Source organism: Schistocerca serialis, chromosome 4 (genome assembly GCF_023864345.2).
Source record: "Schistocerca serialis cubense isolate TAMUIC-IGC-003099 chromosome 4, iqSchSeri2.2, whole genome shotgun sequence".
NCBI classification, from domain to species: domain Eukaryota; kingdom Metazoa; phylum Arthropoda; class Insecta; order Orthoptera; family Acrididae; genus Schistocerca; species Schistocerca serialis.
The window spans coordinates 847,700,276-847,844,454 of record NC_064641.1 but is presented as its reverse complement, the minus strand read 5'-3'; the positions used below and the strand labels follow the sequence as shown (position 1 = coordinate 847,844,454).

Sequence of the window (144,179 nt, the reverse complement as noted above, 5' to 3'; positions counted from 1 at the left end):
CATTGGTAATTACTGCGCAACAGCTCTGTCCACTACCATGGAACAACTGCTAGATAATTTACATTTACCAAGAAAAAATAACAGCATTTTCTACATCTACATGATTACTCTGCAATTCACATTTAAGTGCTTGGCAGAGGGTTCATCTCTCTCTACCATTCCACTCCCGAACAAAACGCGGGAAAAACGAACACCTAAACCTTTCTGTACGAGCTCTGATTTCTCTTATTTTATTTTGATGATCATTCCTACCTATGTGGGTTGGGCTCAACAAAATATTTTCGCATTCCGAAGAGAAAGTTGGTGACTGAAATTTCGTAAATAGTTCTCGCCGCGATGAAAAACGTCTTTGCTTTAATGACTTCCATCCCAACTCGCGTATCATATCTGCCACACTCTCCCCCCTATTACGTGGTAATACAAAACGCGCTGCCCTTTTTTGCACCCTTTCGATGTCCTCCGTCAATCCCACCTGGTAAGGATCCCACACCGCGCAGCAATATTCTAACAGAGGACGAAGAGTGTAGTGTAACCTGTCTCTTTAGTGGACTTGTTGCATCTTCTAAGTGTCCTGCCAATGAAACGCAACCTTTGGCTCGCCTTCCCTAGAATATTATCTATGTGGTCTTTCCAACTGAAGTTGTTCGTAATTTTAACACCCAGGTACTTAGTAGAATTGACAGCCTTGATAATTTTACTATTTATCGAGTAATCGAATTCCAACGGATTTCTTTTGGAACTCACGTGGATCACCTCAGACTTCTCGTTATTTAGCGTCAACTGCCACCTGCCACCACACAGCAATCTTTTCTAAATCGCTCTGCAACTGATACTGGTCTTCGGATGACCTTACTATACGGTAAATTACAGCATCATCTGCGAACAACCTAAGAGAACTGTTCAGATTGTCAACCAGGTCATTTACATAGATCAGGAACAGCAGAGGTCCCAGGACGCTTCCCTGGGGAACACCTGATATCACTTCAGTTTTACTCGATGATTTGCCGTCTATTACTACGAACTGCGACCTTCCTGACAGGAAATCACGAATCCAGTCGCACAACTGAGACGATACCAAGTAACAAAACTGTACAATAAACTACCAAAAGAGATTAAAGAAACTGCAAAAATACTTACTTACCACCAAGCTATGCAGAGGACAATACTAACACCTCTTCCTTTTTCTGAACTCAACATCTCACCCATTATAAAGTAACGCTGAGTCAGTTTTTCAGGATGGCAAATGTGAGGTTGCGGTACAGAAAGTGACCCAGTGTGTGTGTGTGTGTGTGTGTGTGTGTGTGTGTGTGTGGTTGTGTGTGTGTGTGTGTGTATGTGTGTGTGTGTGTGTGTGTGTGTGTGAAGTGTTATGAAACAATGTGAGTACAGTGACTGATAGCGAGATATAAGTGAACAGCGTGGCATTACACTATTTAACAAGTTATTTGTAAACGAAGTATTGTATACCAGGAGTAAATATAATGATTGTCTCTAACTAGAAGTCCGTTAATGTGTGTGTATACGAATTGGCTTATTTTAAATTGGTCTAAACTTGTAAATACTTTGACATGTCCTATATCCTTGTGAAAAGAGATCTACAGCTGAATAAAGCTGTTACTCTACTACTATAAGTCTCGGAAGCGCCCCCCTCCACCTCCCCCTCCCACGTGTGATCAACATTTGAATTTGACATCTGGGACGAGTGACCTGGTGAATCATATAACAGTGAAAAAAAGTGAAAAACTGTAACACTGTTGTGAAACAGTCTAAATTAACTGAAATGCTTAATGTGAGCATTAGCAACAAATTACGTTAAAGTGTCAAGAAAGGTGAAATACGTTTCGCTAGTTTTGCTTGTGAACACTACCATAAAGAGCAGGAGACCACACCGATAAAAGCAATGTGTCCTGATTGTGAAATTGCAAGGCGTATTGAGTGTGGTAGAACGAAATTAACAGAAGTTATTTATAATGTGACTTGGAAGGAAAATTTCACTCAACTCGCTGAACTTCTCAAAATAAATACATTTTCCCTTATTGTAGACGAATACACTGAACAAGGGTTATATATAGGGTTGCCACACGTCGCGGATTTCGTGGACAGTTCGCGATTTTATGCTCGAAGATGGGTGTCCTGGACGAAGAGGAAAATGTCTGCGAAGGAAAAAAGAGCAAGTTTTGCCGCTGGCCACCGATCAAGTGTTTCATAACTCATGTAAACTTAAACTTGACGATAACCATTGAAACCTGTGCTGATATTCCGTGTCACTTCAGAATCGCTCGGCTATTTTCAGAACATACTGTGGAAGCAGTGCAATAATCTATTCTTTGCGATTGTTTCACTTTTCCGCTGTTGGTTTACAACGTCTCTGCTGTCGGTATATGATAGTCTTTGGTCGTGTAAAGTTATCATTCAGCTGTGCGAAGTGTACTTGTGGTGGTGTTATTGCACAAAATTTGAAATTTAAAATGTCGAAACTAAAAGTTCGTTTCCAAGAAGAATATACTGATGCGTTTCCAAGTATTAAACGTGAAAGAAACGAACATGAGGGTGTCTGCCCTCTGTCCAGGGCTGAGAGAAATATGACTGGTTTAAAGCATAAAGTGAAAGATATAAATCAATTGTAGCAGCATAATTGTGTACATGTTAATAATTTGTGTTCAGTGCTTAATTAAAAAGTTATTTAATGCAATTGCAATTAATTTTCTTCATCATTGACCACTCCTTTATAGACACCATTAGCGCTTGGATTAATTTTCCTTGTTAATTACAACTTCTTTGCTGACAGAATTACTGTTTGAATTATGATAATTATGAAGATTTGGCTAACGTGCAGAAAGGTGAAAGGACATTGTGTGATTCCACGTTCCAGCCACATCTTCATAATTAACAGTGTAAAGTAATGATGAAGATTCAAATGAAATGCAAACCAATGGTCAATTGCACAACATATGGGTGAGTGTTACAACCACACCTTATAATCACCGAATTTTGTCCTTGATTTTCGTCCTTGGATTATGGCAACCATAGTAATATAAAACATTTACATATGGTAGTCCGTGTAATGACAAACGGTAAAATCAATGACAAGTTCCTTGGCCTTATTCCTTTGTATGAATGTATTGTTACATCTTTTAATGACCATGACATATCATATAAAAAAGAAACTTGATAGGTTTTGCTGCAGAAGGACATCCCACATCTCTTCACAATGGAATAGATATGTCATTCATTTCTACTTTGTACTTCCTATGCCTGCATCAAACTGTTTAGAGGAAATGAAGTGTATACAGTTATTTTCAGTCAACTCCTAAGCCTCTAGCTTCACAAAAGGAATTTCAAGATTTTGCAAACGTGAAACCTCACAAGATACTACATCCTCGTTAAATATGGTGGCTTTATGAAGATGGTGGTTGTTCCAATCTGGAGCAATGTGAGGCCTTAACGCTGTATTTTACCGATGCCGTCTTGAATGAATGACTTCTTGCTGGTGAAACTACACAGCAGGTATTCAACAGTCCACCCACGAAACTGATTCTTCAATTTCTGAATTTCATACCAGCCTTATTCAACGATTTCAATTTGAAAATGCAGAATAAATCACGACAAATTCATGTTATTTATTGCGGTCTAGCTAGTACACTGTCAACAATTATGGACTGCTTCGTAAAAGATAAATACCTTTCCAAGAAAACGTAAGGGCACTAGCAGTATAAAAAGCCCAGGAATTTTAAACCATTAGATCAAATTTATTTTGGTGCTACGATTCCTGTCACAGTAGCCAAAACCTACGCCCCCAAGTACCTGAAAGATTTCAAGCTTTGATGCTTACACTTCTACTTAGAAGGTGCTAATCAAATATCCAAGAGATTTCATTTTGATGACAATCTGGGGAAGGGCGTAGGAGCTCTTCACCCTGCAAATGTAAAGAACAAATCAATTCATCATTGTTTGGACTTGCATCACAGTTTCCGAATTTAATTGGAGTCAATGAGTTACACAACTAGACACAGATTGGAGAAAGCTGCGAAACACTGATATTATCACCAAAGATCCAACAGTGTTCCGGATTGCAGTTCAAGACAAAGAAAGGGGACGGATCATTGTTTCCAAAATTATCTAAATTAATGATCACACTTTTGTGCTTGCCTCCTGGCTAACGTTGAAAAAGTGTTTACAGTGAATAGAGTGAAAACCAGGAGTAGTCCATTGACCAGTGGAACAATTTCAGGCCTTTTCCAGTCCAAGCGGTTCACAAAAAATTATGCCTGTTACGACTTCAATGTAAGTGCTGAATCTATCAAACCAATGAACAATTAAATGCACAAAAATGTATAAGAAGAGGACGAAAAGTAAGCTCAACATTGTGAAGAAAAATCAAACTGGGACTTTCAAAGCATTTTAATTATGAAACTGTAAACAATACAATGTTTAATACTTATTGTCCAGTTTCTGATGAACGAGTGCTTCAGAGATGTTGGGTAAGTACTGGTAAATCCACATGGTCGGCGCCCACCCAACCTTCCCCGCTTGTGAGGCCGCCCGCACGGACACCCGTGCCGCCTCCGCCAGTCAGCCCGCATGCTATTCGTTCGTTTCTTTATAGTCAGTCGACTCTAGTCATCGAGTAGTTGTACTTGCCTACGCAGCACGCGCGTCCGCGTCGTCGTATTTTATACGTTTCTGTCTGGCACATAGATAGCTAACATATACCTACGAGGAAAGTCGCGGCCATTCTAGTTATCACGATACGTTATCCTGTCTAGCATTCGTTCGCCGCGAATATTCTACTATTTTGTGATTAAAACGAGACTAATGCGAGAGATTCTTCAATACAAGCAAACGAGCATAAACGTCCTTAACGATCGTGATTCTGTTATTCAAGAGTTGTCTGTCTGTCCTAGATTTGACTATCCTACTTTGCACACGCGGCACAAAATATCTACTTTTCTACCTTCATCTATTGCTACAGTAGAAAGAAGTTTTTCGACTTTGCGGCTGAGATCGACAATGAAGGACGATCGACTTAATGGCTTTGCACTGTTGAACACTCACCCTGACGTTGACTGTCTTTTTTTGGGGGGCGGGGGCAGAGACTCCCCAATAATTTAAGAAAACACAACCGCTGACTTACCGTATATTCTAACAGCTTGCAAAGAATGTTCGTGAGGTTGATGGGCCGATAGCTATGTACATCAAGCAGGTTTTTACTGGGTTTGAGCACTGGAATGATGGTGCTCTCGCGCCATTGTGATGGAAAGATGCCATCACACCACATCTGGCTGAAGATGACATGGAAATGTCGCTTGTGGTCGGACGAGAGAAGTTGATCATCTGACTGTAGGTCCAATCTGGCCCAGGAGCTGTGTCGGGGCAATGTTCAAGGACAAGGAGCTCCCACTCTGTAAATGGAGCATTATAGGGTTCGGTGTGACGTTCAGTGAACGAGAGGGCTTTCCTTTCCATCCGCCGTGCGAAAAGCTGGGGGATAATTCTGACGCGGAGGCTCGAGCATAGTGCTCAGCGAAGTGCTCGGCAATTGCGTTTGCATCGGTAGATAACACGCCATTGATGTCTGGGTCTGGTACCCACAAACAAGTCTGATCTTCGTCCAGACTTGGGAAGGTGACGTATGGCACCCAATGGTCGACACATACCTCTCCCAACACACCTGTTTCCGTCTTTTTATAAACTGGTGAATGCGGGCACGGAGCCATTTAGAAGCTATTAGGGAGTGGTTGGAGTCAGTAAATAGCCTGTTCAGGAAGTATTGTGTATAGAATTCAGTTATCAAATCATACGATGAGGAGATCCCCTGTTTCCTTACACAAGAAGACGTGTAAATTCATAGATTGTGTGATGGGATTCTGATGAACTTGGCTCAGTGGAAGATCAGAGATGCTGATGGACCTTTGTGTCAAAAGTGCAGTGGCAAAGAACAAAAACGAAGCAGTGAATTTCCTCTTCCTAGCTGCGCTTGTGAAGAATTACTTGTGCAAACATTTATGTGCTATATTAATTTTTTATCCTGGATAAGGATTTGATAAAGTTAAAGACGTTTATAGAATTAGCCTGAACGAATATACCTGGATGAGACATACGGGTTTGGATCATGCAGTAATAGAACCGCCCATACCAAGTGCTGTAATACACCCACAAAGTATCAATGTACGTAGTGATGATATTAAATACATTAAGTTCACACTCTTCACGGAGTGTAGAGTTATGGGAGATCATTTAATATATTACAAACTTCACCTGTAATTGCTGTGATGGCACTGCATTAGATGAAGTTCTAGAAATGGTGAAGAGATGTTCTGTGAGGTTAGGAAAATCACACCCTGTAGATAATTGACTTCCCTCAGCAGTACCAGTGTCTTCTAAGAAACATAATTAGTAGCGGTTTTCAAACGAACTTTTCTCTCTCTCTCTCTCTCTCTCTCTCTCTCTCTCTCTCTCTCTCTCTCTCTCTCTCTCTGTGTGTGTGTGTGTGTGTGTGTGTGTGTGTGTGTGTGTGTGTGTGTGTGTGTGTGTGCGCACATGTGCATGTGCACGTGCAGCTGTTCACGTATCTGCTACTTCAGAGCCTGTGTGCCAAGATCAAAAATTTGTGCAATAAATTTCCAGCCCTTCTACTGGTTCAGTTCTGGGTAGATGTGGTAGACAAACAAAGATTACAGGGTTTGCATCAAGAACAGTTAAGTTAATCCAAAATAGACGACCAGGTCTTAAGACTTACTGTTAGAGAATATCTTCTTCTTGACATAGCTGACAGTGTAGAATTTAGGAAAATGACTCATTTCTTAAATGAAAACTATGTGCCTCCCACTATAAAAACACTAACAATTGACTGTCTCAAATGTTCAACAACACACTTGTGCAAGTAAGGTCTGCAGTGCAAGCTGCCTCTTACACCTGCATTACGACTGATTGATAGACATCCGTAAAAATTAGAATTTCACGGCAGTGAGTATATCACTAATCCAAACTGTAATCTGAAGTCATATTTACTAACTAATTTTAAATTACCTTACAGGCATACAGTAGAAAACATTGCAAGGAATTACAAAACATGACATCAACTTTGAGTATTACCAATAAAATTGCAGCCTGCACTAAAGGTAACGCACCTACTTTGTACCTTGAACCAATTACAGGTACAAGGGCAAAAGTGAAATCAATATTGGAATTTTTCAACAGAAGTCTTCATGCACTTGACAGCTTAAACAACATTCAAAAGCAAATGGATTTCCGTATTTTAACACCAAAACAAGATTGCCGTACGAGAGAGAGCTCCACATATGATATGTTTAATGGGCTTTTGAAATTCAAAGAGTCTTTTCAAAGCACCCTCATCTGCCTCAGTGTGGATTTACAAACAAAACTGTCCATTGAAGACTGAGCAACTACTAAAATATCTTTTGAAGTATTGTCTGCTTTTGAGCAAGTAACAACAGAAAATGACAGCAAAAAATTGCAGCCTTGTCAAAAGTTGTCTTTTAAGTAAAGGCTTATAAAGTCATTGTCCAAGGCTGAAAAAACCCAGGTTACAGCAACGAAGTCATTGATACCGTAACTACTAAACCATTCAAAAGCATGCATATAAAGCAACATTATTGGATCCTCATTTCAGGGAGCATGGATTTCCGAAGAGTGAACATCGATTAAAAAAAATAAAAATATAAAGAATACTACAATTAACAAGTGCAGTGGTCTACAGCAGAAACCCACTCATTGTTCTATAGACAGTTCACCACCAGCACACAGCTAGTTGTAGTAAGCACATTCAATTCTAACAGGGGCAACATTTTGTAAGCTTTTGAACAAGCTGTAGGATGGTTGATCCAAAGTGTAGAAGTCCACATACTCCTAGTATAGTTGAGCTTCATAAATAGATGAAGGCTCCACTCATACACGGGATACATCACCAAGGCGGAGAGAGAATTTTTTGTTTCCTACACCATTTGAAATACGAAACAATGTCTCCGAACAGGGAGCTGCAGAAATACCTGACTGTTTCCATTCATGCACTGTTGGCAGTCACATGAAGGGGGATGGTGGGGAACGCAGCATTCTCAAGGTTACTTGAGGCAGTTTCGATTCCATGGAGCAGTGCCCCTGTAAACGTTGCTCGTTCATCATCAAGATGTATTTTTAAAGTGGTGATTCTGCTGCTGTCACACACATCAGTTTTGCAGACATTTTCATGTGAGTAGGAAGGTACAAATTCCATCCCATAACATGATTAAGTTGGGGGCCAAGAACTTCAAATCAACTGGTTCAACATTAAAACAAAAGTGTAAAGGACATCCAAGGTCGGCCGGAACAGCAGACAATGCAGAGTGTGAGAGACAACCCATGCTGATGAGCCGCATCAACCAGTCTGCGGACACGCTGCTGCTCTCTGAACATCCGACCACTTAGTGAGAAGAATATTGCACAAGGAGCTACACTTCCACAAGTATAAAACAGCAACTGTTTGAAAGCTTACGCAAATTGTTTTCATTTTACACTCGTTCGAAAGTGCGCCTCATCCTCTTCCGTGATTTTCAATAAAACTCATTCGCCAACAAGTATTGTTTTCACTGTTAAATCTTTATAAACTTCTACAATTTCTTCTGTCTTCCTTTGTTCTACGTATATCATTCTTTGCCTTTCAAGAACCATAACTTCTACAATTTTCAGTAAAATCAGTCCCGTACACACAGGAAACAACAAAAACAGCAGACAAATAGCCGAAGACATGACAATATACAACCACAAGATCAACAGCAAATACCAAAGAGAAACAAATCTGACAAAGAGTAAGAGGAATACAAAAATATGCAAATAATGGAACATTATACCTAACCCCAACTGAAATTTTTGGAAGGGTTTCCTCCTCTGCCGGAAGCTCACTCCTGGAGTTGTGGACTTCCACTCGCGACAAAAACAAAGATAATCCCAAGAAGTCACCGAACAAATTAAATAAACTGAGTCAATACAGCAAATACTACATAAGCTAAGGTCCCAAAGAACATTAAGTTCTCTATGAGTCCACTATCTCCCATTAAAAAAAAAAAAAAAAAAAAATTCTGCATGCAGTGTTAAAGACCTTCTACGCACACCACCTACATAGGCTCTTATTTGTGCTGCAAAGTCAATCTGACATGGTAGGGTCATTACGTATCCTTTCGGTTGGGCCCACTGACAACATTGCTGATGCCTGAACCACCAGCTCCCTGTATATCCCCATGTCTCACTGGGCATCAGGACTCCCGGCAATGGCCACTGCATCAAACAGGCTTCTGCTACTAATTAGTGCCCGTGCGGAGAGCCCTTGATCAAAGTAAGTGACATCAGGGCAGATGTTTTGCACATTAAACTTACTAAATTACATCAAATCAATGCCAATCTGATCCAGTCATCTTATCAGACAGGTACCTCCAGGCTACCTCCTGGGAAGAGGGACAAGCCAAACATCTAGGAGAGAAACTACTTATCAGACCGATGTGAGCACTTTTACTACAACAAAGCAGGTAACTTTTGTGGACCATATTGACGATAAATTTGGAGAAGTTAGGTAAATATGCTTATAACTTTACATGTGTGATTTTTGTTTCCTGTAATGTAGCACCTTAATGATAAGGGTTAGTTATACCTGTGTGATGAGTAATTTAATAAAGTTCAGTTCACAATGAGATGAAATGTGCTGATAGTTGTGTCATCACAGAATATAGCTGAAGGGGCAGTCAAGATACGAATGACAAGTCGTCCTTACATTGGAAATTGTTACAATTAATACAATGGTCCTGTGTACACCAGAGCTGTATTCAGTCAGATAACATATTTGTGGAGAGGCTCTACTGTTTAGAGTGAGGGAGGGAACTGTCGGGTAATGGCTGAGTGCACCAACCCCGGTCAAAAAGCATGATAACCAAGGTCCCACGATCATGGTTAAAAGTAAATCGCGTTTAAAATGTTTCTGCAGTGCACCAACGTTAATCGCTGGTCAGCAAACCGTCGTCAGCCAACTGTGCATTTGACCGCGGTAAACTCTCTACATTGCAATGGAACGTGCCCTGGCAATGCAAAGATGTTAGTAAACAAGAAATTGCACAGATAATCGCTGGTGCCACGTTCTATCTTTGCTGTTTTTTCCGTCGACAAGCAGAAGTGTGTTTACGTACCTCGGTACCTATTTCTGATCTGTTGGTTTCTTTTTTGGAGAATAATGGAGAATAAAAGAAGAACACCGAATTTCTTGAAGTACGAGATAGATGTACTTCTTGAACTGGTGGGTGCAAATGCATCCGTTCTTGAAAATAAGAAAACCGACGGCTGCAGCTTAAAAGAAAAACAGGCAATCCTGTTAAGTTTACTCATAAATAAATAACTTTTCTAGGTTCATCGTAAGCGTGGGATATGGGACACACTGGCGCTTAGTTTGAAATTTAAAACTGTTATTGGCGTACCACTGAAATACGTGATAGGACTATGCACATTTACGGTTGGAATTGTTTTGTTAGTTTTAAATTTAAAATCCAATGCCGTGCTACTGTTAACTAAATATTATGTGACTAACGGAAGCTTTTATGTTGAAAATTGTGAACATACGTTTCTCACTTAGCCCTGTGCCGTATTCTTCATATATGCCTATACCACTTTCTTTTTAATGAACTGATATGTAAACAAAAGCCATATACAGATCTTAGATTTTTATTGCAGTTATAAGTTAAGAGCCTCAGAATGCAAAATGGACTTATGAATGCAAATAATATAAGAATTAATTTATGGTACTACAAACTACATTTATTTAATTTCAAGTGTGACAAAAAGATCCTGTGACAGGCTGAAAACCTGTTATGAAAATATGAAAAGAAGACCTTGCAGAAGAAAAGGTGGAAGTGTATAAAACAGGTGGAGGGAGGCCTACCCAAAAAACCACGATCCATGATCGGGCTAAACTATTAGAAATTGTTGGTTCCTCAATGAAACCGTTAACAAATGCATATGATTCCGACGCACAGTTCAGCATGATTGTGGATGTTGTCAACATGGAGAGCAGTGAAGTGCAATGCAGTGAGAATACGCCACCTGCTTCAGTTGTCGAGTTAGCTGAGTGCACACAACCTAGCACTTCCCACACACCTGTCGTATTATTAAGTAAAGAGACACCAAATAATGTTCTGGCGGATGTCACCCAGTTGCAATCTGTTTCACAGTCTCCTGATCAACCGAATAAAAACATTTGCACACCAAAAAATACATGGAATCGTCGCAGGATGCCTGCAAAACCAAGGCCATCAGGTTCAGGAACAGTGATTGACAATGTGTGCAAGAAGAGAATGGAACTACTGGAGGCCCAATTACTCATGATGAAGGCAGAGCACCAAAAGGAGCTGAGCATAAAAAATTTAAAGATTCTGGCCCTGAAAGAAAAACTGAAGTACTGGAAGAAGAAAAATGCCAGTGACACGTGACTTTTTTTCCTGTGACAGTGAATTTTTTTAATTTTTGTGCTATGTTGTATTTTGTCTAATGTATTAAAGTTGTCTCACAGTTCAAATTGTTTCTCTGTGTTTGTCCTGTTAGTGATACTGCTTCTATCCTAGTTGGTGTCTGTCTAACATCTGCTTACTGCTTATTTGGTCTGGACTAAGTTTCATCCAATCACTTAAAATTAGAATTACTTCATATATAAAAACAGATTAGCAACACTGCAGTTTACACAAGTAAGATACATGCCAGTTGCAGGCCTGCAGCCATAGTGTCAGGTGCCAATTTCTACTTAAATGACTTAACAATGAGGTAGACTGTTAATGAAACAAAATAATAGTAATAAAGCATCCTTGTTACTCAAACTTTGGAATGAACATATGTGCTGTAACAGTTATATACATGAGACCCAATGTTATCATGTTTTGCATTGTTTGTACCAGAATATGAGGGAAAGTGCTCGAAATAATAATTTTGTGTGTGCCATTTTCCGTGCAATACTCTGCACCAGGTAATGTTTATAATGGGAACCTATATCTTTTATGACAATACAATTTGAAGTGAGGCATGTTGAGAAATACATTGCTGTGGTGGGTTCTCTTTTCTACAAAAGTAAGCATAGCATATGTGGCTTTCCTAACCACACCACTTGGTTATGTGTGTGGTGGAAACCTGTAACATTTATCATAACAGTATTTGTAGAGAGGCATTATTGAATAATGCATTGCTAATATGGACAGTAGTGAGATTAGAATTGTGTGGCTTCTCTAGCAATATTCTGCACCTGTTAATGTTTACAATGTCAGCCCATAACTTTATCACAGCAAAATTCCTATGATGGGTCACTGGTTTCTGCTATAGTAGTCATAGCATGTGTGGCTTTCTTAGCAATATTCTGCACCTGCTAATGTTTATGATGGCAACCCAGAACTTCTGCCACAACTGTATTTGTAGTGAGGCATTTTTCTGTGGCACTATGCAATGACAAGGAATTCCCTTCTCTACAGGTGAGCATTAAATATGTGAAAAAACTGCATCAATATCAGTGACAGGGTGAGGGAGGGAGTTTTCAGTAATAACAAAGTATAACACTTTGTACTGTCAACTCACAGCATTACAGTTCTGCTTTCATATCTTCCAAAGTAGCACACTCCTCAACTAATTATTGCTCTTGCACTGATCCCCAAAGTATTAGACATTGCAGACAACATTCCATTGCCTTTTGTAGCAATGAGAACTTGTTTTTGGTGGCAATTTCTAAACACAAATTTGTCTTCAATTTCATGTATTTTTTTTAATGCCATACAGTTGTGCATAATATTGTGTAAAGTGCTGCTACACGCATGACTGACTAGAATTAACAATGTAATTCAATTCTTTGCACAACCTTATGGCCACACACACTTATGTTTAAGAAAATCATATTGTAAATAAAGAGTAGTGATTAATATGGAAACAATTTAACAAATAAACAATCCCAATCTGACACTTTATGTTATTACACAAATGATTATTTTGTGCCCATGTGTGTACTGCATATTCACAATTTTAAGCTTATCTAGGTGATAAGACTGCATTACTAATGAGGAGAAGTGCAGTAAAATAATCTCTAAACTGTAAGGTTCTAATAATAAAGAATGTGCTCTTTTAATATTGCAAAACTGTTGGACATTCACATATTTGTTGTTACAGTAGAACATTTAAGAGATGTTTAGGATCTATAGTGAACATAATACAGAAATATAATGGATATTTTATTCCACTCGCTTTTACTCTCTCACTCTCTAAATGTAATGGAGTCATTTGTTCTCAAATTTAAGTACATACCCCGAGACTGAATATGTATATAAATAACAGAGTACTGCATTGCTTTCACAACCAATGTGATGCAAGAAATATATCTTTAACAATGAATTAGCAACAGTTCCACACTAAAAAAATATCTCAGAAAAGCAGCAGCTGGGTAATTGTCTGTAGGCAGCACATCCTGTCCCTGGCACAACAAAACCTCAAATTTCGCATCACACACCCAGTTCAGTGAGTACTTTTATGTTCGCTAGACAGCAGAAACAAAACAGATTACATGCTGAAATAATCTGAAAAATTGAAAATACGGCGAAATCCCATAACTATAATCATAATTTTTCATTATGAAGAATGTCTGAATTTATGTTAGATTATTGGAAATGTTCATTAATTATAGCACGGCGAACTGCTCTTCCAGGTAATGTATCATCACGATACATCTGCTGTCCAGGTAGCACTTCTTCGTTGTCTTCAATGTTGGGGCCTCTTTCATCACGTAACTGATTTAAAAGTCGAGAAATTTCGGGATCTTCTGGTGGTTCATCACTGCTTGTACTCCTCGCAATATTATGCAAGACAGCTGTACCCACAATGATTGACATTGCTTCCTGTGGTTTACATCTTATTCCTACAGATAATATGGGAAATCTTCTCTTCCACATGCCGTATTTTCTCTCAATAGTGTTTCTAGTTTTAATATGAAACCTGTTATACCGATGCTCTGATTCATTTTGCGGATTTAGAAGTGGAGTTAACAAGTCGGATTTACATGCATAACCACTATCTCCCAATAAGTGACCTTGTGGTATTTCTCCGTTTTCAAATTGAGCTCTGCGAGCGCAGTTGAGAAATATGGTACTGTCGTGCACAGAGCCTGGCCATCGAGCGACAATATCCCTTATTAACAAATTGTGATCACTAATGGTTTGACAGTTAAAGGAAAAATATGATTTCCTATTGCGGAAAAGTTCAGCATTATGTCCTCCAGGAGACTGAATTCTTATATGGGTACAATCCAAGGTACCAAGAACGCCAGGAAATCGGTCCAATTGACTAAAACCATACATCACAGAGTGCACTACTTCTCTTGTTGGAAATTTTATAAAGCGAGGAGACAGTGATGCTATGATGTCTGATACATCACTGATGATTCATTGTGCTGTTGTACGATGTATATTACTGTTGTCCCCAATAAGAATGTTGAATGCACCTGTTGCATATGCCCTTAAAGTAATAAAAAGTCTGTTTATCGGAGAAACAGGGTTATTCCGATCAGTAGGAAATTCTAACCTATCATTAATTTGATTTAATAACCACCACACTGTTTCTTTTGACAGACGAAATCTCTCTTCAAACTTCCTGTCACCATAACCTTCAAAAGGGTTTCCCCTTTCCACAATCACTCCAACACGATTTCGGTCACGATTTAAATGGTCAAGGTATAACAAATCTTCCTCAATGCCATCCATAACATCAAAATGCGCTGCCATCTTAACAGCGTATGCTTCTAAAACCGTGGTTATGTCGAGAAAACCGGGAAAGAGCCCCGGTTAAATATAACCGCGGTCGATTCCCTCGTTTAACTTTGATCGATGTTGGTGTACCAGAATACTGCGCTGAACAGGATTATATATCGACTTAACCGCGGTTAACTGTTAATCGAGATTGGTGCACTCGGCCATAAGTCTTGCAATATCAAATGTCACCCAGTGGTGCTACCTGATGCGTAAGTCAAGAACTGTGCCCTCTACAAGTAGACAAACATCTGCAATGGCACTTATTACTGTTGAGTGTTTCACTGTGTAAGAAAAGCCTGTTTTCAATTCATCTGGAAATAAACTTCTGAAGGGTAAGTAAAATGATTTTTTTGACTACAAGTTATTTATATATGTGCCCGATATAAAATGCACTGCTTGATAGACCATGAAAAGGGCTTCTTAATTACGTAACAGTATAAATGCCGCAGACAATATGTTTAAGGTAGATGATTTGTTATTGTGTTCATGGAGAGTTGGCTACCGTCCGATACCAGCTGACGGCAATATTGTATAGTATTCAACATTAGCCGATAACTTTTGATTCTACTGGTTTTTAAAAGCTAGCGCAAACACACGAATAACAACACTCACAACATTTTTATTCATGTTTATTTCAATCAGTTTAATTAATTACATTTCATTTACTGCTAGGAATCTTCAATAGGGGAGGGTGGGGGAAATACATGCAGGCATATAATCACACGGAGACTGAGTTAAGCAGTTTGAATAGTGTGGGCTTTGTCTGGTTGGTGCTGAACCCTGCTGGCAAGCATAACAACAACAGACATCTTCCAGTTGCATTGTGGCAGTAGTCAAATGAGGTTTACTGTCAATGTGTTTGAAGTATGAGGGTTGACCAGAAAGTAACGCACCACATTTTTTCCTCATCCGAAAACAATGCTATGAATGCGAAATGTTACATGTGTAATATCTGAAGTCTCCTGAGTGTGCCAAGTTGCCGTCACTTCTAACAAATAGTGTAGCTACAGGACAATTTCAAAATGGTGGCTGTAGGTAATGTACATTACTAGCAATGTGCCGTCATTGAATTACTCACTGCAGAGAAAGAAACTGTGGGAAATATTCACAAATGCTTGTACAAAGTCTATGGAGCATCTGTTGTCGACAGAAGTAGTTAGTTGCTGGGCATGGAGATTGAGGTCATCAGAAGGCGATTCGGCAAAGCTCCACGATTTACAGTGGTCAGGGAGACTACGGCTGTCACATCTGACATGTTGCAGTGATCTGATGTCATTGATGAGGACAGACGCATTGCAACTTGGCAATTGGCACTGCATCTGTCAATCAGCAAAGGAAGTGTGGATGCAATCACCCGCACTCTTGGATATTCAAAACTGTGTGCAAGATGGGTCCCGCGGTGTCTAATGGTGAATCACAAAGCACACAAAAAAACATTTGTCTTGATTTGCTGCAAAGTTTTGAAGCTGAGGGGGAGGCCTTCTTGTCCTGGATTGTAACAGGTGACGAAACATGGGTTCACCATTTTGAGTCCGAAACAAAACGACAGTCAATGGAATTCTCCCACTCCTCACAGAAGAAAAAATTCAAAGCAACTGGTTCCACTGGTAAGGTTATGATCACTGCGTTCTAGGACTCTGAAGGTGTGATTCTCACTGATGTGATGTCAAGAGGCAGTACCATTAATTCAAAAGCGTACGTCACCACATTAAAAAAACTCAAGATGCACTTCTGGCAACTTCAGCACCACAGCAACCCAGAAGATGTTTTGCTGCAACACGATAACGCTCAGCCCCACACAAGTCTGAGGACTGTTGAACACATCGCAAAACCGGATTGGACAGTGTTACCCCATCCACCCTACAGCCCTGACCTAACCGCCTCTGACTTCCACTTGTTTGCGTCATTAAAGGATGCCATTTGTGGAAGACATTTTGAGAACGATGAAGTCGTGAGCCATATAGTGAAGCACTCGCTCCGCCACTGGGACAATGATTGATACCGACAGGGCACATATGCCCTTGTTTCGTGCTGGAGGAAGGCCACAGAATGGGGTGGAGATTACATGGAAAAAAAGGATGTGTAAATAAAATACCATTCTTTTGTGTGTGTAATTCTCATTATGTTCAATAAAGAATTGTTGAAGGAAAAAAATGTGATGCATTACTTTCTGGGCAAGCCTCGTAATTTTTGTCAACTGCATTTTGCAAGGTAAGCGCTACTATAAGTTTCTGCAATGTTTTGCATATCAACTACTAGCCCTAGAAGTAAACTTTCATTTAATTGTAGAACTGTCTACATATTTGAACTAGGAGCTGAATACTGTTTAGGTTAGTCCACAAACTCACTTTGGGATACTGGAACATAGATGTCCAAGTTTGTGGTATTCACCTTGACAGTGAAAGTGGCAGCAGAAGTTGCCAGTTCCAATGAGATTTTTCTTTTACGTGAAATAACTAGAGACTTCTGGGATTCGCAAAACTACTTTGCATACAAGAATGAAAGCAAAAAATACTAAGGGTCCAAAACATGGAAGAAACCCTACACTTTCGACTGAACAGGAAAATGAGATTAGGGACCATGTTATTACAATGGCCAAGCTGTAATATGATACTGCATGCTTCCAGCTGCGAAAGACTGTTTAAGTATGCAGAAACTACCAAGATCACAAACAATTTTAGCAAGATCGCAAACAATTTTGATAAAGTGATCTATGGTAGCTGGAAAGGATTGGCTACCTCTATTTTTAATTAGAAACCTGAGTATCAGCTTGACAAACCTGAAGCAACTACCATTAATTGAGTAGGGGCATATCATGAATAACAAATTAATGCATATTTTAAAAATGTTGAGCATGTCTTTGAAAAATATGTATTTAAGGAAGGGTCAATTAAATGGGCATGAAGTTGATAACAGTTTGCAACCTTTAGTTATTACTATGAAAAGTTTTTGTTCTTTTCATTACGGTTTTTTGTTGCTGTTGTTCATTAAATTCTTCTTTGTCTTTGATGTGTATATGTTGAGCATTTGCACACAGTGCTTTCACTGCATGTAACACATTTACATTTCTGTGCTGCTAAGTATCATTGTCCTCTCATCACTTTGTGCATTTTGTATTGGTACATTACGCATTTGTGTTTTGATTGTTTTGATAGTGGTGGAGGCATCTGTTATCACTTTGTGAGTGTTATATTTTCCGACTAGGAGAAAAGAGAGACAGACATACAGAGAGAGAGAGAGAGAGAGAGAGAGAGAGAGAGAGAGAGAGAGAGAATTTTATTTATTTTTTAATTTATTTAATTACTCTTCTTTATTTTGTGTGTGCGTGTGTGCATTTTAATTAAAAAAATTATAATAAATGTTTACAAAATATCATTATTTCGTTCATTAATGTAATAAACTAAACTAATAAAAATAAAAATAATGTGTACTGTCCATTTTTATGCAGTGCTTGTTTTCCATGTTCTTCCCACACCACGCATGCCATTACCTAAGCAGTGGGGAATAACATAGGTGTTTAATGACGCAATGATCAATTTAAATGGATTTTGTCTTTAGTGCTTGTATTTCCCCCATCCTCCCCTAAACTGTACACAATTGATAAAATAGATAAGATTTATCCCACAATACAACAATTCTTAAATTCTTGATCACTGAGTGTTCAAAATAAAAGTATTTAATTATTTATTAAATGTTATCTTGATCATTTGAAAGTAGAAAAATAATGGACTGTTTCTTCAAGCAATATTTGCAGACGCCTAAAGCAAAAGAAAGGAGGTGCAGCCTGAAAAAGTGAAGTTCCAATAATATAATAAATGCTGCTATCGCATTACTGGAAAAAAAGAAGACGCTATCTTGCGGCTTCTAAGAGACTCAAGGTACTGTAACTCATATAATATTATTTGATTATGTACAATCAAACTCTTTGCCCATTGAAGCTGTGACGTCTAAAACCAGACGTAAGTAGTAGGGTAGGGACAGTTCTGGCCGAAAACACTGACTCAGCAGCTGTCAGCACTTTTTCCTCATGTCATATTACAACTGAGACAATTGTGCACGTCATTTTACTGACATCAGCATCAGCACTTCCTTATCTCCAAGGTCATTCCAAAAATCAAGATAACCTGTCATGTGCTGAGATCAAGGAGACGAGGGAAGAGATGGTTCCTTTTGACCAACTCTCCCACTGTACTTCTGCAATTTTGCATGCAGGAAACCACCCCCCCCCCCCCCCACCACCACCACCACCACCACCACCACCACCACCACCACCACCACCACCACCAACAATCAGGCTCTAATGCATGGCCAGCTCAGTTTTTGCATTCGCACTTTCATGGGAGCTAGAGTCGGCTGTAGTTTATATAGCTAAGAAACGGGGGTTACTATACTTTTAGCTACTGAGTGTCAAATTCCTTTCATGGTGTCCAAAGTGCCCATTTCTTATTTAAATCGACATGTATGGGAAGTGAGTAGTTGGGTGACCTTGAAAGGTAGCCGAAGCTACATAGCTGATAGTATAGTAACCCTTTTTTCTTACCTGCTACTGTGTTGTATGTTCTTCACAATAAACACCTATGTTTTAAGTTATATTTTGTGCATGATTATACGAGTCCATGGGACTTAATCTTGCAATGAAGGTAATCACTCTGTGAGTGAAATCAATATGCGTTAAAAACAAAAAACATTTTCAAATTTGTACAACCAATGCTGGAGTTTCCGTTGTTAGCCATAAATGCTAGCCATTCTGTAGGCTGTGCTGTCATATTTGACAACAAACGGTTCCAGTGCAATGTCCATGTTTTGGTGGTGGTCAGAAGAGTATTCTGTGTTGCCATGAGTGCATTACATCAAGAGCTCTTACATTGCTGGTGCTCGTGTGGTCAGTGCTTTCGTACCTGAAGTTGCTGAAGCACTTAGTGTTTCAAGAGCAGGTGTAAGAGTTCTACCACACATGGGGGAAGAAAAGAAAAAATCATCTGCTAAGTCACAATGCAGACTAAAGTGCATGTTTGTGATCATAATAGAAGGTAACTGAAGAGGCCTAATTGTTATTAATGTGGCATCCCATGTAACCAGTGTGAGGATAGTTCAGGTAACCAATAACAGTGAGAAATTAGTTTGCTTTTACTGCTAAAACTGTAATTTTTCTGCGAAAGATGGCTATGCAAGCAACCATCACATGTTTTGTATTTCTGGAAATTCAGTGGAAATATTTTGTGTGTGGCTGGCACTAGATGAGGATCTGAGGGTTGTACCTTAGTTTTGCCGAAACCAGTTATCTACAATAAAGTTTTTTATAGCTATCTCAGCTTCGAAGTTCTTCTCCTCCTAAGTAATCACTACAGATCACACCCTTCAATCTCAACATGAATAAACTAATGAATATTATGACAATCTATCCTGAGTTTGCATGTAGAGGTTAGCCCTAAAGGTCATGCACAAAGCGTTTGTAACTTTAGTTCTGCAGCAGACCGTTGATCGTCATTTTCTCAGGTACACTGCACATCAAGAGGTTGTGGTTAACAGGTTTAAATTCAGGGCTACAAAACCTCTCATCTGCCACAACTGAGTAACTGATCACTTAAAATCACCTGTCGACAGAACCCATTTCCATCATACCTCACAGTAGCCGCTTCCAACATTGCTTAAGTGTTACACACTAACAGCAGTTGTGAAGTGATCCACTGAGTTTGTGTGTCACCTAAAACCAGGCAGTAGCTGACAGCAGATATGACAACACTGTAGCAGCAAGTGGGAGACGTCAACCATGAAGTTATTGTAATCTGACTACACTGCAGTTGGCCAGCTCTGCAAGGCTCATCTTCTATCAGTCACAATTGCTCCGCACAAACTATTACTCATACTCGCTGTGATGGCGACAGCAGTACAATGTCTTTGTAATGCGAGTTCCTACCACTCGCTGCTCACAATACTATGTCTATAATGTCGTGTCATATTGCCTGCCTCATCTCGTCGCTCACCACAAGGTAGTATGCTATGACCTCTGTCTGTCGTGGCTGATGCTGCCAGCTTTACCGGGTGTTGGATATATTTTTTTTCCTCATTTGTCAGAAGGAGTTAAGCACTTGCAGGCTATAAATGTGAGTCTTACTGGAATAGATCTCAGTAACAAATATGCTAATTTGTGTCTCAGTTCCCTCTGGGAGCCTCACTCTCTGCACCCCATGATTTTCAAACCCATATTGCCCAAACCTACTCCAGACAGTGAAGCCCCCCCCCCCCCCCAAATAAACAGTGGCACAAAATAGTGTAATTGGATTCCATGGATACCAAGTACAACCATATTTAAAAGACATGTACAGAGGATCATGTTATCAGATGTGCCACCGCCTTGGATCTTTAGAGTGTAAACGGAAGCCTATTAGCTGCAACAGATAAATCTTCTGTGACAGCTGAAATTGACAAGGATTCCTCCAAAGTTCTGAACATTCATCATCAGCTATTAGGGAAGAAGCCAAGACCAAACAATGAACGTTTTTGTTTGTGGTTCTTGCTGGATAACCTGGACAACCTTTTTACTGATACTGGTAGTATAAATTACACCGAAAATGGGATGCTCCTTAAAATTCTTCTTGCTAAGTGAGTTTATGCTCATTACAGAAACATTTTGCGATAACATTGCAGTTGTCAAAATCTGAACAAGTGGATGGTCAGGAGCAGTTAGGGAATGTTAAAGAAGGCAATATGAGAATTATGTTCATGTATTGTTACTATGAGACATGGTGTGAAAGCGAAGTTACCTTTCCTCCTACAAGAGGAATACTTCAAAAAATTGGTAATCAAGCAATGGAATCCATTTCGATGAAACACAAACATCCTGCAGCTGTACCACATAAAATGTAATTAGCCGATGTTAACAAAAATCAGGTATACATAGCCAGTAAACTGACTCATTCCACATCATTTCGATAAAAGAATCATTCAAATGATCTATGGAACTTATAACTAACCAACTAACTAATGGAAGATCTGCCGGAATATTTCAGTAGCCATGTGTAGACAACTGTTACCTTTTGGATTTGGTAATAACACAAGACTTCACCAGAATTTTTAATAAACTGGAGATGTAGGACTACTTAATATCAAACCACGACTTCTGCACAGAAGAAGATACTGCCAAGGAAACAGCAAAGTGATTTTGGACAGTGATAAGACAATTGGAATAGGCTACTTAACACTGATGACCTCTTATTGTAGAGTAAAGACGTATAATAAATTTGTATGTCAAATGAGAAGGCCAGGAGAGTACAAAGTCATCAGATACCACCTTATAGTACGTCCGCTTTGTTAAATAACATGGTATTACCAGACTGGAAGCTACAATATAAAACCACAGAATGGATCATGTGACTGACCCTGTGAAAGACTGTTTAAGTGTACTAAACTCTAACAAACAATATTCACAATGCACTCCACTGTACTATCTGCCAATGACATCCGTGCGGTATCAACCAATTGACAACTTCAGAACAGTTGGTGTGTGGTGTTTAAATGGACAATGAAGTGTCAGATCTGGGCTGTGGGCTAGGCACTGACCTGCAGCTAGTATCCAAGCCTGTTCTCTGTGACTGCTGTAAGGTGTGCCACAGAAGGCATCTGAAGGACACTACTCCAATGCATGTTGGTGGGTCTCGGCACATAGGGGTATCTGGGTAAGTGTAGAGTCTTAGTCAGGCTGAGTAAGCACCCAGGGTGCGAGGCAGTCCTGTCCTCGCTCATGGATGTAGCCCATTGTTGCATCAGATGCCAGAAAAGAGTGCAGTCCAGGTGTCCATGCACAACTGATCCAGACCGAAAGGCAGATCTGCCTTAGGACTAAGGTTACTGGTTCGTGCATGGGACTTGTGGTGTAGAACCTTGCTGAGACTGTTGTCAACAACCTCTGAGATGTGCCTAATTGGCCCCCCAGATGCCCCGGTGGCAGTCACCCCTTGGGATGGGAAGCTGGAAAATACTTTCCTTCTTGACCAAGTTCTCATTGACATAGTTTGCTCTTGCCATTCTGTCTTTGTTGCATCCCTTGACATCTCAAAGGTGTTTGATTTGTTAGACCACGCTGCACTACACCTTGTGCTGAAGGCGCATAACCTTCCGAACGAATTTGTCGACTACACTGAGAGCTGCTATGGAACAGCAAGACAGTGATAGTGGGTGGAATGAGCATGTGCTCGGCCATGTAGCCGTCAAGGGGTATCCTTCATCCTCATCAATATAGCCATTGACATTGGCACTGTTCTAGACCACCTGCCTTACCGAATTGGATCCTGGATCCTTGCTCACACAGTCAATGCTGCAGTTTTCTCTGACGATTTACTCCTGTTCGCATCAATGAAGAGGGGCTGTAGTCCTTCATCGACACTGCCCTCACCCACCTGGGGCTGCATGTCAACCAGTGGAAGTGTTTCATCCTTACTCTAGTGGTACCGGGCCACAAGAAAAAGGTGAAGGTGAACAACGCCATCACCTTCCAGCCAACAATGCCACCATTCTGGCCTTACAAATGGGTGAGACCTTCTGCTACCAGGGGCTGCAGTTCTTCTCTTCTGGTCGGTGCCTATTCAACTCTTTCAACTACCTGCAGCAGCACCTGAAATTGTCACCCAGGCTCCCCTGAAGCTGCAACAGAGGTTCTACAGTCTTGTTCATCTGCTGCTGCCAGGCCTAGATCATGGGCTGGCCCTCAGTCACAACCAAGTCAGTGACCTGAAAAATGTGGACACAGTAGTGTGAGCAACCGCCAGGAGATGGTTCTGCCTCCCAGCAACCACCCCTTTGGGCTACTTGCACACCTCTGTGGCCTGTTGAGGACTCAGCATTCAAACTTCCCACTGGACAGGTCCTACCCTCCAGCGATCTCAACTCCTGGCACTGCTCCAGATAGGACCAACCGTGGATGACGCAGGCCTACGTGAGGTATTGCGCAAGGTCGCAGTGCCGCGGCACCACCTGACGTGGGAAGGCCACCTTTTTGAAGACATTGGCACATGTTGGGGAGATGTGGGCAGCTCACCTGCATGTTGCTTTTGACGAAGTGGCCCTCTCGGCATCTACCACCATTCAGGGGCAACACCAGTGGGTCGGGCAACACCAGTGGGTCGCCAGCACCAGTCAACGGCTGTTGGGTGTGACTTCATCAACACCATCCACAACCGCATAAATGACTTACCTGCAAAGGTATGGCAGAGCAGCGGGTGGATGCATGAGGCATGTACGGGTGTCGAGACCACCAATCACGTCACGTAGGCTTGTCGGCAGATGCACAAGTCCTGCATGGAGTGTCACGATGCAGTCGTGAATTATCTCGTGTGTGGACTCTCACACAGGCTTTCCCAGGATGTACACACACTGGACAACCAGGAAATTCACGAAAAACACAGGAATTTCTTAGAATTCTGAATATTATTCATTGTTTTGGTTTTAAGTTAACCTTCTGTAATTGTGACTGTAAGATCTGATACTCTAACAAAGAACGTTACTGCAGCAATAAAACATAAACAAGAGGGGAAAAAACACAAAGTAAAACCTACATTGCAAAGGAAGGTAAAACCAAACATTGTGCACATGGGTTCTGCCAACGGCAAAATGTGTCAAAGGATTTAGGAAGAAGGCTATGCAATATTTAATAACAAACTGCTCCCGATGAACATGATGTCACGACTGTTTATCATGTCCGTTTGAGCAGCTGTCAGCACGCTCATGCACATGCGCAGCTGAGTCACATATGAGCAGTACCTTCTGTTTCTGGCTATTTGGAGTGTGGCTGTTAGCTGTATCAATATTAACAACAAGCAGCCCTGATGCTACCCCGAAAAAATTTTCTGGCGCGCCCTCGCTGCCAGATTCACACACGCACAGCGCAGTCTGAGTTTAGCGGAGAGGGAGGTAGTCTCCACGTGACCCGTGTTTATGTTTAGTGATTTTGCTGTTTCCTCTATATTTGCAGCTCTCATGTCAAATGAAAACAAAACTTATTTCTATGGTCAGGAGCTATCACGTGAATTAAAATTCATTCACATAATTACAGAAGATTGAAATATGTTATTAATTTCGGTTTCTGATTTTTATTTTATTTCCGCGTTTTTGGCAGTCAAGCATTAATCACCTTGCAGGACAATGAAGTTATTTTTGTTGATTTGCTAAAGAACAATATGGGCGTGCGCGGCCCGCCCGAAAGTGGGGCGCCCGTAATTTTACGGGCGTGTGTTCTTGTTCTTCCCCTTCCTTCCTTCCTTTGTGTGTTCTTACAGCTCCCGCTTGTCTGGGAGGCGCTGCGTCGACTGTAGTTCGAGTATTGGTCGCTAGATGGTGCGGGCATGCTTTGGAAGGGTGTGCTTCCGTTTTTATTTGTCGGGTTTTGTGAGCGGAGATTTTTTCCCCGCGTGGTCTCAGTAGCGTCGACACGGCGAAGCGTGGCTTGACGGATAAAGAAATTGCGCGCGATTTATATCGTGATTTACAAGAAAGTGACGTTGATTTGTCAGTGGAAGATATTGTAGATGACTATGCTGATGATGTGGACTATGTTCAAGAAGAAATTTCTGGCAGTTCAGGTAAAGAATTCTGACAACAAAACATTTATAATTTTTGTTCAGATTTTCACTGAAAAAACTCTCAGTACGTAATTATGATTTTATCTGCAAATACTACTCTCTTCTGATAGATTCAGAAGAGGAGAGCAGGTGTCCAAGCACTTCAGCAGCAAGTAATCCCGTCGATATTGTGCCTGAAGAACGAGCGAGACCAACGGCTAGGGGGAAGCCGAGACCTGCGCGCTGCACCAATTCTGAGGAAGATTGGACGACTACTGACCGTGCACCAGATATCGATCTATTCTCAGGACAATCCGGAATATGCAATGTTGTCAGTTTAGACCAGAACAGTGCATCTCTAGAATTTTTTTCATATTTACTGATAGACAGTATGATGAAACATATAAAGGAACAAACTAATCTGTATGCTCAACAATGCATCAGGAAATTACGAAGCACAAATTCCCTTTCACCTACCTGCTCATTATCAAAGTGGAAAGGAGTTACACTTATGGAAATAAGGAAGTTTCTGGTAATTGTAGTCCATATGTGTGTAAGTGTGAGGCCACGTATACGAGAGCACTGGTCCAAGAACCCTATTGTGTCGTGTAATTTCTGTCCAAACATCTTGAGCCGTGACAGATTTCTTTCTGTTTTGAGAAACTTCCACATTAGTGAATTCCTTAGCTAAGAGGAAAGGAGAAACTGGATATGACTCACTGCACAAGGTGAGACCCCTCCTAGATAATGTGTGTGCTAATTTCCAGCGTGCGTATACACCATCTCAAAAAATTACAATAGACGAAGGCATGTGTAAATTTCGAGGTCGTGTGTATTTCAAACAGTACATGCCACAAAAACCAAATAAATATGGTATGAAACTGTACATGTTATCTGGATCTGACACAGGTTACATCTGGAATTTCTCTGTTTACGCAGGTGAAAGGTCTGACACAGTGACTCTGATAAAGACATTGCTTGCAAATCTGTCAGGAAAAGGCTACGCTTCATTTACGGACAGATTCTACCCATGTCCAATACTTGCTTCAGAACTGGAAGCTGCAAAAACTGCTCTTGTAGGAACAACAAGAAAATCTCAGCAGGGATTGCCTCATGCTATAAAAGATCCAAACCTTCAGTGAGGTGGACTTATTTTCAGGCGTAAATGAAATGTGTTAGCACTGTGTTGGAAGGACAAAAGAGATGTGCATATGATAAGTACAAGGCACACTGCTGAGATGGTCACTGTCACTGATCAGAGAGGAAGTCAAAGCCAGCCTGTGTAGTGGACTACAATAAAAGCAAGTTTGGTGTTGACTTATCAGATCAGCGATTGTCATACAGCGCATTTCAACATCGAACTCTGAAGTGGTGGAGAAAGTTGGCATTCCATGTTATACTAATGGCAATTGTAAATTCCTCCATATTATACAATAATGTTACTGGAAAACGCCTTACAACATCTCACTTCATGGCAGTTATCTGTACAGATCTTGCACAAAGCAAAGATCTTGAATCCCGACCTGGTCCATCTGGATTCTCAAGACTATCAACTGGAAATCATTTCCTGGAAAATGATTGAGACAGAAGTAGGTAAGAAACAGAAACAAAAACAGTGTGTAGTGTGTTTTCTGAGAGGAAAAAACCTGACTGGAAAAGTGTGGCGAAAAGACACAAGCTACCAGTGTAGTGAATGTAAAGTACCATTGTGCAAAATGCCGTGCTTCAAAATTTACCACACAAAGAGCAAAATTGCATCCTAAAATAGTTACAGGATGTTACTGTAGATAAGACATACTGTATCCATCATAATTACAATTTTTGTGTAAAATTAAAAAAAAATTCCTTCTAGAAAATACAGTGATATACCTTTCACCAATTTTTCCTTTTTTCAAAAACAATGTTATAACAATAATGCTTGTCAAAAGTATGTATTAATTCAAGAGAAAGGTATTATATATGGTTTTAAACAAGGAAGTCTAGGTTTTTCAATAAGAGTAATTTTATTGCTATAACTGAAACCTTTCACGAGTTGTAGTAGTTTAAAATACGTTAAAACCACTGGTCTTTATGGTAGACACCCGCGCACAATGGCTCAGGACCCAAAGTGTTAATATTTTCTGCTGAGGCAGACAATTTATTTAAAACAAAGTGTTTCATTCCACATTATTGGCTAGTTTAAACTGTTTGCTGAATTTTGCAACGTTTTTCCATCTTGTAGCACGTATGGTGATATGCCATAATAAAGAAACATTCATGAGATAATACATTACTTGTACTCCAAAAAAATTTGCATCCCAAAACCGCATTGAAAAGCTTAATATCAGTTTGGGGCCTACTTCTTTGTGAATCTGGACATAAGATTGTGCCCTTTAAGCCGAATTATGCATTTCAGTATGGTTTTCAAAATTACAATTCTCTTTGAGTATCCTCTTATATCTTATTTCGTTTACGACGTAATGTAAGACCTGTTAATGTTATGTATGTATGAGCATACGGGGTTCGTATGTCATCGTAGCCGCGCACGCGCAGTAACACTTATTTCCTGCCACTCCTTGACAATTGGTGAAATGAATTCTAACAGGTCATCGAAAATATTGCGAACGGTGGTTTGAAAAGAGTTACTTTCAAAGTAGATTTCATTTTATGCAAGATGAATCATGTTACATGTGAGAATAAGCTTTTAACTTCTTAAATAACAGAGCTTCTGACTTTCATTTAAAGCTGAACACTTTGAGGGCCAGCCACTTAGAAGTTTTTCAAGCTCAGATGACCAGAAATTTATGTAATTATTTAAATTTTTTCTGGCATATTTTTGTGATGTATCTTAATGTGTAAAACATGCGAAAATGACCCATATTATATGTGAAAGCTTTTCTTGTGGTTTATTAATCTTCAATACCAATATTATAGTGAAAAATTAGCTTTTCTTGTAGCTACATTATGTATATCAATTTAAACTTTTATTTTTCCTATTTGTATGTTCGCACTACTTAACAGTGCTGTTGCTATTGGCTGACTAGATCACGTGTCCTGTATTTTGAATATCTGCTATCACAGGCTGGACAGATCATGTGACATGGAATATGAATAGCAGATGAGCTATAACATGCTTTCAAAAGTGCCTTAAAATCTTGATTACGATGCTTCAGAAACTTCCGGGCTGTATTTGGTGGAATTCAAATATATAGTTACGCAATAGAAAAACATGCAGAGTATCACACTACACAAATACGCAGTGTACACGACACACTGCTGCACACAAAGATCCTCCCAAAATGCACCCCCCCCCCCCCTCCCCAGGGTTAGTTTTCTAAAATGTCAGAAAGTTCTATGCCAATGTATAAAAGCTTAACAGTTCAAAGGATTGATAAGTTTTACAGTTCCGAGGGAAAGTATATTGTCACTTAACACGGAAAAAATGCTTTTTCACCTGGGAAATAGTGTATTTTTAACCCGAGAAATATGTGAAAAATCCAGGACTTTTTTTCCTCATCTGCATATACACCCTGTTTCCCACCTCCATAGAGCCCCACCTTCGCACACCTGAACAGCTCTGAAAGCCAGGTTTCGTGGCAGTTAAAGAAGGGCAAGCCCACATAGTCTATGTCCAGATACTTGGCAACCACCTTCGGCTTGACTGATGCCACGTGGAGGAGGTGACAAAGTACAGCACACTGTCCATCTGGCTTGCCGTCCTCATCCTACATCTCACCATCACCAACGTGTCAGTAACATTGGCCACACTGAACTAGAACGAGGCATGGTCCCCACAATCTGCAAGAGATCTCAAGCTGGGTTTCAGCGTATGGGAGTTATCCATCATTGCCTCCCAAGTGCTAGTGTTGTGCTGTGCTTCCTACAGGATTTTTGAACGCATGATGGCAAAGCACCCGATGCCTAGAGTAGACATTGGGTAGTGTGCTGGACTATCACCTCCCTTACTCCTGCGGACTCTAAAGCAGGAGCAATACCATCTTTATTCTTGATTCTTCTGTTCTTGTCAACATTGTTAATCTTTTACATGTTTGATAATTTCATTTTGTCTTCTTAACTTACTAGACAATATGTGAGGTGTGCACCCCTGTAATCTCCTCCTACATTGAGGATACTGGCACCCGTATTAAGCATCTATGTACACTCTTACTTCTCATGTATTATTCCTTCTGGAATAAAGACAGCTTTCATAGCCGAATGTCTTGTCAACTAATTAGTGACACACATGAATGGATTAATGAGATTCCCGCTGTCCCTATCTACTTAACTGTGAATTGGATCCAGTCACCGGGCCAACTCGATAATCGACAACAGGCGACCATCAGAAACCTGCTCTCTGGAGTGCAGTCAGATGACCCTGACTGCGACTGGGTCTATAAAGTCAGACTCTCGTGGCCTTGTCATGGAGCAGGTACCTAGTAGCTCTTTATGTTAGGATGAAGCTAACACAAGGAGGGTCATCCATGCAGAGACTTTGAACATCCAGCCCATCAGGGTGCAACTTCCATCCAGCAAACACTTGCCTCCGTACAAACTAGTAAAGCTTGGAGGCAGAGATGACAGTTTTTCCCAATACATGTGAAGAACCTTACAGGGGAACCTAACCCAGAAATTATTCCTTATCTCCAAGCGTTATAAAACTCCACAAAATAAGACCCGTGTGGGCTTTTTGCATGTCAAGACTAACGAGGGGAGTGGAGCACCTAAGGTAGAAATACCAATCACGTGGTCCTTCACAGCTGAGCTCTGCCATCTACATCGCCCTGCCATCTACATCGGCCTGTGCTGTTGATAGGACGCTGGTGTACACAATGGATGCTAATGCGACCTCCAAGCTGTGGTTCAGCAAGATCAATCATGATCATGGCAGAAGAGCTGTCCTGAGAAGCAAAATTAGATGGAGGTATACGTGAATTAAGGCTCGAAGTGGAAAACCGCCCAAACTTTCCAACTACACATCACGGCCGTACTGGTGGCAAGTCTAATATAGATGTGACACCAATGCACAGACAAGGAACCCTATGGGTCCACATCTGACGTGTTATGATAAAAGGGGCAACTCTGAGCAATCACAAGCTGATTCGATCCAAACTGTCCACAGGGCAGAGAAACCACAACTGCCAAGAGATATCAATAGCCTACAGAGATACAAATGAGAGGAAGCAAATTGTGATCGCTTCAAGGAAAGGTACACTGCACTGGACTGGCCTGTCCTAAAGAAGCGTTTGACGTTGACGTGCAAGCAGAACTGATAACGGCAGCAATACACCATAATGCCGCAGGCACTGTAACAAAGGCACCATGTAATAGGAAAGGGCAATGGCTCAGAGTCACTTGCGGATGAGCAAGGAGACACTATTAGAGAGGACATGTTGATGAAAGGCGAGCAAGACTTGTATGTATAGAGGTGCCAACACTGCATTTCAGTGGAAATGCTGATGGTAGTCAACAGAGGAAGCTGGGAGAAGTATGTGGGAACGAAGTTAGCTCTACATCCATGGGGCACATCTTAAAGATTTGTTGCATCAAAAATAAGATCTCCAACATTATTGTCCACCCTAACGCCCCTTACACACTGGCAATTTGGTGCACGACTTGCCCGTTAGGCGGAGTCGCATCCGTCCTTTAACACGCAGTTCCCATAAGGCCTTTCACACTGGCGATTTGACTGTGCGCCCACTAGTTCCCGTGACTGGTCGCAGCAATTCAGCCATGTTTGACCCTTTCACACACAACAATCTGGCAGCGCGGCTGCGCAGTTTGGGTGGGGGTAAATAGCTGACGCCTCGCCCCACCAGTGTGATTGTTGACTTGCAAGCTATTGTGCTATTTTTGCTACAAAAATGATTGACATGGAACTTTTCATCATTGAAGTAGAACGTCCCCCTGTAATTTCGGATTCAAAAACAAGGGTTACAGTGACAATATCGAAAAACACAATGCTTGGGGGGGGGGGGGGGGGGGGGGGAGATCGGTACGTAATTTGTTCTTTACTTCGAAAATAAACCAGTATCTGAGAAAAATGAAAGTGGTGCGTATTATTCTGTTTATTTCTCATTAGAATACATGTTATATTTTTGGGAACATTTTGGGTAAACAGTGCTCTTATCCTCTTACAATTCTTATAAGGAACAGTCTAGAGCGATGCACAGGAATTTTTAAACTGTGCCAGATCTTCTGTTTCTGGAATAAACTTTCCTCTTCTGACAAAACATCATACTGATGAAAACAGAGACCTTCTGGATGGACGCTGGAAAGCTGTTTAAAAAATAAAAGATATTCGCAGCAAGCATTACTTCAACGGTTACAATACCTGTAACCTAGTATGTGGTAGAACTTTCTTAAAATCAGATTCAGAGAAAGTGGAGGTTTTTCCACTTTCACCCAACATATATTCATTAATCTACACAGATTCTGAGATGAGTGATGAGGAATCATATCCTGATGTCCTGTTGACACCTAATTCCCAAGAAGTTACAGGTTCAGAACCAGCTGTGGAACAAATCATGCCAAGAACATTTATTTTAGTTGAGTTACAAACTGCAAGAAAGAAATCCACTACATATAGATATGCTGCAATTGCACAGACAAGTGTAGAAGACAATGGGGAAATACAGATTATGTGTAAGCGATCAGTTGGGGACTCAGCAAAGGCACTCAAAGCTGACGAGCAGGATGTATCCTATATAGAGTTTAAACAAGTTCTTGCTATTCTCCTGAATCCAAATGTCAAACATTTTATGGACACCTTATATTATGAGTTTCCTGGCAATTTAGACATTTTCGAAAGTGGGTGAGAGGTCAAGTGTATATTTTTTCGAAGTGGTACTCAGAACTGTAAAACTAATACTATACCAAAATTTATATTATTTATAGGCAAAAAAATGTCCTACGAAGTTATTTAAACTTAATGTGCCCACTTAATATGTTACCTACTGATTCATAGCTAACTGACATAATAAAATCAGTTTAAATTTTAAAAAACCACATTGTACTTCACTCGAGTCCCACCCGTGACAATTCCTTGTCCCACCCTTGACAGTCTTTGATTGCAATTATTGTAAGTATTACTAATCTAATATTTATTGATATTATGTCATGTAGAGAATTGTTTTATTCTTCTAAAATGTCGGTGGTTATTCAATGCTACGTCTATTTTCTGTCCCACCCGTGACAAAGTTTTAAAGATGAATAACAGCTCAATTTGTAAACTTCTGACATTCAGATTTAAAGGGAAGATAAAACAATTATTTGTATGGCAACCAGTCAATCTTTACTTTATTTCTATTTATACTTCATGTTATATCAGCATCTGACTGTTGAAAAATGTAGTGCAACTGTCCCACCTGTGACAATAGAATCCCCCCCAGGACAAACATTTTCTTCTATCATTTATTAGATGATTTGAAATCTGTGCCATAACATTTGAAAATGGATGCTAAATTTGAAATAATGTCAGTTTTGAGGAAGTACAGCAGGCCTTACAGTTCACTAGACAACTACAATTTTCAGTTCACTTCACAAATACCAATGCCTGTATACTCAAATTCACCCGTAACTGTACCTTGTAATGTAACGGACTACTGAAACTACCGATACCACCGGCTGGCGAGGTGTGCGGTGCCGTCAATCAACTTGAAGAAGCAAGTGAACTTTAACTAAGCAAACACAAACTGAAATATTATTATTTTGTTACAAAACTGTTAATATGAGGACAATCATGAGGTATATTGCCACAGAACTATATTACAAACACTTTTCATTGCTCATACTATGTTTTTCATATATGTATACGGGGATGTGTAAAATATCGATATACAACTAAGGTTGGCAGTACTACACAGTTTATAAGCTCTGTGAACAGGAGCCGGTTGTTGGCGGGTGTAGAGACATCGGGCAGATGGTGTTGAGACGTCTTGTAATAAGCCTGCTTTGAGAAGGTCAAGTATAGAGGGAATGAAATGATGTATTGGAAAAGCTGTTACATTGAAAATTATTGAATATCGTCATGATCAGCATTTATAAAATAAAAGCTGGAAGTTTAAATATGTGTCAGTTCTTACGCAGCAGAATACACCCCCTGGACTTCAAACTGATTTAACAAACAGCGGATGGCGAGATTCACCACTGGACAACGAGCGTTCAACAACAACCAATAAAGGTAAGAAAGTTATATTACTCTAAATTCAAATTGTGATGATACCTTTCTCTCTCCATGTCTTCCACCCTGTATGTACTCTGTTAGGGTGAACAGCATGACGGGGCTTTTGGTTGACTAGGCACACCAGGGAGACCACACAGGTTTAAAATGATATTTGTAGCTTAATATACTACTACTGATAATAATTAATATTTGTCCCCCGGAGAAAGAGGTGCATTACAACCTGCATCTAATCCAAGCCCATGTACATCAAATCGTGATGCCACACTTTCACCTGTATCATCCGATTCATCAGTGGTCACTGATTTATAATCTGGGTAGCGAAATATCACAGTTTTGGCTTACTGTATTTTAATATTACACATTGGAGCAAATTACTGTTAAACCTACTTTAAAAAGAAAGGTATATGTAAAATAAGCATTTTATTTACCTTAAAGTAATCATTAGTCTTTCCTCTGGTGAAATACTGTTCCTCATTTGCGTATTTTGCTGTGTGAGATTTGGCCTCAGCATAGCACGTAATTCATCAAAAGATGTCACAGACATTCTGAAATAATTCATGTATTTTGCAGGTTTCTCTCTTAATGCGCAATAAATTGTGAAAAAATGTCCATGTTTCTCTCAAGTATTCAGTAGAGGATGAATCCAGTATTTTCTTTGATGTCGGCAGCATCTGTATTTCCTTCTCAATAACAGAGCAAAAAGCAACACTTCCTCGTCAGAATCCATCTCAGAACTGGCTGGCACAAGCACACAGACAGCTTCCGCCACAGAGCTGCTGCCGCATGGTTGAGCCATGTGCCTGGCAATTCAGTTGCACCGTTCAGCCGTATGATAGTCGCGCACTGTAGCGATTGAATCGCAGCAACAAAATTGCCAGTGTGAAAGCAGCTTAAGAAAAGATGGATCCTACCGAAGCGGCTCAAGACAATCTGCAGAGGTGCTGTTGAACACAATAACACCTGACAACAAAACGGTAGATGAAGGTGATAAGCACTGGCTCTACGGCAGGAACCCACCCTGCGTCAACAACTCCCATGTGGAACCATCCTCTAACCTTGAAATCACTCCAGCCATTCTTCGAATGCGCCAGAATAGGGCAGTGGGGGTCAGATGGGGTTGCTGCAGAGGCTCTTCAGGTGCTACCTGTCAGCTTTAACACCTTATATGACAAAATTAGTGAATGTGTGTCTACAACAAGGCCGAGTGTTCAACATATGGAACACTGCAAATGCAGTCATACTAAAGAAAGGTTAGGACAAAGGTGAGATGCTCCCAAAATCTTACAGACCAATGTGCCTACTGAATACCATGGCAAAGCTGCAAGAACAGCTGCTATACTGACGGCTCACAGAACATAGACGAATACAAGGAATGAGCCCTGAACAACACAGGTTCAGACAAGGCGTGTCAACAGAATATGTGATAAAGTGATAGTCCTCGTCGACGAAGATGTGGCCCAGTACGTGGTGAGGATATGGTTGACATCACCAGGCCCTTCGACAACCTGTGGTGGCCAGCTCTGTTCGGCAGCCTCAGGGAGTTTGAGTGCCCTGGGCCACTGTACAGCCGTAACAGGAAGGTGGGCTTGGGTTGCCCTCAGCATGCGACAGAGAAGTCTCTCACGAATGACTGCCCACAGGGTTCTGTCTGTGGTGTGTTTTCTGGGACAATGGTTTGGGGCCAGTGCTGGCAGAACTTTGGGAGTCCATACAGCTGCTGGGCGTGGTAGCATATGCTGACGACATCCTCCTTGGGGTCCAGGCAACAACAGAGTCATGTGCAAACAAAGGTGCGATGATGTGCTCCACACCCTACACCTCTGGTGTAAGAGTGTGAAGTTGCAACTGGGTCCCGAGAAAACAACCTTCATTTTTATGAGGGAATGACTTGGCAGAGATCCGACCCTATGAATCATGGGTGGGAGAGTACACTGACTGGCAGTAACCAGGTACCTGGGGTTTCACCCCGACGAGTCCGGATGCTACAGACATCATATAGACTTACATGTAAAAAAACCAGAAGCTGTGTAACAATGTTGTTAAAATCTCAGAACAGTGTTTTGGACTACAAATGTTCACAGTAAGGCTATACCACCACAGCCTACTAGTCACCACAGTGGCGTATGCGTGCTAGTGTCTGGGTACCTCAACTGAATAGAAGTCATCCTGCATGGGCAGTAAGGAGAATGCAAAGGAGTGTGTTGATAAACTTCACTGGTGCTTTCAGTACAATCAATTTACATGCTAATAGTCATGGCTGGTATCCCTCCATTAGAACCTAACTGTGAAAAAAAGTGACACTGTAATGGGCCCAAAAGTGTATGAAGCAAAAGGTAGTAAGCATCATAGATCAAAAAGCCACTAACAGAATAGAGATCTGGGACTGACGCTACAATGAATGGCAACGTTAATGGGAGCAACTCTCTACAGCCCAGCACGTGCACCAATGGTTCCCCTCTGTGAGGCAGCGCATGAAGCTTCGGCATCTGCAACCCTCCAAAAAGACAGAATGCACTCTGTGATTGTGGAGAGGATGGCACCCCAGAACATGTCCTAATGTTCTGTCCTAACTCTGAGGTTGAATGAGGAAAAAACACTTACCTCCACGACGTTGCAGCCCTGCTACGAGATACTGTTGAGTGGCAGGAGGTGGAGAGGGTAGCAAACAAAATCTCGCTAAAAGCTTGTGAACCGTAGTATACCGATTGCTAAGCCAGGGCAGGAATGATTGATGACCTTCTGTCCCCCACATCAGATTCTGGCAGTGACCCGGAATATCCACCCTGGGAATAGCCAAGCCGGAATTGCTAAGGATGTTTGTGCAGAGCAGCGCGTCCTTGTTTGACTGCAGTGGAGACACTGCAAAATTGGATTTAAAAAATGGCTGAATACCGGCTGTACGTGCTGTAGCTTCACTATATACAGAACAGGCAAATAACACAAAGACAGACAACATGCAAGAACTGCTAAATGTGCACCCCCAAGAGAAGAGTGACAAACGTAACAACGCTCAAATGAAATACCTTGAAAAATTAGCTGCTAGATAGTAGGGCCACATGTTCACATTGCTAGGAATGGTAACCCTTGGGCTATTGCTTACGGGGATCCTTGGGGCTATGATGGCCAATGCTAGCACACATATGGAACACAGGACACAAATCCATTTGCACTACCTGGAAGGCAGCATAAATTCTGCACAAACCATTCTGTGTCCTTATCTACTATCTAGCAAAACCACTGCCACATTGCCAAGGGAACAAGCTTTGAAAAGTCAGCAGGGAAAGAAAACCACCGTTAAATATAGATATTGCCGAATTAGTACTGCTGCCCACAAACAATGTTATTCCACAAGTGATATGAAAAAGAGTAAACGTATCTCACAGACTTAAGCCATTCCCCATTGACAAAATTACGCCTTTAAATGCAGTTCTCTCTCTCTCTCTCTCTCTCTCTCTCTCTCTCTCTCTCTCTCTCTCTCTCTCTCTGGCACTCAACACTGAAGTTATCAGTGCCCTTAATATTTTGGTAATAAAAATAGGTTAGGTATGAGTAGGACTTTAGCACCGAGAGGTTGGTACAAACTGAATTATATATATAGAGACATTTCATACATTCTGGGAATTGAAATCTTAACCATTTTTGCCCATTATTGACGCTGATACTGACAAGGTATTGGTTCCAGGAATTCCAAGATTTTTGAGAATTTTTTTTTTAATTTCAATAATATAAATGTGACAAAGTCCTGCAGCGGACAGGCAACCATTATTATTATAATCAGAAGTTCTCCATTCAGGCTGACTGGATGACAGTGGTAAAAGTCAAACATCAGGCAAGGAATGACTTTGTTGCTAGAAGTCTAGACTGGGGCCAGTGGTGTTCTTAGGTGTTTCGTGCAGCAATGTTGTCTATGCTCACTGAGAGTTACGAAGGGAACAATTTGGGGGGGGGGGGGGGGGGGGGCCGGTATCAGCCGCTGGTTCCACACACCAATGAGAGAGCAGCAAGCAGACAATGTGTTTGGAAGCAAGAGACGTTAACATTCACTCATCAGTATAGAAGCGAATTTCGCAATGTTTTCAGGGGAAAAAAGAGCTGTATTCTCAGGTCCCACTGGACTCACAACCTCGGAAATCGCAACGCATTCGGAAGAAATGGCCAAGTATTTGTGACAAGAATTTCACAGCTGTCGTGTCAGGATGACGACAATGACAAAAAAATTCCAATGAAGATAAAAATTAATGTAAACAGTTTCTTTTTGTTTATTTTATTTCCTCTTAAATTGTCAAAATTTAAACACTCAACAAACGGCATAAGTTTAGAATAGGTGTACGTTAACAGTGGACATCTGCTCATAATTCCACTGAAAGCACACAAAAAAAGCCCAAATAGTATGAAAATCTTTTTCGACTCCAATACAATAAATTCTCTTGGACAAATTTCATTAAACAAATTCAGTGTAAACTCATCATTTTCTTTGACATGCTTCACGAAGGTGCATCAAGTGAAGTTGGAGGCAGGTCAACATTGCACAACAGGCCTATCTCAACAATAGTCACTACCTTAAGGCTGCAGGATCAATGAGGTAAAACTAAAATGTATTCACCCTGCTAATGCTTTGCAAAAAAGCCACAATACGCTCACAGAATCAAGACACGTGTAAAGAGTCTTCACAAAATACCATGCACAGATTTATCACAGAATTAAAAAATTTAAGGTAATACTCAGTTGTCCCCGACAACAAATTAAGTTTCTTCCATTATATTTCACTGATTTCTGTACACGACCAAGTGAGACCCTGGACTGCTTAAAAGAGTTATGAACTGGAAAGTCTACTCACAAAAGTGGTGAATTTGGCATGTGTCCAGCAGGCACTTCTGTTCTGTGTACGGTACCTGAGGTGTATCACAGCAGAGCAATACCTCGTCGCTACAGCCGGCGCTCATGCTGGGGATGAGGTTCACGTACCACAGTAGACCTAATGATGCAACCTTGGAGCCGCTAGACGTCACCTGGTGACAGGAATAGTTGGCCATATGTAACAAATGGTAGCACATAGTAAACAGGAAGTTTCATCATCATAAATTATGGAAAATTTAAGTGTGTTGATAAATTTAAATATTTGGTAACACACAAAAAGGACTGTGACATGGGGCTAATAAATCTGGGCCAAGGAAGGTGGAAACAGGCTTTGTGTGTGCTAAATATATCGTCTATCAGGCAAAGTTACAGCATTACATTACAACAACAAAACCTGAACATTTAGATGCAGCTGAAAGCCTGGATTTGACTAATATTGGAGACACACAAACTGTGGAAAAAAAAAGAGGAAAAGTGTAGATAAATAGTAGATCCAACCAAGCAATGGTGAACAAAGCAACAGGAATAATTCAACTCTCTGTATGAAAACTGAACAACTAAACAATATATTTAGGGAAATACGGAAGCTTCCGATCCCACCAGTCTGCTTTGACACATGACATCACAAATATGGCGGAAACAAAAACAAACACACACACTTTCCACAAGAAGCCTAATGACACTAACGGGACAAGTGCGGGAAATGGGGTGTTTTGGGTGGAGGGCAAACTAAATATAAACAAATTTAGACTCCTTGCGTAGCTACAACGTGTAAGTTAAGACAGCCATGCATGAATACCCACCCACCCCCCCAGGGGTCGTAACCCCTGCAACCCATAGAAGATAAAGATGCTTCAGTAACTGATTAGTGTTTTTTGTCTTTTAAAAAAACAAAATCTCACGAGATAGAACGAACAGATCAGAAAAGTAAATAAAATAAGATAAAAGATAACTGGAGACAGCCACACTCAAACCAAACTCCGCGCCGTCATGACGTCACACACGGCAACACCCTTACGCCACGAGTCAAAGCCGACGCGTGGGATCGGACGCTTCTGTCGACCCATATTTAGAACTAACAACCAGAAAAAATGAAGCTCTTGCACCTCCAAGAAACCAGATGTGATTTGAAAGATGAAGAGTAAAGAATATGAATGGCTGAAATACATATTTCACAAGAGCATTTTAGATTCCCATCTTCACAGAAAACAAAAAAAGAGGAAACGAGAAAAGTAGTCAGATATTAAGAGACAACAGCCCTCTGCTAAAATACAAGATTTTCGGCAAAACAGGAAGTTAAATCAGAAACAGTTCTAAAGAAAACAACATTGTTCTGCGAGTCTCAAATTTGTCATCTTTTCGATTTTTGAAGGTCCATTACTTGGTAACTTTTGGTCAGAAAAATGTGAAAAAATTAATTTGTGTCATGATTTATGAGTAATACATGCATACTTAATTTCAAAAAATCTGAGAGGGTCAGGTTGCAGCACTTGTTGATTTGACATGGAATTGCCCCATAACAAGTTAAGATTCAGGCACTGAACGTCATTCTTACTGCAAAAATCAGTCTACTAACACAGCCAATGTTACATAGTTTTGAAGCACGGTGAACCAAGGCAGTATGTTTGTAAATTAGGCTTTTCCGTCCCTACATAGACAAACATTCATATGAAGTAAAACACTAACTAGTAATAGTAAAAAGTGGGGGGGGGGGGGGGGCGGATTCGTCTGAACTGACAATTTCGATTCATTAATTAATAAGACTAAGTCTCATGCGGTTGGTCTTGTCACAAGTGCATGCTCTTGACTCTCCAAAGTAAATTTGATTTGTTCCAAATTCATGTGTCGCAACGCGTCGGAGGATCGAGTTCTCCCTCAGGCATCTCTCTCTCTCTCTCTCTCTCTCTCTCTCTCTCTCTCTCTCTCTCTGTGTGTGTGTGTGTGTGTGTGTGTGTGTGTGTGTGTGTGTTTTGTTTTTTTTTTCCCTTAGAGTTTAAGTAGTGTGTAAGCCTAGGGACCGATGACATCTGTTTGCTCCCAGGAACAGATTTTCACGTCGAATACTTTCCTACAAAACCTCCAATATTAAATAATGGATTAAGTATTTATATTTTACAAAATAGTGGTATCCAAAATATAATTGCGTTGTTACCAACTGAATTTAAACAGATGAAAATGTGTGTCCATAATGGAGTTCCCCAAAACATGTTTATTTTAAAGGCTGGCTTTTCTCCCTTCGTTTTGTTAAGTTTTTAATACTGTATGCCGTGGTAAATACGAGCATAAAATCTGAGTATTGTAAGAATGAGGCTATTAGCTTTAATTTCTTATAATTGTATTATTTTTAATTATTGAGCTTCAAGCCTGATTATTCACGCTACCGTAACTTTATAACAAAGGCCATCAGAGGCAACAACTAGCTAACCTGAAAATTAGCTCTGTGGAATACGAGGATAAAATATCAAAATGTACAGCAGTTACTTAACTTACTTTCGACAGAGCTGACTGCATCACCATTACACAAATTAACACATCCCCCGCCAATAACTCGTACTGACACTGTTGACACCACGTGACCCGCTAATACAGCAGTCAAACAGAAACGGGAAAGAAGTGACTATCGCAAACAAAATAACGCGTAGGTGCCAACTATGTCAAGCATTGATATCACAAAGAAAGCGCAAATTGTGGCAAATGACTGTACAATGTAAATGCAGTAACTAAAAAATATCTATTTAGCACATTAATCAAAATAAAATAGATGTTTCAGCACCTAAGTACTACTATATTCCGTTCATCACAAGAATACACCTCTCGTAGGTGGCGAAAAATAACTTAACTGACAGAAATAACCGGTTATTGAGAAGTAGTAGTTTCTGTGATAACCGCTCGTCGGATACCATCAGTTAGTTCAGTTACTGTCATCGATCCCTCGCGGCATCTGTTTACCGAAAATCGCGTCATCTCATCTGAGATCTGGCTACGATGGAAGAAAAAAAGAAAAAAAAAGCGGGTACTGACTTGACCCAGTCTAGGCATCAGTTTTCCGTTCCTCTAACATTACGTACAGTCTATGAGTATGTGTGAAAACTGTATGGTGCGGATAGTGGAGGTTTGCTAATAGAGATTAATAAAGTTGTGTATGAACTTATTTTATTAATTAAAATAACTGACTTTCCTTACAACGGATGAATTTTCAGATGCAACAAAAACAATACAAAGCATACTACTACTGCAGAGAAGACAAAGATAAACAGAGCTGCGCTCACATAAATAAACTGTATGCACCAGTGATCAGAATGTGAGCATAAACGAAAAACATGCAAATGCAATTGTGCAAAAACTCCAGCTGTTTAAGCAATTGCATTTACCAATTAACAACACTGAGATTTGAGCACAAACATAGGAAATGAATTCCAAGGTTCCTCAGAAACTGTTCCATACCATAATTAATGTATTCAATGGGATTTTCCACACGTAATGTTTTGACATGCTGACCAAACTTATTCATCACAAGCTTACTGAATTCACGAAACCGATCAATGACATCGGATTTGTGTCTTAGAAAATAAACAATTCTGTATCTAGTTGCATCGGCTATGACTATGACAAAACACTTTGTACTAACAGTTGATTCAACTGACATTGCCCCACCCATGTCTGAATGAACAAATTTGTGTCTTTGTGCCTTGCCTAGCTGACATGATTCACAAAAAAATATATTTTTTTTTTTACATTTAGTCCTTCCACCACCCCTTTTGCTGACATCTGTTGAATTGTTTGTGTACTGATATATCCTAACCGTTCATGCCACTGTTCCAGATCAGTCACTGCAACATTAACTTCACTCCCTCATGTGGACTCTGTCACGTAACATCCTATAAATATTGTCACAGATATGGCTGAGCAACTCCGTGGTGTAGTGGTTATGAGACTAAACTGCAGCCGGCACGGTAGCTCAGCGTGATAGCCGGCACGGTAGCTCAGCGTGTTCGGTCAGAGGGTTAGCTGCCCTCTGTACTAATAAAAAACTGAGTTAATCGATCAACAACGAACGTCTTACGACGTCCGCACCGAGCAGATGCAGCGACCAAAACTGAACAAATGAGATTTTTTTTTTTTTTAAAAAAGCGTGTTCGGCCAGAGAGCTGGTTGGCCTCTGTAATAAAAATCTGAGTGGAAGGATCAACAAAAAGAACTTGAACAGATGTCATGTGACGTCCGCAACGACCAAACACATCGATCGAAAAAAAAAAAAACTGTTGCATGGAGGGTCGTTAGTTCAAACCTCACTGAGATTGTATCTTTTTATTATCTATATTCGGTTCGAGTACATTCTAGAAGTATCCACCAATGTCAGGAATCATTGTACTGGAATGTTCTGTAGCTGTATATATACTGTTTGTGTTCTGGCCAGAGGCAGTCCACTCGGCGCTCTTGTATGTGTAAGTGCTGAATAAACTTTCATTAAGTGAAGTTAGTGTTCGTCATTCATCTAATTACACCTTCTTCTCCGTGACGATATTGTTCTCTTCCTTCACGCCTTCAGCTACAGTCTCCCAGTCACGCATTACTACAACTTGATCTTCTTTGAAAGCTGTAGTGATTTTCTTCGACATGCATACTCAGAAACTAAACAAAGTCCTTTTCGTACCTGCAACATACAAAACATTTTCGAGACGTGCCTCACTCCATTTGCCGCTAACTTCTTTGCTGACAATAATAGTACAACACCGGCGACTTGGCATTCTTTATCATTGCCCCGTAACATATGCTCCCCAGTCACTGGGCAGAACTTCGAAAATCATTCCCATCGGATAGTCATATGACGCCATGCACCACTATCCAACAGCCACATATCTGACTGATCACGTTCAAACCACTTAGCATATGTCTCTCTTGACTATCTGACAACTCGACACATGTTACCTGCTGACACAATAAATGCACACCCGGATTCATTTTCGCCACTCTTACGTTTCTCTGTCTCTCGCTTTTTCTGGCGGCACTCAACGCCGCTGTAGGATCACGCTTCTTGCAGTAAAACCACTCGATAACTCATCTTGTATTTCGTTCTTGTGAACTTTTGGTTTTATCAGGATATCTTGCTTTTTCCTTTTGTATGTTGATGGACATCACTGCAAATGCACCAGTGTCTTCATCACTCACATTCGACTGTAACTCTTCTTTGATGAGACATTCCGTCAAAGTTTGCACGTTTTGTTGACTGTCCCAAGCAGTTTTAAATGCATTATATTTTGATGGTAATGACGCAATGACTTTCGCCATTATAGCTACATCTGAAACCTTTTCTCGAACATTTCTGAGTTGTAATGCTAGATTTTCAACTTTAACTACATGTGCAACTACAGAATCATTTGCAATCATCCGGTATTCATGAAAAGTTGAGTTATTGTTAGTTTGCTGGCTTCTGCCAGTTGCTCATGTATTGATCTCAACTTGGTCCACATTTCGTGGACTGTCTCACAAACCCACAGACTTTGGATTTGTGTATCGTCTACTGATGTGGAAATCAGGAACATACCTTTTGCATTTTCTTTTGTCCATGCTTTCAAGCTGGCATCGTCGTCTTCGTTAGGTTGTCCTCGAGTACCAATCACAGCATTGAAAATTCCGTAAGCCATAAAGACTGCACTTATCTGGAATTTCCATGTCTGATAATTTTTCGTGTACAGCTTTGAGATGTGTTTTGAAAATACCTCTTCAGGCATTGCAGATTTTTCTCTCTTCTTTTCATCCGAACACGTCACAGTCGGCATACCAGAAGTTTATATGAAATAACAATTTTCCTCCGCAAACCGAGTGATGCCTGGGCCCATAACTTTTTTTTTCTTTATTGTAATTTCATGCCGTGGCTTTACAAAAATACACGGAATGGGGAACTCTTACATAAAAAAGGGGGGATAAGAGGGGGACATAAAAAACACAGTAATTGGAGATGATGGGAGTTAAAATAGACACTGACTCAGGGACATTAATGGGGAGACAGTTAAAAAATTGACATGAAGTTAACAGAACACAGCTGGCAATTCGTTGCACACTTCAAAAACACTGGAGTCAAACACAAGTTAAAAGTTTTGTATACCACCTGGATAGGTGTTGCATGGGTCTGCTCCTGTAAACTGAAGGGTAGGCCTAATGTAGGAAGCAAGTAGGAGCAGGAAAAGGTGAAATGCTTCAATACAACTTTTACGTAAAACTACATTTAATAGAGAATATTAGTCAATGACATATACATAAACTTTGGTAAAGATGAGCACATAGGTGTGAAGCTGTACAGGTATCAATGCTAACAGCTACTAGTAGTTGTACAAACTATCATTGAAGTAAATGAAGTAACAAAGTCTGTAATGGCTAGCCCCCTATGAAGTAGAAGCTAAGATGCTTGGTAGTCGGCTCGGAATCAAAAGGGCAGAATCTGGAGCGGCGCTCGTAGAGCTGCACAGCGCCGGCTAGAGGGCGCTGTCGTCGGTGTCGGTGTCGTAGTGCCAACCAAAGAACTTTTACCTACGCCGTGGCATCGTAGCTATCAATACCACAAAAAGTCGACCATAGTATAAAAATCACACAGAACAAGATACTTCATAAACCACTGGAAACGATGGAGCACACGTGAAGAATAAAAACTGCTGGTGGGGACCTGCCCAGGGACTGGAGGCCAGAAAGGAGGGAAAAAGAGGGGGGAAGGTGGGGGGGGGGGGCTGAGGGCGGGAGGACGAGGAAGAAAGGGGGGCAGAGGGCGCACCAAGAGGCAGAGTGGGAGAGGAAGACAAGACAGTGCAGAGACACATAAGGGGGGCACAGGGAAGGAAGGGGGTATAACAGAGGGGAAAACCTCTCAGCGGAAAGGAAGGGGAGGGGAGAGGGAGCCCTGAGGAGTAGAGGGATGAAGGTGTGGTTAGAGATGGTAGGAGGGGTAGATGTCAGGACGAAGCTCATCATCCGGGAGTGGTAGGTGCTGGAACTTGCGTTGGTAATGGAGGTGGAGGGTGTGGAGATGGAGAGAGGGAGGGACACAACGGTAAAGGCGCGGCAACAGCCTGGAGGTAGAGAGGAAGGGGGACACCAAGGAGTGGAGGGGATCGAGTCAGCAGATGATACATAGGGTGTGGATATTTTCAAGGAAAAGGAGCAGTGGGGGAAGGGGATGAGGTCATAGAGGACGCATGTTGGGGACAGAAGGCAGATATGGAAGGCGAGGTGGAGTGCATGGTATTTCAGGATTTGGAGGGCTTTATAGAATCTGGAAGGGATGGAAATCCAAGTGACACTGGCATAACAAAGGATGGGGCGGGTCAAGGATTTGTAGGTGTGAAGGATGGTGGAAGGATGCAGTCCCCATGTCGAGCCAGACAGGAGTTTCAGGAGGCAGAGTCTATTGTGGGCTTTGTGTTGGATCATAAGGAGATGGAGATTCCAGATGAGGTGGCGGTCAAGGGTGAGGCCAAAGTATATTAAGGCAGGAGTGAAGCAGATAGGACGAACATGGATGGTTAGGTAGAAATCATGGAGACAGAAGGAGTGGTTGGTGTGGCCTATGATGATTGCCTGAGTCTCGGAGGGGTTGATACGAAGGAAGCACTGGCTGCACCAAGTGGTGAACTGGTCAAAATGGGTTTGGAGGGTACGTTGGGACCATTGAAGAGTAGAACAAAGGGCCAGGAAGGCGGTGTCATCACCAAATTCGAGACGATGAATAGGTGGGGGAGGTTTGGGCATATCAGCAGTATAAAGGAGATAGAGGAGAGGGGATAGGATGGAGCCTTGAGACATGCCAGCAGAGGGATAGATGGTACAGGAGTTGGAATGTGGATAGTGACATAGGAGGTACAATGGGAGAAGAAGGAAGCAATAAGACAGTCTGGAGTTTGAAGAGGAGCCCAGGATGCCAGACACGGTCATAGGCGTTCTGGAGGTCAAGGGAAACAAAGATGGTGGAGTGACGCGAGTTAAGTTGGAGGGAAAATCGGTTGGTAAGGTTAAGGTGCTAGTTGTCAGCAGAGACGGAGGCCTGGAAGCCACACTGGGTAAGGGGAAGGTGGTGGTGCTGGTTAAGGTGGCAGTGAATACAGTGGGAGAGGATGGTCTCAAAGACCTTACTGAACATGCAGGTGAGGCAGATGGGACGACAGGATGAGGTATCAGAGGGGGGTTTGTTGGGTTTAGGGAACAGCAGAGCAACGGTTAAGTCTTCCACAGATCGGGGTAAAAGCCAGTGGAGAGGAGGACGTTGTACAGGGTAGCAAGGACAGCCAGAAAGGAGGGGGGGGATTCCTTGAGGTGCCGGTAGGTGACACCGTCATGACCAGGGGCGGTGTTGCGTTTCGAGTGGAGGACGAGCGTGATGCCATGTGCGGCGATGGGAGCGTTGATATCTGAAGGGGGGTAACTGATCCAAGTACTGGAAACTAGGGGCAAGCGGTGGGACAGAGGTATTAGTGTGGTCACGAACAGTGGGAAAGAGTGAGTAATCAAAATGGGCATCGTCAGGAATGGAAGACCTCGGATAGGTGGGAAGTTTTTTTTCTTTATTGGATTTTGATTTCCCCACCCCCCAGAGGGGAGGCAGGCTGGCAGCAGCATAATACACCGCTCTGCAGCCTACAGAAAAGCTAAAAACAGAATTAGGAGATATCAGAACAATGAAAATGGTGACTATTAAAAACTGAGAGATGGCGAAAAAGTTGCGAAGAAAATATAAGAACAAAGGGTCAGTGATGCCGATTAAAATACATAATAAATAGACAGGCGCAATTAAAAAAAAACAGCAACACACTGGTTTTTGTTCGCAAAAGTTAAAAACATAACTAGCGACAGTGTGGTGGCTGTTCGCAACACTTAGAAAGGGGACGCACAACACTGAACACTCACGGAAACACTGCACTATAGAGTACGAAGACATATGGGGGGGGGGGGGGGAGGGGAGGACCTGGACAGATGAGGGGGAAAAAGGGGGGAGGAGAGGAAAAGCAAAAAAAGGGGGGCAGGGTGGACGTGAGAAGGAGTGGGGAAAGACAGTGGAGGGGAAAGACAAAGGACTCGGGGGAGAGAAGGAGTCAAAGAGAGGGTAGGCAGGGAAAAAACAGGATCGAATGGGAGTGAGAGGGAGCCCGGGAAAAGGACAGAGGGAGACAGGGAGACAGGGGGAGGTGAGAATCAGAGTTGATAGAAGCGGTAAATGGAGGGAGAGAGGGCATCATCCGGGAGGGGGAGTTGACAGAAGCCACCTTGCGAAAGGAGATGAAGGGTGTAGAGGCGGAGGGTAGGGGGGACACAACAGTGAAGATGCAGCGGCTCTGGCGGGGGTTGGAGAGGAAGGGGAGGGGGGGGGGGAAAGCTAAATGTTTAGCCTTACTATAATGGAGGTTTGCTAAGAGAGATTAATAAAGCTGTGTATGGACTTATTTTGCTAATTAAAATAACTGGCTTTATTCACAAGGGCTGACAAGGATAAACAGCTGCACTCACATAAATAAACTCTATGCACTATGGCCAGACTGTGGACATAAACAGAACAAGAACTGCAAACACATGCAAATGCAGTTATGCAAAACCTTTCCAACACTCTACTGCACTGTTGCGTGCAGACGACATGGTGTAAATTCTGTGTAACACCGTTAGATGGCAGCAACCGTGCATATTCACGTCACTTCGGATTTTTAGAGTCTATTAGGAAAAAGATGAAGTAATTGTGGTGTTTAGTTCCACAATTGTGAGAAACTTCCGTTTATGAACCAAAATGTTTCAGCATATGGTACTGCATTCAAGTAAGAATAATTTTCATAACCAGACGCTTATTGTTTTATAAAGGCACATAAGAATCGCATGAACACATTACAGTACCCTTTTCCCCCTCATAGGTCTGGGTCCTCCCCCCCCCCCCCCCCACCATCTGCCGCCATGTCACCTGTATAGTGCTGTTATAAGTGAGTGTTCAGTGTTGTGTGTCCCCTGTCAGTATTGCAAACAGCTGCCATACTGTCACTGGTTGTGGTTTTTTTTATCTCGTGCAAACAGAAAACAGACTGTCGCCATGTTTTTTAATTGTGCCTGTCTACTTCTTGTGTGTCTTCATCTGCATCGTCACCGCAGTGTTTTTATATTTGAAATTCCTCAACTTACTGCCATTTTGCAGTTTTTTACAATGTCACCGTGTTATCGCCTGTTTTTCTTGTTTGTTTCTATTCTCATTATGTTATTTAACTTTTTTGTATGCCGTAGAGCAGCATATTATGCTGCTGCCAGCTTGCTCCCTCCTCTGGGTGTGTGTGCGTGGGGGGGGGGGGGGGGGTGAATTGAAATCCAATAAAGGAAAAAAAATTATAGTGCTGGTACTGGCGCCAGACCTGTACACGACTCAATGCCACCCTTCCTATCAACTCCTCCAAGTACTGGTCCGCCTTCCATTGCCTTACTGGCTCCCTTTCCACACCCAATTACTTCCTTCTCCATAACGATCACCCCCTTACCAACAACCTCTGTAAAGGCAACCACTTCGCTTCCCACCTTCCCGAGGTCTTCTCCATCCCTGATGATCCCCACTTTGAATATTTTCTTTTCCCCACCATCATGGAATGCGCCAATACCTCAGTCACTCCACTTGCTCCTAGTCTCCAGTACTTGCGGCAGTTGCTCCCCTCTGACATCAACACTCCAATCACAGCACAAGACATTAAACTTATCCTTAGGTCCAAACACAACATGGCCCCTGGTCATGACTGTGTCACCTACCACCACCTTAGGAAAAGGCCTTTCCCCTTCCTGACTGTCCTCGCCAATCTCTATAACGTCGTCCTCTATACCAGCTTCTACCCCGACCTGTGGAAGACTTCCCGCGTCCTCTTATTCCTCAAACCCAACAAAACCCCTTCTGTCGCCTCTTCCTATTGTCCCATCAGCCTCACCTCCATCTTCAGTAAGGTCTTCGAATCCATCCTCTCCTGTCGTATCCATCAGCACCTTAATCAACACCATCTCCTCCCCCTTACCCAGTGTGGCTTCCAACCCTCCTTCTCCGCTGAAGACCAACTCCTTAACCTCATCCACCTTCTCTCCCTCCAGCTTAACTACCGTCGCTCCGCCATTTTCTTTTCCCGAGACCTCCAAAATACCTATGACCACGTATGGCATCCCGGTGTGCTCTTTAAACTCCAAACCTACGCCCTGCCTATCAGTTTTGTCCATCTGGTCGCTTCCTTCCTCTCACGCCGTCCTTCCTGTGTCACACTCCACAACACCACCTCCCGTATCTTTTATCCCACTGATGGTATCCGCCAGGGCTCCGTCCTCTCCCCTCTCTATGTCCTGTGCACTGCCAATATGCCCAAACCACCCCCAGCTGTCCACCATCTCCAATATACTGATGACACTGCCTTCCTGGCTCTCTATCCTACTCTTCAACGGTCCCAATGCACCCTCCAAACCCACCTCGACCAGCTCACCACTTGGTGTAACCAATGGTTCCTTTATCTCAACCCCGACAAAACCCAGGCAATCACCATAGGCCGCACCACCTGTTCCTTCCATCTCCATGATTTCTACCTCAACATTTACGGTCGTCCCATCCAGCTCACCCCCACCCTGAGCTACCTTGGCCTCACCCTCGACTGTCACCTCACCTGGACCCCTCACATCCTGACCATCCAGCAGAAAGCCCATTACTGCCTCCACGTCCTGAAACTCCTCTCTGGCTGCACATGGGGATTGCATCCTTCCACCATCCTCCACACCTACAAATCCCTCATCCGTTCTATCCTCTGTTATGCCAGCGTTGCCTGGACCTCCAGCCCCACCCACTTATACAAGGCCATCCAAATCCTGAAATGCCATGCACTCTGTCTTGCCTTCCGTATCCGCCTTCCTTCCCCCACACGGCTCCTGTAAGACCCCATACACTTCCCCCACCTCCTACTTTTCCTCCAAAACCTCTGAATCCTTTACACTGTCTGCAGGCTTGATCCCCTGTTGCCTGTTTACTTCAAGGGCAGAGCAGTAATTAGCCCGACCACTGCAGGACTAGAAAATGTGAGGGGGAAGTTTTATTGTTTTGTCTTCCAGTACTGACAGTTCATTGGTGTTCGCGACTCACACAGATTGGCTGGTGTGGTATAAATTTTGAGATGGAAGTAACATGGATACCGAATGCGCGTTCAAGAGACGGTCATCTTCAAACATTGTGCATATTTGTACCAAGCAATATTAAATTAAATTAAGGATGTTGCAAGACAACATAGTGAAAAGAAGAAAAAGGGCATAGCCATTTAAATACAAGTGCGATTAATGTTATTAATCACACAGATAACACAATGACACTTCATCAGGCAAATTACCGTGTCACAACTTTTGGGCCACTGAGGGTGGCAGCTATCTGAAAGAAGCAACAATCAACGTGAAGTGTTCCGATTGGTGGCTACTTTCGATGATCAGTAGAGGAGACTGGGTACAAAGAGTAGTGGGGCACAGTGATCAACTGGTCATATAAAATCTATGACTGTCAGTATGCCATTATAGTTTACAACATATAGCCTACTCTCTTGAAGCATTTAGAAGACTGTGAAACCAAAATGGCCGAATAATGCTGGAGCATTGATATTGTGACTCTTGTGTTTTACTATCTATTCTGCAAATTTTGCTACACCTATGGTAAGGATTTGTACTTCTTCATTTTGTAGAAACCAAATATTGAGAGGTAAGCAGTTATCACGAATATTTTCCATTCATGCCTGAGCTGTGCACAGCTCGAATTTATCCCATTCATTGTTTGTCATCTTCTATTACGGTACTGCCACCTCGTTTTCTTATTCCATTTACTGGTGTAACTAACTTCCTGCCTTACTTGCCCGTGAGCGGCAGTAGCAATGCGTATTGATAAGTGCACTGTTGTACCATCTCTGGAGTGACCGATAGTATTTCCAGGTCGTCGTGTGTCTAGCAGTCAGTACGCGACAGACCAGAGTGCAATCGGGACACAGCAGCAGTGAAGACAGGAGTCGGAGCACCAGTGAGGCATCGACAGCCAGTGCTCGCCGACCTCTGGCGACACACGTGACCTGTCTGACAGAGGGAGATTGGAGCGGGACGACCGTTGGTTGGCCGTTCGGTTGGTCATCTCAGCAGCCCACGTATACTTGGTCCTTTCACTGTTTCCAGGCCTGGGCAGTTGGTCGGTCGATATGGAGCAGTGAGGAAATCGTGGCGCGTAGTTTGGCTGGGCCCGCTGGCAGCCTCTGTATGGTGTCGGAGTGTGTGGTGCTGTTCCTGTTGCTAGGAGGTTCGTGGCTCACTGACCCTGGACATGAAAGTTGAGTTTTGACTTAATCTACCAGCAAGTCACGACTGTTCACATTGTATCGTTTGGAGTTCGTTGTCGGCTGTTGGGATATTCCCACGAGCAACAACATGTGTTTTCAAGTTGGCAAATTTTAGCCACCCTCCAGTGGAGTTTAACTGTAATTGGTTATTTGCATTGAAGTGCACCAGCGGAATCTTCTCCCTTGTGGACGTTAACGTTCCGGTTACCTGCCCTGGCCATTGACATAAATTCAGGCAGTGTATTTTCCTCATTGTGTTGTCGCTGTCCAGCACGGTGTGTAGTTTGACAGCTCAATGTATAATTGATTGTGGGCGGCAATACCTTCTACGTTGTTCCATTGAACTCCCTGTTGTGTACTGGTCAGGTGAAGTGGAGGTTATCTTGTCAGTGGGTCGATTGACTGTCTGTTAGTTGGGTTGTCGTCAGATCGCGAATGGTTGGGTCGACTGCCTGTCTCACCTGAGCGAGCGTTAGTGTTTGAAATCCAGGTCGACCCTCAGAAACTTCTGAGCGCCCTTGGGTGTACTGCCCTTTCTTGTTTGTTCTTGTTATTTTTACTTGTATGGTTTCTAGCCGATTTTTAGATTAAGGTTGTTTTGCCCTTAAGGTGTCAGATGGTTTGGGTCTTCAGCCTAATTTAAGAACTGTTTTATGTAAAGCCTTTGGCATTTTTAAAATTAATGTTATTGATTCTTAAGTGTTGGGCCTTCAGCCGATTTTGAATTTAAGTTGTTTTGCTCTTAAAGTGTCAGATTCTTTGGGCCTTCAGCCTAATCAAGGAACTGTTTTAAGATAAGGCTTTGCCTTTTAAATTTCTGATTTTGTTTGAGCTTTAAGTTATTGGCTTTCAGACGTTTTTAAATTAAAGTGGTCTTGCCCTTAAGGCATGGGATTGTACGGCACATTCAGCCGCTAATTAAGTTCCAAAACTAAAGCTGTGTATTTAAAAAAAAAATTCTTGGCTCTTGTAATGTTTGATCTAATAAAAGATTGTATGTTGGAGTGTAACTGAAAGCCGCTATTTTGGCCCTTTTCCACAACTTAAACTACCTGTCCTGTCCTGCGGGTTTAGCAGAGCGTCTCAATGCCAAACGAAATACAAACACCATCTGAAGAAGAGGTGAAGGCTGTGAACAGTGTAATTCAAAATGGCATCAAAGTCCTGGCAGCAGCAAAACAGTACGATATCCCCAGACAGTCTCTTAAAATGTTAGTTATCTTCCACTACGATGGTAAAAAGGTGCAGTAGTGCGAAATGTACAATAAAATACTCAAGTTTAACAGGCACAATAACCAGTAGCATAGCTATGTAACCAAGGGCCCTGGGGCACAAATAAAATTTGGGCCCTATTTAAACTAATCTAAATACTTTAAAGACAGAAAACTACTTCATCATCAGCTCCTTCCTGCCCACTGCATGGCATAACAAGGCAAATCTACTTGTTACTACGTAAATTATTATGTTTAATGCAGCAGATAATATTTAATCGTAATTCCTAATAATATTATTGTTGTGACTTGGCAAGACAGCCAAGCCACTATGAGGTAGCCGAAAGGCACGCGTTTAAGCTCACGCAGGCTGGCGTGAGGTCTGGAACAGTTAAGGGGCTCCGGAACGCCCTATACTTGCAATGTTAAAATAACGCTTATAAATTACATCTTTCCTCACAAATTATTTGAAGTAGGAAGTTGAACTTTTTACAGATTATTTATTGGAATATGGGCTACAACTTAACACAGGGATTTTACAAAATTTTAGTTCAGTTATTAAAGATCATTTTTTTTCAATTGTAATGAAAATTCACAACATTTTTTTGCAATTTTTTATTTATATATTCAAAAATATACAGTTTTTTGGAAAAAGGCTGTGTTAAATTATGCAGAAGGTACTGTGTAACATTTACTGATAGTTTGAAAAAAATATGTTTGGAAGATCCTTAGAAAACATGTAATTAGTATGAGAAAATAAAAGTTTTGGGAATCGAGCGACAAAGATTGGATTAACTTTTTAGTGCATTCCAGGTCCATAGGATGGATTATCTTCATCCTCTGCAAACTCCTCCTCCAGCTTCCTCTTGTTCCTCCCCCTGTTTACTCTTGCTTGTATTTCTAGACTCTTTACAGCCCTGTCTGCAGCCCGAAGGCGTTCCTTGTCTAAAGCAAGCATCGCTCGTTGTTGTGTTTGTAGATTTTGCTACCATTTTCTTCAGTTGCAGTTACTGCAACACTGTTCCAAAAGGTGGTCATTATGAACACTTATCACGTTTCAGTTGTATTTCACTAGCAAGTCCTACGTGCTTTATTATGGAGAGTTCCAGAACAACTTCACTACAATGAATACATCTTACACAGTTTGAAAAAATTCCTTTGAGAACCGACATATCAAATATTTCATTCACATCCGATTCGCCCATTAAACATTCATAGTTTTCACTCATTGAACCAAGCTTCTTCTGTGAAGTATTTTCTTTCCCACTTTGACTGCTATGGGCAGGTGTACTTGAGAGGTTAGGTTCACTCACTTGGTTATCGTCTTTATGGTTTACAGTAATAACACATACCTTTGGCTTTCCAACATTTCTCCTTTTCTTAAAAGCCTTCAGAGGATTTCTAATAACTTTACTTTTACTCATTATTATACTTCAACAAAACAGAGACTCAAGAAACAGAATTAATTACGAATATTTTCGAGATAACGACAGAGTAAATAAACATGAAACAATCGACAATCACACCAGCGATATATATTGAACCATCACAGGTTAGCCACAACACATACTTTATCTCACATCACTAAAATGTACCTGATGAACACGGACGTTAATAATAACACCATTTGACAGCAGTTTAACAGCGCCACAGTGGGTCACGCCCATGTAGAACACATTTCAAAAAAAATTTAAAAATAGTTGTAGTCTTCGGAATTGAATAAATTATATATCTCTTAAAAGGTAATAGTCTGCAGATTCAGAAAACGCAAGAAAGTAAAAATTGAACTTTTCATGATTTTGAGCCTTTCCGGAGCCCCTTAAAGGAGTTGAGTCTAGTAAAAAACGTACGTAGCTTCTGGAATACTTAACTTTAATCCACAATTGGTGAACATCGCTCTGACGGTACATGCATCACAAGATAAATAGCAAATTATAATGGCGCCTTGCTAGGTCGTAGCAAATGACGTAGCTGGAGGCTATGCTACCGTCTCGGCAAATGAGAGCGTAATTTGTCAGTGAACCATCGCTAGCAAAGTCGGCTGTACAACTGGGGCGAGTGCTAGGACGTCTCTCTAGACCTGCCGTGTGGCGGCGCTCGGTCTGCAATCACTGACAGTGGCGACACGCGGGTCCGACGTATACTACCGGACCGCGGCCGATTTAAAGGCTACCATCTAGCAAGTGTGGTGTCTGGCGGTGACACCACAATTATAAAAGTGAAAGTTTGGTTGTTACGCTTTCGAGCAAAAATTACTGACTGGACTTGGATGAAATTTTGCACACGGATAGAGTTTGACTTGGTTAGGACATAGGATATTTTCATACCGATATAACCATCTCAAGGGATAATTTTCAATTTTCATCCATACTAGGCGGACAAAGGCGCGGGAAGGAGCTGATAAAACATAAACAATGAAGAAGTATTATTAAGCCACGAAAACACGGCCCCTTGCCTCGAAGTATGCTGGGAACAGTCAAGTCAGGACTTCGAGAGTCCGTGATGGCACAGCGGTGCTGAGTAGCGGGCTACTGTCAGTGCCGGCAACTCACTCTCGCTAAACTAGTGCGCTGTGAGCTCATGCGCTGTACCGATCAGCCTCATTTCGTCTACAGCTATGGTTTCCGATCGGTAATTGTCGGTATGCGTCGGAGGCAGGGGCGATGTTTTCGTGGTTTAGTAGTTCACAGTTAATAATACAGGTAGGCAATAAAACGAACTAGACAATTTTACTTTAACGCTTTATTTTAGTCTTTTTCTGGCTTTAGCTTTAGATAATCATCAATAAGTATCGTTAACTCTAGATTTAATGCGGCTTTGTTTTCGATTACTACGAGTGCCAAATGTCGGAGTTGAGTTTGACCCTTACCGTTCCTTAAATAAGCTTCGATTATTTTTAATTTGCTGAATGATCTATTGGCTCTTTCAGAAGTGACGGGTATTGTATAGAATAACAAAATTGCGGTAATGTCGCATTCTAGCGTTGCATAATTAGTTATAAATTCCATACATATCTTGTGAACAGTCCATGTTGGAGTCAGTTTAGGTAGAACAAGGTGATAAGTATGAATAAACTTAAACTGGAGTAAACCATTAGGGCCTATTATGTCAAAATATTTGCTTTGGAACCGATCACAATTTTCTAGTAAAACTGCTTCATCTGCAGTGAGCAAAAATGATGGTGTTAGGGAATTAAATATTTGGCAGACTGCACTCAAGCATGGAAAACGTAAATTTAACTGAGCTATTTACTGCGTCTAGTACGTTTTTGAAAATAGTAACTTTAAATATTTCTTCCCTGTTTCGAAATCGGTGGTTAGAAGCTATTTCATCAAAACGTTGTTTAACGTTCTTTTGCCGTTTTCCGTGAAAATTTGGATATACGTCATATTTTTTTGCTGTTTACTGGCGTTGCGTTTTAATGATTCGAAATAATTTCTACAACAAATCAGTTTTGTTTTAACATCTTCTAAAGCTCTACTTGCCACACCAAAATCAATATGGCATTCTTGTAAAATTTTGGATACGTAATTGATACCATTCAATATTTGCTGCTTGAATTCATAAAGGAATGCGAACTCGAAATTTAGCAATTTTGTTGTAATACCTTTTGTTTCGCTACTCTTATCTATGCTGAAACTCTTCAATACTATTTCTGATAATGTCTGATTATATAAAAACGAGGTTTTATTGCAGATATCGATTTTATTCTACTAGACCATCTAGTCGGATTTAATTTTTTTAGAATGGTTTCTGATTCGCCATCAGTTTCGACAGTAGATTCGAACGTTTAATGTTATTCCTGAAAAAAAAATATAAGTCTTCTATTGTTGCGAAAAAAAGTCTGTATTTCCACACAACTGCTAACGGCAACATTTATCACAAAATTCAAATTATGACTGGCACACTCTCCAAGCTCCACGTTTGGCAGAATATTCTTAATCTGTTTTTGTACATCATCATAAACACCGCTCATCAGACTGGCCCATCATAATCTTGACCCACACGCGCTTTTAAATCAATATTTTTGTCAACAAAAAATAACTTAGTCACCTAATTGACTAAAGCTGCTGCGCCATGTTTGAGGACTGCATAAAAGCCTACAAATAATTCTTTTACTCATATGTAGATTGGCTGTCTATTTTCTGATCTGGTTATTATTGCATATCTCAGAAAAATACTTAGCTGATCTACCTTCGATATATCTTGTGCAGTGTCCGTTATGAAGGCGAAAAACAGTGATGCTCTAATTTGTACTATGCAACTTATTTTCAAGTTTGTTCCCTAATAACTCAATCATTTCATTATGAGTTGCTTGAGTCATATACCCTGTAGATCCTAAAAACAAAAAGGTGTAATTTCAAAAATGTTTTCGAACGTAAGCAACTGAAAAAATAAACAAAAAATAAAATGCACAAAAATTTTTAGATGTGAAAATGATTACCTTTGGGCATATCCAAAACATGTCGCAAAATGTGACAATACCGGGCGACAAGCTCTACAACGGAGAGAAAATTGCCGTGGTATTCTATCTCTTGACCTAAGTTCTCTTCATGTCCTCTGAAAGCCGATGAACTTCTTGCTAGAGTAAGTATGATATCGAATAACACTGTAAGAAGCATTTTCCAAAATGACGCTTCCTTACGAACTTCATTTTCAACTTACTTGTCGATAGTGTCATTCTTTTTCCAAAGTTTGTACACAGCGCCTGCTTCCGTATGGCCACTCGAGAAACTGTGTTCTTTAATTCGTTCTGATAAGTGCTTCCAGTCTCGAACACCTCTGTAAAGTTTGGAAGGTAGGAGACGAGAAACTGGCAGAAGTAAAGCTGTGGGTACCGGGCGTGAGTCGTGCTTCGGTAGCTCGGTTGGTAGAGCACTTGCCCGCAAAAGGCAAAGGTCCCGAGTTCGAGTCTCGGTCGGGCACATAGTTTTAATCTGCCAGGAAGTTTCACCTCTTGTTGTTGTTGTTGTGGTCTTCAGTCCTGAGACTGGTTTGATGTAGCTCTCCATGCTACTCTATCCTGCGCAAGCTGCTTCATCTCCCAGTACGTACTGCAGCCTACATCCTTCTGAATCTGCTCAGTGTATTCATCTCTTGGTCTCCCTCTACGATTTTTACCCTCCACGCTGCCCTCCAATATTAAATTGGTGATCCCTTGATGCCTCAGAACATGTCCTACCAACCGATCCCTTCTTCTAGTCAAGTTGTGCCACAAACTCCTCTACTCCCCAATTCTATTCAATACCTCCTCATTAGTTATGTGATCTACCCATTTAATCTTCAGCATTTTTCTGTAGCACCACATTTCGAAAGCTTCTATTCTCTTCTTGTCTAAACTACTTATCGTCCATGTTTCACTTCCATACATAGCTACACTCCATACAAATACTTTCAGAAACGACTTCCTGAAACTTAAATCTATACTCGATGTTAACAAATTTCTCTTCTTCAGAAACGCTTTCCTTGCCATTGCCAGTCTACATTTTATATCCTCTCTACTTCGACCATCATCAGTTATTTTGCTCCCCAAATAGCAAAACTCCTTTACTACTTTATGTGTCTCATTTCCTAATCTAATTCCCTCAGCATCACTCGAGTTAACTCGACTACATTCCATTATCCTCGTTTTACTTTTGTTGATATTCATCTTATATCCTACTTTCAAGACACTGTCCATTCTGTTCAACTGCTCTTCCAGATCCTTTGCTGTCTCTGACAGAATTACAATATCATCGGCAAACCTTAAAGTTTTAGTTTCTTCTCCATGGATTTTAATACCTACTCCGAATTTTTCTTTTGTTTACTGCTTGCTCAATATGCAGATTGAATAACATTGGGGAGAGGCTACAACCCTGACTCACTCCCTTCCCAACCACTGCTTCCCTTTCATGTTCCTCGACTCTTATAACTGCCATCTGGTTTCTGTACAAATTGTAAATAGCCTTCGCTACCCGTATTTCACCCCTGCCGTCATGGGAGACTGGAACTCGACAGTCGGAAAAGGAAGAGAAGGAAACATAGTAGGTGAATATGTATTGGGACTAAGAAATGAAAGAGGAAGCCGTCTGGTATAATTTTGCACAGAGCATAACTTAATCATTTGGTTCAACAATCATAAAACAAGGTTGTATACATGGAAGAACCCTGGAGATACTAAAAGGCTTCAGACAGATTATATAATGGTAAGACAGAGATTTAGGAACAAGATTTTAAATTGTAAGACATTTCCAGGGGCAGATGTGGACTCTGACCACAATTTATTGGTTATGAACTGTAGATTAAAACTGAAGAAACTGCAAAAAGGTGGGAATTTAATGAGATGGGACCTTGATAAACTGAAAGAACCAGAGGTTGTACAGAGTTTCAGGGAGAGCATAAGCGAACAATTAACAGGAATGGGGGAAAGAAATACAGTAGAAGAAGAATGGGTAGCTTTGAGGAATGAAATAGTGAAGGCAGCAGAGGATCAAGTAGGTAAAAAGACGAGGGCTAGTAGAAATCCTTGGGTAACAGAAGAAATATTGAATTTAATTGATGAAAGGAGAAAATACAAAAATGCAGTAAGCGAAGCAGGCAGAAAGGAGTACAAACATCTGAAAAATGAGATTGACAGGAAGTGCAAAATGGCTAAGCAGGGATGGCTAGAGGACAAATGTAAGGATGTAGAGGCTTATCTCACTAGGGGTAAGATAGATACTGCTTACAGGAAAATTAAAGAGACCTTTGGAGAAACGAAAACCACTTGTATGAATATCAAGAGCTCAGATGGAAACCCAGTTCTAAGCAAAGAAGGGAAAGCAGAAAGGTGGAAAGAGTATATAGAGGGTCTATACAGGGGCGATGTTCTTGAGGACAATATTATGGAAATGGATTCATGCAGTATCATATCTCCCATTTCATCTTCATCTTCATCCACTTCTATTTCCATAATATTGCCCTCAAGTACATCGCCCTTGTATAGACCCTCCATATACTCCTTCCACCTTTCTACATTCCCTTCTTTGCTTAGAACTGGGTTTCCATCTGAGCTCTTGATATTCATACAAGTGGTTCTCTTTTCTCCAAAGGTCTCTTTAATTTTCCTGTAGGCAGTATCTATCTTATCCCTAGTGAGATAAGCTTCTACATCCTTACATTTGTCCTCTAGCCATCCCTGCTTAGCCATTTTGCACTTCCTGTCGATCTCATTTTTCAGACGTTTGTATTCCTTTTTGCCTGCTTCATTTACTGCATCTTTATATTTTCTTCTTTCATCAATTAAATTCAATATATCTTCTGTCACCCAAGGATTTCTACTAGCCCTCGTCTTTTTAACTACTTGATCCTCTGCTGCCTTCACTACTTCTTCCCTCAAAGCTACCCATTCTTCTTTTCCTGTATTTCTTTCCCCCATTCCTGTCAATTGTTCCCTTATGCACTCCCTGAAACTCTATACAGCCTCTGGTTTAATCGGTTTGTCCAGGTCCCATCTCCTTAAATTCCCACACTCGGACACCTATACACCGTAAATTATTTATTTTGCGAAGCAAACAACTAGCTAGCGTGACAATAGGTAGCAACTATAATTTTGGAATGACACAACCAGAAACGATTAACTGGCCGATCTGTCCATACTTAGAAACTAAAACATAGTACGTTGGTGGGGATTTTTAGGACATTATCCTGAAGGCTGTCACTGCATTTGCTGTTAGCTCATCGACCTGTCGTTTACGTGGAGCTTCAATCGTCGCCTCTAGAGTACTCTCAAGTAAGATGATAATAAGACAAGTTGTTCTGTGATGTCGGAAGACCGAAAGAATATCACCCCATGGACATTTGCGCTGACAAGCCATCCCAGCTAATTCGTAGGTGTGTGAACACCTGCAGATAATTTGTAGAACCGACCACCGACAGAGAAATAAAAAAATAAAAAAAACACAAATTTTAAGACAATGAATTAAAATACGGTAAAACTTCGGAAATACGCACTTTAACAGCCAGGTGGAAAGCATGTCAGTTCAGAAAAGAGCGGGTAAGGGAAGTGAAGATACTGAAGGCAGTGCTTACAGTGATTAACTCATCCGGTAATCTGTTAACAGGCAGAACATGGGCAGAGCAAATGGAATAGCAACACAGCCAAAGAATGAAGGGTTTTTGGGAACACAAAAAGAAGGAGGAAACAAGAAAAAAATGAAAATCATATAACATTCAAGTTAACCACTGTCCTGGAGGCAAAAATGTGTAATAATAATAATAATAATAATAATAATACAAAGTATTTGTAATATATATTACTTTATCATTTCATTACTGAATTTGTATTTTTAAAACCATATAAGTAATCCGAGTTTGATATTACACTACAGACTGATTTAATTCCTTCTCCTACACAATATTACACAAGACAGTTAGCTTGGAGAATTTTGAGGAGCAGATGTTTGACGTAAACTAGTTTTTAATATGCCGCTTTGACCCAAAACTGACCTATGAAGATTTATTTTTGTTGTGCGTGAGGTTTCTTCCGCCTTGCTCATGGCATTCCTTCCAGTGTAGTGCGTCCATTTTAATTTGGTTCATCGTTCCTGAGGACGTGGTTAGTCTTGATTAATTCTGGGTACGTTTCTCGTGGTCATCGACTGAGAAACTGTATATTTTTGCGACAGTTGTTGACTGATATTTGAGATACGACGATGTAGGCTGATTCCAATGTGAAGGAGTGATTGCCAAGGAAGTGTGGTCTGTTTACTATCTTCTCCTTTATACAGGGTGGCCCACATAAACGTCTCAGCGCTAATATCTCTGGAACAAAAATGGATATTGGAAAAGATTTTCACTGGTATGAATGTAAGACAGGAGCTCATGAAAATAAGTACTATGCGACATTATAAAACGTAAGAAAATGTTAGTTTCAACACAAACTTATTGTCTTTTTAAAGGGAAACCACGTATTGCTTCTTACGCAATCAATAGCATGAAAATCTGCTACTATGCCAGATTTACAACTGGAGTTCAAAAATGGTTCAAATGGATCTGAGCACTATGGGACTTAACATCTATGGTCATCAGTCCCCTAGAACTTAGAACTACTTAAACCTAACTAACCTAAGGACAGCACACAACACCCAGCCATCACGAGGCAGAGAAAATCCCTGACCCCGCCGGACAACTGGAGTAGTACTTGTTGTTGCCAGTGGCGTAGCTACGAGGGCTATGCCGAAAGTTTTTAGCAGTCCCTAAACCGTAAGGCAGAGGACAATGGGGTTGTTTGCATTCGAAAGAGCGATGTTTCTCGACCTTGGGACGTGCGCGCGAAGCCCCTGGCTAGCGGTGATCCCCCCACAACGCGGTAAGAAAGTACAGGCAGTGCTGAGTCAGAGACGGTGCAGGATGGATCTGTCGCGCCGCGACTTTTGCGCCATGATTATTTACGATTACAAAAAGTGTTTAAGTGCCGAAGAATGCCATTCTTCTTTGCTGCGTGTTTTTGGTGAAGCTTCCCCTTCTAGGGCCACAGTTGGAAATTGGTTTCGCGAGTTTTCGAGGGGTCGACAGTCAATTGAAGATGAACTTCGTCCCGGTAGGCCAGCAACAGCTGTTACTCCTGAAGACATTGATGCTGTGAGGAAAATGATCAAAGAAGATCCACATCTTACATTTTGCGACATTGAAGGGACCCTAAATATTGGATCAACAGCAATTTAGACCATACTTCATAGTCATTTAGGCCTTACTAAGAGATGTGCCAGTTGGGTGCCACATTCCCTGACAGAAAGCCAAAAGGCGGCGAGTGTGGACTGGTGTCGTTTCATGCTCGAAAAATTCAATGGAGGGAAGTCCCAAGACACCTACAATATCGTCACAGGTAATGAAACGTGGGTCTACCATTATGACCCTGAAACAAAGAGGCAGTCTTCTGTGTGGTGCTTTCCAGGCGAGGAACCACCCACAAAAGTTTGACGAAGTCGGAGCTCTGGAAAAAAAGATGGTGGCAGCTTTTTTCACAAAGATCGGCCATCTCACCTCTGTGACCATGGACACACGTCGTACAGTCATTGCCGAATAGTACGTGAACGATTGTCTTCCAAACGTCATCGCCACATGGAAGTCACAGCATCCAAAGTCCAAGAGTGGGCACCTTCTGCTGCATCACAACAATGCATCTGCACACAGGGCTGCCAGAGCGATGGACTTTCTGGAGAAGGAAAAAGTGCGAGTGTTACCACATCCCCCCTATTCACCTGACCTGGCCCCCTGTGATTTCTTTCTGTTCCCTAAGACTAAGGAAACAATTCGAGGGAAGCGGTTTTCATCAGATGAAGAGGCCATTGCAGCATACGAGAGTGCACTAAGTAACATCCCAAAAGAAGCTTGGACCGATACATTTTCTACATGGTTTCAGAGAATGGAAAAATGTATACATGCTAATAGAGAGTGTTTTGAAAAGTTGTAAACGTTTGTTTGCAAATAAATTTTTTTCACACATTGTGCTAAAAACTTTCGGCATAGCCCTCACACCGTAGAGTTAAGCGGAGCAGTGCCCAACAGTGCGCAAGCTCAAGGGATCCCTGGGCCTTCATGCAACGTTCAAAAAAGTTATGGACACTGGTGTCCAAAATTAAAGCAACAAACAGAAATTTTGAAAGGTTACGTTTATTTTGACACAAAACAGAATAACAGGTGATAGTAAAGTAGGAACAATGCAAAGAATACAGAACACAAATAAATGCTGTATGCATAACGATGGACAAAAATGTTCTTCGTTTTTATCCAACTTAACCCATTTGCACACATTCCGTCAACTGGTTAATGTGCTCAGTATGGGATGTGACCACCTGTGGCAGCAATACAGCCCCGACAACGACGGGGCATGCTGTGAATGATGTCATCAACCTCATGTTGAGGCAATAAGCCTATTCTCCTAGCAGAGCTGCTTGAAAGTCTTGGAGAGTGGTTGGTGAATGCTGATGCGATGCAACCTGTCTCCCTAGTGCATCTCAGACATGTTCTATAGTATTCCAATTGGCAGAGCGAGCAGACCACGACATGTGTGCAATATCTTCCTTTTCCTCGAAAACATCAGCCTACTGTACTGTATGAAGTTGAGCATTATTGACCATCAGTACGAAGTCTGGGCTCACAGCACCTCGCAACAACAGCACATGGAGTCCCAAAATTGTGTCACGATACCTGATAGCTGTTAAGCCTTGCCAATTTCATGAAGAGGTGTTTGAGTGGTCAACATAATCGTTACCCGCACCATTAAGGATTCTCCTCGATATCGGTCTCTTTCCAGAACCCTTGGGTACTGAAATCGTGTTCCACGTTCCTTCCAGATGTAAATGCTTGGAGAATCACTCACAAGACCAAATTAGGACTCGTCTGTGAAAAGAACATTGGCCCACTGTTCGACGTCCAGATGGCATGTTGACGACTCCACTCTAGACGTTGCCTTCTGTGAAGACGTATCAGACACACACATACAGCAGGTCCCCGACAGTAAAGAGCACTCTGCTGAAGCCTTCTGTCACCGTTTGTCTCGATACAATACATCCAGTGGATGCTATGAGGCCAAATGCCAGATGCTGTGCAGTACTAAGGCGATACCATCGTGTCCTTACATCCAAATAACACTCCTGATACCACATGTGGTCGAGCCTGACCTGGTCTTGGGGATAGTGTATCGGTCTCTATAAATTGTCACCACATCCAAGAACTGACAGAATGAATCACATAAAGCCATCGGGGCACATCAGTTTGAGACTGCCCTACTTCATTCTTCTTATTGTCCTCCGCCGCTGAGAGTTTGGTAGGTGTCTTCTTTGTGCTGTACCGCCCTGTCTGTGAATGTATATACATCTATTTTGGCTGTGCGACTACCCAGCACACACCATCCCATGTGATAGGTGCCCTGGCATCATCGTTTGCATGGTTGTTCGTTGACCGGAATGCCACATTCCATCCAGAACACGATTGTGTGGACATCTTTGGCTCTGAGCACTATGGGACTTAACATCTATGGTCATCAGTCCCCTAGAACTTAGAACTACTTAAACCTAACTAACCTAAGGACATCACACAACACCCAGTCATCACGAGGCAGATAAAATCCCTGACCCCACCGGGAATCGAACCCGGGAACCCGGGCGTGGGAAGCGAGAACGCTACCGCACGACCACGAGGTGCGGACGTGGACATCTTTGGAAGTTCGTATGATAATACCATGAATTAGACACAAGACGAGGAAATAGCGGTTTGTTGCTTTAATTTTTGACACCAGTGCAATATCTTAATTGAATCAAGAATTTTCATCTTTCAACTTACTGAAACCTGACCAACAACAGACTTCGAACGGCACGAATTGAAATCACAAAAGTTTCTCCCACCTTCAGAACATAAACTTAACAGGGTGTATTGCTTGTCCGCTAAGACGTGGACCCTTCCGCCGTTCGGGTGTTGCGGGTTGAAGTCGGAGTTGCATGGCTGCCAATCTTTGCAAACTAACAGTTAGTTGCGCTGAATTATTAGCACTGTGTTTGACAATACAGTGTGTGACCACATTTGAATATGAAGTCTCTACAATGTATTATCACGGAACACTACTGCTGCCGTCGAAAACGATACGTATTACGCGCGAAACAGCAGGCCCTGCAAAGTACTGACCTTTTCTCCCTGCGTCTGCCAAGGTCTTGTTCCGCACGGTCACAGAATTTTCCACGGTAGCTAGGAACCACGCCATAGCGGACGACCAATAATGCGCCAAGCATGATTACTCAACTGATTGTGTAGGGAATTTCCCTAAGCGAATGAACCATAATCATAAATCCCGATAAAGTGTTGTAATCAATTGCACCTTCAATTTCATCAAAGATGAAGAGAAAATATGGGTTTTGGTCTTGGATGGCTTTGTGGACTGTGTTAGTGATCAGCTCGTCATCAGTGTTATTCTGGCGGAAGGTGAATGTCAGTGGCTTATGTTCCGTACAAATTGTAAATATTCTCGCGTTCAGCTGCGTTCGGAAATATTTCACGGAAGTGTAGATGGCCAACATTTCCAGGTTGTAAGCGCTGCATTGTTGCTGAGCGGGCGATAATTTCCGAGAGATGCCTAGCATCGACCACAAGCGCGAGAGGCGCGTCCAAAGCAGGGTGAGCAAGAAGCGTTGCCTCAGCTATGCATTTCTTGGCGGTTTCGAAAGCGTCTGTTGTTGTCTGTGACCACTGCACAGGTGCTTTGTCCTTTGTTTTCGGACCGGCCAGCGCTGCTGTAAGTGGTTCTTGAAGTTCAACCACATGTGGCAGATGGCAGCAATAGAAATTGAGGATTCCGAGGAATCTACATAATTCTTTGGCTGTCTCTGGGCGAGGAATATTGAAAATGGCTTTAACTTTCTCTGGCAAAGGGCGCGATCTCACAGAAGAAATTAGGTGACCCAAAAGCGTTATCTCCAGTTGTCTGAACACACACTTAGTGACGTTCAAAACAATGCCGTACTTGTCAAGGCGCTCAAAAACTTCAATGAGATGCTGTTTATGTTCCTCTGGCGTCGCTGGGAAGACGAGTGTGTCGTCTAGGTTGGCAAAACAACATGGTAACCCTCATAATACAGAATCAATGAATCGTTGCCATGTTTGTGCGGCGTTTCTCAGGTCAAACGTCATAATTAAGCTTTCGAATAAGCCAAAAGGCGTTGGATTGGCTGTCTTCGGGATATCATTCTCAGCGACCGGAATTTGTGTGTATGCTTTGGCACAATCCAACACACTAAACTCCTGTTTTTTCCGTCATGAGTAAACGGAACTATACAACGTTAACTCTCAAAGAAAAACTGAATGCTTTGAAGCAGATAGACCATGGTGAGAATGTATCTAAACTGGCAACGTAACTGGGTGTTGGTAAAGCAACCATTTATGATTGGAAGAAGAACCAAGTGAAGCTTGAACAGTTCTGTGCAACGTCTTCGGGAAAAACGCTCGAAATTCGGCAGACTTTGAAACAGTCCCAGTATGATAAAGTGGATGAGGCTCTTTTCCTTTGGTTTACGCATGAAAGAGAAAGGGAAACTCCTTTGTGTGGAGCACTGGTTCAGGAGAATGCTGGTTACCTGAACAAGTTAATGAATGGTGATCAGTCTTCTAGTGTGAGTGCGGGTTGGTTGGACAGATTCAAAAAACGTCATGGAATCCGTCAGCTAACAATTACTGGAGAGAAGCTTTCTTCTGACCGTGATGCAGCGAAGGAATACTTGGGCGAGTTTGAAAAAATGATAAGAGAAGGAAAGTATTATCTCCAACAAATTTATAACGCTGGCGAGACTGGCCTTAATTTGAGGGCATTGCCAGCAAAAAGCCTGGCATCAAAAGCTGAAGACCATACTCTTGGTTTTAAAATGTGAAAAGATCGTGTGACTTTACTAGCGTGCAGCAACGCTGCTGGTAATCACAAGCTGCCTTTAATGCTGATCGGCACATCTGCTAGGCCCAAACTGCAAGTCCATGCCTGCATATTATCGCAACCAGAAAAAAAGCATGGATGGATGGTAAGCTGTTCAAAGAATGATTTCACGGCCAGTTTGTTCCCCCTGTTTTCTAAGGAAAATCATTTGCCTCCCCGTGCAATCCTTTTGATTGATAACGCGCCGTCTCACCCCAGCACTGATGAATTATGTGATGGAGAAATTGTGGCGAAGTTTTTGCCCCCGAATGTTACACCACTTCTACGGTCGATGGACCAGGGCGTACTGCAAACATTAAAACAGATTTACAGGAAACATTTTTTAAGAATGCTGATGCTAGATGATAGTATTCTTTTAGTGGACAAAATAAAAAAAGACCAATGTGAAGGATGTTGTTTATTGGGCCGCTGAGGCAGAATATTTCAGAAAATACTCTGAGAAAATCGTGGAGGAAACTGCGGACATCTCTCAAATTTCAGGACAACCTTGTTGAAAATGAAGAGGAAAATCTACTGCAAATGATACAGACAATCCCTGGATGTGAAGAAGCTAGTGAAGAAGACGTATATCTGCGTATGGCAGCGGATGGGGCACATGTAGAGAACCTTACTGACGCTGATTTAGTTGCTGCTGTGACTCAAGACCAGGAAGAAGTGGACTGTGCCGGCCGTTGTGGGCGAGCGGTTGTAGGCGCTTCAGTCTGTAACCGCGCAACCGCTACGGTCGCAGGTTCGAATCCTGCCTCGGGCATGGATGTGTGTGATGTCCTTAGGTTAGTTAGGTTTAAGTAGTTCTAAGTTCTAGGGGACTGATGACCTCAGATGTTAAGTCCCATAGTGCTCAGAGACATTTGAACCATTCTGAAGTGGACTGCTGTGACGAAGTGACAATGAGCCTGAAAGCGACAAAGGAGAGCTGGTGCCACACAGTGACGCAGCAGAAGCCCTTGACATCGCGCTACATTATTTGGGGCAACAGCCCACTGCTACACCTGCTGATGTGATGTTTATGAGACGATGTCGAAACTATGTGTCACATAACACACTGTCTTCATCCCCCAAAAAACAACGACAGAGTTTTTATCATCTAAAAAGTAGGGATAAAATGTGCGCTGTATTTTAGTAAGTTTGACAGCTTTTCTTTCATTGTTATGCATTGTTTAAACCTAATGTTTTCTTGCCAATTTTTCTAATACGTGTTTACTGTACTGTGTAAATTAAAATAGTGTGCACGTACAGCAGTTTACCGCACAGTTTTCCATACTTAGACTAACATTTTTCAGGTTCGGATTAACCGAAAGTTTGGATTACCGAGGTTCGGGTTAGCGGGACTCTGCTGTATGTTCATTTTGTAGCGCACATCTTTCTGAAGAGGTTAATATATAAAACATATATATTCGAGGAAATGTAAGACCTGTTATTTGGTCCTAAGTGTTTGAAAGTGCAGTGCCACACCTCTTGACACAGCAGTCTTCTTTCGCACATCACTGTATGTCGCTCTGTGGAATTCAAACGTGTATGTTTTGTAATGGAAGCCATCAAACCTATATAAGCTATCAAACCTATATTTTAATTTCCACTGGAAATTAAAATGTCCTGTGGCACCAACTCTTACTCCCAGTGGGCCAGTTTGACATCCTGCTGCCCTTTAAAAAACTCAGGATTAATACTGTGTGGGATTATTTGTGACCAGGAGAATAAGAACTCTTCAGAAAACTTGCACTCTTTATTGCATATTAGCTAATAGCTTTCTCTCTTGTGTGACATAAAATTAAATACAGGAAACATAAAATCAATAAAGACAAGAGACAAGCAAGACAGTACACATTTTTTCAATCCTTAGGTCCCAGAATGTTTTCCTTTCTAATCTTGCTACAGCTTTATACAGCAGGCTTCCCTTTCTGCGAAAGAATCTATTACCTCATCAGGGTTCTTCAAACGTTTTGCTTTATGAAAAATTAAAATGTCGTTTCTAATGCTGAAAAAGCTGTTAATACGAATAGTACCCAAGTCTGGTGTGGTTTCTCGTTTTGATTACATCTAATTTGTCACTATCTGCTTGATAAAACAAAACAGGCCTTTCTAATATTACAATAGTTGTAAGAGACGCCATATAAGCGAAACTGTTTTGGAACAAATGTTTATTTTTATCTACCTCATATGCATAAATAACACCTCAGAATATAATTCATGAAGCACCAATATTAAATGCATATTAGGCCTACTACAAGCAAAAAAGTCTTATGCTAGGAAATAGTTTCACATTTCATTTATACACTCCAGTTTCTCAAGCATGAGATCGAATAGTAGTTAGTACGAAGTTTTTATATAAATTTGGAATCGTCATGTTCTTCCATAAAATTTGTATGATGTCCCCATTTCCTATCCTTCTTCGTACTAACAAACAATCTTGGGATCACAAATTCTGTAACTATTCCTGCCATTGTGAACTTCACTAACGCTTCCAGAATCGCCAGTTTAGTTATCCCGCGTTTATACTCCGGTTACGCGGTATTATGTGTTCGTGCAACGCGTTTTCCGCGCTGTTCCGAGAATAGAGCTTCAGCATCTGCTAACTGTGGCCTGTACAACTAGACCTTAGTAGTGCGGCGATCTGGCAAAAATTTTCTGTCAAAATTTCATTTTCTTGGATACAACGAGAAGATAATATGTAATTTTTCTTACCTGTTATTCCTGTTAGTCGTTTATTTCTACTCTGGTAGTCTGAGTCAATGGACTTCGCTAATAATTATAACAACACGTACCATTCGCGCACCCAATCAACCTCATAAACAAACAGCGATTCGTATTCACCCGTTCGGGTTTATTCGGCTCACCTCGTATAAACACGCCCCCTTTTATCTGCGGGAATTTTTTCTTTTATTTTTGGATGCGATGGGGATTCCTCTGGCAGAGACATCACGTACATTATGTACGCATTCAAAAATCAACTTACGATTCGTTCAGAAATCAGCTTGGAATCTGTTCAAAAATATTGAAAACGCGAACAGGGATTTATTTCAAAATCATATGAATAATCGATAAACCAACGTGCGCTGGATGCTAGGCACTTTGTGAAACAAGATTTTTTATCTTCAGGAATATAAACGAACTTGGCGCCCCCAGAAACTTCCGTCCGCGGAGATACCCCGGTTTGCCCCGTCCCTCCCTCCCCCACCCGACCCCTAGGTCCGGTCCTGGATGTAAGTATTGTGTAGAGAGCCTGTATAGGGAGAGAGTGACCAACCGGACGATACGGCGGCCATTTTTCTGCCTAACTGCGGGCGGGACTTTTGAATGGCCAGTAGTGGAGTAGTGGAGTACACACTCACAGAATCAAAAGCACAAGACAATATAGCGGAATCATTCGTTAAATGCCTTTGTTTGTAAGAATAAGGTGCTATAATAATTTTCACACAGCCAATTTACAGGTCTGTTTTCAAATTTGACTATATATATTGCAAGTTGTTTTATATGTAGTAAAAAGCAAAAACGACTTACTTTGCATAGATAAGAGTACTTGGTTGGTTTCCACAAGGCTCCTGTTTGATTTATGTCAGTCCTGTTGACTGCGACGGCCCACTGCTTTCGTCTTTCTTCATTGTGTGGAAATGCTAACATGTGAAATCCACCTTCGCCTCTATTGGAAAACCAAATGCAGCACAACCTGGCATGTTTACGAACGTCTGCTAACATGTGAAATCCACCTTTGCTTCTATTGGAAAACCAAATGCAGCACAACCTGGCATGTTTACGAACGTCTGCAGAACGAATTACAGATGTCAAAAACAATACTGTACAATTACTAACGTGTTTACTTCAAACATGTAGGCCTACCGACTTCATCACAAAACGCTTCATTATTTCAACTCGTTTTTAAGATCGCAAACGCTAATTACGTACTAAAAACGAAATGCAACTAAATCGAACATGCATGCACAACGCATAACACGTCTCTCAATAATTCAAATACCTTTTAATCGTTTCCAAAAGTCCTCTGAACTTCAATTCAACTCAAAAGCACGGCGAACATAGGAAGCGCGAGAGACGTCTGGCGTCATTTTTCTGCCAAAGCAAATCAACCAATCACGGGCAACTTCACCTATGGGCACTCTCTCTGTATACAGGCTCTCTAGTATTGTATCGCTCATGTTGCTATCTAGGAGGGCGCAACATGAACAGCAGCCAAAAACCGCAGGCCAGCTGGTTGGCAAGTATGAAGGCGAGGTCAGTGTGCGCATTCATCTGTTCCGCGGAACGATAGAGTATCGCTTTATCAACGACCCTCCGACCTATAAGCATTCGCACAGTCGGCGAACGCACAGCTAGTCGTAGGGGATTCGTTCTTCAAACGGGCTTTAGAGTAGTGGACGTGTCGCGTTCGTTTACCCGTTGAGCTGTTGCTGCGTTGTTTCTCTATCATTGTGCGTGCTTCTATGAATTCTGTACTAAGCTGATCGGACAGTTACCAGTAAACGTGGATGTACTATGGCTCTTATCTAAAGCCTTATATAACTTGGTGTAGAGCACGGCACGGTCTGCAATTCACTGTTCAGCTAGATTCTTTACTCTTAATCTCGGTAATTTCGAATTAGCGAGCACACATTTAAATTTCAAGTGCAGCCATGGCAGGAAGCAGTGTTTTTCACTCTGTGCGGATCCTTAATGGGCGCAACGCCATGCCGATAAATGAACGTGTGAACGTTGCTGCCACACTGTTTATGGACACCGTACGAATTTCCCCTTATTTATCTCGCACTGTGGTAACGGTCAGCAGTTCGAGCGGGCATCGTCCCAGCAAGCGAACGAAGAGTGTGACGTTGGAAACACTCAACCCGTGCATAAAAGAGATGCAGTATGCGGTTAGGGGACCACTCGCGAATCGTGCTTCGGAGATCGAAAAAGAACTGGAAAAGGTAAGATGACAGATGCGGATTGCTGTTTCTTCTACGTATATGTAATAATCATATATGGACTAGTGTTTTTGTTAAAATCGTAGAAAGTTTTATGTATTTGTTTCAGTCTACAGTATAAAAAGTGACAAACAATAAGCAGACTGGTACTACAGATGTGTGTCACTTATGACTTTCTGCGAGTGCGCAATGCGACTGACTCACTCTCATTGCTTGTGTAGCAGCTTAAACTTTTGTTTTTGTGAAAGACTGGAGTTTATCGCAGTTGCCATCGTATAAAAGCCGCCAGGTCTGTTTTGTTCTTTTGCTTTAACTGATTTAATTCGCAATTTTGTAGTGCAGTTTTGCAGCGTCCCCAGTTCCACAGCTGTAGTGCGAACACTCATTTGGCTGCCTGCCCTTATGCACTTCGATAGTAATTACTTGATTATACAACGGTGTATGCTTTTGTTTCTGAGAGAGAGAGGTTAGTGTATCGTTGTTACCGTCATCTGCAAGACACCAGGACTCGTTTTTTATGGCTTGAATGTGATTATTTGTAGCGTAGACCGAGATCCAGGTGAGTCTTGGATATTACCCTGTATTCACCGAGCGAGGTGACGCAGTGGTTAGACACTGGACTCGCATTCGGGAGGACGTCGGTTCAATCCCGCGTCCGGCCGTCCTGATTTAGGTTTTCCGTGATTTCCCTAAATCACTCCAGGCAAATGCCGGGATGGTTCCTCTGAACGGGCACGGCCGACTTCCTTCCCCATCCTTCCCTAATCCGATGAGACAGATGACCACGCTGTCTGGTCTCCTTCCCCAAACCAACCAACCTGCAATACTTGCGAAACCTCACGTTCCCACTGCACTGTTATTGAATTTGTTTTCGCGGAACCGCCCATACAATGAGGGCATTCCGTATAATTATCTCCACAACGAAGATTCCTTGTTAAGGTGAAGTCGTAGTAACAGTCATCATAAAAAGTGTCCAAGTGATTTATATATCGATAATAGAAAGGCCTGTATGCGGCAAAAACGATAAATAAGGGCTGTCTACACAAAACGAATAATTTGTACAAGTTTGTCACCAGTATCAAGTTACACATTTTACACGAACTAATTCGTATCGTCCGTCACTCCAACTAAGTTTCCGTGTTTCGGACAAATTCATTACTTTTCTTCTGCAACAGGTGCCTCTAAAACGCTGCAGCCTTTATTCACTATATTTCAGTATAAATAGTACAAATCTCCTTTATACATCAATGACAGAACGCCAACATGTGACAGAAGGGGAGAATTAATTCGGTATAAATTATTACTGCATATTAGCTTGTTTGCAGAGGGACTGCACAATATCTCTCCGAAACTTGGATTCTAGCACCAATAATGTCGAGGCTGCTGCTAAGTTAAATAGACTATTTACATCCCCGCGATCAAAACGAAAACATGTTACATCATTAGCTTTACAAGTCAGCCAAAGGCACCAGCTGCTCCGCCAGCTTATCTTCCCATGGTCGCTCGCGACAGGTATTATCAACAGACACTTCGAAGTTACGAGCGTGGTCGCCTCCTCATAAAGTTCTGTCAGAAATGCATAGGGATAGTGTTTGATTTGTGCGGACATAAGGGGACATGGCCGATCTCTGGAAACTGCGACAGGCTGGTACAGAATACAGGCTGCAGCGTCCTAGGGGTACCTAAAGTGAAGGAATGAAATGTATTTGCAATTGCGAATATGGGTAACCATCAACTTATAATGGAATGGCGACAATGAAAATGTGTGCCTGAGTGGGTCTCGAACCCGGATTTCTCGCTTATCGCGAGCCGTCGGTTTACCATTAGCCTATCCGAGCACACTTCAGGGCCATACGTCGTCAACCGTGTATCTACAACCTACACTAGTACATCCATTATGTACGAATATATTACTGTACAGGGGAGGCATTTTAACTGAAAATCGTCGGCCGCGGTGGCCGTGCGGTTCTTGGCGCTTCAGTCCGGAACCCCCCGACTGCTACGGTCACAGGTTCGAATCCTGCCTCGGGCATGCATGTGTGTGATGTCCTTTGGTTAGTAAGGTTTAAGTAGTTCTAAGTTCTAGGGAACTGATGACCTCAGATGTTACGTCCCATAGTGCTCAGAGCCATTTGAACCATTTAACTGAAACTCGCTTGTCCGGTGTCGACGAATAAATACGATATTGCAGTGTGTGTGTTGTTTAGAATTACGATGCAATGTTTCTTCGGACATATATGCATGCATGTGGAAGCCGTGACACCTCTCGTTCTTGCGTTTTCTGTCGCACATGTTCAAAAATGGTTCAAATGGCTCTGCGCACTATGGGCCTTAACATCTGAGGTCATCAGTCCCGTAGAACTTAGAACTACTTAAATCTAACTAACCTACGGATTCGAACCTGCGACCGTAGCGGTCGCGCGGTTCCAGACTGAAGCGCCTAGAACCGCCCGGCCCCACCGGCCGGCGATCCCAAATGTTCCCAAATCTCTCGGGCCAGGAGACAAATACAGACAGTAATTAACAGCACTGCAATTGGTCGAAATAGTGGTACTGTGCTCAGCAGTGAAATATTATGAAGTTAGTATCACCTCAGTCACGGTCCAGACAGGAACGCAGATTGTAGCAAAGCAAAATTAGAAATGCTGAACTCCGTTTTCAAATGTTCGTCTACAACCGAAAATCCAGGAGAACTGCTCCAATTTAATATTCGTATCGCTAAAAATAAGTGTCAGTGTCAGTGCCGTTAAGGAACAGCTGAGATTGTTAAAACTGAACAAAGCTCTAGGGCTTGATGGAACCCCTGTCAGATTCTGTACTGAATTTGCGACTGAGTTAGCTCCTCTTTTAACTATAACCTAGCGTAGATCCCCAGAACAAAAAACAGTGCCCAATAGTTGGAAGAAAGCCCAGGTCTCGCCCATCTACAATGTTAGTAACAGAAATGGTCCACAAAATTACTGTGCAATAGCTTTCCCATCGATTAGTCGTAGAACCTTAGAATATATTCCGAGCTAAAGTGTAACGATATCACTTGAACAAAATGTCATCGTATGCCAACCAGCACAGATTCCGAAAACATACACCTTGCGAAACCGAACACGCACTTTTCTCAAATGACGTCCTGAAAGCAGTGGATCAAGGCAGTCACGTAGATGACTTTGGAAAAGCATTTGACTCACATGCCCTTATTATCGAAAGTATGATTATATGGGGTGTCGACTGAAATTTGTAGTCGGATTGAGGATTTTTTAGTAGGGATGACACAGCAAACTGTCTTGAATGGAGAATCATCGACAGACGTAGAAGCAACTTTGCGTGTGGCCTGGGGGAAGTAAGTTGGGACACTCGCTGTTCATGTTGCACAGATGTGACAAAAGACATGGGATAACGATACGTATATGCACAGACAAAGATAGTATCGCGAACACAAACTATAACAGGACATTGGGTTTCTTGGAGCTGCCATTTGTACTCAAGTGATTCATGTGAAAAGGTTTCCGACATGATTATGGCCGCATGACGCGAATTAACAGACTTTGAACGCGGAATGGTAGTTGGAGCAAGACGCGTGGGACATTCCATTTCGGAAAAAGCTAGGGAATTCAATATTCCGAGATCCATCAGTGTCAAAAGGGTGCCGAGAACATCAAATTTCAGGCGTTATCTCTCACCACAAACAACGCAGTGGCCGATGGCATTCACTTAACGGTCGAGAGCAGCGGCGTTTGCGTGGTGTTATCAGTGCTAGCAGACAAGCAACACTGCGTGAAACAATCGCAGAAATCTATGTGGGACGTACGACGAACGTATCCGTTATGTCAGTACGGCGACATCTGCCGCTATGGTAGCAGACGACCTCTACATCTAAATATCTACACATGTACTCCGCTAGCCACCAAGCGGTGTATGGCGGAGGGCACAATTCGCGCCAAAGTCATATTCCCCCCCCCCCCCCCCCCCCGTTCCACTCGCGGATAGCGCGAGGGGAAAACGACTGTCTGAACGCCTCAGTACGAGCTCTAATTTCCCTTGTCTTTGAATGGTGATCATTGCGCGATTTGAAAGTTGGTGGGAACAATATATGCTCTACATCCTCGGCGAATATCGGATTTCGGAATTTAGTGAGCAGCCCCTCCACTTAGCGTTCCGTCAAATGCAAGTGTGTGCCACTTCAAACTTTCGATGAGATTTGTAACGCTCTCGAGATGGCTAAATGTACGAGTCACGAATCTTGCCGCTCTTATTTGGACCTTCTCAATCTCTTGATTCAGACCCAACTGGTAAGGGTCCCATACTGACGAACAATAACACTGGACCAACTAACGTATTGTAAGCAATTTCCTTTGTTGAAGGACTGCATCGCTTCAGGATTCTACCAATAAACTGCAATCTAGGCTTCGCCTTGCACGTTACTTGTGTTATCTGATCATTCCATCTGAGATCATTTCGAATAGTCACACCCAGTACTTGACGGATGTTACCGCTTCCAAAGACTGGGCATTTATTTTGTACTCGTACAGTAACGGGGATTTTCGCCTTGTTATACGCAATAGGCTACACTTACTAATATTGAAAGAAAACTACCAGTCATTACACCACGCATTTATTTTCTGCAAATCCTCATTGATTTGTTCACAACTTTCGTGTGATAGTACTTTCCTGTAGACTACAGCATCATCGGCAAACAGTCTAATGCCGCTGTCAATACCATCAACCAGATCGTTTATGTAAATCGTAAAAAGCAGCGGATCTATTACGCCGCTCTCTGGCACACCTGAAGTTACTCTTGTTTCTGCTGGAGTCACCCCATTCAGGACGACATACTGCTCTCTGTCTATTAGAAAACTTTCTATCTAACCGCATATGTCATCGGATAGACCGTAAGCGGGCACTTTTTGGAGCAAGCGACAGTGCGGAACTGAGTCGAACGCCTTTCGAAAGTCGAGAAATACGGCATCAACCTGGAAGCCAGTATCTAGAGCCTGTTGTATATCATGCACAAAGAGGGCCAGCTGTGTCTCGCATGAGCATTGTTTCCTAAAACCGTGCTGGTTTCTGCAGATGAGCTTTTCAGAGTCTAGAAAGGTCATTACGTCTGAACACAAAATATGTTCCATGATTCTACAACAAATCGATGTCAGTCAAATTGGCCGGTAATTATGTGCATCCGATTTTCTACCCTCTTTATAGATTGCTATGACCTGGGCCGTGCGGTAGCGTTCTCGCTTCCCACGCCCGGGTTCCCGGGTTCGATTCCCGGCGGGGTCAGGGATTTTCTCTGCCTCGTGATGGCTGGGTGCTGTGTGCTGTCCTTAGGTTAGTTAGGTTTAAGTAGTTCTAAGTTCTAGGGGACTGATGACCATAGATGTTAAGTCCCATAGTGCTCAGAGCCATTTGAACCATTTTTTTTGACCTGGGCCTTCTTCCATTCCAGTGGAATTTTCCGCTGTTCCAACGATCTCTGATAGATGATGGATAAGAATGGTGCTATATTTGTAGCATAGTCAACATAGAATCTTACAGGGATACCGTCTGGGCCAGATGCCTTCCTGGCGTCTAAGGATCTTAACTGTTTTACAATACCAGATACACTAAACACTATGCAAGCCATCCTTGCGTTGTTCGATAATTGAAAGGGGGAATTGTGCTGCAGTCCTCTACCGCAAGCGACTGCCTTCTGTTTATCATCGCGAGTGTCTTTCCTAAGAGCACAGTATCGCCTGCAGCGCCTCTCCTGGGCTTCTGAGCATATAGGTTGGACCATAGACGACTGGAAAACGGTGGCCTAGTCAGATGGTTCCCGATTTCAGTAGGTAAGAGCTGATGGTAGGGTTCGAGTGTGGCTCAGACCCCGAAGCCTTGGACCCAAGTTGTCAACAAGGCACTGTACAAGCTGGTGGTGGCTTCATAATAGTGTGGGCTGTGTTTACAGTGGACCGGGTCCTCTGATCCAACTGAAGCGATCACTGACTGGAAATTGTTATGTTCGGCTACTTGGAGACCATTTGCAGCCATTCATGGACTTCATGTTCCCAAGTAAGGATGGAATTTTAATGGACTAAGTGCACCAGGTCACAGGGCCCCAGTTGTTCTCCGATTGGTTTGAAGTAAGTTCTGGACAATTTGAGCGAATTATTTGGGTGGACACTCAGATCGACCAACATGATTCCCGTCGGACAGTTATGAGACATAGTCGAGAAGTGAATTCGTGAACAAAATCCTGTACCGGCAACACTTGCGCAATTATGGCCGGCTATAGAGGTAGCATGGCTCAGTATTTCTGCAGCGGTCTTCCAGCGACTTGTCAAGTCCATGCCACGTCGATTTACTGCACTATGTCGGGCAAAAGGGGGCACAGCACGATATTAGGAGGTATCACGTGGATTTTGATACCACTGAGAACATTAATTACCTTGTGGACGATACTGATAGCAATTTTTACAAATGATGCAATTGTGTGTCAAGAGGCACTTTCTGAATGAAGCTGCATAAATATTCAGTCCCATCTTGACACGGTTTCAGAGTGGCACCAAGATTAGCAGCTTCCTTTAAAAATACATAAATGTAAAACTGTGCACGTAACAATACAAAAAACTGTAGTATTCATGGTGTCAGTTCCCTTCGTCACTACTTCAGTCAAGGCCGATTCCATGCCACGTCGTGTTGCGGCACTTCTGGGTGCTCACGGGGGCCCTGCACGATATTAGGCAGGTTTAACGGTTTCTTTGGCTGTTCGCTGTATATATACGCCTCAAAACCAAAATGAATAAACCAAAAGCAGGCATTGTCTGCAGGGGGAGCGACTGTTAAAATTAAGCTTTCGAAAACAGCCACAAGTCGCACTTTGTATTTTTGATTATGACCGGTTTCGCTTTTCAAATGAACAAGAGCATCATCAGAATATACAGTTTAAAGTTGGCTGACAGTATTAAAGATTGCCTTTACAGCTGGCTGACAGCTCTAAAGATTTATTTGGCTGTACTGTAGTACTTAAATTTACGTTTAAAGTACGTTTATAGTAGAGTAGTGAATGTTGACATTGACAGCGCCGAAGATGAAATTATTATGGTCATAATTAAAAAATACAAAGTGCGACTTGTCGCTGTTTTCGAAAAGTTATCAAAATGAATAACCCTAACCAACTGAAGAATTATATGAAACTAGCTGTAGTTCCCGTCGTTACCCGGGATGTTTGACATATATGCCACACAAAGTGTTTCGCCCTCTGCTTTGTTGATACTCATAACGAATGCAAGCCACATGGGAAGCTGCAATCGCTTTAAATCGACGGGCATACTTGAATGAGTGGGCATCAACGGAATGCGACGAATGAATACATCCTCACCTCAACCAATCATAAAAATCTCGATCTAGGCTTCCGGTTCTGACGTCTGCAAATATACACAAATTTCAAGTCAAAAGTTTAATAATGGGCGTTACATCATGGATTACGCTTTGATTCCTTTTTAAATTACAAATTAAAGTAATATATCTGTAACGCATAATGTACCTAAAATCTAATTGTAAAACACATATTTTTATCATTTTAATGCACTTAATTTTCTGCGAGAAATGCTTTTACTTTAAAAATATGTGCTTATACTTAATGAAGAGGGGAACAAACCTAAGATTGCGCAGTTAAGGAGTATCCTTAAATATCTGGGTTATTATCAGTAGGAAAACAAAATCATTTTAGTTTTATATTTATTCACTCAAAATCTACTTGTTCAGAAAACTATAGCAGTAGTTCAACTTTTCGAAAATACAAAAAAACAGGAAATGCGCACTCTTTCGTTCACCTGCACTTAAGAGTACGCAAAATATGTCCAAAGAGAACACAGCCGGCCGGAGTGCCCGAGCGGTTCTAGGCTCCACAGTCTGGAACCGCCGACCGCTACGGTCGCAAGTTCGAATCCTGCCTCGGGCATGGATGTGTGTGATGTCCTTAGGTTAGTTAGGTTTAAGTAGTTCTAAGTTCTAGGGGACTGATGACCTCAGAAGTTAAGTTCAAAATTGGTTCAAATGGCTCTGAGCACTATGGGACTTAACTTCTGAGGTCATCAGTCCCCTAGAGCTTAGAACTACTTAAACCTAACTAACATAAGAACATCACACACACCCATGCCCGAGGCAGGATTCGAACCTGCGACCGTAGCGGTCGTGCGGTCCCAGAAGTTAAGTCCCATAGTGCCCAGAGCCATTTGAACCAGAACACATTTGGCAAATGTCACAGATGAGTGCAGTATCACCCTCGTGCCACCATCTCCCACATTCAATGCACTGGATCCAGTCCTGTGGAAACGCCAAACTCGTATGTTTCTACTCATAGCTTTCAGTCTTTTCCTTAAAGTAGACTCCTTCGTACCAAGAGCAGCGGCAACCTAATTTGAAGCGATTCAGAAACAAAACCTATCCTTCGGGGTCGACAACACACTCAAGGGGTACAAATCTGCAGTTTGTGATGTTACAAAATAAAAGTGAGGTTGTCAATCAATGGAAAAGTTGGAAATTGAGATTTCGCTTACTGTTTTATCAATCACAATTGGCGTAAGAATCATGGATTGACCATTGTCATAAAATATTGCATTATGAAATGTGAATAGTTTTTACTTGCAGTTTCGCGTGGCTTGAAGAAGTCACAGCTAGCGTGCTATTGATTAAGAAATTGCGTTATCGTCTTTCTAATTACTTCATGATCGTAGGTACGATCATACCCGGTTCTGAAGTTGTTATGACAAAACAATTTCCTAAGGGACCAGAAAGTTCTTAAGGGCGCAAAAACAACTGTAACATCACAAAAAAGGGAAATCCAATATTAAAACTGGTGCAAGGAGACGATCAAACAGTTTTCTTTTTATCAATGTAACACGCCCATTGGACTGCTGATCTTGGTGTCTGTAATCTTAGCAAAATGCATAATTAGAATGAAAATATTACTGAGGAGATGATAGGAATGAGCACTGCTAAATGATTCAGTATTCCCAGAACAAATATTTATCATAACTAAAACATATATACTTTAAGCTTAGTACTACATTGACGGTAGATTTTTATGTCCGTTTCATGTCCATTGAGCGCTCTTTTATATAGCCATTGTCCTCTTGAGTCGCTCGTGCGTCGTCACGATAAGTTATAACAGTTCTTCTTACACTTCACTCAAACTTAGACGGAACACGTTTTTATTTATTTAGTAAAAAATTAGATCAGACCGCCACAAATCTGCGTCCGTCTTACTTAAGAAAAACAGTACAAGTCTTTAGCGCTCAAGGCTTCGTTTGTTCTCCAGCGAACAAAATAGTGAAGGACCGCATATTTATCTGTATTCTTCTGTTTATAATGCCGCCCAAAGACGACGAATTACATCATTTAGGAAATTCCATCGTCGCTATGCGACGCCTTATTATACATTAATCATTCTTGACAAACAAGTATTTGCCTTCTGGCTGAAAATATTAACTATTTGCTGTTTTAATGAAGTCAAAAATAGCGAATATCACAAGTTGTGCCCTAAAGAGAAAGCATTCTCTCTTTGAGGACGTCATATGCACGCTCTTTCGTACAGAGACAATTGTTCCAAGCAAAGTGAACAGATGGCAGCACACGTCACATTTGCAAAATATGTGGATGCAGTATAGTAGACTGCAAGACAGTCGTTCAAAATGCAATCAAGAATTAAAGGCTATCGCTCGTGTATTTTGTATATAACTTATGTAACAGAGTCCAGAACCACATCAAGAAGGCTAAAAAGTGATTCTTATCTGTTTCACTTCGGAAACACAGGATTTCTTCACACAACTTCTACGATTTGATTTTGATACCACTACGCCAGTGGCGAGCTAATCAGTTTAGTCAACTGTCAGGAACACAAGGTGCGCTCTCCTTGGGACTGCTAACTCTTTGGTATATTTACCCTAAATGTCTCACACGTTTATTAATATTTTGTGTAATTTAATTATATATTTACAGTCAGCAGGGGTAGAAAAAACCCCAATTACTTAAAAAGACCTACCGATTTAACAGTTTCTACATTGCAAGCTGCGAAATTTTCCTTTCACGGAAACATAATGAAAATGTACTTTCAGCCAGCAAAGATATAGTTTTACCTAGCTCGAATAAAACTATGAAATAAAACCATTGTCGCAAAGCTTGATGGTACACAATGCTATTCGTTTGTCTATTAGGAGTGTAAACACAACTATCCAGCGTGCCGACTCTTGTGGAAGCTACGCGACAAACGCGGCGTGTCCAAGTTAATGATGCCGCACAAAGTGGCCGAGCGGTTCTAGGCGCTACAGTCTGGAACCGCGCGACCGCTACGGTCGCAGGTTCGGATCCTGCCTCGGGCATGGATGTGTGTGATGTCCTTAGGTTAGTTAGGTTTAAGTAGTTCTAAGTTCTAGGGGACTTATGACCTCAGAAGTTAAGTCCCATAGTCCTCAGAGCCATTTGAACCATTTGAACTCTGCACCTTGTTGATAGTCACAGCAAATACAAGTCGGATGGAAAACTGCAATCACATGAAATCGAAGAGAGTCGTCACTGTTTCTATTAGACTGTGGCTGTAATTTCAGAAGATCACAATTGCGTATCATCAGAATTATGGTCTAAAGTTTTGCTCGGAACCGATTTCTGGGGCTGATATCTTGCAAGTGTGCTGTATCCCTTTAAAATTTAAGGTCATAATCAAATGGCTCTGATCACTATGAACGTTAACATCTGAAGTCATCAGTCCCCTAGAACTTAGAACTACTTAAACCTAAGTAACCTAAGGACATCACACACATCCATGCCCGAGGCAGGATTCGAACCTGGGACCATAGCGGCCTCGCGGTTCCAGACTGAAGCGCCTAGAACCGCTTGGCCACACCAGCCGGCATTTAAGGTCAAGTTCGTCGTGTTTTCTTGTAAGTTGGACTGAAGATTCGACGTGAAATTTTAACATTATATGGACCAAATGCAATGCCGCGTGCAACCATCGTGAAATGGTACCATCAATCTAACAAAGAAGGCACAGACGTGGTTGGTGGATGGAGAAGGCACCACAGGCGACACTGTCCAGGCACTCGAGTAACTGATGCGCAGCAGTGCCAGAGTGACTATCAGGGACGTTGCTCGGCAGTTGCGCATCTCAATAGGCAGTGGACATTGCATCGTTCGAGACCGTCTGCAGTATCGAAAATTGCCCTGGCACTGACGGCTGTCTCCTGTACACAAAATTTTACGGCGTCTCTGGAAGTCCTCGGGACAATAGGTTTCTACACCGTATCATTATGGGCGGTGAGACATGGGTCATCAATTCACACGTGCAACAAATAACACTAAGCTGACAAAAATTATGGGGATAGCGATATGCACATGTACAGATGGCGGTAGTATGCGTATAAAAGGTGTAAGAGGGTTGTGCACTGGTGAAGCTGTCATTTGTAGCCAGGTGATGCATGTGAAAAGGTTTCGGACGTGATTATAGCCGCTCGGCGGGAATTAACAGACTTTGAACGCGGAATGGTATTTGGAGCTAGACGCATTCCATTTCTGAATCGTTCAAAAATTGTTCAAATGGCTCTGCGCACTATGGGACTTAACATCTGAGGTCATCAGTCCCGTAGAACTTAGAACTACTTAAACCTAACTAACCTACGGATTCGAACCTGCGACCGTTGCGGTCGCGCGGTTCCAGACTGAAGCGCCTAGAACCGCCCGGCCCCACCGGCCGGCGATCCCAAATGTTCCCAAATCTCTCGGGCCAGGAGACAAATACAGACAGTAATTAACAGCACTGCAATTGGTCGAAATAGTGGTACTCTGCTCAGCAGTGAAATATTATGAAGTTAGTATCCACTCAGTCACGGTCCAGACAGGAACTCAGATTGTAGCAAAGCAAAATTAGAAATGCTGAACTCCGTTTTCAAATGTTCGTCTACAACCGAAAATCCAGGAGAACTGCTCCAATTTAATATTCGTATCGCTAAAAATAAGTGTCAGTGGCGTTAAGGAACAGCTGAGATCGTTAAAACTGATCAAAGCTCTAGGGCTTGATGGAACCCCTGTCAGATTCTGTACTGAATTTGCGGCTGAGTTAGCTCCTCTTTTAACTATAGTCTAGCGTAGATCCCCAGAACAAAAAACAGTGCCCAATAGTTGGAAGAAAGCCCAGGTCTCGCCCATCTACAATGTTAGTAACAGAAATGGTCCACAAAATTACTGTGCAATAGCTTTCCCATAGATTAGTCGTAGAACCTTAGAATATATTCCGAGCTAAAGTGTAACGATATCACTTGAACAAAATGTCATCGTATGCCAACCAGCACAGATTCCGAAAACATACACCTTGCGAAACCGAACACGCACTTTTCTCAAATGACGTCCTGAAAGCAGTGGATCAAGGCAGTCACGTAGATGACTTTGGAAAAGCATTTGACTCACATGCCCTTATTATCGAAAGTATGATTATATGGGGTGTCGACTGAAATTTGTGGTCGGATTGAGGATTTTTGGCAGGGATGACACAGCAAACTGCCTTGAATGGAGAATCATTGACAGACGTAGAAGCAACTTTGCGTGTGGCCTGGGGGAAATAAGTTGGGACACTCGCTGTTCATGTTGCACAGATGTGTCAAAAGACATGGGATAACGATACGCATATGTACAGACAAAGATAGTATCGCGAACACAAACTATAACAGGACAGTGCGTTCGTGGAGCTGCCATTTGTACTCAAGTGATTCATGTGAAAAGATTTCCGACATGATTATGGCCGCATGACGCGAATTAACAGACTTTGAACGCGGATTGGTAGTTGGAGCAAGGCGCGTGGGACATTCCATTTCGGAAATCGCCAGGGAATTCAATATTCCGAGATCCACAGTGTCAAAAGGGTGCCGAGAACATCAAATTTCAGGCGTTATCTCTCACCACAAACAACGCATTGGCCGACGGCATTCACTTCACGGTCGAGAGCAGCGGCGTTTGTGTGGTGTTATCAGTGCTAGCAGACAAGCAACACTGCGTGAAACAATCGCAGAAATCTATGTGGGACGTACGACGAACGTATCCGTTAGGGCAGTACGGCGACATCTGCCGCTATGGTAGCAAACGACCTCTACATCTACATATCTACACATGTACTCCGCTAGCCACCAAGCGGTGTGTGGCGGAGGGCACAATTCGCGCCAAAGTCATATTTCTCCCCCTCCGTTCCACTCGCGGATAGCGCGAGGGAAAAACGACTGTCTGAACGCCTCAGTAAGAGCTCTAATTTCCCTTATCTTTGAATGGTGATCATTGCGCGATTTGAAAGTTGGTGGGAACAATATATGCTCTACATCCTCGGCGAAGATCTGATTTCGGAATTTAGTGAGCAGCCCCTCCACTTAGCGTTCCGTCAAATGCAAGTGTGTCCCACTTCAAACTTTCGATGAGATTTGTAACGCTCTCGAGATGGCTAAATGTACCAGTCACGAATCTTGCCGCTCTTCTTTGGACCTTCTCAATCTCATGAATCAGACCCAACTGGTAAGGGTCCCCCCATACAGAAGAACAATATGACTGGAACACGTATTATGTTCGAGTATAATGACTTTTCTGGAGACTAGATATCTCCTCTGTAGGAATCAGCATGGGTTTCGAAAAAGACGGTCGTGTGAAACCCAGCTCGCGCTATTCGTCCACGAGACTCAGAGGGCCATAGACACGGGTTCACAGGTAGATGCCGTGTTTCTTGACTTCCGCAAGGCGTTTGATACAGTTCCCCACAGTCGATTTAATGATCAAAGTAAAAGCATATGGACTATCAGACCAATTGTGTGATTCGATTGAAGAGTTCCTAGATAACAGAACGCAGCATGTCATTCTCAATGGAGAGAAGTCTTCCGAAGTAAGAGTGATTTCAGGTGTGCCGCAGGGGAGTGTCGTAGGACCGTTGCTATTCACAATATACATACATGACCTTGTGGATGACATCGGAAGTTAACTGAGGCTTTTTGCGGATGATGCTGTGGTATATCGAGAGGTTGTAACATTGGAAAATTGTACTGAAACGCAGGAGGATCTGCAGCGAATTGACGCATGGTGCAGGGAATGGCAATTGAATCTCAGTGTAGACAAGTGTAATGTGCTGCGAATACATAGAAAGATAGATCCCTTATCATTTAGCTACAATATAACAGGTCAGCAACTGGAAGCAGTTAATTCCATAAATTATCTGGGAATAGGCATTAGGAGTGATTTAAAATGGAATGATCATATAAAGTTGATCGTTGGTAAAGCAGATGCCAGACTGAGATTCATTGGAAGAATCCTAAGAAAATGCAATCCGAAAACAAAGGAAGTAGGTTACAGTACGCTTGTTCGCCCACTGCTTGAATACTGCTCAGCAGTGTGGGATCCGTATCAGATAGGGTTTTTAGAAGAGATAGAGAAGATCCATCGGAGAGCAGCGCGCTTCGTTACAGGATCATTTAGTAATCGCGAAAGCGTTACGGAGATGATAGATAACCTCCAGTGGAAGACTCTGCAGGAGAGACGCTCAGTAGCTCGGTACGGGCTTTTGTTGAGGTTTCGAGAACATACCTTCTCCGAAGAGTCAAGCAGTTTATACCGATCCGTTTTTGGTTAGTCATTGTTCCCGTGCAAAGTTGATTGAGAAGTATTGGGAAGCTTTTCAGCAGAATCGGAATGAAACGTCGCGAGCCATCGCATTGTGATTTGTTGTGTTCCTGTTGGGCTAAGGAAGTTATAGTCTGGTGCAATGCGTCCTTTCAGTCTTCGAAGGTGAGGAAACCACAATTTTATTTGTTTGGTGACACAAATATAGGCAAGTCAACATCGACTGAAAAAATTTTAGGCCGTAAACATGAGGTGTATATGCCTTATTGTACCGAATTTGGATTTGAGGCTGTAATTCATCAATACATTCTGCAATTTTGTTTGAGGAATTTCGCCCGATGAACCGTTGTGTTATTCGCAGGAGAGACTGTGGAGTCGTAGGAGGCCGCGTACAACATCGTCTATTACTCTGGGGAAGATTTGTCGTTGTTGTTGTTGTTGTTGTTGTGGTCATCAGTCCTGAGACTGGTTTGATGCAGCTCTCCATGCTACTCTATCCTGTGCAAGCTTCTTCATCTCCAAGTACTTACTGCAGCCTACATCTTTCTGAATCTGCTTAGTGTATTCATCTCTTGGTCTCCCTCTACGATTTTTACTCTCCACGCTGCCCTCCAACACTAAATTGGTGATCCCTCGATGTCTCAGAACATGTCCTACCAACCGATCCCTTCTTCTAGTCAAGTTGTGCCACAAGCTCCTCTTCTCCCCAATTCTATTCAATACCTCCTCATTAGTTCTGTGATCTACCCATCTAATCTTCAGCATTCTTCTGTAGCATCACATTTCGAAAGCTTCTATTCTCTTCTTGTCCAAACTATTTATCTCCACGTTTCACTTCCATACATGGCTACACTCCATACAAATACTTTCAGAAACGACTTCCTGACATTTAAATCTACACTCGATGTTAACAAATTTCTCTTCTTCAGAAATGCCTTCCTTGCCATTGTCATTCTACATTTTATATCCTCTCTACTTCGACCATCATCAGTTATTTTGCTCCCCAAATAGCAAAACTCAATAAAGGAGCATTTCTTTCCCCCATTCCTGTCAATTGTTCCCTTATGCTCTCCCTGGAACTCTGTACAATATATTTTTTATTCTAATAGCATCTTGCAGACCCTTCTGGCATAGCTCGCAGACCCCTGGGGGTCCGCGGACCACCTGTTGGGAACCACTGTTCTAGACAATGAATGGGAACAAAATGCTCATTCTTTCTAAAAGAATATACCGTTTTGGATGTATAAGAAAGAGGAAAATCTCATATAAATGAGACCTGAATTTAGGTCAATAAGTACCCAGGTTTCGTTTGCAGTTCACATTTGTAGCCTACGTCTACTTTCATACTTGTGAGGTCTGTTCAAAAAATTCCAAAACTTTGTCTACAAAATTTTTCAACGGTTACCTTTTACTTATTGTGCATGGTCTCCTTCGAAATACTCTCCTCCACAGTCGATGTACCGCTCCCAAAGCCGTTTCCACTTCCGAAAGCAGTCTTGGTACGCCTCTTGCTGGATCGGGCGAAGCGCCGTTTGCGAATGTTCTTTTATTTCGTCTACCGTTGCAAGCCTTGGTCCTTTCAAAGGGATTTTCAACTTTGGAAATACAAAAAGCTCCGCAGGATCAGGTGTAGAAAGTACGGTGAAAGTGGCAGCACAGTTATTTCGTTCTTTGTGCAGTAGTCACACACCAACAGAGGTGAATGTGCGGGTGCGTTATGGTAATGCAAGAGCCATCAATTACCTCGCCACATTTCAGGCCGCTTCTTGTCACATTTTCTCGTAGGCGTCGTAACACGTCCCGACAGTGCCACCGATTAACAATTTGTCCCTGTTGCACCAATTCATGATGAACTAATCCTTCAAAGTCAAAGAAAACTATCAGCATGGCTTTGGCGTTTGACCTGATGATCTTTTTCTGGCCTTGGAGAACCTTTCCCGACCTACTGTGAAGATTGAACCTTGGTCTCAACATCATAACCGTAGACCTACGTCTCATCACCAGTTATGATTCTCTAAACGAACATCTCGTTCTCATTTGCGCGATCCAAAAGCTCTTCACAGATTGTAAGGTAAATTTCCTTCTGGTGTTGACTCATAAGCCGTGGGACGAACTTGGTGGCAACACGATGGTTTCCAAGATGCTGTGTGAGTATTTCGTAACATGATCCAACTAAAATGTTACATTCTTCTGCAATCTGTCGGACAGTGTGGCTTCTATTGGCACGCACAGTTTCGCTGATTTCCTGACATGATCGTCGTCGGTAGATGTCGACGGGAGAGCTGAACGAGGGTCATCTTTAACTTCCGTCCACCCATTTCTAACCGTGTGAACCGTTCGTAACGCTGAGTACGGCTTAAGTACTCATCACCGTAGGCTTCCTGCTTTTGGTGATCTCTGTTAAGGTTTTCTTGTGTTTCAGGCAAAATTTAATGCAAGTGCGTTGCTCCTCTAACTCTACCGTCTCGAAATTCGCAAAGTGCGCGACACAACGCTCTACTCAACACAGCACTGAACAGTACGTAACAGACATACAACAATTAAACTTCCCGCAGGTACACATTAAACACAGGCGTGTGCAGGGATGCAAACCGCATTTCGTTGCAACTCACCATTGGTGCGAAATTACGAATGTTCCGAAATTTTTTGAACAGACCTCGTACATAGGCTGACTTCCTTGACGTCATCTTTTTGTTCCTGTTTTGTCTTGAAATACTGTATAGGAATTATTTCTCATTTTGTGACATTATTTTGTGTTTCAATCAATTAATTTATCTCAGTAAAGTTAAACACAGATACTCATAGCAAACATTTTGGTATTGATTTTAACTTCCATGTCCCTTGGGTAGTGACTAGTATTTGTTATTTGTAACGATGTACTGAAGGATAGCTGTTTCGTGTGCTAATAAATCAGAGGAAGATATTGTTAAGATTACATTTTGACTTACTGAAGTATTAACAACAAAATAGACTAAGTGTTTCTTATTTCCTCTTCTTACTCGAGTTGGAGGATCGTGTCCAGGGTAATACTGTAGTAGAGTGTTAGTGTCCATGTGTGTGTGGGGGGGGGGGGGGGGGGGGAGAGGGAGGTAGGTGTGGCTGGATGAGAGAGCCGATGTGTGGGCGACATTTTGTTGAATTGGTAGTATGGTGGAGACAGACGTGTGGGAGGCCCCACCTCATACTCTCGTGGGAATTCCACGTAGTTTGGGACTGAAATACCACGCACATAAACTGCAGAAAAGATTGACGGTATTTTACTCGTGATATGGCTAACAAGTGGTTTAAGTCATATCTACAAAGCCGGCTGCAACATGTTGAGATCTGACATACTGTATAAGAGTTTCTGGTAAAACACTTATCAGACCCAAAATATATTAATTAGCTCCCACAGGGGAGTGTATTAGTCTCTATCCTTATTCGTATTTACACTCATGTCCAAAATTAAAACAACAAACGGACATTTTGGAATGTTGCAATTATTTTGCCACATAACACTGCTAACAAGTGATAGTAAAGTAGGAACAATGTGTAGAATACAGAACATAACTGCAACAAGCGTAACGGTAGATAAAAACGTTCTTCGTCTTTTCCAAACTAATGGGTTTGTGGACACATTCCAACAACTGGTTATGTGCTCAGTATGGGATGTTCAAATAATTCAAATGGCTCTGAGCACTATGGGACTTAACATCTGAGGCCATCAGTCCCCTAGAACTTAGCACTACTTAAACCTAACTAACCTAAGGACATCACATCCATGCCCGAGGCAGAATTCGAACCTGCGACCGTACCGGTCGCGCGGTTCCAGACTGAAGCTTTGAGGCAACAAGGCCCGTTCTTCTTGCAGAGCTGCTCACGTCTTGGAAATTGATTGGTGGATGCTGATGTGATGCAGCCCATCTCCCTAGTGTATCCCAGACATGCCCTATGGAATTCAAATCAGGAGAGCGAGAAGGCCACACCAGGCGTCGAATATCTTCCGTTTCCAAGAAAACATCAACCGCCCATGCTCCATGAGGTCGAGCATTGTAGTCCTTGAATACGAAGTCTGAGCCCACAGCACCTCGAACAACCATACATGCGATCTCAAGCTCTCGCCACGATACCTCACAGCAGCTGAACCTTGCTGATTCACCCGCACAATTTCATAAAGAAGCGTTAGAGTGGTTAACCTAATCCCTGCCCACAGCATTAGGGATCCCCCTCGATATTGGTCTCTCTCCATAATCTTTGGGTCCCAAACTCGTGTTCCATGTGCCCTCCAGATACAAATCCGTCGAGAATCACTCTCCATACCAAATCGCCACTCATCTGTAAAGAGAACATTGGCCCTCTTTTCGACTGTCCAGGTAGCATGTTGACGACTCCACTGTAGACGTCCCCGCCTGTGAAGAAGCGTTGGAGGTAAACAGTACAGCAGGTCTCTGCCAAAGCCTCCTGTACACCATTTGCCTCGGGACAACTTACACACTACTTAACCTAAATTATCCTAAGGACAAACAAACACACCCATGCCTGTGGTAGGACTCGAACCTCCACCGGGACCAGCCGCACAGTCCACGACTGCAGCGCCTTAGACCAACACGTCCAATGGGTGCTGCGAGATCAGATGCCAGTTGCAGTCCAATGCTAAGACCGTATGTAGTGCCCGTACAGCCAAATAACGGTCCTCTCTTTTTGATGTCACACGTGGTCGGTTCTGCCCTGGTCTTTGGGACACAGTTTCGATCTCTATAATCTGTCGCAACATCCGAGAAACAACAGAACGATTCACATTAAGCCATCGGGCCACATCAGTTAGCAACTGTCCTGCTTCCATTCTTCCTACGGCTCTCTGTGCACACTGCACCGTCTGCGACAGTGCACACAGCGATTGTAGCAAACACTACCCAGTTTGACAGGTGCCCTGACGTCACTGTTGGCGTGGTTGTCCGTTGAATACCATCTTCCCTGCAGAAGATCCTACGGACATCTGTTGACAGTTTGTATGACTGTATCGTGATAGACACAGGACGGGAAAACAGCGGTTTGTTGCGTTAATTTCGGACACCAGTGTATATTAATAATTTCGTGCAGAGTGTCAGACGTGGAGAAAGAATACTGTTTGCTGATAACAGCAGCACTGTGATCACAGGTAAAACTCCAACACACTTGACAGAAAAGGCTAATTCAATCCTCAAAGATGTCTACAACCGGTTGTTGAAAAATAAAGTAACGTTTAATGGCAAGGAAACTAATTGTAGGCTATATACTTCAAGTTGAATAAAAGACAGAATGATGATCGATCAAAACTTAATGATGATTTATTAGAACGTGTAATGGAAACCAAATTCTTGGGGTTGACTGCAGACTGGCAGCTGAAATGGACAGAACATGTAAAGGCTTTGGAAAAGAGATTATCCAAAGCATGTTATGCGCTGCGAATACCTCCACCGGTGTGCAATATTTCATGCCACAAAGTGTCCTGTTTTCGAAAGGTGCACTTAATCCACAGTCATGATATATTTTGGGGAAAAAGTACTGGCAACATACAGACTGTCTTCAAGGCATAGAAAAGGGTTGTAAGTAACAAACATTAAAAATAAGGCCCCCAGTACTGATTTATTCAAAAAGTTAGAAATCCTAGCACTCCCATGTGAATACATCTTCCAGACTGTAAGGTACATAATAAAAGAATATTCACCAGTATACCAAACAGCTCAATACATGACCATGAAACAAGATCCAGTCATTACTTATGCCTAAACAAGTCAAAACACAGAATAGTATGCTATATAACGGCCTAAAAATGTACAACAGGCTACCACGAAAAAATGAAGTTGTAAATGAACTTCATACTTTTAGCCAAAGACTAAATACAAACATTGTGCAACTCAGATAAAGGGCTGGTTCTTCCAAACCTCGTAATTATCCCCCATCGTGACTTGAAGTTTGAAATTTGGCTCAAAGACGCCTGCAACTTTCCTCTACAACAATGCAAAAACGTGGCTCTCTGTGACGTCCCCATCTGGCTCAGTGATACTTCAAACAGCATGGTGTCCGCACATGCGAAAAAGAGCTAGAGCTCAGAAGTTCATGATAGCTGTGAGGTAGGTTAATGATGCCACATTGGCGCCAAATTTCACCACGTGATGCCCAACACCACCGTGGGTTGTCGCACAGTGGGAAGGTTGTCACACCTACTCTTACCCATATTTCACCCCTTCTTTCGATGCCTCTACGATGGAGGCAGTGTTGAAATCAAGCGGTCTTTTATGGGTGACCGAGAAAAAACATTCAGACACAGCGCCGCTCACTATCGAAACGGAAAGACCTCACAGGGTGGCATAAAGTGCGTCAACGGAACTGTTCTTCTCCTTTGGCTATTTATTCCCACACATTTCGCAGTCTAAAACAAAAGTTCTCAGTGCGATGAGAAGCAGGACGATGTTCTTGACAACTTTTGACACTCCCCAGACGACCCAGTCTTACTCTAAGGACATGGTGGGCTAGCAACCCCACTGAACCTGATATGACCCCCTTAGAGTGCAGTGCAAACGCTATTTCTGCTCTGGCGTACAAGATGGAATCGCCAGGGACTGGCCAAAACCATTCTACGAAATTTGAACGTGATGCCCTGCATCAAAGGATGCTTATGCTTTTTCATCCCTACTGTTTCACATTCTCTTGTAACATGATCGCAAGGGGGGCCGGAGATGCAATCGTAAAGGATTCTCTCTAAGCTTACCCAGTTCGGCAACACCCTCAATGCCACCTGCCGAACGTTTTTGGGCACCTTAACATAAAGGACGATTCTTCCTTGGGATTGATTGAAGAGAGGATACAGAACAAAAAAGATCTAATGAACTTATGTTCAGAAATGTATGGTTTCCATGCTACAGACAATTTATTCAATCATACATTATTACAGAGAGTGCGGTCTAATATGCGCTGTACCACATAGCCACAGTTACAGTATGTATTGAAAAGGGTTTCCATGTGCCACAAACATGTTTGTATGCGCCGTAGCATGTTTTGTCTCACACATTCATATCAGGCAGGCTGCTTCCGAATAGTGCCAAAGGCAGCATCAATCTGCTGTTCCAGTGTCTCCACATCTAGAGTGGGCTCTGCATACACAATACTTTTGAGATGGCCCCATAACTAGAAATCGCACAAGTTGGGATCCAGGGAATGAGCAAGCTATGCAACTGGACTCCCTCATCTGATCTATTGACCACAGAATACATGACTGAGATGCATATGGACATTAATGGATGATTGGGCTGGAGCACCACAATGTAGCAGTCACATAACCCTTCGAATTATCAATGCCACTTCTTCCAGCAGGGGAGACAAAGTCACCTGCAAGAAACGCCAATAGTTCCAGCCTGTTAGGTGATGTGGAAGGAAGACTTGTCCCAAAATATAGTCGCCAATTAACTTGGCCCACATATTCCAGCTGTACCAATGCTGATGATTCGCTGTCAACATATCATGGGGGTTCTGCATACTATCCCACAGATACCACTCTGTGTAAAGATAGCCTCATGTGTGAATACAGTGGATGACAGAGATACCGGAATTGTGGTTGCCTGGTGAAGAAACCAGTGACAAAACTGTTCCTCATGTGGAAAGTCTGTCACTAATAAGACCTGCACACTCTGTAAGTGATAAGGGTAGTAACAATTATGATGGAGAATTCCAGACAGTTGTCTGGCTTAACCTGCACTGTTGGGCCAACTGCCTAATACTGATTCCGTGGTTGCCTTCCACACTGTTAATCATATTTTCCTCCAAGTCTGGTGTCCAAACATTTCGAGTACGTCCTTCATGATTTCCTGCTTCCTGAAATGACCTTCTCTCAGATGAATGGCGAAACACAGTTGCAAACATTGAATTCTGTGGTTGTTGTTGGCAGGGATAGATCTCCTGATACAACCCTGCTGCCTGCCGCCCATTACCATTTCCCTTTCCATAATGGAAAGCCCTCGATTCGAATATGGAACCATTGTCTACAATACTCTATCACATCCACTACAAGATGAGTCAGCAAGAGAAGTGAATCGGACACAACATTAGCAATTACTGTGGCAGCAGAGGGCGCTAGGGCATGATGTACTATCATCTAGGAGGAAACCATGGCTACTGTGACTGTGGGTCCATGGTGGAGGGTGTATCGGACCACAGTCTCTGTAATGAAGTAAGATTTAATAAATGATCCCTAGCATGGAAACCACGCATTTCCAGACTTAAGTCCATTAGACCTTTTTTGTTCTGTTTGCTCTCATAAATCGATGCGCAGAGATTGTACACATGGAAAAAATCACCCATTATATCTCTAAAGAGAGAAAATGTAAGGCTGGCCACTGTGGCCAAGCAGTTCTAGGTGCTTCAGTCCGGAACTGCGTGCCTGTTATGGTTGCAGGTTCGAATACTGCCTCGGTCATGGATGTGTGTGATGTCCTTAGGTTAATTAGGTTTAAGTAGTTCTAAGTCTAGGGGACTGATGACCTCAGATGTTAAGTCTCATAGTGCTTAGAGCCATTTGAACCATTTTTGAACATGTGTTGGAGTCCTACATACCTGCACGCAAGTTACGCTTCTGGTTTAGCCCCTGCTAGCATACATGCAGAATTGGTGGAGTGTCTGGAGTGACTAGGCAGCTGCCTGTCTGTAGGCACAAAGGAGTATGTTGCGCATCATTTCAGTACATGTATATTTTTAAGGTTGTCAACAAAGGTAGGTGAGTAGCACCAAAGGAGTTGCTGAACTGGGTAGCCTTAGAGAGACACTTTGCAGTTTTATTCACACATGTGTCAATTTGCTGCCCCCCCTCTCACAATCACGCCACAGGAGGGTGTGCAAAACAGATGGCTGAAAAAGAATAAGCGCTATTTCCTGCGGTGGATCATGTTGATATTTTGTTGAATGGTTTTGAATGGTCCCCAATGGTACCATGCTGTACAACAGAGCAAAAAGTGCAGTCTCACTACAGTCCAAAGGGGTGCGTTCACATTTAGTGGGATAGCACACCAACAATATCCTTACTAGAGGGTTGAATTGTCTGGGGTTGTCATCAGTGACAAAGTTTGTCAAGAATGTTGTTCTGCTTCTCGTCGCATTGTGAACTGTCATTCTCCACAGTGAAATGTGTGGGAATCAATACATGAAGGAAAGCGGTGGTTTTACTGGCAACCTTTATGTCATCCCCTGAGGCCTGTTCATGTCGATTGTGAGTGGCAGTGTGTCTGAAATGTTTTCCTTGGCCACCCATAAAAAACAGCATGATTTCAACTTTGGGTGTCGCTGTTCTGAGCTCTATCACAGAGATGTCAAAAAAAGGGGTGAAATTTGGGTAAGAGTAGGCGTGACGGCCTCCCCATCGTGTGACACATCCACGGCAGAATTGCAATGAAATCTGGTGCTAATGTTAACTTATTGAGCCACCTTACACCTCGTACGAACTTCTGAACTGTGGCTTTTTTTTTTCTTTCCATGTGTCAACACTTTGCCAGTTGATGTGTCACCAAGCCCACTGGTATTGTAGGGAGCAATGCTTTTGCACCATTACTGTGGAAGGTTGTAGGCACCTTTAAGCAATGGCCTTGCCGCAGTGGATACACCGGTTCCCGTCAGATCACTGATGTTAAGCGCTGTCAGGAGTGGCCAGCACTTGGATGGGTGACCATCCAGGCCGCCATGTGCTGTTGCCATTTTTTGGGGTGCACTCAGCCTCATGATGCCAACTGAGGAGCTACTCGACCGAATAGTAGCGGCTCCGGTCAAAGAAAACCATCATAACGACTGCATCATCGTCTGTGAATGACATGGCGGTCAGATGGTCGAGATGGGCCACTTGTGGCCTGAAGACGGAGTGCTTTTGTGGGCACCTTTGAGCCAAATTTCATAGATCTACATACTAATGGGACACAATTTATGGGGTTTCAAAAAGTGGCCCTTTACTTGTGTTATGCAATGTATTTATAAAGTAAAAGCTTTTCTGCTGTAAATGAGTATTATAAATAATTATAGATAATGACTTAACATTTATGAATACACAATGTATGAACCTACAGTATATGATCCATCTATAGTTACTGTAAAACTAATTATAAGAACTATAAAAACTGTATGAATCCATGTATGTTTATGTTTGCAACACTTGCAGTTCTCTTGCAGGCATGTTGAAATTTGCTTTTTTCATCAAATCTCATGGGATTCATCTCACTAACCTGCTAATGCAGTTTTTATTGCGATGAAATACTGAAACATTATTTATTAAAAAAGCAACAGATAAATGTCTAATTTCTCCACCTACATTGCTGTGAATCCACACTGATTCCCATTTCATCAGCTATCGTTGGCCTTAAAAACTACATTATTCTATTAAAAAAAAATCTGCATTTACTTGGATATTGCAGTAGATAATGAACTTTCACCTGTTAACCCATTCATATAGGAACAGCTTTTAAAACAACTTCCATTGCTGTTCTAAGTAGAATGGGATTAGACTATTGATGTATACTAATAAATCAAGCAAGCAAATTTGTGTGTTCTCTTTGTCATGGTAGCTTGCAATTATAAGTTAATAGTGTGTTTGTAGCGTCTCAGTCATTTCTGTGATTTTAGAAGACTGCTGTAATTTTATTTGATATTTAACCCCTAGTGGACAGCGTATATTGAAATAAATTTGTAACAGTCCTCAAAAAAGTTTTATAGATGTAGCCTATTTACACACACGTCATTAAATAGACCCCTGTTTGATATGTCAGAGGAGTGCAATATTGCAAATGGGGCTTCTGATTAGAAATTATAAGATATCAACCTTTCCTACCCTCACAGCATGGAAGTGGCATCCCATATGCCATTGCATATCAAGGGCCATTGAGTAGCATGTTGTTAATTACAATTGCGTACCCATTTCTATTCCTCTTATTACAGCACCATCTATGGTAAAACAAAGAAAATGTTTCAGACAAAATGTATGTAGATTTTGTCATAGAATCACAATCTGCTATAAAATGGGGGTTCCTACTGAAGATTTCAAAGTTGACCCTCATCACCCGCGCATGTAGTAGGGTAGAAGGTCGAATGGGGTATGATTGAATGTCACCCTCTGAGACAAACAAATTGGAATTATAACTTTTTTTGTTCAAATGTGTAGCTTTCGAGATACTTCAATGCCTTTAGTTAAAATGAACATCCTATACCAGTTAAGAATAGTGACTTTTTTTTATATTAAGATGTGACACAATGTGGAGAAGTTCACAACTTGTGAGATGAGTGTATGAACATTATCTGCCTCAACTAGTCCTCCAGCTACACACGTATTTTGTACCATGCATGTATGACAGTAAAATTGAGACACACATATCACATATCCTTAAATATATCACGGAAATGCTTTCCCTGAATTGTTAGTAGTTCTCACAATAGACCAGAAATTGTTGAAGTATTCATTTCATAACAATAAATGAACCAACTGACAGCACAACACAATTATTGTGACTATGTAATAGTTACCACTCTGCAATAGGGCCCACACTGTATACTAATAATAATATTTATCATTATTAGTGGCAGTGGTCAAACACAAAGCGTTGGCAGTTTGAAGTCTTCCAAATTCAGCCAGTTCAGAAGTAAAGGGTCCAACAATTAGGTGATTTACAAAATCCAGCAAAAACAAATTCAAAGAATTAGAACAGTGACTGTGCCAAGTTTGTACATGTATGAGACTATACTTCTGCTAATGGTAAATTGCACAGCACTTGTAAATAGGGATTTAAATGAGCCCAACACAAGAACTAGAGATAACTACCATATCTACAGCAAATGATTGAAAATGACATATAGGGACCCAACAAATGCAGGAAGCTTATTTTGTAAAAGGCTGCCACTTAGCACAAAGAGCCTAAAGGAAAAGAGCACCTTCAAAAGAAAACTGAAGGAACATCTCATCTCTGGATGTTGGTGTAAGGTAAGGAGCACTTCTAGGCAAATCCATAGAACAAATGTAAAGTTGGAAGTGGAGTAAAACACTTTATTTTTCTTGTGGAAACAAATTTCTGGAAACAGGAAAATGGAAAATTAAGTGAATGCTGAAAACACAGGAGAAAACATACAGACTACATGTACTGGTACAATTATGATTTAAATGAATTTTCACTCTGTGTATATGTCAAATTTTTTTCTGTAGCACAGTCAACAAAAAATTAGTTTTCATTTTGTCTAAACACTTTAGTATTTTCAGCAATAGGGCAAAAATATATCATTTTATAGAATTTGCTTAAACATGCAACTCTGTTGCATAAATTAATGTAGGCCACTAGCATGTTTCATCATTGTGTGTTACTGTTGATCATCAATAAAAGTTAATTACAAAAAAAATTGTTTTTATATGTCAATGAATAATTTCTAAGAAATTTGTTCTATTCTGTATAACACTGTAAACATGACATGTCTAACACCATGGTAAAACAAAATCTGTGGGAATGTATTGTGCACAGATTTTAATTTGGTCCATTTTAAATGTGGGTGCATGGTACAGGTGAAGAAAATGTTGCTAGGCAGAGGAATGGTGCAGAGGAAGCATATTTTATAACAAGAATTTACCATCAATGTGGATAGTTATCATTGTTTTCTGAGAAGGATCTGTAGGTGATACACTGAGAAATGCATCATCATTCTATAAACAAAAGTCGTTAGAAATAAGCAGTACCCTCATTGGCTCATTACTTGGTGGTTAATCAAAATGCCTGTAAAAACTAAATCTCATTTAGCTTTTGTTATTTTAAAAATGTAAATGTTCACAGAGAATTCTTTTTCATTCTATAGTTAGACACTAAAGTTGATGATGGTATGGGGGGAGGGGGGGGGGATATTGCCTAATATCTGATTACATTCTGGGGTAATGGCCTCAGAAAGGTTGTGAACCAACAAACTAAACTACAGCAGCGATCTGGGATATCCTAAGAACCCAGGCGGGAGGTGTCATTAGTGCCAACACGAGCTACAATTTGCAGCTGAATGAACCTGATTAGTGGATTCTGTACCCACTTACATTTCTCAGAAACAATCGGAAAGCTAGTTGTGAGATAATGGGATGAATCCAGGTGTAGATAGGTATGGAAGAGGCTAACTATGGAATGTGTGCATTGTACAACTCCATTTTATTCCCTGGGTGGTTGTAATAGGAGCAATGTCCCCATGGAGTTATGCTGGTAATGGAGTTTGAACTCTGTAGTTTTTTTGTTGCTTAAGTTACAAGTAGATTTCTCCTTTGTATGAAGGAACATCAACTGTAAACAAGAGTAAGAACCATTCAAATGAGCATAACTATAGTCATGATGGGCCATGGGGAGAAGACTGTGGGAACTTCACCTCTGAGCAACAATATGTTTTGTGAAATTATCTTTGTCAAGCATTATCTCTTAGTTGTAGTGTATATTTAGAGACTTACATGAGTCTGTTCTTTACTTTTCAAGTGCATTAATCTATTGTGTACATGCTCAGCAATATCACAAACAAAATACTGCCAACCATTTCCCAAATTAATGTGTGTCTCTTTCCTGGTACAACCTACCTGAAAGTCCCCCAGTGGTGACTCACAACAGACACTCAAGCCATTTTTAGCAAAGTTCCCTCAAAATCACCTGATTTTATTTGACTACATTTCATCATCCTTGTTTTGCTCTTGTTGATGTTCGTTGTACACCCTCCTTTCAACATCCATCTGAGTCGCTATCAGGTGCCATCACTGTGTATGCAAACCGCGGGCTGTTATTAACGAGAATTACATGACCTGAGCATGGACATTTACTGCCACATAGCACCTTAAACCTACCAACAAAAAGTCAGATACCTGATGTGCAGAATGAGTGATATATTTTGTTCCAAAGATGAACAAATAAGCTATCAAGCAGGTGGTCATAATGTTTTGGCTCATCAGTGTAACTGTAACTTTAAGTGGAGATCTGCCCCCTGTTTTGCAGATATCTAATGGTTTTGGCAACAAGAGAAGCGGTTCAAAACTGTATTGCGAACTTAACACTTCTCTTACTACAATTGACTTACTTGAAATGTTTAGAAGATCCCCTTCTCTAGATACCCGGCTGTGTCAATCTCCACAATTTCTTCTTTGAAGAAATAATGCTGGTTAGAGGAACTAAAAAAGACTCTCTCTTTCTTGAAATAACTTGGTACCCTCTTAATACTTTCAGTTCAGTTCAGGTATATTTTCATTTCCACAAGTTTTACATAAGCATACAAACTCTTGCAAGTCAACTGCATTGTTAACCATCAGATACTATTAAATATGTGGGTTTAATAACCACCAGAAATTCAAAGACAGTTCTTGCTTCTAGCAAGTCTACCATCAAGATTAAGTAAGAGTCACTAGACAAAACATGTTTCAATTGTCTATAACAGTTACAATTATTCGACCACCAAGGAATAACACGTAATTACTCCTTGTACTTTCTATTCAGGTTCTATGGTGTGCATGGCAAACACCTATCAGTGTCACTCGTCTGATGCAGCTCCTGTTCTCCCATGACCAACATCCATCCTGCACACACAGACAGGTGTTCCACAGTAAATAGACTCTCTCTCACACTTATCTTTAAAATATCATGTGTTTGAGGCAGCAGAAGGTTGAGTAGTTCCAGAATTTACGTGGAAATTCTTGAATCACTACAGATGACATGCCGAGTGCTGCACAGATTTGAAAATTATGTTTGGTCAGTTATAACTCTTTGGCTGGAGAATTTATTGTGTTTAATTGTGAGTGCCTCACCCATGATTAGTTTAATGTTACACTGGCTGTGTGACAAATGACTGAAATCTAAACAGTTTACTGCATTTTTTTGTGCCTCTTTTGCTCAAGGCGTGTAAAGGCTACATGTGTTGTTAGTGTAAAAAGAGTTCTTGTTTTTAATTAACTTCTTACTGTTTGGTTGTTTTGCGTAGGGTGTCAAGAAACCATTTACAGAAGTTATTAAAGCAAACATCGGTGACTGCCATGCCATGGGACAAGTGCCTATTACATTTATTAGACAGGTGATTTTAGTACATATAATCAGAAATTTCAAAATGAATTTCTCTTGAAAATTGTATTTCATATTTTATACATATGATAATACATATATACTGTTCATTTTACTGTAGTATTTATTTCAGGTGCTTGCTCTGGTTTCATATCCAATGTTACTAGATGACTCAATGTTTCCCAATGATGTGAAACATCAAGCCAAAGAGATCCTGGCTAGTTGTCCAGGTGGCAGTGTTGGTTTGTATGACTGCACTACTGAATTATTTACTCCAACCATTTAAGCTATTCAGTTCACTGTCTTACAGCACACCACTGCCACATCAGTATTTTTCAAAAGTACTTCGAAAAATTTTCTAGGATCATATTCTGAAACTGCTGGAAATGAAGTGATTCGTAGACATGTAGCAGAATTTATAGAAAAGAGAGATGGTGCCCCAAGTTCTTGGGAGGACATTGTGTTGACATCTGGTGCAACTGTAGGCATAAAGGTAACAAACTGCTATTTGTGGTGTCATTAAATTATTACAGGATTTGATAGCACACACAAGTGCCCATGCTCCATGCCCACACCCACCACATACAATGACTACCCTTCCCTCTCAAAACCCACACACACATATTTGTTGATAAACAAGAACTGAAAGGTGGAAAATATTTTATTATGAATGTTATTAATGTTCCAGGTAGTGCTGAAGTTGCTGATTGGAGAAATAAATGGGAAAAAACCTGGTGTTATGATTCCAATTCCCCAGTATCCTATATACTCTGCTACTCTTTCAGAATTTAACATGGTGCAGGTCAGAGCATTTACTTTTGTCTTGTTGTTCCATAATCTCTCAGTGTGGGTGTTTTGTATTTGGTAAGCTATACACAAATTACTTGTGCAAATAACAGCATTTGCAATTATTTTTTTTTTTAGATACCATATTATCTGGACGAAGAAAGATGCTGGGGCTTGGATGTAACTGAGCTGCAACATGCCATAGGTGAAGCTAAAAAAGTATGTAATCCTCGTGCTATAGTCATTATAAATCCTGGAAACCCGACAGGTAATGATAAAGCTACTGACAGCTCATGAAAAATTTTACCCATGTGCTACAATATTACAAATATAAACAGATTTATAAAAAGTATATTAAAATAAGAAGTAGTACTTATTCAGTGATGAAAAATGAAGTCCATACATTGCCATTTTCTGCTGCAGACTTTATCTATAACTTTAGAGTTGTACTCTCAACATTGGTTACCATTTTTTTTTTCAATGGAGAGCATTGGCAGGGCATTAAGTCACTGCTCTGACATGGTATTCTGAAGAAAGGTCTTAATTCTGTTCAAAGATGAAAAACATCTTACAGGTTCACCAGTTGCTGTTCAAAATGAATTGGAGTAATGATAGCGCTCCAGCAATATTCCTTAAGTCTGGCCATTGGTACAATACCAACAATGTTGGAGGTATGGAGGTTAAACTCCATATCTCCAACATGGGCTACAACTGGATATCAACATTAATTTCTCTCTCTGGGAAAAATATTTGAGTATTCTTCAAACTTTGAGAAATCCAACAACATAGCTGCATCTGGATGATCTAGATCTTGGAAACAATCAAGGACTTCTCTGTTAATCCTGTCACAGACTTCTTTTGCATCAGAATGTCAGCAAACACTTATCTGGCACTTGCTGTGAGAGGTGGCTGTGGTTGTATCTGTGGTATCATGGTCACTAATTGAGGCTCTTATATTATTACTGACTTGTGTGAAATGGGATGCCAAACTTTTTACTTTACAGCCTCAACAGATCTTGCCTGCAGTTAACTGTACATGATATCCACATGAGGCATTACTTTTTGAAGAACAATAGCCAAAAGAAGAATTTTTCATCTTCTAGATTCTGGTGGAGCTAAACTGCTTGACAACAAGTTTGGACAGATGTTGTTTCTTGCAGTGCTGATAAACATCCATCAGCAAGGATTTATTACTGCGCACCACATTTATGATCCATGATTTAAAATTCCGTCTACTAGCTGACCCACTAGGAATACTTCATACAGTACCAATACTGCAGAAAGTTGTCCCAGTGACTTTGAAAAGAAGGATGAAAAAACTGACGGATTTAAAAAGAACACTGTAGATAATTGATTTTGTGAAGCAGCATGTTCCATTGTTAAATTTAATTGCTGTGCACAACAGTTAGAATACACTGTTTTAGTTTTTACCTGCATGCCACCTGTACGGCCACTCATTGCAGCTGCACTATCGTATGCTGGTGCAATAATTTTGTGTGGTGCATCCTTGAACAAAGGATCTATAACACTGAAAATACCTGTTGAAATTTCCTGGCTGATTAAAACTGTATGCCAGACCAAGACTGGAACCCAGTGCCTTTGCCTTTTGTGGGCAAACACTCTACTGACAGAGCTTATAGTACATTCAAGACCAGGATAATAATCAGCTACTCTGACAAGGCTATGACCTCCTTAAATCATCCCTGAAATGAGGTCCATTCTGTCTGGCATTTTGCTCACCACACCATGAACAGTTTTTCATCACCATCTCCACAACATCTATGACAGACCCTATGCCCCTTCTGCACGCATTTTTCCATCCTATGGCTTCCACTCCTGTGACTCTCTCCATCATAAGAACAACCCTTCACACGCTTCTACAACACCTATACTAGCCCTGTAACTAGCAAATCATGTACTATCAAAGGAAGAGCCACCTGTGAAATGACACTTGTTGTATACCAGCTGTTATGCAAACACTGTTCAGCCTTTTACATCAGCATACTACCACCAGGTTCTTAGTTAGGATGTATGGATATTGGAAGAGGGTGCATACTGGCAACACACATAATACTATTGCAGAGCATGCTCTACAACATGACAGTTGTGATCTCAGTGCCTTTTCACCACATGTGTCATCTGGATTCTTCTCCCTCACACCAGTTATTCGGAACTCCACAGATGGGAACTGGCGTTACACCAAGTCCTTGGTTCTCCCTTCATTTATGTTAATTTCTTTGGTCTCAGCATGTATTTTCAGTAACCATTCCTTTCTTCAATCCCTTTTAGTTTTCTATGTCTTTTTCTGACCTGCCTACTCCCCCCCCCCCCCCCCCCCCACACAACTACTACATAAAATACGCTTTACTTTCCACTCTTATTAACTTGTGCACAAAGTTTTGGCAGTAATCTCTGTCTCGTGTATTACCCATCCTCCACCTTTAAGCTCTCAAGTTTTCAAATCGCATCAGGTGCAGTCCCCATCAATCTGTCCTTCCTTCTCATCCTCTGTGGTAAGTCTCTCTTGATCCAGGGTTCTGGATAACTTTTCTGAACTCTCCCCATTTTCTAAACCTAATCAGTACTTTTCCTCTCTTTCTTCTCCCTCAACCCTTTTGCCAGAAGAAGGAGCCGCTGGCTCTGAAAGCTTGGCAATTTAAATATCTTTATATGTGTGTTCTCCTGCCACCTTTTGGTGAGTAGATTTTTTTATCAGTCCAATTACATTGTACAATTCGGACTTAAATAGTATCAACTATTTATTCACAACCGATACAAAAGAGTTACGTGTTTGCACCTGTTACTGTCCTTCAAGGTAGTCCCCAGTGTTGTGTAGAACCCATTACCAGTGATGTGGAAGATGTAGTATACTATTAGCAGAGCCTGTTCTGTTGATGGTGCGAATGGAGCGGACTACTGCTTGTCGAATCTCTGGAACAGTTCTGAAGTGAATGCCACGAAGTGGTTCCTTCACCTTCAGAATCAAATCAAAGTCACAAGGACTTTAGTCTGGGGAGTATGGTGGATGGTACAGTACTTACCAGTCCCATTGACTGAACAGCGCAGCCACAGCTTGTGCAGTATGCACCCGCACATTGTCATGCAAAATGATGGGGAGGTTACGCAGAAAGTGTCACTGCTTCTTTCACAAAGCTGGTTGCAGGTGATGCTCCAAAAATGAAAAGTAACACTGTGCATTGATGGTCTGTCATGGAGGAATGTAATGTGTTAGGATAACACCATCACAGTCATACATGAGAATCGCCATAACTTTCACCATACTGGGGCTCTGATGCACTTTTGACTTTCGTGGTGACCTATAATGATGCCATTTGTTGGATTGGCATTTCAGTTTTGGCTTCGTGGCATTCACTTCACAACTGTTCCAGAGATTCAACAGGCAGTAGACTGCTCCATTTGCACCATCAACAGAACAGGCTCTGCTAACGGTACACTACACCTTCCACATATCTGAAACAGGTTCTACACAATGCTGGTGACTACTTTGAAGGACAGTAATAGGTGCAAACATGGAAGTCTTTTGTATTGGTTGTGAATAAATAGTTGCCACTATTTAAGTTCCAACCCTCATACATACATATTCTTATAGACAGCATATGGTGGGTGACAGAGGGTATCTCATACCATTACTAGTCACTTTCTTTGCTGATGCGCTCACAAACAGAATGAGTGAAAAACAACCATCTGTATGCTTCAATATGAACCCTAATTTCTCTTATTTTATCTTCTTGGTCCTTACGCTAAATGTACAATGGTGGCAGCATAATTGTTCTGCATTCAGCTCCAAATGCTGGTTTTCTATATTTTCTCAATAGTGTTTTGCGAAAAGAACATCACCTCCTCCCATGCAGGAATTCCTGCTTGAGTTCACGAAGCATCTCTGTAATACTCACATGTCTATCAAATCTACCGGTAACAAATCTAGCAGCCCATCTCTGAATTGCCTTTATATCTTCCTGTAGTCTGACCTGGTGGGTATTCCAAACACTTGAAGAGTAGTCAAGAATGTGTCATGATAGTGTTCTACATGTGGTCTCTTTTACTGGTGAGCTACACTTTCCCTATAGGGCAGGAATACTAGAGATTCTCTGGAGATAATGTGAGGGGAGAAAATTCCTACTATAAAAATAGGGAAAGCTCAGGTAATGAGTCTTAGACTTCCATTGTTTTTACATAAAAGTTTTTAGGTAAAAACAGTCTAAGATCACATGTAAGTTGTTAAAATGAAAAAATGTATTACTCAGATGACTGGTTTTGATCATGGTACAATATCATAAGGCCACTAAAACTTTGTGAAAAGAGTAATAGCCCGCCGGAGTAGCCGTGCGGTTCTAGGCGCTTCAGTCCGGAACCGCGTGACCGCTACGGTCGCAGGTTCGAATCCTGCCTCGGGCATGGATGTGTGTGATGTACTTAGGTTAGTTAGGTTTAAGTAGTTCTAAGTTCTAGGGGACTGATGACCATAGATGTTAAGTCCCATAGTGCTCAGAACCATTTGAACCATTTTTGAAAGAGTAATACAAAGTTTCAGAGGACAAGGCTTAGGTATAAATGTAAATACCGTTAATAATTTATCTAAGATTCCAAATCTAACAATGATCACAGGTCAAGAGAGCAGCAAAGAGCAGCCCACTATGTAACAGTGATAAACACTGGTGACCAAAGTACGGCTGTTTGCACTTAAGTAGGTGAGGTTCTAGCCACTGTATCCCACACAATGTCATTTATAGCAAATAGTTACAGATTATGACATAATTTCATAATAGGTTGCAGTAAAGTATAATTATTATGGATAGCTATGGAATCATGCTTTAAGTTGGTTACATTATTTACATTTATACCTAAGTTTTGTTCTCTGAAACTATGAATTACTCTTTCCACAGAGTTTAATGGTTTGATGACTCTTTCCACAGAGTTTAATGGTTTAATGATGACTGTAACAAAATCGAAACTGGTCACCTGATTAATAAATTTTAACAACTTACATGCATTCTTAGACTGTTCTTCTTTAAAAAAACTTTTATTCTACACTCCTGGAAATTGAAATAAGAACACCGTGAATTCATTGTCCCAGGAAGGGGAAACTTTATCGACACATTCCTGGGGTCAGATACGTCACATGATCACACTGACAGAACCACAGGCACATAGACACAGGCAACAGAGCATGCACAATGTCGGCACTAGTACAGTGTATATCCACCTTTCGCAGCAATGCAGGCTGCTATTCTGCCATGGAGACGATCGTAGAGATGCTGGATGTAGTCCTGTGGAACGGCTTGCCATGCCATTTCCACCTGGCGCCTCAGTTGGACCAGCGTTCGTGCTGGACACGCAGACCGCGTGAGACGACGCTTCATCCAGTCCCAAACATGCTCAATGGGGGACAGATCCGGAGATCTTGCTGGCCAGGGTAGTTGACTTACACCTTCTAGAGCACGTTGGGTGGCACGGGATACATGCGGACGTGCATTGTCCTGTTGGAACAGCAAGTTCCCTTGACAGTCTAGGAATGGTAGAATGATGGGTTCGATGACGGTTTGGATGTACCGTGCACTATTCAGTGTCCCCTCGACGATCACCAGTGGTGTACGGCCAGTGTAGGAGATCGCTCCCCACACCATGATGCCGGGTGTTGGCCCTGTGTGCCTCGGTCGTATGCAGTCCTGATTGTGGCGCTCACCTGCACGGCGCCAAACACGCATACGACCATCATTGGCACCAAGGCAGAAGCGACTCTCATCGCTGAAGACGACACGTCTCCATTCGTCCCTCCATTCACGCCTGTCGCGACACCACTGGAGGCGGGCTGCACGATGTTGGGGCGTGAGCGGAAGACGGCCTAACGGTGTGCGGGACCATAGCCCAGCTTCATGGAGACGGTTGGGAATGGTCCTCGCCGATACCCCAGGAGCAACAGTGTCCCTAATTTGCTGGGAAGTGGCGGTGCGGTCCCCTACGGCACTGCGTAGGATCCTACGGTCTTGGCGTGCATCCGTGCGTCGCTGCGGTCCGGTCCCAGGTCGACGGGCACGTGCACCTTCCGCCGACCACTGGCAACAACATCGATGTACTGTGGAGACCTCACGCCCCACGTGTTGAGCAATTCGGCGGTACGTCCACCCGGCCTCCTGCATGCCCACTATACGCCCTCGCTCAAAGTCCGTCAACTGCACATACGGTTCATGTCCACGCTGTCGTGGCATGCTACCAGTGTTAAAGACTGCGATGGAGCTCCGTATGCCACGGCAAACTGGCTGACACTGACGGCGGCGGTGCACAAATGCTGCGCGGCTAGCGCCATTCGACGGCCAACACCGCGGTTCCTGGTGTGTCCGCTGTGCCGTGCGTGTGATCATTGCTTGTACAGCCATCTCGCAGTGTCCGGAGCAAGTATTGTGGGTCTGACACACCGGTGTCAATGTGTTCTTTTTTCCATTTCCAGGAGTGTAATTTTTGAATGTTGTTTCCCGGGAACAATGTTCCAAAAGATGCTCCATCATTTTTGTTTGTTATTCCATTATCATACACACAAAATTCAAGCTTTCGCAACAAACTGTTGCCTCATCAGGAAAGAGGGAAGGAGAGGGAAAGACGAAAGGATATGGGTTTTAAGGGAGAGGGTAAGGAGTCATTCCAATCCCGGGAGCGGAAAGACTTACCTTCGGGGGAAAAAAGGATGGGTATAAACTCGCACACACACACATATCCATCCACACATATACAGACACAAGCAGACATATATGAGTGTGTGTGCGAGTGTATACCCATCCTTTTTTCCCCCTAAGGTAAGTCTTTCCGCTCCCGGGATTGGAATGACTCCTTACCCTCTCCCTTAAAACCCACATCCTTTCGTCTTTCCCTCTCCTTCCCTCTTTCCTGATGAGGCAACAGTTTGTTGCGAAAGCTTGAATTTTGTGTGTATGTTTGTGTGTCTTTGTAGTGCTATTTTGTTTTCAGAGTACTTATCTTGTAGTGAATTGTACTCTCCTTGTTACAGGCCAAGTTCTTTCACGAAATAACATTGAAGAGATAATTAAATTTGCACATCAGGAGAGGTTATTTATTTTTGCTGATGAGGTAAGTTTTTTAAAAAAAATTCTAATATCAGTTTATGTGAAAATCACTAATCATGCTATTAAGCAGCATCCAAGATGGCTAACCAAACAATGTAGGGTGGTTCTCTTTAGGAATGCTGATGCAGTGCATTGTACTACACCCATTTCATTGTATTCACATTCATGTGACCAAGTAATTAATATTGAACTGGAAAGAACTAATAAAGTTTGATATAACAATGCAGTTTAGACAATCATTATGTGGTTTGCAGACAAGATAGTCCAGACCTACATTAGCAGTCTGTTTCTCAGGTAGGGTGCATTGGAATTTTTTTAGTAAAATATATATTACACAACTATTTCAGGATAAGTTGAATGGTGATCGTTACAGTCACGGAATCTGCTTGAAACTAATCAGAGAATTTCTCAGCAATGATCCAAGATAGACACTGATACATCAGCCTTTGTTCCTTGCAATTAACAATTGGAAATTACACCAAACTCGAATAACCTAGCACAAACACTGTTGGTATTCTTTTCTTTTGGAAGTGATTTGTGTCCATTGAAAGAAAACTCAAAACTTGGACAATTTGTTATAGTACTTGTGGGCCAGTATAATCTACGAAATGATCAGCCAGTAGAAATCATTTCATTTTACATAAACAACAACTGAGGAAATGATAGAGTGCTACTTACCATAAAGAAGACACATTAAGTTGCAGACAGGCACAATTAAAAGACCTTTACACAAAGCTTTTGGCCACAGTCTTAATTAGCAAAAGAGAAATACATGTCATTCATATGCAGAAGTAAGCACACCTCATGCACACATGACTGCCAACTCCAAAACTCGGGCCAGATTGCAACTATCACATGAGATGGAAGCAGCAATTTGAACGGGCAGGAAAGGGGAAGGGAAAGGGATAATAGTACACGGTTGGGGAAACAGGGAAATGCTGTCTGACTGTCTGTGCAGCGATTCAACAGGTGCACCATCAGGAGGTTGTGGGGCAGTGAGATGGGAAAAAAGGAGCACGAAAGAAGAGGAACTACACAAGATGGGCAGGTGCATTAGCAGAGGGTGCCAAACAAAGAGGGTGGGAGACAAGAATGAGGAGGAGATGACAGAACAAAGTGGTTGGAAACTGTTGGGTGGAGGGTGTGGAGACAGTATTTTACTGTAGGTTGGGGCCAGATAATTATGGGAGTGGAGAATATGTTGTAAGGATAACTTCCATTTATACAGTTCAGAAAAGCTGGTAGTGGAGGGCAGGATCCGGATGGATTGGGTAGTGAAACAGCCATTGAAATCAAGAGTGTTATGTTCCGCTGTGTCTTGTGCCACAGAGTGGGCTACTTTGCTCTTGGCCACAGGTGGTGGCCACTCATCCTGGTGGACAGCTGATTGTTAGTCATACTAATATAAAAAGCTGTGCAGTGACTGTAGCAGAGCTGAAAAATGACATGGCTGCTTTCACAGGTGGCCTGGTCAAGACTGGAATAGGAAGTGCTGGATGGATGATTTGGGCAGGTCTTATACTTGTGCCTTCCACAGGGATGTGATCCTTGTGGCAAGGTGTTGGGATTGGGAATGGCATAAGGATGGACTAGGATGTTGTGGAGGTTTGTTGGGCAGTGGAGCATGACTTTAGGAGAGGTGATTGTTTGAAGCCAAGTTTTTCAATAGTGTCCAACCACTTTTGGTGGTCCATGGCATCAAGACTATGCAGCAGTTGTCTGCTATTTCTTGCTCTCCAGTTGTGAGGATGTCCTTGTACATTTTCTCACTGACCTCATACTGTCCAGGAATGTACTCCTTCTGTAACCTCTGGTAATAAACTTTCTTGCTGTGCTTAATACCACACCCACAAATCTTCCACAATTATTGCTCAAGGAAGGAATCCATCCTGAGGTCTTATCAAGGTTTTTGATGAAATCAGACAAGTTTGATTTCTGAAATTTCTAGCATCATTGGAGAATGGAAGTTACCAGTGGGATGTGTAAGCCTGCTTTCAGTGTTACTGGACAGTGCTGACTGTATGGGAAGTTAGACAGAACTCTTTGTGTGATTGCTAATGGCTGAAGATTATTGTTAGAAGGTTGAAACAAACATCAGGATTGTATTCTTGCCTCAAAGCAGCAGATCTAAATGTGGATTAGTCATTGGTAGAAAAAATTAGATGGAGATTTTGACCTTCTGCCATCAGATACTTTGTTGCAATAAGTAGCTTCTTGTATCCACTCCACATACACCATCTTTCACCTGAAATCAAAAGGTGGGATTACAGGAGCTAGTACTTAGGTGTGAGTGTTTCATTTATGACACCAAAACACTAAAATGTGCATGATTTGCACTTGTACACACAGTAGTCACATATTATATCCCACTTTGGAGTATCTCACACAGAGAAATTTACTGTGCAAAAGTGAATAGCAAAGACATATTATTCTAAAAGATAGATATGCAACATGAACAGATCCATCATTCCAATGATGTATCTATAATTAGTCAATGGTTATGTAAATGACACATTAGTGTAAGGCACAAGGGGGTTGCAGATGTAACTCATTTTTGATTCTAAAGCAACTAAGTTTAGTGTTTTCTTGATCACTGTAGGCTTTCAGCTGATGAGGTTCATCCTAGAGATGTAACTGTCATTTTTCTTAGTAAGACTTAATTGTAATATTTATATAAATTGTAATACTGACTTGTCCTATGTCCATGTGTAATGACACACAGCAGGATTTCTAGGAGAATAAAAATCAAATCAAATGATCTGCGCCCAAGAAGGACTAGGCAACAGACCCCATGAGCTACTGTTGGTCCCAGTGTTGTGGGTTGCCAGGAGAGTCAACACCGGGTTACTAGAGGAAGCCGAAAGGCACGCGTTTTAGCTCACGCAGGCTGGCGTGAGGTCTGGAACAGGACAAGGAAATTAGAATTTAGAAAAAACGGACGCAGCTGGTTGAATACTTAACTTCAATCCATTAATGGTGAACGTTGCTCTTGATGGTACATTATTCATAATATCAATAGCAACTGGTAATGGCGCCTTGCTAGGTCGTAGCAAATGATGTAGCTGAAGGCTATGCTAACTATCGTCTCGGCAAATGAGAGCGTATTTTGTCAGTGAACCATCTCTAGCAAAGTCGGTTGTACAACTGGGGCGAGTGCTAGGAAGTCTCTCTAGACCTGCCGTGTGGCGGCGCTCGGTCTGCAATCACTGATAGTGGCGACACGCGGGTCCGACGTATACTAACGGACCAAGGCCGATTTAAAGGCTACCACCTATCAAGTGTGGTGTCTGGCGGTGACACCACAACCAGGATCTGGGATCAGTTGCATGTCACTTGCAATTACTTCAGTGCAGGGTCTAAAACTTCTATGGTGATGTAACTTCTCTTCCCATTCACAAGATACTGTCCTTACTACCATCTGTCGTCCATTTGATGTTTAAATATACAGAATTCAGGTGATTGAAAAAATCATCATCTCTACAGGTCATTGTGACCACACCACATAAGTACTGAATGTAGTCAAGGAAACCAGTTGAATTCAATTGCACTAAGTTCAGAGCAGTCTTCTCAAACTGGTCCACAATCACATTGGTAAGTAATGATGACAGAGAACTGCACTTGGCCATGCTATGTGTTTGTTAATATAATCAGGTGCTAGCTGTCAACCTTCTGACATAGAAACATGCAGATATCTACTAAATAACTCAGAGTACACAGTGCGCAGTTCTACTGCAAAATGAAATGGGAAAAATAAAATCTACTGCTGAACTAGGCTATTTCATATTGGCTTCAAATTATGAAATTGTGAACTTGGACTTTCATTTTCACATAAAAGCTGTCCCCCTCCCCTCTCCTCCCTCTCACTGATCTCATACTGATCCATGGTAAGTTGTCATTAGATTCACAACAGGACATTTTCAGATATTTTTGAAGAAATTTGAACCCATATTGCCTCTCCAAGCATGCAAAAGAGAGCAAATGATATATTTTTAATATTAATTTTCTAAAAGAAAATAATTATGGAAAAAATTGAAATGTTACTTAACACTTACAACCTGAGTTCTGTAATTGATTTTCCCAGCAGAACTGAACAGAATATGTTACACTAATAGATAATATATTTGTAAATGAACCCTTAATCAATGATATAAATATTTATTTGAATTCAGTGGCCTCCCTGGCCCTGATGCACAACTAACCATTACTCAGAATCTGTGACTGAGTTAGTCTCTCTTTTAACTGTAATACATCACACATCCTTCAAACAAGAATCTGTGCTCAATAATTGGAGGAAAGCACAAGTCACATCAATCTGCTGTCAAATATCATTGACATTCATCTACTGCGGAACCCTAGAGAATATTCAAAGTTTGAATATAATGGGGTATCCCAAACAAAACGACCTCTACCACCACAGATTCCAAAATCAGCGATCATGCAAAACCCAACTCACACTTTTCTTACATAACATGCTGAAAGCTATGGAACAAAGCAGTCTGGTGAATGCAGTATTTCTTGACTTTGTAAAAGCATTTGAGTCACTACCACACCAATGGTTATTAACACAAATATCACATACCAAATGAAATTTGGGAATGGATTGAAGATTTCTTGGTACAGTATGCAGCATGTTATCTATGATGGAGGACTGGCAGATTTAGAAATAAATTATGGCATGTACCAGGGCTCTTTTTGTTCCTGGTTTATGTTAATGTTTTGGCGGACAATATTAATAGTAACCTCAGGCTTATTGTAGAACAGTTATCTACAGGGTGTCCCAAAAGAGACTTTACAACTTCAGTGTCTAGTAACTCAAATTGTAGTAATCATCTTAGAGAGAAAAAAGTTTGTTTGATGCACCATCTCAAAAAGTTTTTTGCTCATTCTTTGATCAAGCTCTACATGCATTACCCTTATGCCACATACTGTATCTACACAATACTCCAACTCAGTCCAAGTCTATTCTAATATGTCAAGATTAACTGTCTCAGAATCTGCCAGTATTCTTGCCTTCAAATTGGCAACATCACGCATAGGGACATGGTACACTAGGTCACTGACATAATCCCACTAAAAGAAGTCAAGGATTGTAATGTCAGGGGATCAAGGAGGCCAGGGAATTTGATCACCTCCTCCAGTCCATTGTTTTGGGAGAGTCCTGTAAGATAATGTCTCACTGGCAAAGCTCAGTGTAGAGGTGCTTCATCTTGCTGCCTGTATATTGCTTCAAATTCACACTCCCTCTTTTAATGAAGTTTCTGTGCTATTTTCTTATAGATGGCCAAGAGGTCAGGATTTTTCGTATCACCTTCTGCAATTTCTTTGAACTTGGATGTCTGACTTTGTTTTAATGAACCAAGCCACACACTTTGCCTTTTCCTGTACAAACTATTCTTCAATTCCTACCACCATGCTTAAAAAAATATATATATAAAAAATAGAGGGAAACATTCCACATGGGAAAAATATATCTAAAAACAAAGATGATGTAACTTACCAAACGAAAGCGTTGGCATGTTGATAGACACACAAACAAACACAAACACACACACAAAATTCAAGCTTTCACAACTCACGGTTGCTTCATCAGGAAAGAGGGAAGGAGAGGGAAAGACAAAAAGATGTGGGTTTTAAGGGGGAGGGTAAGGAGTCATTCCAATCCCGGGAGCAGAAAGACTTACCTTAGGGGGAAAAAAGGACAGGTATACACTCGCGCGCGCGCGCGCGCGCGCGCGCGCGCGCGCGCGCGCGCGCGCGCGCGCACACACACACACACACACACACACACACACACACACACACACACACACACACACACACACACATATATATATCCATCTGCACGTATACAGACATATATCCATCTGCACGTATACAGACACCCACACACACACACACACACACACACACACACACATATATCCATCTGCACGTATACAGACACAAGCAGACATTTGTAGAGGCAAAGAGTTTGGGCAGAGATGTCAGTCGAGGCGGAAGTACAGAGCCACAGATGTTGTGAATGACAGGTGAGGTATGAGCGGCGGCAACTTGAAATTAGCGGAGGTTGAGGCCTGGTGGGTAACGGGAAGAGAGGATATCTCTGGAGTTCTGACAGGTTGGTGTTAGTGGGAAGTATCCAGATAACCCGGACAGTGTAACACTGTGCCAAGATGTGCTGGCCATGCACCAAGGCATGTTTAGCCACAGGGTGATCCTCATTACCAACAAACACTGTCTGCCTGTGCCCATTCATGCGAATCGACAGTTTGTTGCTGGTCATTCCCACATAGAAAGCTTCACAGTGTAGGCAGGTCAGTTGGTAAATCACGCAGGTGCTTTCACACGTGGCTCTGCCTTTGATCGTATACACCTTCCGGGTTACAGGCCTGGAGTAGGTGGTGGTGGGAGGGTGCATGGGACACCCTCCCACCACCACCTACTCCAGAGAGAGAGAGAGAGAGAGAGAGAGAGAGAGAGAGAGAGAGAGAGAGAGAGAGAGAAAGGTATCCTAGGACTACAATGTCAATGAATCACAACTGGAATCAGTCAACTCATGCAAATACCTGAGAGAACTATTTGCGGAGTAAGAAATTTGAACACCACATACATCTACATCTACATCTATGTGGCTACTCTGCAAATCGAGTGCTTGGCAGAGGTTTCATCCAACCACCTTTACAATAATTCTCTGTTATTCCACTCACGAACAGCACACAGAAAAAATGAACAGTAATATCTTTTTGAGTGAGCTCTAATTTCCCTCATTTTATCATGATAATTGTTTCTCTCCATGTAGGTCAGCATCAATAAAATATTTTTGCATTGGGAGGAGAAAGTTGGGGGTTCAAATTTCATGAGCAGATCAAGCTACAACAAGAAACCACCTTGTTTTAATGATGTCCATCCCAGTTCCTGTATCATGTCTGTGACACTATCTCCCATAGTTCTCAATATTACAAAACATATTACTCTTCTTTGAACTCCCTCATTGTACTCTGTTAATCCTGTCCTGTCCATGTTCGGAAATGTAATATTGTTCACTCCATGAAACACAGAAATGTGGTATCCTGGAATTACAGTATTAATGAGTCTCAACTGGAATCAGTCAGCTCATGCAAACACCTGAGAGAACAGCTTGTGGAGACAGGAAATTGAAGACAACATAGGAACAGAGGCACATAATGCTTATGGTAGGCTTTGGTTTATTGGTATTTTCCCTTGAAAATGTAGTCAGTTTACAAAGACAACTGCTTATAGATCAATTACATGCCCTCTCCCACAATATTCTTCAAGTATGCATGACTGATACTAAATAGGAGTACGGGGAGTTATTGAATGTATACAAATACAAGCACAGGTTACCTTGGCCCATGGGACTTGGAAAGGCTGAAAAATGTGAACTGGCAAACAAATGAATATATCGAGGAATATACAAAAAAATCCTTAAGTATACTTCCATAAGGACTCAAAGGCAGGACACCCTGATATGTAGTACAATAGGAAATACCCTCCATAATGTGCTTCACTTACATGCTGTTCTCTACAAATGACTGAAGGTGTACATTGAGTAATCCACCTGATTGGAATGAAGTAGTATAGTACAAAACAAAGAAATTAAGGAACTGATAACAGAAAGTTTCAGGCAGTCTGACAGGAAGCTGAATGGTTTGATGTGTATAATGTATGATCTATTCTAAATCTGATGTATTTATAGAGAAATTCCTGTCAGTCTTTAACAGTTGCTTTCCAAAGAAAATAATAAAGTATGCACCAATAGCAAAAAAGTCATGTATTACAGAAGGAATCAAAATACTGTGTGCAAGAAAAAGGATATAATTGATACATTTAAGACAAACAGAGAAGCAGGACTAATTTCAGATTAAAATAAATACTCTGATACCTCTTGAAAAAATTGAAAACAAACATCTGTAGGTCTGAAATTTGTAATTCAGATAATAAAATTTACACGGGGAATAAATCAGTAAAGAATGAGAGAACTTAGTAATAAAGAATACAGTCAAAGAATAAATGACAGCAGTCAGAAAGCCAACATATTTATTAGTTGCTCCCTGGAAGCAATTTAGAACAGTATTATAGACAGTTGTGGGATTAAGCAATAGCACACATGCAAGAAGCAACCCCAATCAATATACATGAAACCAGATCACAATTACTCCATGCTTTGTCAGGGATGTACTGTAAATAATTCACTCAGAAGCAAAAACCCTCATGAAGTTATTATGTGAAGTAAATTACTCAAATCATCTTCTTCACATATATGTGTTGTGACTCGCCGATCATTCAAAGTGCCACCGCGCAATTACACGCGTCCTCTACATGCGGCGCTGTCTGCCAGCCAAGCAGCAGCTGCGCCACCTAAGCGGCCAGCCAGCCAGTGGCCGCTAGACTTGGACTTGGTGCTCATTCGAATGTTACAGTGTTCACATGTCTTGCTTTGTCAACTTGCTCAGTGAAATATATGTGTTGTGTCGTTTCCAAATATGTGTGTTCAACTTGACGTTATAACAATTGGCGACGAGGATGGGATTTTTCCTTTTCATCGTTGACCCACAGGTTTCCATGGTTACTGTCGAGCAACTATTGCAAGGTCTCATTGAACAGCAAAAAATTCTAACATCGGCAATTCGTAATTTCGTCGCGGCTTCAAATGCGGAGCGTTTCTCGTCGTTGTCTATACCTCCTTTTCCTCCTTATGACGAGACGGCGGAAGACTGGTCTGATTATGAAAAACGTCTTCGACAGCACTTCTTGGCATTTCATGTCATGGACGAACAAACATTTAAGTCTCTGTTCCTTTCCTGGATTTCACCTCAAATGTATCGGTTGTTGACGCAATTGGCTCCTTTGAAAGATCCTGCGTCTCTGTCCTTTGCTGAAATGTGCTCACTTCTGTCTGTCTATTTTCAAAAGCAAACACATGTGGTAGCCTCTCGGGTTGCCTTTTATCGCTGTCAAAAACAACTGCATCAATCCTATCGCGCTTGGGCTGCTGAGATTCACAGCCTCAGTCGAAAGTGTCAATTTGTTACTGACGTTCACAAAGAATCCTACACGGATTCCATGGTATGGGATGCTATTATCCAGTCAGTGCCCGACAAAGAAGTTCGGCAACGTGCCCTTCAGTTGTCGAATCCGACTCTAGATGAAGTCCTATCCATCACGCAGTCTTTTGAAATTTCTCGCGCCGCTGGGGCGCAAATAGAGGCATGGGGTGACGTCGGGGAAATACAACCTCTGTGCGCTGTTGACGACGCGTGCGGTGGGTCCCCACCACCCGACGTGGCTGCAGTATGCTCCCACGCGCTGCCTCGGCCTAACCGTAAACAACCCTCTAAGAAACTGCAGCAAAACCCCCGGCAACTTCCTTCATGCCCGCGGTGTTTTACAAAACATTCACGCGAGGATTGTCCCCAACTTTGGGCTGTGTGTCACAATTGCAAAAAGAAAGGTCATGTGTCTTCCGTTTGCAAATCTGACAGCATACATGATGTTCATGAACATGACTCTGATTCTGTGTTGTCTGTTAATTGCACTTCTTCCCTTTCAGGGAAATTATTCCTCACTGTCAAAATCCTTGGTCGGGATGTTCACATGCAGGTGGATACCGGTTCTGCTGCCACTATAATTAATTCTCAGACGTATCTTCAGTTGGGTTCTCCACTCCTATCACCTGTCACTCGGCAATTACGGACGTACAATAAACAGAAGATTTCTCTCTTGGGACAATTTAATGCTGAGGTATCTCACAAATCCGTTATTCGCACTGTTCCTATATTCGTGGTTAACCATAGTAACGCAGAGAATCTTTTTGGTTTCGATGCCTTTCGTGTTTTTGGGTTCTCCATAGATGACTCTGTCAATATTGTCTCTGATGCTATTCCTTATGCTCAATTGGATTCCTTGTCGGCGACATTTTCGTCCCTTTTTTCTCCTGAGTTAGGCCATGCAAACGACTTTGAAGCTCATCTCACGCTCAAAACCACTGCTTGGCCTAAGTTTTTTCGGGCTCGGCCCATTCCTGTGGCCCTTCGTGATCGTGTGAAACAGGAGCTGGATCGTTTCACTACTTCCGGGGTCTTGCTTCCTGTCACTTCCAGTGAGTGGTCCTCTCCTGTCGTTGTCGTTGCTAAGCCAAATGGTGATATTCGTCTCTATGGTGATTTCAAAGCCACTGTAAATGCTCAATGCCGCATCGACACTTACCCTATGCCCTAACCTGAAGAACTGTTCACTAAACTAGCTGGAGGCCAGTATTTTTCTAAAATTGACCTGTCTGAAGCTTATCATCAACTTCCTCTCGACGCTGCTTCCCGGCAGTTTCTGGTCCTTGACACGCCTTTCGGTGTGTCTGAAGCTTATCATCAACTTCCTCTCGAAGCTGCTTCCCGGCAGTTTCTGGTCCTTGACACGCCTTTCGGCCTCTATCAATACCAACACTTGCCATTCGGGGTTGCTAGCGCCCCTGCTCTCTTTCAGTGATTCTTGGAACAATTATTGCTCACTGTCCCTAGGTGTATCAATTACATGGACGACATTGTTGTCACTGGCTCCACCATTGAAGAACATCTTCGGAATCTCCGCACACTTTTTCATGTCCTTACAGACTGCCGGTCTTAAGTGTAATCTTCAGAAATCACAATTTTTTCAGGCATCTATCACGTACTTGGGGTTTCAACTCTCTCAGGATGGTATTCGTCCATTTCAGCAAACTGTCACTGCGATCGATGCCCTTCCTCACCCTACATCTGTTAAGGAACTGCAGGCCTTCCTGGGGAAAATAGCATACTATCACAAGTTCTTGCCATCTGCTGCTTTGGTGGCTCAGCCGTTGCATCGCCTGTTGCATAAAAACGTACCTTTTCACTGGTCCGTGTCATGTGATGCGGCTTTCCAGAAACTGAAGACTAAGCTGAAACAGGCCCCGTGCCTGGCTACTTATCGACCTGGTCAACATCTTGTTCTTGCCACGGACACCTCTCACTACGGGGTCGGTGCAGTCCTTGCGCACCGCTTTTCAGACGGCTCAGAACAACCCATTGCTTTTGCCTCCAAAACGCTCACGGACGCCCAACAAAAGTATTCTCAAATTGCCCGCGAAAGGCAAAGGTCCCAAGTTCAAGTCTCGGTCTGGCACACAGTTTTAATCATCCAGGGAGTTTCATATCAGTGCACACTCTGCTGCAGAGTGTAAATCTCATACCTTTAGAAGGGTTGAACAGTCCATAATGGATTTGTTACTTAGACGGCATCCAAATTAGTCCATGTCCGAAATCCCTGAGCAGTCCTGGTCAACCCATTCTGGTGTTACTGCTTTTCTACTGATAGCACAATACTCCCCACCTCCTTTTATGCTGGTGGGTGGTGGTGGTGGTGGTGGTGGTTAGTGTTTAACGTCCTGTCGACAACGAGGTCATTAGAGACGGAGCTCATGCTCGGGTTAGGGAAGGATTGGGAAGGAAATCGGCCGTGCCCTTTCAAAGGAACCATCCCGGCATTTGCCTGAAGCGATTTAGGGAAATCACGGAAAACCTAAATCAGGATGGCTGGAGACGGGATTGAACCGTCGTCCTCCCGAATGCGAGTCCAGTGTGCTAACCACTGCGCCACCTCGCTCGGTATATGCTGGTGGGTCTGCCTCTTGTGACATAGTGGGTAATTCCGCATTACATAGTGGTGTCTGGATACTGTTGATTAGCGCATCTCTTACAGAAGCCTTTTTACAGATCTTGGGATTCTTGATCGCTTCCCAAACCATATATTCCTTAATGTTTTTTGTAGCTGTTAATAGAAATCAATATCTATTGAACTGTGATTAATGGTCACAATACACAACAAAACCACTTTTCATGTGGACTTTGCCTCCTTTGTGTATTATTCAAAATAGAATCTTATACTCCAGTGAGAAGGTATTCAACACACTCCTGTCCCACATAAAGCAAAAAATTCTCTTTCACTTCAATAAAAAATTAAGAACATTCTTCACTAGCTCCTGTTTCTACAAATTACCTGAATATTTACATTTAGTGGCTGAAAAATTTTCTTGCTAAATGTTCTATAATGGCGTCCATTGCAGAGCTGCACGACAATTAGTTGTTGTTGTTGTTGTGGTCTTCAGTCGAAAAAGTGGTTTACTGCAGCTCTCCCAGCTAGTTTAAGCTGTGTGAGCCTCTTCAGCTCTGAGTAACTACTGCAACCTACATCCTCTTGAACCTGCTTACTGTATTCGAGTCTTGGTCTCCTTCTACAATTCATACCCCCGGCACTTCTCTCCAATACTAAACTGGTCATTGCTTGATGCCTTAGAATGTGTCCTTTCAACTGATCACTTCTTTTCATAAAGTTGTGCCACAAATTTAATTTCTCCCCAGTTCTATTCACTACTGTAAACTGGGCCAATTTTGGACCACATTTTTCGGCTTTTCAGGTTTAAAATTTATTATGTCCTTCATTTTTGCTTCTAAAAATTCCAAAAAAATCCTGTAATAAAAGTGGTGATTTTCTGAGTACTTATTGACACAGAAGGTGTTTGAAAAAAATTTGAAATTAGTTAATGTTGCCCCATTATAGGACAACTTTAGCCTATTCAACAGTTTGATTTTTTGGAAAACATTTTTTCTCGGTTGCTCAAAATTTTCCATATATGATTTTAATCCAGGTTCTAAGCTAAAGTAAGGAAGAAAAAAAAGTAGTTTAAGTTATGTATTGATACTTCATTGAACATTTTATTGAATGAAAATATTATACAAACCTGTGTAATACAAACAGGGCAAGTTTATCTATGAGTTGAGAAAAGAATGAAGTTAGCCAGTTTCTTTCTCTTATAGTGGCCACTTCCAGAAATTCATAATTTTCTCCGTGCACATCACTCTAATTTTCTTCATTCCATCTTCTGTGCCAGGGTGGAGTTGTCTGTTATAACTGACTGCAAAATAGTCATTTTCTTTCAGTTCTTGTTTGCATGATTCATCTTCTTTTTTTAGTTAGGACTCTTCTCATCCCATATGGTAAGTGTTTTTTTTAGTTAGGGTATTCTTGAGTGTCACAGTCCTGCTGCCCACCCTCCAGGTTATCATTTGGAGAATCAACAACACTGAAGTCAGACTCATGACTGGAGGAACTGATACACCAGTAATTTTTTTGTGGCCTTCCCTCATTCCTCTTCCTCTCATTTACAGGTCAGTCAAGCATTTGCACTTCCATGTCTTCAGGGGTGATTCCTTTTCCAGGCTCCATATTTATCAGTTTCCATTTTTTTCTTACAACAGGTGTAGCCTCTCTTCTCAGACTAATTGCTGTTTCAAAGAATGCTTCAGTGGTGCATTCAGCATTCACAGACCTTTCAGCACCAGGCAGTCTTTTCAGAAATGCATTTGCATCAAAAGGATAGCTACATAACCTCTAAAATCTGAAACCCTGTTTTCTTCTTTGCCTTAATGAGATTCTGTCACAAACTTCTTAAGCAATTTTGGAAACACATACTTAGGCAGAGTCTTGATATTTTCTCCATTTGTAGTTTTGCACCATGAGTAAGTGTACTTACTTGAAACTGGTGTGACTTTGGCCCACAACAAAGTTGCAACATCAAGTGTAATTTCGAAATGTTGGAAGAAAGTACACAGAAATTTACTAATGAGGTAATGTCATTAAATAATGTAAGGAAACTGGTAGTTACTTGAATTTTAAGGGTGAAATTGAGATCCACAGACAAGAAAGTTGTTGTACTACTTTACCATGACAAAAGAGGGGAATCTCTTGTAAAAATGCTTCCAACATGAAAACTAAATTGGAAACCAGTGTGACCAACTTAGGTTGAGACTATACATACTAGCAAAAGAGTATAGAACACCTGGATTTCCAGCATCTTAAGAATAGTCTCTGGAGGAAAACAAAAATCTTTTCCCTGTACGTGGGACCAAGTTTCCCAAATGACCAAAGTTGGTCCAATTTATGGTACTTCCTCTCTGGTCACATGATCTACACCTATAATCTTCAGCATTTTTCTGTAGCACTACATTTCAAAATCTTCTGTTCCCTTCTTGTTTGAAATGTTAACCATCCACATTTCACTTCTGTATAAGACTATACTAAAGCCAAATACCTTCAGAACAGATTTTCTAACACTTAAATTTACAGTCAGTGTTGACAAATTTCTGTTATTCACAAACACTTTACTTGCCACTGCCATTAAGAAACACTTCACTGTCCAAATAGCAAGACTTTCCTACTACTTTTATAGTCTCATTTCCTAACCTAATTCTCTCAGCATTTTGATTCCTTTTCCAAATATTTTTTGGTTTCCTTTACTGCTTGTCCAATGAACTGATAGGAGGACACTGGGTATACGCTACAACTCTATCTCTCTCTTTCCTCACAACTACTGTTTCCCTTTCATGCTCTCTAATTCTTTCAACTGCTGTCTAATTTATGTACAAGTTGTAAATAACATCTTGCTCCCTGTATTTAAGCCCTTCTACCTTCAGATTGTCAAGAAGCGTATTCCAGTCAACACTGTCAAAAGCTTCCTTTAAGTTTACAAATGTTATAAGCGTAGGTTTGCCTTTCTTTAACATATCTTTATAATACAAGTCATAGAGGCAGTATTGTAATTGTAATTTTATTTATCCTATAGATCATACATTGTGTGCAGAGGAGCACATGATGATATAGGACAAGTCAAAAATAGAGATGAGATGATACATGGTTAAAATGATTATGAGAGTGATATTATAATGATACAAATGCTCACATAATAAATATGTAATGCCTAGAAACAGAAAAGCATATAGATGTATATTTTATGAAAAATTCAGACTTGCATAATACACACATTAAAAAAAGTTTTGCATAGCCTTAGTTCCGGAACCTGTACAGAAAATTGGAAAGGACATCAACATAAACATCATTTCCGCCCTTTTTATTGCTCATGAAAACCACATGCTGCATGTTGTACCACCATTCAGCGAGACCTTCAGAGGTGGTGGTCCAGATTGCTGTACACACTGGTACCTCTAATACCCAGTAGCACGTCCTCTTGGCTTCATACATGCCTGTATATGTTGTGGCATACTATCCACAAGTTCATCAAGGCACTGTTGGTCCAGACTGTCCCACTCCTCAATGGGCATTCAGTGTAGATCCCTCAGAATGTTTGGTGGGTCACATCGTCCATAAACAGCCCTTTTCAATCTGTCCCAAGCATGTTCGATAGGGTTCATGTCTGGAGAACATGCTGGGCACTCTAGTCGAGCAATGTCGTTATCCTGAAGGAAGTCATTCACAAGATATGCACAATGGGGTTGCGCATTGTAGTCCATGAAGGCGAATGCATCACCAATATGCTTGCACTATCAGTTGGAGGATGACATTCATGAATTGTACAGCCATTATGGCGCCTTCCATGACCACCAGCGGCATACGTCGGCCCCACATAACGCCACCCCAAAACAGCAGGGAACCTCACCTTGCTGCACTCACTGGACAGTGCGTCTAAGGTGTTCAGCCTGACCAGGTGGCCTCCAACACGTCTCTGATGATTGTCTGGTAGAAGGCATATGCGACACTCATCGGTGGAGAGAATGTGATGCCAATCCTAAGCTGATCATTCGGCATGTTGTTGAGCCCACCTATACCGCGCTGCATGGTGTCATGGTTGCAAAGATGGACCTCGTCATGGACATTGAGAGTGAAGTTGTGCATCGTGCAGCCTATTGCGCACAGTTTGAGTCATGTCCTGTGGCTGCACAAAAAGCAATATTCAACATGGTGGCATTGCTGTCAGGGTTCCTCCAAGCCATGATCTGTAGGTAGAGAACATCCACTGCAGTAGTAGCCCTTCGGCGGCCTGAGCAAGGCATTTCCTTGACAGTTCCTGTCTCTCTGTATCTCCTCCATGTCTGAACAATATCACTTTGGTTCACTTCGAGATGCCTGAACACTTCCCTTGTTGAGAGCCCTTCCTGGCACAAAGTAACAATGCAGACATGATCAAACCATGGTACTGACCATCTAGGTTCATGGTTGAACTATATACAACACAAGCCATGTACCTCCTTCCTGGTGGAATGACTGCAACTGATAAGGTGTCTGACCCCCTCCGTCTGATAGGTGCTGCTCATGTATAGTTGTTTACATCTTTGGGTGGGTTTAGTGAGATCTCTGAACAGTCAAAGGGGCTATGTCTGTGATACAAAATCCACAGTCAACATCTACCTTCAGGAGTTCTGGGAACTGGGGTGATGCAAAACTTTTTTTGATGTATGTATTTCTAAATAAGTTCATTTTATTAAGGGAAAGAAACACATAATCAAATAACATGGAAATTCATCTTTGACAAAAGTGCAATCGTATGTTCAGAGCCTACTACATCTCTATGTGTCAAGACAGTCTCCAGGCCTCTTTCAGAGGCATCTGCCATCACCACCAGCTGTTTGTCCAAGTGAAATGTGGCAAGATATGGTGCCGATAGGAGGGCCAGTGTAATCCATGTGGCACACTGACGATCAGGACTTTCCATGATTTCTTATCCAGGGGTAGTTGTAAGCAAGCTTTGGAGAGATTGACCTTTGGAAAACGTTGGCCTCCTACCAGTGCAGAAAAAAGCTCATCTGGTTTTGGAATGAGATACATATCACTCTCTGACTGGCAACTAACTGTAATGTTGAAGTCTCCATACAGGTGCTCTTTTCCAATGTTACTCTTTCTTTTCTTTTTTTCTTATTTCCTCCTGTAGCAGTTTGCTTCCTTCGTTTCTTTATTTGTTGTCCTTGGTGTCGACATACTGGCTGAAAAAATAGGGGGTGGACGTACAGTACCGTCTTCTGAAAATGATGTAGCCGACAGATGCCCAGTTGCGTTTCAGTCTTTTATTTTCACTTTTCACAAATGCCCAATAATACACAGTTATATACGGCCAGTGTGCAATTGTTCATCCTTCAATAAGCCTCATTACTAGTTAGCAGGCCCACATCCACATACTGCTACAATAGTTTCCTGTCGAACATCAGCGAGCAGTAAAAACATAACCACATAATTCACAGTTCTTGAAGAATAAACAGGTATGTATGGAAACAGACAATGTCATTGTTTTTACACATGGCCTATTGGTGTAACACTTATTTAACTGTTAAGTAATGCAGTGTTGCTGTTCTAACCAAAACGGGTTCCTTGTCTGAAACTCGGCTGTAGGCTGACTGTCTCATGACTAAACATCAGGCCCTTATATATCATCACAATAATAGGTACTGAAACTACACATTGTTCAAAGTTAAATTTACAGAAATTACAATTAAAACTTAACTCATTAAATTAACTGAATACGTCTAAAAGATGGTTCTTTTTAACAGTTTCTTCTACTGCGAGGGTTAAGCCGAATTATTTGTTTAAATCAAGAAATTAACATGCATAGTTATGCAAACAATACTTTTGACAAAACTGTTAATTACTCTAGAATTAATGAAGGACTGGTTTTGCTAACATGTTTCCGACTAAAGCCAAATAGATACTTTAAGAATACTAGCATTTTGTCTTCCAAATGTTTATAATTAGTACAGAATTTATATTTGTTTATATGTCAATGATAGAAATTACATTACAAAACAATTACTGATTTCTCCCTATAATAAAAGATACTAACTAAGAATACTCACAATAAATTAGAAAATCAATTACATACATAAAACTAGGCACAAAATTAGATCTGGTGTTATTTACTTTAAAACTGAGGGCCACCTTTCTCTTTTATGAAAATGCAGATTATACTTATGTATGTTAATGGTGATTAGGGGGCAGATGGCAAAACAAGAGAGGAAGTAAAAATATCCCAGCTTGCTTCGTCACACCCTTCTCGTAATAATCAAAGGTATTGCCCACTCACTTGCAGACTTGGTTTCAGTTACGTCCAAGGCTGTCATTGTCTACCTCATTCTTGACAGCATCCCACATTGTGATGGGCATGGGTCATCCATGGAAGAAGCAAGGGCATGCTGATTTCCCTAATGTAATGTGCACCATTAAGTTTCTGGTTTCCTAATCCCAAACCAGCACTTGCACTAAGACCAGGTGGACCAAGCAATTGATGACAAATGTGAAAGGTGAAAATTTTCTATATCTGTGTTGTGAACCACAAGGAAGATGAGATGTCATATGACTTTTAATTGTGAGTTATCCTTTGAGTGGAATGTATTGTTTGTTATATGCCACTCAGCAGTGAGCTGTGGATTGAAGGGGTGGTGCGCCTAGCTAGAGATACTTTTCAGTGCTTAAGAGGGGCACACAAGCACCAGTGTCAACCTGTAGCTGAACTTGTTTACATCGCAAAGTGAGTGCGATAAATAGTTTCTTAGGTGATATCACTGTGGTGTGAGAATCTGATGTAATCGCATTTATATCCATCAGTTCCCATCAAGATGTGAGTTTTTTTGTCCAGAGCATGGCACACAGATGTGAGATGTCCTTCCTTCCACCACACCTCACACTGTAACAACCTGTCATGGCCGTCTACTCTGACAAGTATTTGAAAAGAGTGTAGGCACTACAGATACAAGTGCTGGTCAGGGAGCCTGTCGGCAACACTGGATCCCTCTCCTTGATCTGACACAATGATAACCACCTCACAACAGTATTCTAATCAATGGCCCACAGCCTGGGAAATTTTGAAGGATTCAGCCCATGTTAAAACATAATCCAAAGAAGGGCCTTCAAATTGTAGAGCTTTTGATGCACCTCCTTATCCAGAGCCACCTGAATGATTGTGTTTCTGGTAATTTCCACTGCATATGATTCCTTATATACACTGGAGTCTTGAGACAGCATTTCCTACTGAGTCCCTGCAGTTCAGCTGCCTGTGTGCAGTGTGACTGATTTGGCTGTTAACAACACTGATAAAATTCCACGGGATGCAATGATGTGGTAGTGTTGGTGAAAGTAGGTACCTAATAGAGCACACATTTTGTCAAATGTCAGGTGTACCAGTTCAGGGAGGTGGGTCAGTTGGCACAAAATCTGGTATGTACTGGGTCAGATCCATGGCAGGAAAAGCTGTATGCATTACCTGGAATGCAGCAAAGTCCTGCCAGTGTGCTTATGTGTGCTTACTGCTCTTCCACCATCTCTTCGTAAGTTGGACAGCATGGCTTCCTGATGTTTTGTGTCCTTCTAACTGCTGGTGGAGAACTTTCTGTAGCACGACTTCCATCAACGCACCCAGTAAGGTAACCTGCTGCACAGGGTCCATGATTGCATAACAAATAAAGTATATTTAATGATCTCATAGGACTGTAGTTCACAACAGATATAACATATGGTGTAGCCATGAGGCAAGCCAGGTACAGTACAGTTCTAGCTAGTGCAGCAAATAGCATGATGAGCAGGCTGTGGGGTGTCTCCTCGTAGTTGCTGCACTTCACGACAGTGGACAAAGAGTGATAGTCATATTGTATGTGCCATTTGTGTGACTATGACCAATGTCTGAGAAGTCAGCTGTTCCCCAATCTTTATGCGGTAGCCCAGTTGGTTACCTTTGATCCATATTTTTATAATCACTTAATAATTTCTGAGTGTCAATAATTTTGTGACACACACAAAACACACCAATATTTTGTACATTGAATTTATGTTACTTTAAAATATTTCTTTAACAACAAAATCTTTGCAGTGTGTTGTAAAGTCCTAATTCAACTGTTTGCAATGTTTCCACCTTCAATTATTAATACCTATTAAGTTGATTACAGGAGTTAGCTTTATTTTCATTCACCTAATTTTGAAATAAACAACACTGGGTCATGACCCCACAATACTAGCAGTGCAACAAAAAGTTCACTGCAATAGTGAAAGGTTAATAGCAGTTACTGTTTGTATTAAACATAAGCCGTTTTGCTCACCTATTAAAAAGCTAATGCTCCATTCATCATGCTGATTTTTTTTATATAGGTGGCACATAAAAAGTAGTACACACTGAAAAATCTGAGGCAATAAGGCCATTTCATCTCTTTAGATATTCATAAAATTCAGACAAAAAGTTAAAATCAATGAAATAAAAATGGAAATATTAACATAGTCCCCCCACCCCATGGGGAAGCACTCACACTGACAGACTTCATTGTCTATAATGGAGATGGTTTTGTGATTTGGTGTGGATGGTGATGGGAACACTTGATTTCGTAGGACTAGTGGATCTGCCAGCTCAGGCAACCTATTTGTGCAACTCCAAATCTCAAATATCTTTTTCAACTGGGATTCTGTCTAGCTGCTAATTTTTTCTATACTAGATAGTTGTTTCTAGATATATTGTCTAAGTTTGGAGTCTCTAATTATGTCTTTTACAAAATTTTAATAGCACTATTCACAGCCTTTCTCCTCCAAACTTGCCATTTCCTCAACTCTGTACCAAGTAAATGTTACATTTATTATCTTGGAAATCTACATCTAGATCTACACTCTGCAAACCACTGTGAAGTTCAAGGCAGAGAGTACATCCCATTTACCAGTTTTTAGGTTTTTTTCCCAGTCCATTCATATATGGAGCATGGAGAGAATGATTGTTTTAATGTTTCCTTCCATGCTGTAATTAATCTGATCTTGTCCTCATGATATCTACAGAAGTGGATATGTAGAGGATTGTAGTATAATTCTAGAGTCATCATTTAAATCCCATTCTTAAAACTCTGTAAGTAGGATTTCTTGGGATACTATAGCTTCATTAATTCATAACAGGAACTTCTAACATATCTCTAAGGTGGTAGATAATCTGCAACACTTCAGCTTATTTTGGGCCAAAATTTATATTTTCACCAGGAACTCAATAAATAATAATAAGTAGCACAATAGAAACTTCAAAGTGATGAATTTATGATATAATTCATTTACTGTCTAAGTGTCAAGTTTGTAGCTTTTATATCCCATTACTCTAAAAATTACAAAAAACAGTGGTTCCTACAGAAACTATTACATTAATTTCTGCCAAACTCAGAATTTGGTCTTTTTATTACCTCTGAACAATTTTGGCTACAATTTGGATTATATTAATTATTATGTCGTTTTGAGTCTTTTTGTGTAATCTCTACTTGCATGCTTGATCAGGCAGTTCGCAACCTCAGCTCAACAGAGTAGAGGTGGGGAGGGGGGGGGGGGGACTCTCTGGCACTCTGCGAACATGCAGTGATCAAAAGAAAATTCACTCGCTTCCCAACAAAATGTTGCAATGTTATTTTATTGATGTTGGGTCTTGTGAACTCCACAGCCATTAACGACAGTTGGTGAATGACGCAACCAGCCACACATGCTTTTTTTTAAAATTTTAGTTTCATAACTAGTTTCAGGCTACCATACCTATCTTCAGATGCCCAATATTTTTCATTACACAGATGTTTTGACCAAAAGCACATTGTGTGCTCCACAATAAGTTCCAGTAGATGGCGATTTGTTTTGCTGTGCTCCGTGTAATTTTCTAGCTCAATGTATATGTTGTAATGTTATAATTTTCTTGTTTTATTCACTGATGGCTTATGGCATCATGTTTTGTGGCATTTCACAATTAAGTATTCACACTGCAGAAGTATGTAATAAAAATAATATCTGGTATCCACTCTTAGTCTCTTTTAGATGAGTCTTTAACCAGATATACATATTAATAGTCACACAAAGCACCTACTCCTTATGAAGTTAATTATCAACAGGGAGAAAACTTAAACTGTATGGCACTCCACCTTAGATTTTTATAAACCTTGCTGCTTTCTAAGCCACATGACATCCACTTATCCAGTGATGTCAAGAAACCAACTCATAATAAAATTAAGATCTGAAAGAGACTTTCATTTTTGCCAGAAAAACATGCAATGAAAACTGTATTAAGTATTCATCTTGCAAATTGTTAAAATGCCATGTTCCAGGAATTTGGAGACATTCACTATCAGAGAGTGATTTTTGCCCTCAATGAGAAACCAGTTAATAATGCCTACCAGTTTTCTGAAAGGAAATTCTCAAGGGTAGGCACTGCATTGATTTTATGGTACTTTCAATCTGTCCAGTGTTTAAAGTAATATTTTGTTTATACTTACAACAGAGAAAATCTACTCATCAAATGATGGGAGATGAAAACACAGAAAGACATAAAACTGTTAGCTTTTGCAAACAGGGACTAGTGCTCCTGGCAGAACAGAAGAAAGAGTTAGAAGTAAACAGATGCACAAAGCTTTAGGGTGCAGGAACGGCTGTTGGGGAAGTTGCCCTTGACTGAAAATCAAGGGAAATTTAGCAGACAAGAGATATCTTGCCTACTTAACCTCCCCTGGTTAAGGGTTCACATATAATGCATGTTTCAGCAAAGTAGTTTTACTTGGTATAATGTATGTAACTTTGGAATAAAGCTAACATCTGCAGCTTTGTGGCAGACGAATACACTGTGCTGGGACTATAGTCCTGCATCTTGGCCGGGGGTGAGAGGTCATGTATTGTGGTGTGTGTGTGTGAGAGAGAAAAAGACAAGGAGTGGGAGGGAGGGTTGAAGGTATATATGCCTTGATCCAAAACATAATTGACAGATAAATTTCCTGAGGCAAATGTGATTACAGTTTTAATATTTTTGAAGTAAAGATCTGTTTGAATTTTCAAACATTCATAAAATATTGCATGTTTTAAAACATATTTCAGCTATACAAGTATATTACTACTGTCAGTGTCTGTTAAATTTAAAATAAATAAGAGTAAATTAAGAGGGAGAATGATGCAGGTTTTAACATTCACTGCCGGAATGGCTTCATTACAATAAACTGAAACGATAAATACAAGTTTTTTGAAATGACAACTATAATAACCAGGAGACTGCCATTTTACATTGCATTCTTAATATTCTATACATGTGTGAAGAACAAGTTACTTTTCCTTGCAGTTGCAGTTGTAATGTGTTTCTCCTTAGGTGTACCAGGACAATGTGTATGCAGAAGAAACTAAATTCTATTCATTTAAAAAGGTTATGATGGAAATGGGACCACCGTATAGTGAGATGGAGATGGCCTCTTTCATGTCTGCATCAAAAGGTGAAATGTATATTGTGTTTGTTCTATAATTTTTTTGTAATTTGTCATGGATTTTAGTACTGAAAGTACAAAATAATACCTCAATTAACTTTAACAGTGTCAGTGTTGTTACGGTATGTTGTTTATTACAGGATACATGGGTGAATGTGGACTACGGGGAGGATACTGTGAGGTGATCAACCTAGATCCAGATGTGAAAGAAATGTGCTTGAAAGGCTTTAGTGTTCTGTCAGGTGCTACTCTTCCAGGACAGGTACTCTCCCTCACTTAAAAAGAAAAATGTTTTGAGTGCTAACTGATTTTATTTTACATTAATTGCATGGTGAAATACTTTTTAATTTATGTACAAGAACATAATTCAATGCAAGATCATATTCAATATCACAGATTACTGGATATATAATTGTTTATGGTATCTCCCATGGGAAGCAGAAATATAAATGGGCGCTAAACACTTAATCAACTTTCATTTGTAGATTCTGGGCCCACAATGTGCTTTTATACTTAAAAACAGGAAATGAATACAGTTCAGTATTTTTGGATTAATATTTGTTGCTAGTTTCTGTTATTTACCTTCTTTATGCTTCTTTTTAGGTAAATTTTCTGATATATACTACATGTGGCAATTATTATTAAGAAAACAGTATTACTCGTCAAACATATAGCTAAAAATGGATTGTTACATGTCTACTCTTTTGTTGTTGTGTATGGTGAATTTTATGTATAAATTTCACAAAGAGAAAGTAAGTGTGGCAAGTACTTACCTTCAGACTCCACAGAAAAGAGCGCTAACATCTTTTGTGTCTCATTCTTCAATCTATCAAACAATGGAAAATCCAGGACAGAATAATGACAATATCATGAAAAGGATAGATTGCTACTCACCATACAGTGGAATTGTTGAGTCTCACTCACTCACATATATATATGCAAGTGCAACTCTCACCCACATGACCAATGTCTCTGCCCAACGAGGTAGCCTTGGCAGCCAGAGCCAGTGATTATGTGTGTGAAGAGATTTATATCTTTCTCGTTTGGTAAGTCACAGAATCGTAGATAGACACAATAAAAAACACATAAACACACACACAAATATCAAGCTTTCACAACCCGCGGTTGCTTCATCAGGAAAGAGGGAAGGAGAGGGAAAGACGAAAGGATGTGGGTTTTAAGGGAGAGGGTAAGGAGTCATTCCAATCCCAGGAGCAGAAAGACTTACCTTAGGGGGAAAAAGGGACAGGTATACACTTGCACACACACACATATCCATCCACACATATACAGACACAAGCAGACATATGTAAAGGCAAAGAGTTTGGGCAGAGATGTCAGTCGAGGCGGAAGTACAGAGGCAAAGATGTTGTTGAGTGACAAGTGATGTACGAGGGGCGGCAATTTGGAATTAGCGGAGGTTGAGGCCAGGTGGGTAACAGGAAGAGAGGATATATTGAAGGGCAAGTTCCCATCTCCGGAGTTCTGATAGGTTGGTGTCAGTGAGAAGTATCCAGATAACCCGGACGGTGTAACACTGTGCCAAGATGTGCTGGCCGTGCACCAAGGCATGTTTAGCCACAGGGTGATCCTCATTACCAACAAACACTGTCTGCCTGTGTCCGTTGATGTGAATGGACAGTTTGTTGCTGGTCATCCACACATAGAAGGCTTCACAGTGTAGGCAGGTCAGTTGGTAAATCACGTGGGTGCTTTCACACGTGGCTCTGCCTTTGATCGTTTACACCTTCCGGGTTACAGGACTGGAGTAGGTGGTGGTGGGAGGGTGCATGGGACAGGTTCTACACCGGGGGCGGTTACAAGGGTAGGAGCCAGTGGGTAGGGAAGTTGGTTTGGGGATTTCATAGGGATGAACCAAGAGGTTATGAAGGTTAGGTGGACGGCGGAAAGACACTCTTGGTGGAGTGGGGAGGATTTCATGAAGGATGGATCTCATTTCAGGGCAGGATTTAAGGAAGTCGTATCCCTGCTGGAGAGCCACATTCAGAGTCTGATCCAGTCCCGGAAAGTATCCTGTCACAAGTGGGGCGCTTTTGGGGTTCTTCTGAGGGAGGTTCTGGGTTTGAGGGGATGAGGAAGTGGCTCTGGTTATTTGCTTCTGTACCAGGTTGGGAGGGTAGTTACGGGTTGCGAAAGCTGTTTGCAGGTTGGTGGTGTAATGGTTCAGGGATTCGGGATGGGAGCAGATTCGTTAGCCACAAAGACCTAAGCTGTAGGGAAGGGACCGTTTGATATGGAATGGGTGACAGCTGTCATAATGGATGTACTGTTGCTTGTTGGTTGGTTTGATGTGGACGGATGTGTGAAGCTGGCCATTGGACAGATGGAGGTCAACGTCGAGGAAAGTGGCATGGAATTTGGAGTAGGACCAGGTGAATCTGATGGAACCAAAGGAGTTGAGGTTAGAGAGGAAATTCTGGAGTTCTTCTTCACTGTGAGTCCAGATCATGAAGATGTCGTCAATAAATATGTACCAAACTTTGGGTTGGCAGGCCTGGGTAACCAAGAGGGCTTCCTCTAATTGACCCATAAATAGGTTGGCGTACGAAGGGGCCATCCTGGTACCCATGGCTGTTCCCTTTAATTGTTGGTATGTCTGACCTTCGAAAGTGAATAAGTTGTGAGTTAGGATGAAGCTGGCTAAGGTAATGAGGAAAGAGGTTTTAGGTAGGGTGGCAGGTGATCGGCGTGAAAGGAAGTGCTCCATCGCAGTGAGGCCCTGGACGTGCGGGATATTTGTGTATAGGGAAGTGGCATCAATGGTTACAAGGATGGTTGCTGGGGATAACAGATTGGGTAAGGATTCCAGGCATTCGAGAAAATGGTTGGTGTCTTTGATAAAGGATGGGAGACTGCATGTAATGGGTTGAAGGTGTTGATCTACGTAGGCAGAGATACGTTCTGTGGGGGCTTGGTAACCAGCTACAATGGGGTGGCCAGGATGTTTGGGTTTGTGAATTTTAGGAAGCAAGTAGAAGGTAGGGGTGCGAGGTGTCGGTGGGCTCATGAGGTAGATGGAGTCAGGTGAAAAGTTTTGTAGGGGGCCTAAGGTTCTGAGGATTCCTTGAAGCTCCGCCTGGACATCAGGAATAGGATTACCTTGGCAAACTTTGTATGTAGTGTTGTCTGAAAGGTGACACAGTCCCTCAGCCACATACTCCTGACGATCAAGTACCACGGTCGTGGAACCCTTGTCAGCCGGAAGAATGACAATGAATCGGTCAGCCTTCAGATCACGGATAGCCTGGGCTTCAGCTGTGGTGATGTTGGGAGTAGCGTTATGGTTTTTCAAGAAAGACTGAGAGGCAAGGCTGGAAGTGAGAAATTCCTGGAAGGTTTGGAGAGGGTGATTTTAAGTGTGTGTGTGTGTGTGTGTGTGTGTGTGTGTGTGTGTGTGTGTGTGTGTTTTGTCTAATTCAGAAGGTGGCTGTTTGGCTGAAAGCTTACTTGTTTAGCAGTCTTTTTATTGTGCCTGGCAGTGACTAAACATTTCCACTATAAGGTGAGTAACAATCTATGATTTACATAATATAGTCATTCTTCAATCTATTTTAATCACTACTACCAGTGTATCAATGAGACTCCCATTGGGACTGTCTCTCTTAAACTTATAAGCACAGAACTGCAGATACATCAGAAAACTGTGTGAAACGTAATTGAAATTAAGTAGAGCGAGGTGTAGGTGTTTACACATTATAATTAAAGATTTATCAAGTTAATTGTTCTTTTAGTTAGTACCTCAGCAAAAATGTCACTCAACAGTTTCTTAGTTTCAGTTTAACATCAGCATCTTTCAGGTTTGGGGTGGCCAAAGCTTACTTTTACAGATTAATATGCAAACAGTAAGAAGTGTAAACCTGCCAAATAAAACACACATTTTACTTAAGCAGCATAAAAGTTCACTTGCATCTCATTGTAAGTACAAATTTTTTTACAGTAAATATTACTGAAGAAATAGATAATTATATGTAATGGTCACACAATGACAATTTTCATAAAATGTGATAATCAATTTCTAAATTTATTTTACAAGTACATAGATTTCTGCGCATGAAAATTTTACATAGCCTGACTGCTTAGTAAGAAATTTTTAAATTTTAGCTTAGTAGGTAAGATAAAACTGTACTCAATCCTAAGGTTGAACACCATGCCACTTTAATATGCATAGTCATTTTGGAAGGAGTATATTTTCTCTTTCCAACCTATGATGAATGATTAACGCAGCCAGTTATAAGGGGACCTACAGTTTAATGTGGACTCCAAATCATGGTGCATCTAAGCATTTTTTACATGCAAATTATTGCCAAATGTAAAAGAGGAGACAACTGGAAGAAAAGATTCTACAATTGTCAGAATGTTCAACATCAGACTTGTAGATCTTTAGTCTGATGCCTAGCCACTAAGTCATTGAGCCACATGTTAGTGTATGTTTTACTTTGACAATGGATTCATCATTTCATTTAAAATGATGCTCATATTTAATTAGCAGTATATTGTAATGATTATTCTCTCTCTCTCTCTCTCTCTCTCTCTCTCTCTTTTTAAGGGTGGTGCATTTCCATGTGTGTGTATATTGTGATTTTGTGTACAGGTTGCAATCGACTGCATAGTCAAACCACCTCAGCCAGGAGCTCCATCATACAAGCAGTATGCTGTAGAAAAAGAGGCTATTTTAAACTCACTCAGTGTAAGAGCAAAGATTGTTGTAGAAACATTCAACAGTCTGAAGGGGATGTCCTGCAACAAAGTGCAAGGTGCCATGTACGCATTCCCAAAGGTAAAACTCCAACACTCTTAAAATATGTGGCAACTGGAAAACATGTTCTACAGTGTTTAATCAAAATATGAGGCAAGGCAACCTATCAGTTTGTAAACAGCCCCTTGCTCTTTTTCTAGCATAAGCACATACATGAGCTTGGAAATGTAGTAAAATATTTCTACTATCAAATGTCTCTGTGCACTGCATCAATCAGCTACATGTGAGTGGAGTAGCCTTTCCTCATTTTTGGTCATGGTTCCCTTTCTGGAATTTTTCTTATTGTAGTAGTGATACAATACTATGTCTAGCATTATAGAAACCATTATGTAGTGAATGTCATGTTGCATTATTGGGCTGAAAATGAGTGATTAAGTTATTGGAGGCCCATTGTTAGGGTTAGTTGCAATTCCTCAGACGACAACAGTTGAAATACATAATAAAGCACATCTCTTGTTTACCATCATAAATGCTTGGTGAAGATCACTAAGCACTGATGTAAAGAAGTCAGAACATGTTATCTTTATGCTGCTCCATTCCCTATTGCAACCTGTTTGCTGAATGAAGCCAGCTTTCTCCAATCCTTTTCCTCCCTATTCAGATAGCAAGTGCTGTTCCTTTATTCTGTAGTGAAACAGCCAATTTTTACACTTTTATTCTTCTGTATTTATTGTTGATGTCCTGCTATCAACTTTCATTTCAGTTACATCTTCCACCCAATGCTATAAAGACAGCTAAACAAAATAATTTACCACCAGATACATTTTATGCATTGGGATTACTGGAGGCAACTGGTATCTCTGTTGTACCAGGATCAGGATTCGGGCAAAAACCAGGAACTTATCATTTCAGGTATGAAATCAGTTATCAGTTCTGATATGAAATGTTGAATGTAAATTATGTATGCGAAAAAGAGAAGTATTTACCTGCCAGTCACTGGAATAAGAATAATTACAGTATAGTTGCTACACGAGATACAGAAACGATTAATAAGCAATTACCACCTTCAGAGGTTTGGAGTGACTGAAATTTTATTCTTTTTAGCAGCTCTTCATATTTCCCTTTTTCCTTGTTCATTCAATTTATTAGCAGACAGAATTTTTTAGAGAATGTGAAAGAAATGAAATTCTACTCTGTTTTTCTAAGCAATGTAGTTTTTCATTTACCTTGCATTTTTCAGCATGTATCCATTGTTTAAGATTTGAACTACAGGTATTTCATTAGTTTACTGTTGCATTATAGATTCTTGGAAGGTTAACAGTCATACATATTTTCTTTTCCAGAACTACTATTTTGCCTCAGCAAGATAAACTGAAGAGTATTATGAAGAAATTCAAGGCTTATCATGAAGAGTTTATGCAAAAGTATGAATAATATGCAAATTAAGGAAAGTGCTCACAAATTTGGGCGGAGCAGTGTTTTATTATGGATATATTTGTCTTCTGTTCCTTTATGGAGTAAAAACTACTAAATACTTATACTTGTGGACAAATATTACAATACATCCTAAGGAGGCTGTGAAATTAATTTCTTAAATGATGTAATACTCACTTTTAGCTGTTACCTTTTTATTTCAGTTTTGAAATTTTGCCATTTGATTTGATGTTATGTGTGTTGTATATTACATATATGTCATTAAAAATTATAGAAACTGTGGATCCATGTTACAAGTAATTAATGTGAAATAAATATGACATGCAATCCATAATTTTCATGTTATTTGTTTGTGTTGTTAGACTCAAAATTATCAAAGGATTTGACAGTAGCATTAGAGCTCTATTATAAATGATGGAAGGGTTACCATGCAGCTGAGGTATTGTGCAGTTGTTGATAAGTACAGAATCAAGACTGAAAGTGTACCTATGTCTTTTGTGTCCTACCTCAAATCTAAAAACTAACAAAAACATGTACATGCATGCTGTCTTTCATTGTCCTGGTATAGATCCTTAAATATAATGGACCCCATCATGACCATTTGATCTGTCAGAAGTTTCTGATAACACAGAATGCAGCCCACTTATGGAAAATGGGCAGCTGTATTCCTAATCAGTGGTGGAATTGAAGTTCCAATTACCCCTCCCAGAAGCCATTCTGTTCTGTCAGAAGGCTGAGTCGTGATTGGCAGTGACAATCACTTTGGCAATATAGGCCATCATAACCCAGACAATGTCTCATGGGTTGGTCTGGAGATTTCCATTCACCATTACATCAGGCACTGGGTACCTCCCACTTCTCCTAGAAATCCTCCTGGTGGTCTCTCAAATGACTATACTTTTACTGGAGTGGTTTATGGTACTCAGGAACAGTTGTCATGATTTCTTTTTGGTGTGTCTAATAATTTGTTAGTATTTTTCACCTGCTTCTCAAAGGGCTGCATAGATCTTTGCTGTTGGTTAACACTTGAATCTACACAGAGCCACCCACCTGGTCCTTACTGCAAAGTGGCATTCGTCACTCCATCAGGGCCAAGATGCCTTTTCAGCTGGCCTGAAGACTGCAGAATGTATGTTTCTATGGCATGGTGGATCACTTTGGTAATATGATCCACCCACTCCTGGATGCTGTTATGGTGTTCAAACACAGCAAGTTGTCTGCAGAACATCCAGTCTTCACTACTGTGCACCCACCATGATGGTTGTGTTTCCGGTCTGGTACAAATCCTCATACGGCAAAACAAAGAAATTTCCTTGTCCATATTAACCTCCTTTTGGAGTAAGGATACTTTCCTGACTTGTTGCATGAAGCAACTTTAATTCCACTTTTAAAACCTGGGAAGGATCACACATACCCAAAGTAGTTGTCATAGTGTTGCCCTCACTAGCTGTATGGGAAATACCTTGTATCAGATGGTCAAGTGCTGCCTTTTCTGAATCATAGAACCCAGGTAGTTTCTTAGTTGCTTTCTGTGTGCGTTCATCAGATACCACTCCACCTTTGGTAACAAAGCCCTCCTGGAAGTAGCTATACAACAGGCTTTTCTATGCTGGAATCACTTAATGGGTATATTTTTTGACATCAAAAAGGCTTACAATACTCCTTGGCAGCACAATATCCTTGGGCAGCACCATGAATGGAAGTTTTGAGGATGTCTTCCTATCCGTATGCAGTTGTTCCTTTCACGCTATTTAAGATATTGAGTCAGTTCTGTCCTCCACGACTGCACTGAGCAAGAGAATGTTCCTCAAGGTAGTGTTTTAAGTGTGACTGTCCTTGCCATAAATATTAACATTATAACATCGACAGTTAAATGTCTTGTCCAAAGTTCTTTGTTTATTGATGATTTCTCTTTGTTTTGTCCCTTTGAACCTTTCAACAACAACTCGTCAGTTTCAGTTGACTATTTGGTGGTTGCAGCAACAGCAGAGAAAAACAGTTTTAATTTCTCAACCAAGAAGTCTGAATGCATTCTTTTTAACAGTTCACATTCTGTTTTCCACTTTCCTGAGTTGATGATGAGGGACACTGTTCTTAATTTTAAATATGAGGTGAGGTTTCTGGGCCTCACCTTTGACTCTTAACTTGCATTATGCCACATCTTAGGAACCTGAAAAGATGATCACTCAAAGTACTCAGTATTTAAAATGTGTTAGTCATAATTCATGGGGAGAGTACTCAACTTGGTTTTGCAGTTTTACTGGGCCTTCATGCACTCTTGGTCTGATTATGGGTGCATAGTTTATGGGTCTATAAGATCTCTTATTGAGAAATTGTGGATGTGGTACACCGTGAAGGATTTCGGCTGGATACTGCTGAGGCCTTTACAACCAGCCCCACACTTGGCACTGGGGTGCGGCATGCCTATAGAATGTTGTCCACACCTAACACACCTGCATACCATACTGTTTCTTGTCAACTCTGAATTATCCTGTCTCACGGTCTAATTAAAAATAATGTTGAATAATGGTCAAAACTGAAGGTTCATTAACAGTTCTGTCTATGTAGAGTAGACACAGAAATGGATAGGGTAAATTGCAGGACACAGGTAGTACATCAGTTGCATTAACACTGCACAGTGTAAAAGTCAGTAGTTAAATATTATACTTATCTTTTGTCTCTTGTATTCAGCATTGTAATTACTGTTGTTGTTGTTGTTGTTGTTGTTGTTGTTGTTGTTGCTTGTTGTCCTAAAATGAAAAGGGTATGATGTCACTGATAAAGGTGTATGTTTTATGTATTTTAGAACAGTTGTTTAATCTCACAGGTCAGTAATCCACTGTAGTGCATTCTTCAAAAAATGTGATAACATTAACTCGACCCCTTTTTTAAAGTAATGATACTGAATGAGTTTTTAAATCAATAACTTTTTTTAATCAAACACTTCTCACAGTTCTCACACTTGGCAAAACACATTTCTTCTGACAATACTCATTCTTTGGCAATACAGTTTCACGTATGTATTTTTACACATGCGAAATGAAGGTGTGTAGAATCAAACCTCCTCATATCTGTCCACTTAAGATACAAGACAGCACTGAACGAAAACTTTCTTATAAGCAAATACAACAGGTAACAGGCATGTGGTAAAAAGATATTAAGACTCTTCTGATCACAGATAAACATTCACATCAATATTGGCTGACAGAGATGTAATATAAGTAGAATAGTTTGTACCGAATCACAATAGCATTTTGATAGCTCTGAATGCCAGTAATCAATTAGTTTTAGAAACAATAAAACACGAAATATAGAATAGAAGTCCCTAACACTGAAAGAGACCCACCGTTTTACACAGAGAAAAGCAAATGAAATATAAACAGGACAAGAAACATATTGTGATATTCATTAGTCACGGCAGTACCATTATTTACACTTGCAAAGATATCACAACACTATAAGTCTGTTTCACCACCAATGGGAAGACTTTCTCATAATTGACAATGAGCAACAAGGACCTATGTGTTTTGTGTGAAAGATTGCCTTTTAGAGGTGGATGTGGCTGATATTAAAGTTTTAACAAAGGTTGGAGTAGATCGCCACCTTGGGTGTTACAGAGGCTCAGGGTTATTTTAGACTTGATGATTTACAAAAAGGACTGCACTACTATTTTTACATTTATATCACTGGTTCTTAATATTTTAGATAGGTGTAATAGTTTTAATGTATTTTTTTATATTTTTTTATTGGCATTTGGCCATTGCTATACTGCTATGCACCACATTTAGCTACTACCACTCTTATTGCTTAATCCATTATGCATGCTGTTAATTGCTGTTTACAAAAACTGGGGTATGAACAAAAGACTGATACGTGTCACCACTAGGAACTATTCATAAAGCGATTCTATTACTGTAGAGAGTGCACCAGGTGTAGAGAGAACTTGTGTCAAAAGGGAGACACCAGAAAGGAGGTGGTTTGAAGCTAAGGAGATATGTAAAATAAACTTTTGGTTATATTTCGACCATGTGGTGTGCCTGAGGGTTTATCCAGATGGGACTGGGGGGCATACACCAGTATGAGTATTAGCAAAATATGGGGACAGAAAGGGAAGAGAAAGGTGTTTCATGTTCAAAGCATCCAGTGGCTGGTTAGACAGAGTGGTTATGGAGGCAGGTGCTGCCTGAAAGCTAGAAACCATAGAGCAACTTCACTGTCCTCTCTTTCCCAAAATATAACCACCAGCAGCAACCATGTGAATCCTTTCTGATGCCTCCCTATCAGCTAGTCGGTGGAGTGGGTACATAAGTGCATTCAGCAGAGGGCTGAAAGTGTACCCTGTTGGTTGCTTTTACTCAAAAGAGCTACTTCTGTCCTGAATGGACAGGTAGTTTGGTCATGTAAGCACTAGAAAAACATCTAGCTTTGTTGCAGTTACACGCATGAAAAAAAAAAATAAAAAAAATTTAAATTCTCTCAATAACCCAAACTGGCTAGGAGCCTTCCAAACTACAATAATATATAAAAAAAAAAAAAAACCTAGATACAATCATATAAAATAGCCACACATCATGTGCATAATGTTTCTGTATCAGCAAATCAGGGTCAGCCACAGTGTGCCAAATTGCATGTGAGCATGATAAGCAGGCTGCATGTGTCTTGACTTTGCTTGTTTCTTGTCAGAAGAACTTGGTGCAGCATGACATTCCATTTTTTGGTTGGCTTTACTTTCTTCAGTTTGGAAGGGTCATGGTATCAGTAATGGCGCCCATACCTGGGCTGAAGGGGGGCACAGTTGCCCCCTCGCTCTCAGGCAAATGAAAAAAATATAGTGTAGTCAAATGTTTTTCTTTCAAGATAATGATTTAAAAGTCATTGTTATGCAGATTTTTAAAAGGTTCGGAGCTAGAACTTTTTTTATGGCTACTTATAAGTCACCAATTATCTTGAAGAAATATTAAAAATACTTCATACCCCATCCCTCCCTGGTTTACCCCCACCCCTTCCCCTCCTACAATCATATGGGCATCTTTGGGTATCTGCACTCTATATCTTTTGTTATTTGTTTGTGGTATAAAAAAAGTTCACAGGGCCAGTGGTTGTTTGTACAAAAAGAGGCAGTCAAGTGATCTATCATCACAAGCCTTTAAAAGTGAATGGGAACGACAGAAGAGAAGGATATGAACTCTCAGTATCAGTCATG

The 144,179-nt window shown here is 41.4% G+C and overlaps 1 protein-coding gene and 1 long non-coding RNA gene across 3 annotated transcripts; one reads left to right on the top strand and one right to left on the bottom strand.

Moving 5' to 3' along the window:
• Positions 1-61,233: 61,233 nt before the first annotated feature.
• Positions 61,234-71,503, bottom strand: LOC126475008 (uncharacterized). The gene is made up of 3 exons (XR_007586636.1): positions 71,322-71,503; positions 70,850-71,034; positions 61,234-61,695 (listed from the first exon to the last, which is right to left on the bottom strand). It is a non-coding gene; the product is annotated as an uncharacterized LOC126475008 (long non-coding RNA).
• A 150-nt stretch (positions 71,504-71,653) lies between these two features.
• On the top strand, positions 71,654-139,264 carry LOC126473475 (alanine aminotransferase 1-like). 2 transcript variants are annotated; one of them, XM_050100551.1, is made up of 12 exons: positions 71,654-72,264; positions 101,821-101,910; positions 102,031-102,139; positions 102,260-102,390; positions 102,586-102,699; positions 102,822-102,951; positions 109,705-109,784; positions 132,714-132,834; positions 132,966-133,087; positions 137,438-137,623; positions 138,306-138,454; positions 138,886-139,263. In XM_050100551.1, exons 1-12 carry the CDS (start codon positions 71,974-71,976, stop codon positions 138,974-138,976), a joined length of 1,614 nt encoding a protein of 537 aa, XP_049956508.1. In that variant the 5' UTR covers positions 71,654-71,973; the 3' UTR covers positions 138,977-139,263. The 2 variants fall into 2 exon arrangements, with proteins under 2 accessions (XP_049956508.1, XP_049956509.1); XM_050100552.1 differs by lacking the exon at positions 109,705-109,784 and having other exon boundaries at positions 102,822-102,902; positions 138,886-139,264.
• Positions 139,265-144,179: the final 4,915 nt, after the last annotated feature.

Excerpts from the sequence above, each read along its gene's own strand:
- LOC126473475 (XM_050100551.1), top strand. The coding sequence starts at position 71,974 with ATGGCAGGAAGCAGTGTTTTTCACTCTGTGCGGATCCTTAATGGGCGC. Across the intron at positions 102,140-102,259 it reads TTGTCCAGGTGGCAGTGTTG|GATCATATTCTGAAACTGCT; the intron begins GTTTGTATGACT and ends AAAATTTTCTAG. Across the intron at positions 102,700-102,821 it reads CAGAATTTAACATGGTGCAG|ATACCATATTATCTGGACGA; the intron begins GTCAGAGCATTT and ends TTTTTTTTTTAG.